At 41.0% G+C, this 142,400-nt stretch overlaps 8 protein-coding genes across 25 annotated transcripts; 2 read left to right on the forward strand and 6 right to left on the reverse strand.

Annotated features, from left to right (window-relative positions):
* Positions 1–1,612: 1,612 nt before the first annotated feature.
* On the reverse strand, positions 1,613–34,618 carry sertad2b (SERTA domain containing 2b). Of its 5 annotated transcripts, XM_026355489.1 has the most exons (3): positions 34,171–34,618; positions 33,873–33,984; positions 1,613–4,304 (listed from the first exon to the last, which is right to left on the reverse strand). In XM_026355489.1, exons 1-3 carry the CDS (start codon positions 34,268–34,270, stop codon positions 3,008–3,010), a joined length of 1,509 nt encoding a protein of 502 aa, XP_026211274.1. In that variant the 5' UTR covers positions 34,271–34,618; the 3' UTR covers positions 1,613–3,007. The 5 variants fall into 5 exon arrangements, with proteins under 5 accessions (XP_026211274.1, XP_026211278.1, XP_026211276.1 ...); XM_026355493.1 differs by lacking the exons at positions 33,873–33,984; positions 34,171–34,618 and adding an exon at positions 33,025–33,100; XM_026355491.1 differs by lacking the exons at positions 33,873–33,984; positions 34,171–34,618 and adding an exon at positions 32,072–32,346.
* Positions 34,619–36,700: 2,082 nt separating this feature from the next.
* On the forward strand, positions 36,701–40,441 carry LOC113159102 (alpha-internexin-like). The gene is made up of 5 exons (XM_026355617.1): positions 36,701–36,994; positions 37,946–38,176; positions 38,259–38,786; positions 39,882–40,006; positions 40,105–40,441. Exons 1-5 carry the CDS (start codon positions 36,701–36,703, stop codon positions 40,295–40,297), a joined length of 1,371 nt encoding a protein of 456 aa, XP_026211402.1. The 3' UTR covers positions 40,298–40,441.
* Positions 40,442–40,989: 548 nt separating this feature from the next.
* pcgf6 (polycomb group ring finger 6) lies at positions 40,990–71,549 on the reverse strand. Of its 3 annotated transcripts, XM_026356895.1 has the most exons (11): positions 71,497–71,549; positions 71,055–71,103; positions 70,735–70,834; positions 45,683–45,779; positions 45,347–45,402; positions 45,203–45,262; positions 44,714–44,831; positions 44,263–44,290; positions 43,539–43,637; positions 42,154–42,240; positions 40,990–42,072 (listed from the first exon to the last, which is right to left on the reverse strand). In XM_026356895.1, coding segments are annotated over exons 1-11 (747 nt in total). In that variant the 5' UTR covers positions 71,499–71,549; the 3' UTR covers positions 40,990–42,021. The 3 variants fall into 3 exon arrangements, with proteins under 3 accessions (XP_026212680.1, XP_026212679.1, XP_026212681.1); XM_026356894.1 differs by having other exon boundaries at positions 40,993–42,072; positions 71,055–71,524; XM_026356896.1 differs by lacking the exon at positions 40,990–42,072 and having other exon boundaries at positions 42,240–42,325; positions 71,055–71,524.
* Positions 71,550–76,172: 4,623 nt separating this feature from the next.
* On the reverse strand, positions 76,173–84,974 carry LOC113159184 (RING finger protein 122-like). 2 transcript variants are annotated; one of them, XM_026355736.1, is made up of 6 exons: positions 84,056–84,974; positions 81,511–81,683; positions 79,909–79,951; positions 79,747–79,788; positions 79,176–79,258; positions 76,173–78,438 (listed from the first exon to the last, which is right to left on the reverse strand). In XM_026355736.1, exons 2-6 carry the CDS (start codon positions 81,618–81,620, stop codon positions 78,318–78,320), a joined length of 399 nt encoding a protein of 132 aa, XP_026211521.1. In that variant the 5' UTR covers positions 81,621–81,683; positions 84,056–84,974; the 3' UTR covers positions 76,173–78,317. The 2 variants fall into 2 exon arrangements, with proteins under 2 accessions (XP_026211521.1, XP_026211520.1); XM_026355735.1 differs by having other exon boundaries at positions 81,511–81,667; positions 84,056–84,972.
* Positions 84,975–87,599: 2,625 nt separating this feature from the next.
* Positions 87,600–88,936, reverse strand: LOC113159588. 2 transcript variants are annotated; one of them, XM_026356359.1, is made up of 5 exons: positions 88,757–88,936; positions 88,553–88,645; positions 88,223–88,429; positions 88,040–88,132; positions 87,600–87,934 (listed from the first exon to the last, which is right to left on the reverse strand). In XM_026356359.1, exons 1-5 carry the CDS (start codon positions 88,868–88,870, stop codon positions 87,737–87,739), a joined length of 705 nt encoding a protein of 234 aa, XP_026212144.1. In that variant the 5' UTR covers positions 88,871–88,936; the 3' UTR covers positions 87,600–87,736. The 2 variants fall into 2 exon arrangements, with proteins under 2 accessions (XP_026212144.1, XP_026212143.1); XM_026356358.1 differs by having other exon boundaries at positions 88,751–88,936.
* A 12,732-nt stretch (positions 88,937–101,668) lies between these two features.
* Positions 101,669–121,965, forward strand: xpo1b (exportin 1 (CRM1 homolog, yeast) b). 6 transcript variants are annotated; one of them, XM_026354814.1, is made up of 25 exons: positions 101,669–102,028; positions 103,507–103,638; positions 104,199–104,300; positions 107,327–107,399; positions 108,722–108,783; positions 110,076–110,120; positions 111,944–112,125; positions 112,656–112,704; positions 112,806–112,925; positions 113,067–113,195; positions 113,279–113,437; positions 113,566–113,763; positions 114,907–115,045; positions 115,322–115,503; positions 115,741–115,897; positions 116,021–116,184; positions 116,274–116,408; positions 116,529–116,712; positions 117,718–117,824; positions 118,090–118,284; positions 118,989–119,157; positions 119,280–119,414; positions 119,564–119,723; positions 119,801–119,897; positions 120,476–120,622. In XM_026354814.1, exons 2-25 carry the CDS (start codon positions 103,513–103,515, stop codon positions 120,620–120,622), a joined length of 3,216 nt encoding a protein of 1,071 aa, XP_026210599.1. In that variant the 5' UTR covers positions 101,669–102,028; positions 103,507–103,512. The 6 variants fall into 6 exon arrangements, with proteins under 6 accessions (XP_026210599.1, XP_026210600.1, XP_026210601.1 ...); XM_026354816.1 differs by lacking the exon at positions 101,669–102,028 and adding an exon at positions 108,227–108,275 and having other exon boundaries at positions 103,620–103,638; positions 120,476–121,965; XM_026354818.1 differs by lacking the exons at positions 101,669–102,028; positions 103,507–103,638; positions 104,199–104,300 and adding exons at positions 105,010–105,028; positions 105,221–105,287; positions 108,227–108,275 and having other exon boundaries at positions 120,476–121,965.
* A 1,026-nt stretch (positions 121,966–122,991) lies between these two features.
* kiaa1841 (KIAA1841 ortholog) lies at positions 122,992–131,970 on the reverse strand. Of its 5 annotated transcripts, none has more exons than XM_026353799.1 (21): positions 131,336–131,970; positions 130,283–130,434; positions 129,955–130,126; positions 129,621–129,717; positions 129,287–129,525; positions 129,103–129,161; positions 128,505–128,665; positions 128,180–128,266; positions 127,962–128,072; positions 127,660–127,783; positions 127,300–127,452; positions 126,328–126,470; positions 126,150–126,246; positions 126,031–126,063; positions 125,743–125,842; positions 124,649–124,734; positions 124,286–124,314; positions 124,043–124,116; positions 123,828–123,916; positions 123,602–123,684; positions 122,992–123,488 (listed from the first exon to the last, which is right to left on the reverse strand). In XM_026353799.1, the coding sequence occupies exons 2-21, from the start codon at positions 130,430–130,432 to the stop codon at positions 123,452–123,454; spliced, it is 2,124 nt and encodes a 707-aa protein (XP_026209584.1). In that variant the 5' UTR covers positions 130,433–130,434; positions 131,336–131,970; the 3' UTR covers positions 122,992–123,451. The 5 variants fall into 5 exon arrangements, with proteins under 5 accessions (XP_026209584.1, XP_026209582.1, XP_026209585.1 ...); XM_026353797.1 differs by having other exon boundaries at positions 123,816–123,916; XM_026353800.1 differs by having other exon boundaries at positions 123,812–123,916.
* Positions 131,971–132,177: 207 nt separating this feature from the next.
* On the reverse strand, positions 132,178–135,553 carry pex13 (peroxisomal biogenesis factor 13). The gene is made up of 4 exons (XM_026356933.1): positions 135,401–135,553; positions 134,063–134,781; positions 133,803–133,925; positions 132,178–133,213 (listed from the first exon to the last, which is right to left on the reverse strand). Exons 1-4 carry the CDS (start codon positions 135,472–135,474, stop codon positions 132,846–132,848), a joined length of 1,284 nt encoding a protein of 427 aa, XP_026212718.1. The 5' UTR covers positions 135,475–135,553; the 3' UTR covers positions 132,178–132,845.
* Positions 135,554–142,400: the final 6,847 nt, after the last annotated feature.

The raw sequence follows: 142,400 nt of genomic DNA on the forward strand, positions 1-142,400 counted from the left end.
AGTTGTGGCAGACGACCCACAAAGAAACAACAAGCAACAAACAAACAAACAAAGAAACAAGGTAATATAACTACCTATGTATATAAAAAATGGCTTCCACCCATAATTCCATGCTCAGATACATTCCTATCTGAAGTACATTCCTACCACACATTCTGTACACACATTTACAATCCAAATGTTCACTTCACATCAAAAATAAATATATTTACACAGAAAAGAAAAAACAACTATGAATAAATAACTTAATTGACAAAAAAAAAAACAAAACAAAAAAAAAAAAACAAGCACTCCAATAGTCAAACATAGTGAAAGAAATAAGACACAGTCGTCTACAAACAGTATTAGTTGGTGCTGCTGTCTGCTTGGCTCACACTCTGCTTTGAATTCAGTTAAAATGCAGGTCACTTGCATATGAGCTGAGGTCAAGTGCATTCTGGGTAACTAATTATTTTCCATTGAACAAATTTTAGTTTCTATAGCCTCGCCCCTATGAAAATGCTAATATAGCCAATTATGTTTACCAGCATGAACCTCTGCCAGAAATATCAATATCAAGCCATTTCACCTACCATAGAAAAGCTGTGTTGGCAGATACAGAGGTGTTATTTAAAACTTTACTAACTTTGAAGGAAAGGTCTATCCTAAATTATCGTCAACACCTGTAGTCCTGTACCTATCCTGTTGTGTCTGTCTGTGGTATCTTTTTTTATATTGGTGTGAATAGCTGGACGAAAGTAGATGATATGTGAAATGAGAAGAGCGCAGCAGTTACAACAGTGTTTCAAATGATTCTACATAATGTGTAAGGTGTTTGCAGTAATGAGCCCTCATATAATGATCACCTTACTTAGCTGTTTTCTTCCTTTGCATGGTGCATTTTAGCTTCTTTTAGCTCATTGTTGGTTTTCTCATCCACAGCTCTGCCATTATCTGCAACAGGTACTTGTGGTTTCCACCAAGAGCAGGTGGATACCACAACACAGCTTAAAAAACACAGCAGAGTGAAAGGGAACTTGAATATATCAGGTTGCCAACATGTCAACAAATGAACACTAACGCACACAATCGTTTCAGCCTCTTGCCTGTACCTGCTAAGCTCATCCGTGCATTTGTATCTCTTTTCACATGGAGCACCACAGTTAATAGCCAAATCTGTGAATGGGGGAGAGCTGTGATTTCAGCTAATACATTATCAAATGTAACACCCAACTACATTATTTAAAACAAAAACCTTGTGGGAAACATATGTAAACAAGACAGCAGGACAGCAACATTTGACTGATAAATTAAGAATCTGTGGACTGGTGAGATAAAAACACGCAGACAAATGTGAGGCATCACATTTTGACTTGTGTTTTGTGTGGTTGCAGTATGAGGTTAACACCGTGCTTTGGGTTTCCTACTTCAGTGGAAATCCAAGTTCAACTTATTTACAACACATTCTTAACCATCATGCCATTGTATATGTTAAAACATCCATGAGTTTTGGGTTAAGCTTCAAAACTGTACAGGACAATGTACAGAAATGAGCAGAACCCTGAGGTTTGGTATACTGGGCTTCTGTTCTTCTAAAAATACGGTGTAATACTGCATGTTGTGCTGTCATTTATCTGTCATTACTGTTGCTATTTCTGTAGGAACCAAATCAAAATAAGGCACTTCTACTAAAATATTCAATTTTCTTTGAGTGAATATAAGGAATTTTATGGAGTGACATCGGTGCCACAAAATATTTCCTGCAATGTGTGACAGCTGTATTGTTTAAGTTCAAATTTAGCATGAGTTTGGAGCAGAAAGGTTTAGGTTAGACTGACAGATCATCTACATCCGTCTGGGTGGCAAGGGTAGTGCTGCTGCTGCTGCTGCTGCTTCCAATGTAAACACATCCAGCTTTCCTGTGGGTGTACCTCATTTGAATTCTGCTGTAACTGAAGCACGATAACCAGCCCATATGACCGAGCTCATGTAAAATAGCATCCAGCACAGTTATATGTGCCTGCCAAGAAGGAAAGGAAAGAAATAGTCCTGAACTGAATTCATAGACATGATGTGTGCAAGAACAGACATCTACTTCTACCAAAAGAGTTTATCTAACAGCCAGGCGATGTGTTTTAGAGCTATTCCCAAAGCGTAATTATATAGCCAAGCTAATATGTAATGTAGCACACTGGTAAAACAATGGATTCCTTGTAAAAATGTTTTTAAGCTTGCTTTACAAACAAAACATAACATCTGTAATAAGATAAAGATTAAATAATTATTATTTGATCATTAGAAATTACCTTACTTAATAATAGTTTTAATACAATACAATAAATTAAAAAAAAATATTGAGGAGTGACCTCACTAGGCTGTTAAAGTGAAAAGAACAAGAAAAAACAAATACTGTAAAAACAGGAATTGAATAAGTGGTCATTTTTGAAAGGCACTCATCTGCTAAAAGCCGTGATTTCAGTGTGTGTATGTGTGTGCGTGTCATGTTCATGTGTGTTTGTATTTCTTTACCTGTGAGAAGAAGAAGAACTCACAAGGACAGAATGATTGCAAAAGTCATCCAGAATGAGGACAATTTGCAGGTCCTCTCTTTTTCTATGTACAGTTACTCCTTTAGGGTTAAGGCTCAGGCTTAGGTTCAGGGTAAAGATCAGAACTAGGATTAGGTTTAAAATAGGGTTAGGTAATGGAGTCAAAAGAGGTCCCTCACAAGTATAGAAATACAAATGCATGTGTAGGTTTGTTTCCCGGTTATTTCATTTCCATAATTGGAAAAGTGAGCACAGTGCATGCACAGTGTTGTGTAGTAGTAGTAGTTGTCATAGTAGTACTAATTGACATCACCATTGATGTTTACAATTACCGACCGCTGAAGAGAGTTTTTGAAAAACAAACAAACAAAAAACACATATAAACAATAACCAAGAAAACCCCCAATGCAATCCCAAATTTTCATTCCAGTCTGTTCACCAGAATAAACAGTTTGTCTTTCTGAGGTTGTATCAACCAGTTATGAACCCACCAACACCTCCATGATGTGGTCCAGTTCTGTCAGATCAATTTTGAAAGGCTGATTAGCTGAAACCTGGGGGGTTGGGCCACTATATGGCGACGACAGGGATTTGAGGAGGTCATCTGCAGTCACCACCGGCGACAGTTTGGCGAGACCACCGCCTGCTGTCATGCCCACAGCCCCGCCTGTCGTACAGGGGTCAAAGTCGTACATGGACGTGTCGATGTCGGCGAAAAGAACATCGTCTAGCGCCAAGTCTGAGAGAAACCCCGAGGGGGAGGAGGAAGAAGGAGAGGAAGGAGAGGAGGAAATGTCTACTAGGCCACCAGGAGGCAGTGTGGGCAGAGTGTCCATCGACCGGAGATCAGCACAGCGAGATTCTGCTAGCAATATGCCAGCTGCCTCTGGTTTAGCACCCATGGCCCTGCAGTCTTTGGGGTGGCCTCCTGTGGGTGCTGGGGAGAGGGGCGCTATGTGGGATGGCTGGGTGAGTGGTGTGGGAGCTGGGGAGGTAGTCACGGTCATAGTATTAGCTGCTGCTGTCCTTGTTATGGCTGTGGGAGGACCCAACTCCATGTCACTCAGAGTGGATGGGAAATCGTCATTGGACGTGGGTGGCACAGGGACCCTGGGGGATGCCTGGCTCAGAAGTGCTGAAGGTAATGAGGGGTTCAGCACTGGGGGAGGTGACAAAGGAGGAGTCGGTGGGGATGGAGTACAAAAAGCTGAATCTCCACCATCCTCCTCCAATAAAGAGGCTGGAGTGAGGCAGGATTCTAGAGGGGCAGGGCAGGCCTCTACATGGTTGGAACAAGCCTGAGATGCCTGACAATTGGGAGGCACCATTGGGTGGGGTGAAGGCGGTGGAGCAATCGCTGGCATCAACAGCGCAGGAGACTGGGATACCTGTGCTGTTGCTGCCGCTGACAAAACACCAAAGGACGGTGGCGCCTCACGGAAGCCCTCGTCCATGGGGTCATCAGGCGGTGGTGACGGTGGCAGGAGCAGCGGCCGCAGGGAGCCTTCTTGCTTGAGTTCCTCCTGGATGCGTCGCAGCATGTTGTTGATGAGGACGCGGCGTTCCAGGCTGGGCTCTCCAAGTGGCCGCTGGCTGTACAACTTCATCAGAGAAATGTTGAAGATGGTCTGGCGCTGCAAGGTGTAGGACACCTTTGACAGGCCTTCTGGGCCGAGGCCCGGTCCCCCTCCCGCCATAGACGCCTCCAGCGTTTTGCCTTCCAGGCCCTCTTCATCCTCATCCAGCTTCCGCTTCGCACCTTTACCAAACATATATCTGGAAAATAGAACCAAAGAAAGGTAGGAGTTAGAAGACAGCAACACATCATCTAGTGTTCAAGAAATCTGAACATATTTATATTGCTTGTTTTATGCTCCCAACAGGCTCAAATGCCAGCATTTCATCTACTATCATAGTGAAGAAATCAACGTATTTGACCAACATATTTCCTGTATTTTTTTTTTAAATACTCTTCCTTAATAACTAACTAAATACAGGGTTTCCCCACAGTGTAGCCAATTCAGAGCACTTCCGTGACCACAAACTCTTCCTCCTTCCTGGTTTGTGAACAGGTGGATTTAGACATGCTATTTTGTTTCCTGCCTGTAGAACACCTCATACAATTAGTGTGTTCGAAAGAAATTCACACTGTGACTACTGTGTTCTTTCCAAATCTAGTAGCATTTCTGGATCTTGGCATTAGATGTTAACATCTCACCTCACTTAAATGCAGACACTGCATATTCACCAGTGAAGTTTTCAGACTGCAAACCAGAAGCTTAGCCGTGGTGATTCAAGAAGCTGCTTAAATGCAACAAGCTTACAGCAACAGAGGATTAAAAAAAACATACACTGAAACTAAGAGCAGCTGCGATGGGAGCCTCACCACTGCATACTGTAGCCTAATATGTGTGCGCTCACACACACACACACACACACACACACACACACACACACACACACACACAGTTATGTAATAGTAGTCTTCCCTGCTGTACCACTGGATCATAGGGCAGATTTAAAGTCCAACCTCCCCTGTACCCTCCCTCTTCTTGCCATATTAGAATAGCACATTGAGTTACTTAGGGAGGGGGTGGGGCAGGGTGGGGGACAAGAGGCATACAGTAGGAGAGAAAAGAGAGAGAGCCGCAGCAGAGTCCTAAACATGCGTATTCCAGTAGTTTAACAGATCTCTATTGAATCAAACCATCTGATGGTGTCCTTACTGGTACTACAAAGGAAAAAAGTAAGAAAACAGGCATCACTGCAGTGTGTTTGACTCTAATACAGGCTGACAGGCTCATGCAGCCAGTTGCTGTCTACACATACACACTGCACATGCGTCCCCTCAGAGACACACACACACACACACACACACACACAGGAAGTGTGAGCTGCAGGCCCAGTCACCACGACTGGTTGGTTGCCATGACAAACAGAGTCAGCTGGGAATTCACCCAAAAAGATGACAAAGAATAGGACTGGGGAGAGGGTGTGTGGAAAGGGGGTGGGGGGAGCAGGAAGGAAGGAGGAGGAAGAGGAGGAAGAGGAGGAGGAACTGGTGGACTAGGTGAGAGACTAGTGTGGATGAGGTGGAAGGGAAAAGAGCTACGTTCTCTCCTCTCTCTACTAAAATTAATGTTGAAATTTCTTTCAGCAGTTTCTCTGCTTCAAAATAGCAAACTGCTATTTGCTACACTATGCTAAGCTAACCTAATGCACAGGTATTTAAGTCCATCCAAAGCTGACACACAGGCATAACAGTGGAACTGACTAATTATCTAACTTTCTGGAAGGTTAGTGTGACTCTAAAGAGTTTCACAGTGTTAGCTTTTTTTAGACATCAAATCACAGTAGTTAGCATTACAGTGGCAACCAACACGTTTTTCCGTTGTCACTTCCTACTTATTCAGGTCAGAATGGCTATAGTGGTGAGTCTGGGGAAGTAATAAGCTCCTCACAGCAGCAGCAATTTAAACCAAGGACCAAACTGTAAACGGGGCTTATAGAAAACATTTCTATACTTATACCTGCTTTGCTCAATGTGTAATTTAACAAAAAAAAAATCAGGACATTTGATGGCAGTTTCATGTTTGGAGCCTTGATTTCTAGTGTGCTGAGCAAAGGTGCCTGTCTGAGTGAGCATGTCCTATGTATATAAATCATATACAAGTTTCCAGAATCCTTTTTTCTATGGACCTTTTAGGAAAATGGCAAATCAGAATGTGTAAGGGACAAGACGAGAACAGAAGGAGTGAAAGAGAGAGCAAAAGAGTTTGTTTCAAAGCAGTTTGTGCCTGTGTGATTGAGGGTTGAAGCAGCTGTGCGTGTTTGACTCACTGACTCACGCACACACTCATACACAGAGAGCGCAGGGCTGACATAGCAGAGGTGCCCCACCCCTTACATTCCTCTACATTATCCTCCTCTTCCTTTTCCTTCTCCTCCACCTCTTCTCTTCTCTGCTCTACTTTACAGTTTCCATCTTTTTCGTCCTTCAGTCTTTACCTCTCTCATACACACACACTTACACCCCTCCTCCTCCCCTCCCTACACTGACTATCAAAGTTCACAGGCCCAGAACCATCCTACACCCTATGAGCCATGTCTAGAAATGAACACACCAGAAGAAGAAGAAAAAAAAAAAAAAAAAAAAGACATAAATGACTAAAGTAGATAAAGCAGTGGAGGAGGACTGTAGTACAAAACGGAGCCAGTTTTTACTCAAGGTCACAGTGACTTAAGTATCCTAAAACTATCTATTCCACGTGGTTGTCTATGTAGTAAATGCAAAAGAAGTCTGCGGAGAACTTTCTAGCGAAGAAGCACCCAGCTACAACTAGAAATCAATCAATGTGCAGTTTTGAAGGCCAATAATACCTGTGATATTTTGGACTAAAGCTCACAATAGTTCTTTTCTTTGAAAGTTTTGGAATTTGACAAAAAGCTGGTCAAAATTATTCGGTGTATCTATGTGTTTTCATATTAATATTTCTTATATGCCATTATGTACATGTACAGTGTGATCAATAGGGATGTAACAGTTCTGAACCACAACACACATTCATGTTCTCGTGTTCCACCTCCAGAACCGTGACAAGACCCCGTCCTCTCTCTTCCTACTGACTGCCTGATAAAGCCACCCCCACTGTCTCTGTTGCAGTGGAGTCTCCAACATATTATTGCTCATAATTACTCTCCCTACTCGATACAGTATCCAATAAATCTGACATATCTTGACGACCTATTAGCTGACATTGTGCTCAGGCTTTATGCTAATAAAGTGACTGACTGTTTCCAGAGTAACGTTGTATTCAGGGATAGTACTCAGTGTAGGTCATCTGTTTATTGAGAGGCCCCAACCCCCAAGATCTGAACCAAGTTGCAGATTTTTTGAATCATTACAACCCTAGTGATCACTTTTAAATCAAGTGTGGAATTAATCACACTAAAATCATATTAGAAGCAGACAAAGCTAACTAGAAAAGGTCTGTCTTTTAATAAAATGAATACAACTTGTGACGTGTTCCATTTCCTCCTTTTTTTCTTCACCTGAAAACCATCTTCAAAATTGCCCAACAGATACCAAACAAATCAAAATCAATATATAAGCAGTTGGTTCCAGCAGAGCGATATGATGTGAGAAAACAACTTCAGATAAGAATATCTCTTAAAATAAACACATCGCTGGTTTTGCCTAAAGCCTAAAATATCCCCAAATATCCTGATACAAACCAAAAGAACCAACCACGAACTGGGCCACCTCTGAAATTTAACTGTATCAATACACCTCGGCCCCCACAGCTTGTTCCATTAGAGATGAAAATTAACTACAATTGCTAAAGGCACAATACAATCAAACAGTATCAAAATTTGAAATTCTAGCTGAGAAAGAAAGGCCTACTGGTGGCTATGGGGAATGTTAGTTAAGATTACACGAAAAGTTGATGGTGACTTCAGGCAAGTGGGCCTTAATGGTAACATAATAATAACCAAAAGTCAATAGAAAATAAAGAACAAGCATAAATAATTAATTTAATGTATAAATGAGTGTTTTCTACATTTCAGTGTGAGGTATTTGTAGAGTGTGCCAACTGGGCTTGCACACACACATCGACATGTGGGCCGAGCGTGTTATTCCAGTAGCAGGTTGTAGTGAGTGCTTGTGTTGTATGGTAGTGCGGCACTAGTGGACAGACTCTGCAGTGATATTATGATCCTGTAACCGGATATGCTGGTTTCCATGCCTGAGCTGAACATCCACCCCTCCCCCTCACCTCTACATCAGGCTATTTCAGGTTCTCTGGATGCACACAGTAAGTACGGACATGCACTGCACACTAACACTGCAGCAGGTAGATGAATGTAACACCGTGTTGTATGCTTACTAGGCTGAAAAGTATTAATAACATTCACATGTGCACGGAGGCATACAGTAGCACACTTCACAGTCATGACTGTGCTTCCAATGTTCCTCCTTGCTGTAATGCATCTAGCTCTGCACATGAGGACGACACCATCCAACTCACGCGTGTGTGTCTATATTTTACTCACACAGACACACACAATGTAGAACTAGTTAACATGTTCCAGACAAAACCCAAAGAAAGAGATGCATTGTAGTGCTCGCTTGACCAGACTGACTACGTTCAAAAACAGCTATGCTTCCACAAACAACTTTAGATACAGTTACACCATGACGATAGCTACTGCTACTCCAGTTTTACAACTGCTACTACTGTTATGACTACTGCTGTTGCTACTACTATGCTGTCTACTAATACATGAATTCCGGTTTTATGACATTTTTGAGCACTTGCACACACGCACTGAAAGTGCTAAAACTAGGCTTAGTAATAAAGGATCTTCATCAACACCCTCGCCAGTAATTTCTCCACTAAAACATTCTACTTGCTTTTTTGCATAGCCTGTAATAAAACATGCAAATGGCTTGAACCAGGACAACACTCTATGCATGTCTTTTCCCAACAGCAGTGGCTGCGACTTTCATCCAAACGGTGTCTGTGGTACTTAAAAACCTGAAACATGGAAGTGACACCATCAAAACCGTGCAAGACCATCATTAAACAAATCAAGGTTCGCACGCATGGATTGAAAAGCAAAGGTCATGGCCTCAAGTGCATTTTTGCTGACACCTTCTAATATTACAGTATAATTATGAATATAAGCTACAGTATATTGTGGTTTAGATTGGTATTTGTGTTACCTTCAGTATGTTGTCCTTACTGGACAACAATAGGAAATCTGCATACCTGAGCCCAAAGACATATTTTTTTCTCTTGAACAACAACCAGGTAGGACAGAAAGAAGAGGACAGTCCAAACCAGAAGAAGAAGAAATACACCAATCATGCAGCTGGAAACAATGTCCATGTGTTTTTGTACGCAACAAATGTGTGTGTGTGTGTGTGTGTGTGTGTGTGTGTGTGTGTGTGTGTGTGTGTGTGTGTGTGTGTGCTCATAGTGATCATAAATGCTCACATGACAGGGGTCAGCTGGCAATCAGCTACACTCTCTTACATAATGACAGACCTGGTTACAAAACACTACACTCCTGCGCAATACATCCCATATTACAGCACCCCAATAATAAATAGACACTGAGATGAGCAGTGGCACGGCTAGGTGTATTTAAGCACTAAAAACTAAAATATAAATATTTAGCTAAAAGTGACACTAAAGCCTGCAAGATTTTGTTCCCTAGTTTTGGTGAAAAACAAATGCACTCCAGTTAGTTTTCCTAAAGCAATCCTAATGTTATTAATTTTAATAAAGTGTTAAGGGAATGTACAGCATTAAAAGTGCAAGTTATAGTGTCTCAGGGTACATGCTATAGTTTAGATCACCAGTGCTACGAGCAGAATTAAGGAGTAAGGAGTGCAAAGTGCAATTTCATTCCTGTTGTAATTACACTCACTTGCCAGGTTGTGCATGGTCGTAGTTACTAATTTTTAGTCTATTGTAACTGACAACTGGGGTGGATGAAATACTAAGATAGCTGCTGAGGAAAACAGCACCTCAAACGCCAGCAACCAAAGTGACCATAAATAATATAACCCTAGGCTTCGCTTGTAGCATGGCAACTGTGTATATATATTTATGCTCATCCACAGACTAAACCTCTGCACAGCCAGTGCACTGAACACTCAGTGATAACAGGGAAACCTAACATGCACATTTACTTAAACGCCTCCGGGATAAGATAAGATAGTTATGTTAGTTGAAGGGACAATTGACAAAAAAAAGTTTCATTCTCATGCCTCAGTTTCACAGAATTCAGGCATTAACTCACAACGACACACAACACACATGTGTGCATGTCATGTTTGTGGTCATTAGTGGATGCACACACAAACTCACTCACCCACTCTCACGCACACATGCATGCACACACACACACACACAAGTCTATAAATAAAAGGCGGAAGAAGAGCGCAGATTTAGGTCAGCAGACGTGTCTACATGCCGTTGAGCACTCCACTCTTTCCACTGAGCCTCTACAGGGGAGAAAACATAGCTTGACACTTCCAGTGACAAAGCCTCAGAAACTACAGAAATCTACGGCGGCAATACGTGTGATTACTGACTGTACAGTAGTACCCCACTTATTACTGCAGAATCTGCCTTATTACTGCAGCATGCACCGTATCGCAGCATTATCAGCTTTATTACCCTAGTGCCCACCTTGTTACAGCAGCAGCAGAAGCTTCAATGCTGCAAGTGTCATCATTTTTACTGCAGGCACCACTCGTATAACTTAAGTATAATCCTTATCATTGCAGTGCAAGCCTTATTACTGCATTAGCAGCCATATTGCTCCACTGGAAGATTTATTACTATTACTACATATAGGTATTCAGGCACTAAAGGTATGTATTATATATTAGCCTGCTACATCGATCCGGTCCATCCGGTGCAACAGAACTCTTCTATTACCATATGTTCAAGGCTTAGAGATTGACAATATGCCTGGAGCTGTCACATCTCCCATACATTTTCAGTCTATAAACAAAGCCAGTGAAAGTATTTCTTAAAAACAATTTAGCTAAATTCACAAAATTTGTCTGAAAACCAAAAAAGAACACAGGCTGAGAGAATATTTAATAGGCTTGGAGGGTCTACCGGGTTCTACAAAAAAACCAGAATGAATATTTTTCCAGTCTGTTTTTCCAGTTCAGCAGTAAACAGAGTCTCAGCATCTGCCACGTTTGTTGCTGGAATTGTTGCAGTAAATAAAAACGGAGAAATATAAAATCAACACTTTTAAATGTACCCTGGTCCCTTCCCGGAGTCTGGGGATCTCCTAAGGAGTTCCCCACTCAGCAGAAACTAGGCTTTCCCCCTTCTCACTGCATCACATGAGTCTATACTCTGCCCTCTGCCAAAATCAAGAACATCTGATGTGACCTACGTGCAGCTTGCGGGCCACACAGCACGGGAGTGACAAAGTGGCGAAGAGGTTAGTGTGAGAGCAGACTGCTGTGTTGTGGTGCCTGTTATGAAACGAGAGGCCCCTCCACTCACAGCAGCAACACAGACTGAGACAGTCCCAAACACCGGGGACCAAATCACTGCAAAAACACATTTCCCCACCTCGCAGCACTTTCCAGTCAACAATTTAAAGAAATGTACAGTGTGCTTGCAAATGACATTAATGTGGAGATGAAGACCATTTCATCTATGTGCTGTTGTTGACATGACACGTACCTTTACAAATGCAGTTTTCACCCATTGACATGTAAGAGTATTTGTACAGATTTAGGTCATTACTTTAGCACTGGGGAACTCATTATGTGCAGTTATTCATTTATTTCTTATTATTCCACATAGCAGGCCCAGACGAGTAGGCTGTGTACAGATGGCTAAGCGTATTTGGGAAAGCAGTCGATGTATTTTAGGCTCCAAAGTTTAACAGACACACTGCTCGGGCTGGAAAGTGGCGGCTCCAGACACTGGAACGAGTTTCGGCAGAAACACGTATAAGTATAGCGGGAACAGGTATTGACAGGTATCATGTATTTGATACATAAAACCAAAGTTAACAGTGCCTAACTTTGCTAAAAGGTCCCGCTGCCCACAGCACCACTGAAACACCAGTCCTCACCGTGTCCATGATTCATTACAAATAGGTTACGCCAGCCTGCCTTAATGGTACTTCCTCGGCGCGTTATAGTGGCTCTTTGAAATATTGAAACCGTGTCTTACCACATCCAGGTCCGCCGGAGTTTGAAAGAGAAACATGGGTGGGTATTTAAACAGTCCTGTCGGCCACAGAAACACGAGCCGTCCTCGCTCCCGGAGACTCTGTCACACAATGGCGCTGATGAGAGCGGAGCTCTGCCTCCGCTCGCAGGACCGCTGGTGCCTTCACGAGCCGCAGGACACACTCGCGAGCAGAGCTGCACGTGCGCCCGCCGTCCCGCTGTTTTTGCGCGATTCGACGCGCGAAGTGCGCGAGCTCGAGGGCGCGCGGAGAACGCAGGGCCAACGTGCTGCATTTAAGTAAACAACGTGGACCTCGGGGAACTTCGGCGGCGCCACCAAAATGCGTCCCACTTCAGCCAGCACTCGGCGTTTGAGGCTTCAGCCGTCCGTGCAGACGCTTCCTTAAAGGTTAGACGCATTAACGTGGCTGTTCGAAGACGTGGTCTGCACAAAACTCTTAGCCCACAGCCAAATAATTACACATGACACACTAACGTGTTATAACAACGGCATAATTACTACCCATGCAGAATCCATTTTGGTAGGGCTGCGAGGTTAACGAGGAACACGTGAAGGCAGCTGGAGAAGCTGAAACCGAGCAGCTGCCCCGAGAAGTGGCGTCAACTCCGCTCCGCCCACACACACACACACACACACACACACACACACACACACACACACAATGTGATCTGTAACACTGTATCTGTCTTTCTTTCTTCCTCTTGATATAAGACTAGTTAATACAACATATTCAAAAGTGCCAAGTGGAAGCATATAAACAACTATATACATACATATATATATATATATATATATATATATATATATATATATGTATGTATATGTGTGTGTAAAAATGTTTCATCTTTTTTTTTTCGTTTCCTGAAAACTTCAAAAAAATCATTTCAGTGACTGAGATCAACACTGAGGAGCGAGTACTGGACTCACGGTGCGGGTTGGTTAGTGATGCCCGTCCTACCCAGCAGCAGATGGCCGGGAGACGTCCGGTACACTCGAACAAAACCCAGCAGAGTCTGCTCCTTACAGACAAAAACACCAGTGGAGCATCCTGGGGCACAAAACGGGCATTTTGGACCGTTTGTGCCCCCCGATGCCTCCTGCTACACGCGCTTAACCCAGTTGTGCACTGAACACACTTGTAGACACAATACACAAAAAGTGTCCGTCTGTTTTTTTTCTTCTTCTTCTTCTTCTTTTCAGCTTGTCTGCGTCTGTGGCCGGGACAGGCTTTGATCAACCTGCTGTTACAAGAATTTCCATCTATCGGAGTCCAGTGTTTGAACTCGACTGCTGGCACAGAGTCATTAGGTTTTTCATTTTATGGGACATAACAGGGTGCACTAAAACTCTCGCTAACAGGACAATAGGTTCACAAGTCACATCATGTTTGTACTGGTGCCTTCAGACAATCTTCCCTCGACGGAGCAGTCCATTAAAAGTGGACGGTGCAAAGCAGCTAATAGGCTGAAATCGGTTCCTCCATACTGGACCCAGGCTCTGTGTTCTCTCAAAGGTCAGCACAGTCAACACGGATGCTATTGGTCAACAGTGCAAATGTGCTGGTCAAAGGTCTCCGAAGTTTAACACAACACCAAATATTTGTGCTGATTTATTTTGTCCATGGAACTGGATCCATCATTTACAGCTGCAAGTTGCATGTGAAATGTTGCCATTGAATATACTGGTGTTAACAGGCTTCAAGCGGACCGGCTCGGTGGACAGTAGGTCCGTTTTATTAAAACTGACTCAGTGTAAGAACCAATGACAACAGTCGGTCAATAAAAAGGAAAAGTCTTATTGTCATCATGCATACAGCTTAGCCTGAATGAAACCTCAGCTGGAGTGTGGCTGACAGGCGCGTTAGCCCGGGCAGCTCCGTGTGCGCACGCATACGGCGCTTCTGTGGTGAATGGAGTTCTGATTTTAGTCCTGTGTTCATCTCTCTGGACTGTGAGTTGACTCATGAATGCTGAGCAGCGAGGAGGGATGGCTCTAAATAAAGATTTCAGGTCAAAAACAGGAAATGGCTCAGTGAACAGGGAGGGCAGGGCCATAGCAACACCAACTGGAGAGCTGCACCCACAACATCGCTCCCTCCCTCCCTCCATCTATCTTCATGTATTTCTCCCTTGCTCTTCTTTTATGCCCATGTCTGTGTAAAATGTGCTCCTTTTCTTGTCTTCCCTCCCTTTTTGCCATCTCTGTTTCTGCATTTCTAATTACACGTAGCATGTAAGGAACACTCGAGTCATTCAAAATGCAGTAAATGCTGCTGTTATAGGCCTCTTTGTCTATGTTTCTCTGTGCATGTCTCTAGTTGTCACAGTCAGCATGAACCTGACTCACTGTGAGTTCACTGGCCCCACTCATTGCTCCAGTCCGGGCTACGTGTTGCTCATCCATTGCTGTGTTGCACCTTTGGGTGGCAACTCTCAGGATTACGACTGTGGCCAGAATTAGCTCGCCAACGGTCAGGTTCTTTTTATGCTCGCTGTGGCAGCACACTGGGCATTTCCATATCATCAGGGTCTTTGAATCAACTAGATACCGGAGCATAAAAATGTGACACAAACATAACTGGAATAACTGATTCATATGCATGTGCACGTTCGTTATTCATCAGTGATGTTCATGTGTGCACGTTATTGATAATGTCTTCCGTTGTGTATTTGTGTTAGTAATAAAGGAATCACTAATGAGACTATGTTTGACTTAATAAATTCAATAACAAACAGCTATGATTGTACAATAAACAGTGTACTAATCCACTACTATCACTTTTACTACTAACCTCGGTTATTACACTAGTGACCACCACTCAATTACTTACAAGGAGCAGGATTTTATGAACTATTATAACAAGAATAAATGCACCAATTAGCATTATGACTACTAGTTGCCAATCAAATGTCCAGAGTTGATTGTAGTATTTAGTGTGTGCTTAAATACAATAAAAGGATGAGTATTGCATATTCACATCCTAAACAAAACAAACAATCTTGCACAGTTATGACAGAGCAACCTATATGTAAAACAATATAATGGGTTATTGGAATCAGCCACCACCAGAACAGAAATTGCTGCTTACATTTCATAGATCTATGCAATCTGTGTTATGAGAAAACTCTTACATGGACTTTAAAAACACATGTGCACGAAGGCGCTTACAAAAACAAAAATGCAATTAAGATGCATTGGGAATTGTAGGATGCACTAGTAGACTGCAAAAAAAAAAAAAAAAAATCATATTCAACAGACATAACAAGATAACACAGTTGATTACTTTTCTAGGACTATCTCAAGCCTGTGTGTGATAAAAGCAAATAATTGCACATTAAAGTCAAGGAACAGACAAAATACCATAAACACTACTCGACAGTAACATGGTTAAATGTATTTTTGGAGAGATGGTGTCAGGCAGCTATTGATACAACTCAGTGGTGAGGCGGGAGAGCACGCTCTGTGGGGTTGTGTAGTATAAGCTGCATTACAGTGAACAAGCACTCCTAATATTTGACTCCTATCTTATTGCACTATTATGCTGTTGCACTCTCAAGTCAACAATGCTGCTTCCAGATCTGAAGCAGAACATTTCTTCTTTCAAATTGGAAGTGATTCAGGGATAGGTGCACAGATAGGGTGGGCCCAGTTTAAAATACTAAACCAGTCAAATAGTTAAAAAACAAAGCAAGAGAAATAAAGTTCACACGCTAGAAACATTCATGTGTGCTGGCAGATTTGGAGAGGGTGTGTGAAGACGACCAGAGAATATTATTAATACTACTAGACATGGGTGTGGCACACACGCCAGCCCAACATGGAGAGAAAGAGAGAGAGAGAGAGGGGAGACAGGGAGGGGGCTCCACACTGAAAACACCCATCTGCCTTCTTTCCCATTCTCTCTCCCTCTCTCTTTGTCATTGCCTCCTCCTCTTCTCTCTCTTTGTCTCTCTCCAAGTTTCTTTATGGGTGTCCATCACTCTCCCTCTCTGGCCCGCGCTCGGCTTCTGCCTCGATTACATACGTCCAGCCGCTTGATGCAGCGTGATGCATGGGATCCATGTGCGGTGCCACAATTCTGTGCTAGACTATTTTGATCGATTTAAAAACAGTAAAACATAGAAACGTACCCCCCCCCACCCCTAACACCACCCACACACACACACCTACACAGACACATATACACACACACATCTTTCTTCTCATTACACTGAGACTTGAAATGTTTGCTAAGTGGCTCAACTCACGCACTTCAAAAGGGGAAGTAGGAGTTAGTAAAGCAAGTCAGTCTCCTGCAGTGCTGCCATTTTAGTCAAATACTGTATGTAGTAAAAAAATATATAGTCTTGTCACCAAGACTCAAAACTTTCACACTAGTGGTTTCTTGTAAGTGTTGTGAGAGTCAGCAGCAGCTTTCCAGAATTTATGTTATGTGGAAATGAGAATAAGGCAAGCAACTACTAATACTACTGTACAATTGGACGAGCATGAACTTTCACTGCAATGTCGCTGTCCCAGCGATAGCAGCCAATCATTTTTAATGGAAACCCAGCAAGACAGGCAAGAGCCGATCGGGCTCTTCTTTACTGCGACGGAAACTGAAGCACGTTACTAAGAAGCTGATGGTAAAAAGAACCATTTTTAAAAAACTGTCTCAGAAATACAGCTCTGCCTGAGCCAAGATGTACGTAGTTGGTAGTGTGAGGTTCCTGACCTCAAACTGCTACATCCTCGTAACCACATTAATTCAAAAACCTACATATATATATATACACACATGTATGCAGTGATCTATCCAACACTATACATTAGTGAATCACTATGTTTGGGATAATGGTGTCTACTGTCCACTGTATGTACTCCAGGCTGATAAAATCATACTTGGATGGAAAAAACACTACCGCTCGCAAGTTGAAAATAAATGAATCACAGACAATTTTATCCGTTTTACAAACAATTTAAATTAGTCAGGCCTCTATGCAAAAATGTCGATCATACTTACAAACATTACATACAAACTTTCATTAGAGACCCATCGGTCTGTTGTTGTCCTTAAAAAGGAAGGTGACTTGTCTTGTTAGAAATTGCAAGAAAACTTTCTTGAAAATTTCTTAACATGCTGTTAACTACTCCCTTCAGAGAGCAGCATAAACTGGCTCTAACAGGGACAGAAAAGGGAGTGGGAGGTCCCGATGCACAGAAGACAAATATCTGAGTGTGCAGTTTAAGGCAAAGTCGCCTCACAACTGGCAGCTGCACTAAATAGTAAAGGTCAAACACGAATGTCAGCATCAACAGTGAAGAGGAGACTTCAGGATGCTGGACTTCATGGCAGGAAAGAAAAAGGCGTATTTTACACTGGCTATGGAGATGGGCATTGGACACTGGAAGACTAGAAGAAGGTGTTGTCTACAGATGAGTCCAAGTTTGAGGTTTTTGGATCAAACAGAAGAACATTTGTGAGATGAAGAGCAAATGAAAAGATGCTAACAGTGCTTAATACCTTTGGTCAAGTATGGTAGAGGCAGTGTGATGGTCAGGGGGTGCTTTAGAGGTGGTAAAATAGGAAATTTGTACAGAGTGCAAAGAACATTGAGGAAGGAAAGCTGTCAAAGTTTACAGCTAGAATGCCTAATGAGGGCAAAGTTTAAAAACGTAGTCATCATTTTGATTAAAAATCATTATTTCTAACTCTGACAATGCCAGCATGTCCCCTTCTTTCATTATATTTTCTATTCAGACAGATTTCCTTGAAAACAATAAAATATCTAAGTGATCCCAAACTTTAACAGTAGTTTATATCTGCTACCAATATATTGTTTCTTAATGTTGGTGAACACCATACAAAGCCAACATTTACTGGAAATAATGCTAATGTCACGTTTTGTACGCACATCCAGAGCCTGATATGTCATATTTTTGTGTAATATTCCTTCATTGTTGCTAAAAAAAAAACATTTTTGGCCCAGAGTAGAGCAGTCAAAGTAGGTGGCCTAACACCTGGATGGTTCTGCTCTTTTTATAGGTTTTCTTATCGATATGAAAAACAACATATGTCTGAGCCTTTAAATGCATTTGTTATTCATACTATGAACAATCTGAGGGTTTTCATAGAGTCATAGTTTTACTGAAATTCATCCTGCCTGTGAATAGGCAGAAGAGTTTAGGGATATAAATAGCAAATTGTTAGGGTGCTCCAAACAAATCTTTTCATCTTGCGAGAGGGCTTGTGCCGTGACTGAGAACAGAGAAAAAGACAGTAAGAGAGACGGAGGGAGAGAGAGAGAGAGAGAGAACGGGAGGTGTGTTTACTCATGTCTGTGTGACGCCTCCAGTGTCAGGTGACTTACAGGAAAGAAGTTGTTGTTCTCTTTCTCTCTCTTGCCCTTTCTCACTCTTTATCCAAGTAGAAAGTGTCAAACACCAATCTAGAGTTAACCCATCTAGATCATATTAGACGAGGAGTGGTTTGATTTTAACGCTTTCGCTGTTGAAATAAAATTTTAAATGAAGTACGCGTCATTGTGCCAATCAGTTTATGCCAGACATTATGAGACACTCAAAAAAATCATTTTAGACATGCAGTACTGTATGCTTTAATGGCTTTTGGCTCAGTTCACCCAACTCTTTCAGTGTGTGTGTGTGTGTGTGTGTGTGTGTGTGTGTACCCGTCCATAGCAAACTGGTGAGTGTGACACATTCCAGTTGGACAACTCACTGATAGTCCAACAGTATATGGAACACAAATACCTCTGGTCACTGGGGGAAAGTCAACAAAAACACACTGATAGTAGACACACAGTTGCCACAATATGATGTTTTTAAGAGACCAGTTTTCTGGGTGTAGTGAGTGGTAGTGTAAGCAGAGATGGTTGTAGGTTTAAGTAGAGGAAGTAGTAGAGGTGGAAGTAACCACTGGAAGTAGTGAGGATGGTAAAGGAGCCAGACAGAGCAGCAAAAAGTGTAGTAACGGTAAAACCTGCCTGTTATACAAGAGTGGATTTGCATTTGTGGACATTCCAGCCCAAATACTTCTACCGACTTCCTTCTAACACCACATTCTGCAGCGTCTTTTGAAGCGCACTTCAAGTTAAAGTGAACTGCAATGAAATGCAAATTCTGTGGAAAGAGATACCGTAGCTGAAAACAGGAAGGTCATTAATCTTCGAGAAAAAGCGAGCCGACTCACAAGTCATGGCACAAGGAAACAGCCGCAGCAGTACGGCTTTTCGAGACCAGCAGCCAGCAACTACAGTTTGGCCGGTTGTCCATCTTTCTTTTCTCTATTTTTCCGCCCTCTTAACAGTTTATTTTACTAACCCTTCTCTCCCTTTGAGCCACGACATCCACAGAGTGCTGTTTTCCCCTGCATTTGAGTCTTGAAGCCGTGTCAGAAAAAGTAAAGGTCTTATTCCCATAACTAGAACGTGGATATGTTTGTTTAACAATCTGTACACCTCTACAACAGGCAGGCTCTGCAGAGTTAGCATGGCTGACTGACAGTTTTGACAAGTGCCCGAGTACAACTTCTTCTCTCATCTGAAAGGCTTCTTCAGTTCTAACTGACCGGTTTATGAGTTCCAGGATTGTGAATCGATTTCCCACCTGACCGACGTGTGTGTCATTATAAGGGGTCACATGCAAACAGCTTTAAACTGGCTGGGATGGGATATCAGGTGATAAGTGCTGTTCAAAGACCACCCCTGTCTACGACACCACCTAAAGAAAAGCTGCACACCTTCCAATTTAAAAAGCTTGTTGACCAGTAGGTTGATAATGATAAATTCTAGACTATTTGACCTTAGCTGACATTAGTAGATATCTTGAGTTCAGGCTTTAGTTGGTACATTAAGGATTCATCATGTGCCATCTATGAAAAACACACTTCTGCTCCCACAGTTCTGCTTTGAGCATGTACTTGTCAGACCTCAACATGTATATGTCAAACTTCCTCTAATGTTACATTCAGATCATACCGTCTCCACGTGAAGGATGATGAGCAAGGCCTCCTGCTTGATTTTATTCTGAAGAAAATGGTTTCGTTCTAGTCACAGTCATGTTTTAACTTGTTTGGATCATGGTTTCGCACAATGAAAACACCCACTTTCCCCTTTCAGGAAAATCACACGCACACAAAATAACAGTTACCAACAATAACAAGTGATTATGTAACTCATGAAAGAAGAAATAATACATTGCCCCTCAGTATAACAAATAAAAACCTCAATTCATAATTAATGAAACACGTTCTTTCTCTACTACTATACTATACTGCACCAGCCTTGTGGTACTCTACACGGCACCCCATGTCATACCCCAACCTGATGGGCATTTCTCCAAAAATGTAACTATACATTGCGGCAATGCAGAGTGCAACAACTGTGATTGGTCCACTAGATAGCATTGCATTTCCTCCTACACATCGAATACATACCGTCTCCTCTGACGTCTTCTCTCTACTCTTTGTTGCATCAATTTCAGTAAAAGTGGCTGCTGTTAAACATCTATTTGCTCTTACTGCCACAGTTTCAGTTTCAGTCGCTATTGTTTGTAGTACCCTAAAATAAGGCAATGCAGTGGCAAAGACATTGAACACAGCGACAGTGTAAATGATCGTGGCGGCATAACCTACAGTGTAAAACGACCGAGTCAGTGGGGAAGCATGAATATAATTTATTTTATATTAACAGCATGGATGCACCATTCAGACTCTTTCAGTTCCAATACTGATCCAATCCAATTGTTAAACTAACAAACTGAGTATCTAGACGTATGGACGACAATGAAGGCACCAACCTTGATTTAAACATTGCAATCAACACATAAATGACGTACTTACTGAATTATTTATTATTAAAATAAATAATTTAGCCTCAGCAGCAACTTCAAACAGGATTATAAAATAAACAGGAGTCAAATGTCTTCATAAACGTTAAACGTACCAACAGGGATTCAACTCCAATATATTCATCAGACACGCACTGGAACCCTGAACACATCTAGACATTACCCATTGGGCCCAATAGCCAATTATTAATCATGGGTACTATTAGTAAATATTAGCAAACTTTATGTAAATATGCTAACTGATCATAATCAGATACTTTGCTGACCGCATTTATTGTCATCCTGTTATTTTCTACCAAACACTCATGTTTTGTTTTTTTGGGTGGGGAAGGGGGTTGTTACAGTCTTAGTTATGAGCAATAGTTCATGGAGGTTGATGTGAGCAAATTTGCTTATTTTTGAGAGATTTAATCATGTGATACCGACATTATTCAACTGGTCTGCTGACTTTTGGTTTCTCATGCAGTTGTTACACTGTGTGTCGGGTATTCATCATCATTTTGTTATTGTCACTTTTGACCACAGTGGTCAACATACTGTACATTACAGGGTTCTTTTCCCAGTCTTTGATATGAGCATTAATCAAGGTTATCAGATCACACATTTGTTGTGATCAGATTGCTGTACAATAATAATAATAATAATAATAATAATAATAATAATAATAATAATAACAATAATAGCCAAATTATCATTTTAGTCACCATCACTTATTGAAACCAGATTACACTAATCCTGTTTTATGTTCTAAAGAGCACAGTTGACAGTTTCTATCAATGTACATATGTTTTAAATGCTGCATTGCTACATATCAAATCAGTAATCTGAGTACAGCACGTACCAGTTACATGCACACTAATCTATTACTTCTTACTCCTGTTGCTACCCTCCCACGCCTGACCAGACTGGCTGAGTCAGCTCTGCTGCTCTATCACGATTCAGCCTGACACACTTTCCCTCCCTCAGTCCCCCCCCCCCACTCTCCTTCATGAATCTCTTCATTCACTCTGAGCTGTGTTCAAAAGTTTCTCACCTCTCCGCTCTCACTGTCAGTCTCTTTCGGTTTTGTCCGATTGCGATCGCTCCCCGTCCATCTCCTTGCAATGAGATATAAACATCCCCCCTCTTCTCTTCCTGGCTTTTCTCCTCCATTTCATTCTTTCGACCCCCCGCCCCTCCCTCCCTGCTGGCTGCCTTCAGGGTAGCAGAAGGGAAGTGAATGGCTTCAGCCCTCCCAGCTGGTCCCATCACCCAGCAACCCAGAGCAAAACAAAAGAACACACACACACACGCAAACAGGCAGGCAGCGCGCACACACAGCCGGGTTCACCAGCAGATGAGTGTAAGCATGTTCCTAGACACATGTGGACACATATGCAGATGAATGCATGCACACACACACACACACACACAGACACACACACACACACCCCCACCTCTGCCACCCCAAATTCACATCCACAGCCAGCCAGCCGTCCCCTGCAGACTCCCACCCATCATCTTTCCCTCCTGTCCCCCACCCATCAACCCCTTCTCCCCTCCTTTGCACCCTCTCTAGACACCCAGTCCTTTGTCCACACTCTGCTCTGCACACACATATGAAAAAAAAAAAACATATTTAGTGGAAAAACACATGAACATGTGTTGGTCAAACACAAAGCAGGGAGTGAGTGCACTGTGTCCATTTGTTTTTGTCGTGCTCACACACATTCATTTACATACATACAGAAAAAAACTGCAACCCAGCACCCAAACACAGCCTGATTGTTATTTTTAATTCTGTAAGTTGCCTGCAGCAAATCAGAGCTCAGGAAACCCGCACAGTCATGTGTGCACTTGTAAACCCAAACTCCTATCTGAGATCTACTGTTAAATATCATCAGTGTGTGTGATGGTCAGTGCACTACATGAGTTGTTTTGTGTGAGAGGTGTCTCTCAACCAAAATATTTTTTCGCCATGCAGCTCAATGACCAGGACAGTCAGTAAAACATAACTGTCAAATAACCAAAGTCTGTGTGGCAAAAAAGATGCTGCATTGGCCAACTGGTCCCCCTCATCATCTTTCTTTGTACATCTTTAGTACAGATTTATCTTGGGTCATACATTATTCAGAAAATAGCAGAAAATAACTCATTCAAACAATAATTTTCTAAATGACTTATCCACAATATAAGCTAGAAAAGATTCACAAAATTAGTAATAATACAGGTGCTGCCTTCAGGCCATTCATTTAACTTTATGGTGTGCTATAGTGGCACGTCACATCTCCTTCAAAAACTGACCACATTTAGACATCACACAGCCACACATGTACATGCAGAAAGCACAACATGGGCTTCAGGTCACATGTAACTCCTAAGCAGAGCAAATTGTATTTGCGGATTGAAAAAATGTGAGTTTTCTGATGACCATAAAAGTTTGTTTTGTTTTAGTTAAAAAAAAAAAAAAAAAAAACTATGGGGCAAGGAGCACTGGATAGCTTTTTTCCACAGCTCTCATGCTTTCCTCCATGTCTTATACTGGAGTCTTCGTAATGGGGCAGAGTTTGCCTGGTTGCTATGGAGATAGATCAGTTGTCAACCTAAATAAAGAAACTGTCACATGATAACATAGTTATATGGAAACTGAGCAAACTGTAAAAACAGTATTAAATCAAATGTCCAGCTCGTGATCATCATCATCATCATCATCATCATCATCATCATCATATTTAAATGTATTTATAACATGTAACACAGTGTATGTAGGTCAGTGCATGTAACACACCTCATCTAGACAGTTTTATTACACATGTATTAATATGCATTACTATATTCTTATTGTTTCATTTGTTGCTGTAATGAACCAGCAAACAACGAGATCCGGGAACAGCTCTAGTAGACAGAGTCGAATGGTGCAACTATTGTGCAATGAAATCAAATTCATCTTTATAAAATAAGAGGGCAAGCAGTCAGAGCACAGTCTGCTAAATATTTAGTTTAACCTTCTCCTTCAACACGGTGACTGCAAGCCAAACCCAACTTTGAGCCAAAAAAATGCTTTGCTTCCAAGCTTTTTCAGCCCTAACCACTCAAACAAACAAACACGGACACAGTGTAATGGAGTAACATTTCTGGAAACAACACAGCATTAAAAAAAAAAAAAAAAAAAAAAAAAAGTGGAGAATATGAGCCCATTTTAGCAGGCTCCTGGAACATAACAGCAAATAGGATGGAAAACTGGGCGGGGGCGGGGGGGGTGATCTGGACAGAACAGAATCTAGTCTGGTCTCATCTGGTCCGAACCAGTCCAAACACACGCTTTAAGCACCACATTATTACCAATTGAAGACAGTCTAGTCCAGCTGTGTCCAGCCGATGTCCTGACTTGGTCCGGCCTGGTTCAGTTCAAAGCTAAACCACCAGTGACCAACACAGTGGATCCTACTACGGTCTTAACTAAATCCCTGCTAAGCAGCCAGTCTGGCCCTGCAAACTGGCCTAGCACCAGCCATAGTAAACACAAAGAAACACAATACAAGCCAGAACAAACAACACCTGAACACACACACACACACACACACACACACACACACACACACACACACACACACACACACACACACACACACACACACACACTCTCTCTCTCTTTATACAGCAGAGGGATGTGTTTGCTGTCTTCTTCATTAATTATTGAACTGAGAAATCTGCTATGGAACAAGCCAGTCAAGAGTCATGAGTAGTGGCCTCAGCTAACCATACACACATACACGTCCATACAAACCACATACACATGCTTTTTTCATATCCAGTATAAACAGTAGGCTTTACAAACATGATTTATTTCTTTATATGCAGCATACAACAGCCCAGAGGAAAGTTGATCAAATCCTGAATTAATGTTCCTTGACCACCATTAATTCAGAATATGGATATAAACTAGAATCGTAAAATTAGAGCACTTTAAGTTACTTAAAGGGCTCTTTAAGTTTGGGGAGCTCACTTATAATAATAAGTGTCTGCTACTCCTCCACATGACCTAATCTGGAGGAGTTTTTCTGTTCACATGACCGATCAGTTCTTATGATGTCATCCGGAGGAGTTCTGTAGGAGCTCGTCATCCAAGACTACAACCTCCATACAATGAGCAACAGGTGACAATATCAGGAACCAAAAAAAAAAAAAACTCCAAAAGATAGATGTGATTAAATCCACAAGAAAAAAAGTCTGGTTATTAGTTTTTACTGATTTTTCTTCATGGATCCCAACAGCAAGGTTGGTAACCAATGCAATGCACGGGGTGCCTTTGCCCTCATGAGGAAGTAATGCTATATATGCAGCAGAATCCAACTACCTTCCTACCAGCGCAGTGATCCACCTGTTTCAGCTGTGTGACACACAAGCCCAAATGATGACATCATCATTCAGTCAGAGACCCAACCAGTAATCTCCCCAAATGCTACTCTGCACCACTGACACACACACACACACACACATCAGCCACTTGAATGGCTGCCAAGCTGACACAGCCCTGTATAACAAAATATATAATCATTAAGCTACAATCATACAGAGGCTGCATGCCAAATATCCCCATCTTAGAGATGGCCTGTTAACACACACTCACTCACTCATGCCATGGTTGATATTTGTCAATGTGGGCACTACATGTCTATGGTATAACTAGAGATTAATAGTAATACAAACCATATTTACAATGTATAAGTGTATGCTTTGAGCAGGTACTCTCAGTAGCTGCTGTTTAAACAGCCATACACTTTGAATATCTCAGTAAAGACCTACTGAGGAGAAACAAAAAAGCATTTTATAGTGCACAATTACACCAATCTTGCAATTAGCACATTATGATGGTTGCTGAGCTGAGTTTCTGAAATTCTGTGTACATTTAATATCACACTGACATTTTCAGTTTTATCTTTGATTGATGTTAAATGACATTGTACATGTGCTGTCAATCAAAACCCAATTTCATTATCATTATTCTTTACCTGCACATGCAGAGAGGTACTTCTTGTTACTATAGCTCTTTCTCTTTCTTATAACATCACCACTATTTATGGGGCTTTAGCAGCCTGAAGGTGGACTGAGATGTCGAAGGAGTCCACACAGCACATGGGACTGCTGGTAAAAGCAGCACACGGTAGCAAATTTGACCTGAGTGAATGTCCAGGTCAAAGTTTTAAATTGTTCCATACTTTGTTCTGTCACATAACATACTACATCAGCAAAGTGACATTATCACAGTACAACAGTAAGCTTACAAAGACACTCAAAGAAGAGCTGATATATGTGACATTTAGGAATAAACTATTGAATTCTTTATGGAGATGAATTGATAAGACAGGACTTTTTTTACACTCAACTTCCTGTGAGTTAGTTGAGATAGTAAGCAATACCTTGAAGAGATGCACTCGACAGTGACTCATTTTGAATTCTTATGCCACTATGGACACTGAACATGTTAACATCAGAAGATGAGTATCATGTACAATTGAGAACATCATTTCTAGCTTTTTTCTTTTTTTTTTACATTTAATAAAATGCAACATGCCAAATTTTCATTGCATTCATTCTCTGTGGGATTTATGAAAATAGCAGAGTTAATGACCTCAAGAAACACACTGGTGTTTCTGCACATGTGCAAATTGTGTCTTTTAGGCTGCATCATACGAACAGTATATTCTTACTGTCACACACACTCTTCTAGAGTGGGAGGAAGAGTGTGTGGGAGGGGGTATTCCAACAGAGTACATGATGTAACATGGATTACTTTACAGGTAGTGAAGCAATGAGTCACTGTGCTGAGGGAGGTAACATGATAACATCCCAACGACTCATCATCTGTGTGTGTGCATCATGTGTTACTCACACTGAGGGGACTGAAACCTGTTCACACGTTCTGGAGACTTGTCTTTCTTGTGGGGACCAAATGCTGGTAAGATTACGGTTAGGTTAAGGTTAGAGTGAGGGTTAGACTGGCAAATGGTGGTTATGGTTAAGATGAGGGCCACCCTACAGGAAGTTAGTGTAAATCAGTGTAAAGTCCCCTCAAGTGATAAAAACAAGCCCTACTACCTAAACTACTATTAACAGCCAACTTCACTGTTATTTTAATTTAAATGTGGGTGAGTGTGGACGTTTAGTTTGGACATGTGCCATTTGACAACTTCAATCTTAAATAAACTTCCACTTGCTTTTTCCACAGATTTTCCAGTGCAATCATCTGCGGTAGATGACGTCGGCTCAGCTGTCATGAAGAAAGCTCGGTTATCATGTGATTTATCTATCTATCTGGAGCCTTATCCATTATAAATATCAGAAGAGGAGCAAATGCTGCTCTTGTGACATCTGATCCCCCTCGTCCTTGTCCGTGTGTGTGTGTGTGTGTGTGTGTTCTGGTGTACAGTATATGTGCCTCAGATCCGTGCGCGTTGGGACTTGTCTCCTTTGGATTTCTGAATGCAGCATTCTTCCTTCCTCAGTCATTAGGTAGACTACTAAGTGCATTGTAATGCACGGCATAAACATATTGTAAGTACAGCAGGGAACAGCGTGTAAAGTCTAATGAATCATGCATATTAGACCATTCCTAGAAGCTAAGACATTGTCTAATGTAACAGTATTTTAACAGCAGTTGGATTTTTAGAGCACCCCTTTAACTGCAGCTCGTTGCAGCTGCTGATGAAGATCATGTGTTTAAGAATATAGAAAATGGTGGTGTTTGAGTTGTGATTTTCTGTCATACTGTTATTGGCTACACTGTAACATCTATTCCATTCGGGCTTTCTAACTATTTTCCTGACTGCAGACAGTATCAAAAGACAGATGTTTGTACAGATTTTAAGTAAAGTGGGAAGAAAAATGAAACCTAACCACACACGTGCACACAGTCACTATGTGACAGAGGAGGAAAGAATCAAGGAAAGGTGCTGCTCGTGTGAATAATGAAAAGAAGGTCAGTGCCTGAAGGGGTGGAGCGATGGTGAACACTCTGCTGTAAGTAAAAGTACAGAATATAGAGCAGCCACATACTGTACACATATAGGAGAAGCAGACACTAGATCGACTGCTGCGATGGCAGCTTGAACAGTGATGGGAAACACTAAATCTGATTGGCTCATGTTTGCACCTTCACCTTCTCTTCAGCATTTCAGATACAGGTGGTGCAAATGCTACTGCATGCACTGTATACAAAATATGACGTACATTTCAGCATCATTTAGGCTTTAGACTCACTCTCAGTGATTCTCATGTGAGTAATGAATATGTGTGTGTTTCTACAGCTCATTCCACTTTGAGATGTCTATTTGACAATAAATGATGCTACATATGTGTTAGATCAAACATTGCTTTGTTTAATTACATTTACAGGAAGCTTACAATAAAGTTTAGTTTGCATTTTGCTCCAGAGGAACAGTTAAAGTATTCAATTAAATATAAATATTATCTTTTTACACTGAATTAAGACAAACATCACTTTCAATAAGTCTTTTTTGTCTTTAAACCAAAACCACAGAAGCTAAAATGCAGGGAATGTAAGAGATCTAAACGTGCTCAAACTAACTTGTTATTGCATCCGAGGATGAGCTGAAACTTTTAATTGGCTCCATCAGTTTTTCAGGTTATGCTAAATAAATCCAGCACATCTACTACGCATTATTTTTTCACTGCGTGGAAGCCAATCCTGGAGGAGTTCAGGACAACACTAGTGGTTCATTCTTTTAATGGACCTAGCGCTTAATTAGTTAGCTGGCAAGCTACAGGAGAATTTTTATTTCATCAGGAAAGCCAACATATAATTGACAACACGTAATTGAATTGGGTCGGCTGAAAAAACAACGTACGTATTTGCTTTCAGATGCCATGATTCAATTACATGGAACCTGTTCACAAGATAAAAGTAATTAAAGGCACTGTTTCGTTTTCTGGAGTGAACAATAAATCAATGGCCCACTCACTAATATATATATATATATATATATATATATATATATATATATATATATATATATATATATATATAAGTATTTTGAGTGGTAATGCTTGAAAATGGAAAGCTACAGTAGATGTGGCAACAGTAACTAAAGGATAAGGATCGTTGTGATAACAGGCTTTTGGTGAGCTTCTCTGGTTAGTTCAACAATTAAAGCTCAACCAACACTAATATTCCTTAACAGCAATATCTGGGGCTGAAGCTGATGATGTATTTTCTTGATGAGTGACAGCCACAGTGAGAGTCCAGCACGACATTCAACAAATGGCTGTTAAAGCCCACAGCATTGCAGGAACATGATCTACACCTCTTGCCTGTCGTCCGACTGACCCACAAGCCCACAGCGCACACTCCAACTCTAATGATTATTAGGAATTTAGACTGTTCTAGCCAGTGTGCTTCTTTACCCACATGTCCATCTGACAGCGTTATGCAGCATCTACACACAGAGACAGAGACGAGGGGTCAGGGGATCGAGTTCAGCAGATGATTCTATAAATTTAGGAAATTAGGAATTACACCATACCTGTTCACTGTTAGGGCTAGTGCAGTGCAGTGCAGTGGAGTAACACCAGTTCTACTGAGGGATTATTGTGTGGTGATGCTATCATCACAACCACTCTCCCACTGTCTATTTATAGTTCACAGAGCTCTCTTATTCTCTCTCTCTCCGTCTCTTGCAGTCTCTCTGTCAGATTCTCCACATCGAATGCCAAATGCATTAAAAGAAGAAGGCCACGAAAAAAAAAAAAAAAAAAAGAACCACCAACCAGCAGTTAGTGGTTTCATACTGAGAGAGGAACAAAGCACCTGCCCCTGAGCTTACGCAGAGTGATCTTACATTTGGAAGCTGGTAAACTTTCTATGATACGATGTATATAACTTAATGCAGGACATATAGCTGGAACAGAGCGTAACATTTTGGGGGATGTCTTCAAGCACAAGGGCTCATCTTCCCCACAGGTACACATCTTTAGACATTCTGAGACAGATGCTTACTGATGTGTTCATCAGATTCATTTTTCTGGAGTACTTAAGTTCAGTTGATGAAGACACACACCCAGGCTTTTCCAACCACAAATCTCAAATCTGTTAATCAGCAGCATCAAGGAAAAACATCTATAAAATTATAGGCAGGTGACAGTTTATCCCGACCCATTTTAGTCAAAGCATGGATTTAGAGATTCTACTAGCAAAAAAATTATAAAAAGATTTCAGATTTTAGGCACATGGCTCTACTTTAAGGACTTAAATGTATCACTCCAGTGACCACTGGATGGCGGATGCTTCTGTCAAACGAGCTGTAGTGTCTGAGCCCCGAGCTGGGAACACAGATGAACCACGGCACCTTAATCTGGATTAGCTGCTAAATTAGAAGCCTGGTTGCTTGTGTAATCCCGTTGACAAAGTTCCGGCAGCCCCCGTGGCCATTTGACGGCAGCCATGTCATTCAGGCAAGGCCAGCATGGGCCAGACGGAACAACTGGCTGATGCAGTAGCTACCAATACAGAAAGTACAGTTATCTTAACATAAATTTAAGATGGCCACTATGAGAGCACATAATTAAAGAAGCCAGAGGACTGAATAGCACAGTAGCAGCTTGTTGTCAGAACAGAAAAAGTAAGCATATAGTAGATTTACCAGTTTATCCAGCCGCCTTGCAACCTTCTGCTTTATGCCTCCTCCCCAGCAAACTGCAGCATCCTGCAGATGTCTAATGACCTAAGCCGCCTTAGGAGGAAAAGACACGTGTGTGAAGTGACCAGTCCAACTTCTTGTCCAGGTGTGCCCGTCTCTGCATCACTGCCAGTAATGTCCTACAAGCCTAACTTCACAGGTGGCATCAACAGCAGGTATGTGCAGAGAGTTTCTCATGGGCAGCGGCACAGATAATAAATAAATAAATAAATAAATAAATAAAGGCAGGGACTTGAGTCCCCATATTCACACCTTATGCACATGCATATACTTGTGCATAGCTCCTCTCCACAATAAGACTTCTACATTTCGTGGCATAGTTCTATGTCCTGTTTTTAAAAGGCAGCAGCACAAAGTAGGCAACACTACAGATGTAGATGTACATAGAATGAAATGGAAATACTCACTTCTTCAAAATGTCCTACAGTAAATACATTTAACCACTGTGTCACCATTAGTATCATTTCTCATACACTTGATTTGATGACAATTCAGGTAGGCACGCACGTACACACACACCTACACACACACCCAAGCAGTGCCATATCGCCAGTGACGGTGTGTGTGTGTGTGTGTGAGCTTAAAGACAACTTGTTTATATAATGCAGGCAGCAGCCGGAGCATCAGCAGCGGCAAATACGCGCTGAACTCCCGAGTGGCAACAAGAAAAGAGAACACCACGGCCACTTGATCCAAAAGGTGCAGGTCCCACTAGTATGAACACACCTGGGACTCAGGCTCTTTTAAAAAATGGAGCTATTATCCATGCAGGCTAGATGTGTTTGATAAATTCAGCTCTAGCAAACTTTTAAACTGATTCACACATTCGTTCCATCTATTTCAGGAGAAGGGGCACCAGTGCCAAATAGTAAGATCCCACTATAATGTGTCACACACAGCTTGTTGTAGGCTTTGACGATTTGACAGGGAGTGTAAAACATTTGAGGCAGTCCTGTTCCATGGCGCATTAGCTCGTAATAATAAGAACAAGTCTATATACGACGTTTTTCCATTGTGGTTTGGTGCTACAGAGTAACGCGTAACGGGAATTCCGCGCTGCGCTTTTCCTCTTGCGAAAGCGTCGGCTGCAGACAGACAACAGTATTTATCCATTCAGTGGGCACCTTCACCATGCAGACAGATACTTTCTGTTTAAAAAGGCTTAAACAGACGCTTTAAAGACGCATCATTCACAGTCTCAGCCAAGATCACCAATCTCCAGACGAGAGCAGAAGATGCGGTTAAAGACACTCACCCCCTATGGCAGATCCGTCCAGCACGGTGCTGAAGTAGAAAAATAGATTTGGAAGAAATGGCTCTCCAGATTTGAGTCGGCTGGAAAGCTGGATGTCTAATTTCTATTTTCCCATTTAAAAAAAGAAAACTGATGGTCCACGTACAGGCTCAGTCCCTCGTCTCCAAAGTGACTGATCGCGACCAATGCGAAGTCATGTAGGACCAGCGAGTCTGGTGATGCATTTAAGTGTCAGGAAACAGATCGGAAGTACGAACTTACTGCCTAATACCTACCTCTTCTACTGAAACCTACTATTCTGACAGTACAAAGTCAATATGTCATATAAAATTGGATCCATTTAGATTTTAGATGATAGATTTGATTATAAATAATAATACTTTAAACCGTTATTTTGACAATTCCATACAAAACCTATACATTGAGGATAATACGTGACATGCAGTATAACACATAGCTAGTCATATTAATATGGTTGCTTCCGCTGAAACTATTAAATACTAGCATGCTGGGAAGACTTCAATCATTTGTTGACTTATTGAAGTCCCTGTAAGAATGTGCAGTTCATAGTTCTTAATATTTTAAACACGAGTTGAAAATATCGCCACGGTCCGTGAACGCAGCAGCGGGCAGTCTGTGTGACAGACATGTCGTGCGGTGACTCAGAGCTGAGTCAGAGTTTCGTGTCCCGCCCACACAGCGGTGGCGGCCAATAGCGTCTGTGCGGAAGCGAGCGCGGTGGCGAACAGTCACGCAGCCCTCCACAGTCTGTGTGTGCGGGTTTAAAGGGACCAGTCCTCAGCTGGGGGCATGCACGGAGCATTTAAAGCCACAGATGTTATTAAATATCAAATATGAACCAAGATCCTTGTGAACATCTGGATAGTTGGCTGTTCAGTACCTCAACACAATCAGGGGGAATCTGGTTGGGGCAAGTTAAAAGCAGCACTAACCTCTCCCTCAGTTACACCACTATGATGTCCAAGAGCAAGGCCCCCAGACCAAATCTGTAGGTGGCGACGCCAACATCTGACCTATGAGACGAGGATTTACATTTTGATGAAGAGCAAACTTGGTCACTGTGACTACAACTTTGGTGAACTGAAGCATCAGAGTACAACCTGCTCCATAAAAGAGGAAGGATTTTCTGACAGTAACAGCACAAGAGTCAGTAATACAAAACCAAAGTTGAATTTTTGCTCTTGACGTTGTTCGTGAATTCTAATTTTGTGCAGTAAGGGGAAGTAAACACAGCAATAGATTAGTAGAGTGTGGAGAGATGATCCATTAGCTGACAGGTAACCTGATGGCTGCCGCAGATCAGCCAGTGACCTTGTAAGCACTCAGTAACCTTCCAGCCCCACCTATCTAAGGTGGTGGTGGTGTGGCCCCATCTATATCTGCCCCACCTGAGATAGGTGGGGCTGGAAGGTTACTGAGTGCTTACAAGGTCACAAATGTGCAGAATTTCAGTACAGTCACCTATCTCCGGTGTAGCCTCCACTTTACCGGTGGTGCAGCTTCACTGGTGTAGAACTGGTCTGACAACTAGTAAGCAAGTTACAGCCCAGTTCCCTGGAATGCTTGGTATCTATTATACCATCATCTACTTTGCATTCACTCAAACGTCAGTGCCTTATGTACAACTTTCATTATAGGACTATAGTAGTACCACAGGCAGATAGAAGTACATGTAATATCATTATTTTGGTTACAGTAATGTCACACACACACAAGCCCTGTTTACGGTTATGCACAGTTATGCACACAGGGTGCTTACTGAAAGTCTGCTGCCCTCTACCTTCTGAACTTGAACTGAGCAGGCTCCCTCCTGTTTTCCATCAGCCCTGGAGAAGCATTTGCATCAACCTCTGGAACCTTGAATCTCGGTTCCTCGGCAGGTGCAGTTAGCTCTGAAGAGTAAAAATAAGTAACACACCAGTTGACATCAGCACTCAATGAGAGCATTGATCCAGCAGAAATCATCATTGTCAGTGTGTGTGTGAGGATGTTTTATGTACAAAACAGACTACAAACTGGAGAGGCACATTTGAAAAGCTAATTCTTTAATCCCCTCACTTTGAATCATTCTGGACTACCTGTGAATGTGACCCTGTCTGTCAGAGTCATCACCAGATTAACATCCTCATAGGCCGGAGGTAAAAGAAAAAAAGAAGAGCTGCTGGGCCCCTGGTTCATGCATTATTAGTTGTCCTCCTGCAGTACAGCGCAGTGTAGCACAATATAGTACAAGGTATAGTAGAGACTCTCCATCCCCAGACACTTCAGTGCAGCTTCCAGCATTCAGCCGCAACCCCAGCCTCCTCTTTCAAGCAGCTTCAGATCCAGACACCTTCCATTCAGACGCACCCGTCTTCACCTATAATCTTTGGCAGTCACCCTTTACCATCTCCATGCAGCTGACTTCAAGAATCAATCTGAATCACGTAAGAAAACAACTACAAGCTCACACAACGGCCACCGCAAAGGAACAGGAAGAAGGAAGAGACACAAAATGAAAACAGACAACAAAAACAACAGCAAAAGGATTCATGTAGAGGGAGCAAGGGAGCTTGTTGTCTCGGGAGCAAGAACACCTTGTACCCAGGCCTGTTTCTCTTCACAACACCCTGTCACATGGTGCGGCCACCAGCAGCACAATTCAGCTCTTGAGCTAAGGCGGAGCTGACTGGTTCATTTGAATAGGAATGTGTAAAGTATGATTTATCATGGGATTTGTTTTTTTATACTGACTGATTAAAGCTTTACATAAACATATTTTATCAGTCATTGACTGAGCAAGATAAAACAAAAATCTAGTTTATTTAGTTTCAACGTGTTACCTTAATCAAAATAATGAAAATGTAATGTGCTGTCATGGAGGTCCATTATCATTTTCTGTTACGTCTTTGCTTTTCTTTAAGCTACCCTTACCCCTTAACCCACAACGATCTCCATGACATGTCCTGTCCTGCTCCACCCCCATGTGGTGGAGGCCTGCTACAGCGTCCTGAAGGAGGAGAGATTCTCTGAGTGAGAGCCTATGCAAGACTAGACTAAATGTACCGTTGATTTATCAACTCCACTAAGAAAACCTTAACAACACAACATCAGATAGATTGGGCAGTGCTGTGTGTGTATGGTTGTTTTAATGTGACACAATAAGACTATAGTAATCCACAGTATTTATAATACTGCTTCACTGTGTGCATCCATTTTGGATTTTGATGTCAGGGCAGCACAGTGTGGTTAGCACTGTCTGGTTCACATCCACAGGGTGGGCTGGTTTCTTTCTGTGTCTGCGTGGGTTCTCTCCAGGATTTCTGGCTTCCTCCCACCTCCAAAGACATGCATTTGAGGTGGTTAGGGGTAATAGGTGACTCTAAATTCTGTGTCTCTGTGTGTCAGCCCTGTGATAGACTGGTGACCTGTCCAATTTGTACGCTGCATCTTAACCAATGAAGGCCAGGATAGGCTCCAGCACTCAGATTGCACTATGCATGTACACAGACAGGTGTGAACAGTGTATCTGCTGCCCGCTTGTGATCTCAGCAGCCACGATGCATTTTAAAACAAGTGTAAACAGGGTCAAGCAGATTAAAAAGGTCAAATATTAGATAATAGCACAGGGTGCTGTCTGTCATTAGCATTGTATTAGGGGAAGTGCCGAGATGTGAGAATGTCTGTACGTCAGCTGAAACTAGAGGTTGAGTGATGCAACAGGGCAACGACCCAAAACACAACAGAATGGCTTCAGAAAAACAAAATCTGCCTTTTAGAGTGGCCAATAGAGCCCAGATCTCAACCCAATAGAGATTCTATGGACGGACTTGAAGACAGCCACACACGTCACATTCAAAGAATATGAGAGCTAAATGTATTGTCTGTGTATTTTTATATCTCCGTTATGCTTGTTATATTTGGCAAATTCACACCTGCTGATGTTCCAAACTAACAGGTGTCAGTGACTTCCTGCTGCTGAGTGGCGGAGCTGTTGGACCACACAGGCTGCTGCTGGTGTTGGTTGCCCTCTGGGCCAGATTCACTGATTAATCCACTAGTGAAGATGGTCTCAGCTTTTACTTAAACTCCTGTTTAAAAACTAAACATCTGTGTTGTGTGAAATAAATATCCTCTTAAAGGGAGGCTGTGGTTGGAAATTGTGAATTGGACAACACATAGGTTTCAGTTAAATTAAAAAGTACATTTGTTGACACCATCCACTATCTCATTGCCCCCTCATAAATCAGGGCCCAGGTCTAAGCTGAACACCTCAAGATCAGATAACGTGTGTTATGTGCTTTATTATTTGTGTTTATAATGTGTTTAATTGTGCACAACAAAGCACCACAATGTGATCCTGCGTTTGTTCTGCTGGTTTGAATAATAAATGCATTTTACACACAAGAAAGGAGATCTAAGCAAATTGGTTTTACAGTTTTACATCCGCGTTTGCTTTGTCCATCTTGAAAAGCAGCAGCTCGTTTCACAGCTTAATTCCACTACATCAGTGTTGCGCGTTCTTGTGCGTAACGCTGTGCGTAAATTAGTTCGCTCCGCCTGCAACCTGCTTTATAAGCTCCCGCAAAGCTCTTTAAGTCCCAGTTTTATTTCTGACTCACGGCAAAGATGAGCTACGGAGACCGATACACCTCGTCATCCTACAGGAAAGTTTTCGGGGATTCTCCCAGATTCCCCGTCTCCTCCTCCCGCATGAGCGGCGCTTCTCCTCGGTTCTCTCCGGGGCTCAGGTCCATGGCTGCCGTCCGCAACAGCGCGTCGTCTGTGACTTTGTACAGACGGGCCGGACGGCCCTCCACCTCTTTCTCTCCGGTTCCGACAGACTCCCTCGACTTGACCCAGACCTCTGTGGTCAACAATGAATTTAAAATCATTAGAACTAACGAGAAGGAGCAGCTTCAGGTAGGTGTAAGGGCTGGAACAAATTAGGTTTTTGCATGCTGGAATTCAACAATAATATAAAGGATTGTTTCTAAATCAGTAGACTACTGTAAATGCTGCACTCACAGTAATGATGGTGATGGTGATCAGTTCTGATCAACTGATCAGTCATCAAAACTCTTTCCATTTTATTTTCAGCTCTAAGTCACAAAAAGTGATTTGAGGTTGAGGTTCAATTCGATTCAATTTTATTTGTATAGTGCCAAATCACAAGAGAAGTCATCTCAAGGCACTTTACAGTGTTTAAGGTTTAAGACCTTACAAAAAATGACTATATATAGAATTATATAGGAAACCCAACAATCCCACTTTAGCAAGCACTAGACAAAAGTGGAGAGGAAAAACTCCCTTTAGAGGAAGAAAGCAGCTCCAGCAGAACCAGGCCCATGGTGGGCGGCCATCTGCCTCAACCGGTTAGGGTGAGTGGAAAGAGGAGAGAGAAAAGAAGAGAAAGCAACAAAAATAACAACAAGCAGCAAAAACATTAGGCAGGTTACCTGCTGTTCTTTTCTCTCTCCTCTTTCCACTCACCCCAACCATAAAATGTTGTGATCTATAGTGTCGAATGCAGCATTAAGATCTAACAAAATGAGTATAGAGACAAGTCCATTGTCTGATGCTGGGAAAAGATCGCTAGTGACCTGTATCAGTGCCATTTCTAATCTATGATGTACTCTAAATCCTGACTGGAAACCTTCATACAGGTTATTCCTGCGCAGGTGCTCACATAATTGCTTTGGAACTACTTTTTCGAAGATTTTATAAATAAAGGGCAGATTGGACATTAGTCTATAATTTACTAAAACTCAGAGTCCAGAGTAGGTTTTTAGAGTAGAGGTTTGACTATTACATATGTGTATCTCACTGGAAGATGTTCTGTGGTTATAAACTCGTGTTTACCCTGTTGCCTAGGGCCTGAATGACCGCTTCGCCATGTTCATTGATAAAGTGCGGAACCTGGAGCAGCAGAATAAAGCGTTGGAGACAGAGCTGGTGACTCTGCGGCAGAAACAGAGTGAGCCGTCCAGGGTCACTCAACTCTACCAGCAGGAGATGAAGGACCTGCGGTCACAGCTGGAGGACCTGAGCAGGGACAAGAACCGAATCCTGATTGAGAGAAACAACATGGAGGATGAGATGCAGGTAAAAACTATCTTTTATCTTGATCTCATCATTTTTATTTTTCCTTCTCAGCTCTTAATTATTTTCTCATGTCTCATTCTAGAAGCTTAATGTAAAGTTTGATGAGGAGGTGAGGGCACGGGAGGAAGCTGAGCAGACCTTGAGGTCTTTCAGGAAGGATGTGGATGATGCCACAGCTGTTCGCCTCAACCTGGAGCGCCAGGTGGAGTTGCTGATGGATGAAATCTCCTTCCTGAAGAAAGTCCACGACGAGGAAATCCAGGAGCTGAGCACCATGATGGAGGCGCAGCAGGTTTCCGTGGAGGTCGAGCTCTCCAAGCCAGACCTCACATCAGCTCTGAAGGAGATCCGCAACCAGTACGAGTCCATCGCCTCCAAAAATCTGCAGTCGGCCGAGGAGTGGTACAAGAGCAAGTTTGCCAATCTCAGTGAGCAGGCCACCAGGAGCAATGAGGCCATGAGGGCTAGCAGGGAGGAGATCAATGAGTTCAGGAGACAGCTTCAGTCCAAGACCATTGAGAATGAGACCCTGAGGGGCGCCAACGAATCTCTGGAGAGGCAGATCACAGAGATGGAGGATTCACACAATGCTGAAGTCACAGCCATGCAGGCAAGTAAAGAAGGCCATTAAAAAGTCTACTTCTACAAAGTATAGCTGTCTCTTTAAAAGCTCTTTTCACTCAAATGATAAACTATTGGCCTGTATTATCCAATATTAAGCTAATCACTGTTCCTGTAATTGGTTGAGGTTGAAACGCCTGCTATTAAAATGTGCTAGGAAAAAAAACAACAACAAAAAAAAAAACACTCTGTGGCACCCAATGCCCCGTCACCTGCTGCAGGCACGGTCTGCCTGGAGGTCACGGCTGTCTACAACTGAGTAGAATAATTGGATTGGAAGTGAGCAGATCCCACTGTCAGGTTCCTCATGAATTATGTCACTGCTTGAGCAAAGCTCTTAGCTAACTGCACACAGCAGGGAGTCCCCATTACCAACACACAGCCAAGGACAGAGGAACAAAAATAATAAGAACGGCACTAGCACCTCTATTGTTCACTAATTGTGAGTGACTTCACAATTAGTCACTTCCTGCATTCTCTGCTGGACTTATTGGCAACCTCACAAGGACAAATGTCTGTGAAGAAATTCAGTCACCCAGGTCAGGTTATCCCAAAAAAATGCTGCTCTGTCAGTTCAGTGAACTTGAAGTCTTTAGGAGCTTAACAGCCGCCTACGAAGCAATAAATGTACTGCCAGACTATTTTAAATGCCTTCATTGTTACATCGAGCAGAACTACAACTACTAATTACAGTATCAATATCTCTATAATAAACATATTCTTTTAGTAACACGAATAAGCACAAAATGGGAGCAGTGAGTCTTCCAACTACAACGTCTGTAACAGAGATGGTCTAATTCAAGTTCAAGGTCTAGACATTACTGTAAGTGTGTGCTAATCACTTTAACAAGCCTCTGAGTGACCGAAACAGTTCTGAGTGAACTGACCCTGCGTGTCTATTAGATTAACCCCTGACCTGCTAAGAAGGATTCAGGAAAGCCATCTGCTTTCACTGGCTTTTTTAGAGAAAGTAAAGCTAAGCCCTAAAGGATACTGGGCTGCTAGGAAAACTGTAATTAGACACAAATGATAATCTTTCTGCTTTTATCTAATTTTAACATCTTTAACATTTCCAACATGACAGGAGACTATCAGCCACCTGGATACTGAGCTGAGGAACCTTAAGGGTGAAATGGCCCAGCACCTCAGAGAATATCAGGACCTGCTCAATGTCAAGATGGCCCTGGACATAGAGATAGCTGCCTACAGGTGCTAAATTATCTTAGTGGATGAACTGAACAAAAGAAATGTGAGTTGTAGTAAGTCTGCGCACCCAGTCTGAATTTTTCTTTCTTTGACCCGATAAGGAAACTGCTGGAGGGGGAGGAGACTCACTTTAACTCTGGGATGTCATTTGGTGATGCCAGCTACAACTTCCAGCCACGAGCCTCAGCCAGTTCCTCCAGGAGCAGCCAGAGGGAGAAAGAAGGAGCCACGAAGGAAAGCTTCAAGGATATCAGTGAGGATAAAGACGAGGCAGATATCAACTCTAACAACTGAACAAAGACACGCACGGATATCCGCAAAGTGAGAAGAGATATACTGCATACTGTAAATGTGTAGTGAGTTCATAGCCACCTACTGTACTTGTTAAAGACAACACTGATACACATGCTTAGAAGGAAGTCAATCTTTTGGTGTTGACATTTATCCTGTCAGTGTTAGATGATCTTTGAACTCCAGGGCGACCATTGGTTCTTGAAATGAAACAAAACAAAAAATACTGTGGCTTGAGAACTGAGTTCTGAACAGAATCGTAGATTTAGAGAATTGTTGCACTACTACTGACAGGCCTACAGTGTCAGAAAAGATAGTCAACATGCTTCAACAGTGAAAATATTCTGCCCATCCAAAAGTACATGTTGTCCAAGTGTCCAATGTACACACCTAGAAAAACATCTCACTGTTGTTTCAGTTGTTTTGAATAAAGAAAGTCACGAGTGATAAACTGTTTTCTGTGCATTCATATCCAAGTCAGCATATTCCCAGATACATCATCGGTATCAGATTCGTAGAATTTCTAACTACCTCAAAGGATGTTTTGATGGGGTGCACCAGGGGTGCCCACACAGAGGCAGTCTGTGTCACCTCTCTGGCCGCATCCTTAGAAAGCAGTGAATGGCAGTACATTCTCAGAAGAGCAGAATCTATTATTTCATATTAAAGTACTTATATGTTCTTTGTTTAGCAGTTGGTACACTGGATTAACAATGGCATTAACAGCAATGTACAGAATCAGGATTTTAAATTTAACACATTTTGATTCTTTCTCAACTGTGGCCCAGCCATTCAAAGGTTTTTAAATCCTGCCTTGTAAAACATGATATGAATTTGTAATGTTTATCATTTGCAGTCATTTATTAATTCAACTGACAAAAGCAGGTAGGAAAAGTATGTTTTACAAATGTGTATCAAAGATTACTTTATACAAAGCCCCTTTAAATAACTGCTCTAAGTTGTAGAGAAGTTGAATTAATTTACAAAACAAACAGCCTCTATAAAAATGAGCATCTCTTAAATTACTGGAAATGTGCAACTCACCAAAAGCATGTTTTAATTAAAGATCCCATTAAGCTCTCTCTCTATATATAAATGCACACTTTTGGTGGTACCAGTCCTTTTGTGTCAAGCCCTTTGAATCAGAATTTTCTAAAATCACAGTCCATCCTTCATAATAAATAAAGGTTAACGTAAAGCTCCCTGTTTTGCGAAAATATAGATAAACTAAACAGATACAGCTTGTACTGCCTTCACAGACACACTGATGTTTGAGGAGTTTCAGATCCACTAAAGGTTCTTGTTTAAATCCACTTTTAAATACAGTAGAAGTCACATTCTTGTGTTGAGAGGAAGCACACTGAACAATACCTAAATGATGGCAGAACAAACAGGATTCTGTCATTTAACTCTAATATGTGGCCAGTGTTCAGTAAATTCAGAGCTGACACATGGGTTGTCCTGAATACAAGATGACAACATTTGATGTTACAGAACAGTTAAGTACTGTTCAAAAAAGAAATCCAAGGTTAGAGTTGTTGAACTTTGTCTTTGTTTTCCACTGGCCCCTGCTTCACTTTGTGGCTATATGTCATTAAGGAGATAGTGACAGTCCAATTTTGAGTTAATCCAAATGGACTGGTTTTAATGCAAATTAGAATCTCGACTCCATGAGAGTCTGAATAAGAGAAACAAGTTTTTCCCTTCAGGAGTCAACTCCATCCACCTCAAGATTCAGAGGGCAGGACCAGACCAAAGTGCAGCACCAACAGACCATCCTGGAGTAAAACAGAAACAAGATGACAAGGATCACTCAGTAGTCTAAGTCTAAGTAAAATGTTACTGTTTCTGGTACTTACCTGTAGTGCTTCTTGGCCCACAGAGTTCTGGATGTCTTTGAGTGACTGGTAGTGATCTAGGAGGTGATCTCCACAAACCACATCCACCTGGTGAAGACACAGAAATACGGGGTCACAATCCACAACTCCTGTGAAGGGGAACGTTTTGGCTCACTTCATGCTGAACACCTGTCTGCAATCAAAATATAGATGTTTCTAAAAAGAGTAACAGTTAATTGTTCATTTTAAGACAAGTTATTTCTTTCCTGATTATTTAATAATCGATGCAAAAGTCAAAAGAACACTACTGCATTGAATGGTGACCCTGCATTCATCTTTATCTGTTCTCTCCACGTTTGTACAGACATACCAAGGCAGTGCAGCCAGGAAATCAATGTAAGCTGCTAATCCTTGTCCACGTGTTGCTAAAAAAAAGATACATCAACGCCTGAACACCGTCTCTGTCAAATTGGCCACACGTGGTCTGTGTGGTGATTGGTCTGCGCTTTGAGGAAAAGGACATTTCAGATTGTGACAATAACATTTATAATTATGAATCTGCCCACTGCTCTAATGAAGCTCTAATAATTTGACTGTAATCAGATTAAGGTTGTCATTAGGAGCATCTGTTGTCCTTTAGATGTAAGCAACCTGCTGAGTTTTGACCTGAGCAGGTGACCATTCTATATTGGGCTTGTACAGTATTCAGCAGTTGCCTCATCATAGCAGTTTACACCCACTGATCAACTGATGGTCTTAATGTTCAGGTGAACAGGGCTCACCCCGGAAATAATGTAATGCTTGCCATGATCGGGACATGTTAGACCACACAGTGCATCACAGCTTTGTGTCTACACTACACATGCACACTTGTGTCCATGCTTATTCCTGTCAACCACGATAATAAAACCAACAGGTGGATTTAAAGGAGGCTTTTTTTATTTAATCTAACAGCCAGGTAAAAAAAACTGTAAACATGGGTATAGAGAAGGATATCATGCGAAAGATGGCACAAATAAATGTGGCACAAATAAACTGACCTATTACACAGACACAAAGAGTCAGGGTACAGTAGCCAGGATTGCCAATCATAGAAACAATAGTAACATGTTAAAATGGCATTTATACATAGAAAAAACTGATACAGGGCTGTTTTCACATACACCAAATGCTACAGAGGTGTACTGCCCTCAGGTGTGGACATGCAAAAGCACTGTCTCCCTCTCCCACTAAGTGAGAGTCTCAGACTACTAGTTCCAACCTGGTCATTGTGTATGCCTGTACTGTACTGTAATACTGACTTCCTCTGCTGTCCTGGTTTCAAGTCTGACTAAAACCACAATCAGGATCACGACCGTGGTCATGTCAGTTAGTGGACTGATTAGCTATAAGTTTAACAGACTCACCTGGCAGGTGGGACTAAGCTCCATCTTCCTTCTGATGAAGAGCTCCACGTGGCGGATGGTGGCCTCACCTGACACACGAACATATCGTCTCTCTAATGGCTACACAGGAGCAGAGTGGTCAGAGTGGAATGTACTGTACCCAATGCTCTCAAAAGAAATTACTGAGAACTTATCATTAGATTACAACTATAACAATTTAGTCTGACTTTTTCAAATTTAGATCTTGGCCAAGGTCATTGGTGGTCCTAAAGGAGGATCAAAAACTTTCAGATTTTGCAAATGTATCCAAACTAAACTGGAAAGAACGTGTAATCGAGCATTTTACACATAAAACTGTGTCATTAGAAAAAATTATGCTTTTGTTGCCGTTATTGAACACATGTGGCTCACATTCCAGTGTTCATACTGGAGCTGGATACATATCTTCTACAAACATGAAAGTAAATTATCACTATTAAAGATCAGATCTAAAAAAAACAAAAGGAAACTGAAAGACCAATCGATCAGCTAAAATGACCTAGAAAGATGTAATTCTCTGAGACAAAACTTTTACTGCACATCCAGCACAACACTGTTAATAACTACAATCTAACCAGAGACACTCTGTGTGCAGCATACATTAGATTCTTTAGTCAAAGTCATCCCTAATCTAGTTCCTGGTTCTACTGCAGCTCACAAATCTAATTTAGTAAGTGGATAAATATTGAAGACTTTAGATCATTACCTTGTAGTTGGTGATGCCTTCTTCAGCCCTGAAAACAAAATAAGAATCCATATAAATACTTTCTGTGCAACAAGCAGTCTGTTTTTCTATTTCTTCAAAGCAGACAACATTGTTGCAAGGAGCTAAATTCAATCCCTCCTATTTACATCTACAGGATAATGTAAAGTACATGTAAATGTAACTACAATTTCACAAGACAACACACACACACACACACACACACACACACACACACACAAAAGAGACAGAAAGTATGTTTTACTACCCTTTCAGAAAATGTTAAGACAAAGGTGCACTCAGGCAACTCAATCTTCAGTGTCATTCATCCCCACCAGGGGCAGAAAATTTAAACTATTAAAATAATGTAAATAACTGTAGGACCTCAAAGTCAAATGCAAAGGTGCAGAGTGACTTCAGTGCTCAACAAATAACTGTCCAATGAGATCCTTACCCTACAAACTCCAGCAGCAGAGATACGTCCAGCTCAGGAGGAATGGTGAACACAGACTGAGGCATGCTGTCTTTCTTCTGCCTCCTTAACACAACAGGGCCAGGAGGAGAGATGACCACTGCAATCAAGGAACAGGGGAAACACAGAGCAATCACTTTAAGAGCCAATGTAAACTCTGCTAGTGTGCATACAATTTTAAAATATCCTCATTTATTGTAATTTCATAATAAAGACAGCCTGAAGTGCTGGGCAGAGCGACGGAGTGAGAGTGGACTGAGTTTGACTTTCATGCTAACACTAACTTAAATTGAATGTGGAAGCTTTAAATTCTCAAACACAATTCATATGATTATTAGGTTTTTTTTAATTCTCATCTACTGTAATTAAACAGACTCTCTTCAAGAGACTTAGCGGTGGGAAATTCAGTAACACAGTAATATAATCAAATATACCACATTACATAGTGCAAGTTACTTATTGCTATTTCACCTGGCTTTGGTACCTCCAACCCTCTCTCTTTGTAGAAGTTACACATTTGGTCTCGTTCAGCTGTAGAAAACAAATTAAGAATAAATGCCACATTACTTTCACCAATTATATTAAATACATGTGACTGCATATACATATACTTACACTCCTCCAGGAATGGAACCATTTTGTAAACAATATCCTGCAGTTGTCTGTCAGGCCTGAAGGAAAATAGAGGAAAAAATATCTTCTTTATTACTATTACGGATGTGAATGACAGATTTCCAAATCTGAAAATTAGAAATTTCCCTGTTATAGAATTCATCATGTCACACCATGTTTCAAACTGTTGACACAAAACTATATACGAGAACATTAATACATTACAGTTTCCTTAATATTTTTTCTCCTGACCAACTTAAACTCAAAAATTATACTATAGTTGTTTAGCAGACGTGATACAAATCTACAAATACAATGATGATGAATGAACAGACGCACCTGATGTTGTAGAGGGGCTGAGTCTGATGTACTACAATGCTACATGTGGGACATCTGTTACTGTAGAAGAAGTGCTTCACGATGCAGCTTTTACAGACTGGGAGAAAATGAAGAACATTACAGTGTAAAACACGTCCAGGCATGTGAATGGCATTACTGGACTAATACGGACATCTCTTGTGTGTTAAACCAAAACATATGTAGTTCACACACACACACACAATACACACAATACACAATACACACAATACACAATACACACAATACACACACAATACACACACAATACACACACACACACACACACACACACGTGTCTGTTTCACTAGTTTTGTTTCTGTTAAATAAAAATTATGATGTTACAATTCCCATATTATTTAGATTCTGGAAACTCACAGCTGATCTCACAGTTGACACATAATATTGGCTTTGATCTCAGATGCCAGAGATACTGCCCCAATCTGCATTTCAATGCACCAGCAAATTCACCAGCTGTGTGATTTGATGACAAACTCAGACAGAGAAGGTCTTAATTAGAATCTGACATCTAAATATTGAATGAGCTCACGTCCACTAGGCTGCCTTAGATGAGAAGCCCTGGACCTGCTCCAGCATACGCTCTACACACGAGAAGCATATTCCTGACCATCTGAAGGACTTGTGAAGAAGGTATTGTAAATACCTGACATATGATAGGGAAGTGCGTAGCATAGGGAAGACAAACTGTGAGGGAGAAGTGCTGGTTTGATTTGTTGATATAATTTTAACTCTACTGTTGTGGCACCTGAATTTACCCTTTTGGGGGACCAGTAAATTGTACAGGTTTAATCAGTATGTGAGTAAGTCATTACTTTAGAAGGACAGGTAGAGTATTGACATAATAGCTGGTGTTTCTTTATGTGTTATGTCTGATTAAAACATTAGAGAGGAACTGAATGTAAGAGTGACCTGTGAGGCCACAGGTCACAGGTGATGTTAATAAGGCCTTGCCTAACTGTCACTTGAACTTTGAGAATATTGCTTCAAATTAAGTAGTTATCAACTTTCCACAGTAGCGTCTTTTTTACTTGAGATGGATCCATATGTGGATATTCTATCAATTTAAATATATACTAAATTATAGACAAAATAACAAACAATACTCTTTCACCAGTGTTGTTTCTGTTCAAATGGAATTTTGAGGTTAGAATGGACTTATTTAGAATCTTGGAACACTCACAGATGATGTCACAGTTGACACAGAATGTTTGGCTTTGATCTCAGATGCCAGAGATGATGTTCCAATCTGCATTTCATTGCATTTACCAGCTAAAGGATTTCATGACAAAACTCACATACGAATGGATTTAAATATCACCAAACACCAAAATATCAAAGGACGTCCACTAGGCAGCTTTAGATTGGAGGCACCGGACCTGCGACACCATAGACTTTATACATAAGCCATATTTCTGACCATCTGAAGGACAGGACAAGCAGGTACATTTTTAAGATACCTGACATAAAATGGGGAAGTGAGTAGGATAGGGAAGACTGACTGTGAGGGGGAATTTCTGGTAACCTGTAACCTCAAGTTTAAGTTTACATATATTTACTTAGATATTTGATGTAGGTAGGTCATGTTTATTTACTTAGATATTTAATGTAGTTTAGGGAAGTAAGTGGTAAACATTCACTGTGAGGGTGAAGTGCTGGTAACCTCTCCCCTCAAGTTTAAGGTCATGTTTATTTACTTAGATATTTGATGTAGTTTAGGGAAGTAAGAGGTAAACATTCACTCTGAGGGTGAAGTGCTGGTAACCTCTCCCCTCAGTTTAAGTTTACATTCATTTCCTTAGACATTTGATGTAGTTTAGGGAAGTAAGAGGTAAACATTCACTCTGAGGGTGAAGTGCTGGTAACCTCTCCCCTCAGTTTAAGTTTGCCTTTATTTCCCTAGATATTTGATGTAAATTAGGGAAGTGAGTGGTAAAGACTCACTCTGAGGGTGAAGTGCTGGTAACCTCTCCCCTCAAGTTTAAGGTCATGTTTATTTACTTAAATATTTGATGTAAATTAGGGAAGTGAGTGGTAAAGACTCACTGTGAGGGTGAAGTGCTGGTAACCTCTCCCCTCAAGTTTAAGGTCATGTTTATTTACTTAGATATTTGATGTAGTTTAGGGAAGTAAGAGGTAAACATTCACTCTGAGGGTGAAGTGCTGGTAACCTCTCCCCTCAGTTTAAGTTTGCCTTTATTTCCCTAGATATTTGATGTAAATTAGGGAAGTGAGTGGTAAAGACTCACTGTGAGGGTGAAGTGCTGGTAACCTCTCCCCTCAGTTTAAGTTTGCCTTTATTTGCTTAGACATTTGATGTAGGTTAGGGAAGTAAGTGGTAAACATTCACTCTGAGGGTGAAGTGCTGGTAACCTCTCCCCTCAGTTTAAGTTTGCCTTTATTTCCCTAGATATTTGATGTAAATTAGGGAAGTGAGTGGTAAAGACTCACTGTGAGGGTGAAGTGCTGGTAACCTCTCCCCTCAAGTTTAAGGTCATGTTTATTTACTTAAATATTTGATGTAATTTAGGGAAGTAAGTGGTAAACACTCACTCTGAGGGTGAAGTGCTGGTAACCTCTCCCCTCAGTTTAAGTTTGCCTTTATTTTCTTAGATATTTGATGTAGGTTAGGGAAGTAAGTGGTAAACATTCACTCTGAGGGTGAAGTGCTGGTAACCTCTCCCCTCAAGTTTAAGGTCATGTTTATTTACTTAAATATTTGATGTAGTTTAGGGAAGTGAGTGGTAAAGACTCACTGAGGGTGAAGTGCTGGTAACCTCTCCCCTCAGTTTAAGTTTGCCTTTATTTCCCTAGATATTTGATGTAGTTTAGGGAATAAGTGGTAAACATTCACTCTGAGGGTGAAGTGCTGGTAACCTCTCCCCCCAGTTTAAGTTTACATTCATTTCCTTAGTCATTTGATGTAGTTTAGGGAAGTAAGTGGTAAACATTCACTCTGAGGGTGAAGTGCTGGTAACCTCTCCCCTCAGTTTAAGTTTGCCTTTATTTCCCTAGATATTTGATGTAAATTAGGGAAGTGAGTGGTAAAGACTCACTGTGAGGGTGAAGTGCTGGTAACCTCTCCCCTCAAGTTTAAGGTCATGTTTATTTACTTAAATATTTGATGTAGTTTAGGGAAGTAAGTGGTAAACATTCACTCTGAGGGTGAAGTGCTGGTAACCTCTCCCCTCAAGTTTAAGGTCATGTTTATTTACTTAAATATTTGATGTAGTTTAGGGAAGTAAGTGGTAAACATTCACTCTGAGGGTGAAGTGCTGGTAACCTCTCCCCCCAGTTTAAGTTTACATTCATTTCCTTAGTCATTTGATGTAGTTTAGGGAAGTAAGTGGTAAACACTCACTGTGAGGGTGAAGTGCTGGTAACCTCTCCCCTCAAGTTTAAGGTCATGTTTATTTACTTAGATATTTGATGTAATTTAGGGAAGTGAGTGGTAAAGACTCACTGTGAGGGTGAAGTGCTGGTAACCTCTCCCCTCAGTTTAAGTTTGCCTTTATTTTCTTAGATATTTGATGTAGATTAGGGAAGTAAGTGGTAAACATTCACTCTGAGGGTGAAGTGCTGGTAACCTCTCCCCTCAGTTTAAGTTTGCCTTTATTTTCCTAGATATTTGATGTAAATTAGGGAAGTGAGTGGTAAAGACTCACTGTGAGGGTGAAGTGCTGGTAACCTCTCCCCTCAAGTTTAAGGTCATGTTTATTTACTTAAATATTTGATGTAGTTTAGGGAAGTAAGTGGTAAACATTCACTCTGAGGGTGAAGTGCTGGTAACCTCTCCCCTCAGTTTAAGTTTACATTTTTTTTCCCTAGATATTTGATGTAAATTAGGGAAGTAAGTGGTAAACATTCACTCTGAGGGTGAAGTGCTGGTAACCTCTCCCCTCAGTTTAAGTTTGCCTTTATTTCCCTAGATATTTGATGTAAATTAGGGAAGTGAGTGGTAAAGACTCACTGAGGGTGAAGTGCTGGTAACCTCTCCCCTCAGTTTAAGTTTGCCTTTATTTTCTTAGATATTTGATGTAGATTATGGAAGTAAGTGGTAAACACTCACTCTGAGGGTGAAGTGCTGGTAACCTCTCCCCTCAGTTTAAGTTTGCCTTTATTTTCCTATATATTTGATGTAGGTTAGGGAAGTAAGTGGTAAACATTCACTCTGAGGGTGAAGTGCTGGTAACCTCTCCCCTCAGTTTAAGTTTGCCTTTATTTCCCTAGATATTTGATGTAAATTAGGGAAGTGAGTGGTAAAGACTCACTGTGAGGGTGAAGTGCTGGTAACCTCTCCCCTCAAGTTTAAGGTCATGTTTATTTACTTAGATATTTGATGTAGTTTAGGGAAGTAAGTGGTAAACATTCACTCTGAGGGTGAAGTGCTGGTAACCTCTCCCCTCAGTTTAAGTTTGCCTTTATTTTCTTAGATATTTGATGTAGATTATGGAAGTAAGTGGTAAACATTCACTCTGAGGGTGAAGTGCTGGTAACCTCTCCCCCCAGTTTAAGTTTACATTCATTTCCTTAGACATTTGATGTAGGTTAGGGAAGTAAGTGGTAAACATTCACTCTGAGGGTGAAGTGCTGGTAACCTCTCCCCTCAGTTTAAGTTTGCCTTTATTTTCCTAGATATTTGATGTAAATTAGGGAAGTGAGTGGTAAAGACTCACTGTGAGGGTGAAGTGCTGGTAACCTATCCCCTCAAGTTTAAGGTCATGTTTATTTACTTAGATATTTGATGTAGTTTAGGGAAGTAAGAGGTAAACATTCACTCTGAGGGTGAAGTGCTGATAACCTCTCCCCCCAGTTTAAGTTTACATTCATTTCCTTAGTCATTTGATGTAGTTTAGGGAAGTGAGTGGTAAAGACTCACTGTGAGGGTGAAGTGCTGGTAACCTCTCCCCTCAAGTTTAAGGTCATGTTTATTTACTTAGATATTTGATGTAATTTAGGGAAGTGAATGGTAAAGACTCACTGAGGGTGAAGTGCTGGTAACCTCTCCCCTCAGTTTAAGTTTGCCTTTATTTTCTTAGATATTTGATGTAGATTAGGGAAGTAAGTGGTAAAGACTCACTGTGAGGGTGAAGTGCTGGTAACCTCTCCCCTCAGATTAAGTTTGCCTTTAATTTCCTAGATATTTGATGTAAATTAGGGAAGTGAGTGGTAAAGACTCACTGTGAGGGTGAAGTGCTGGTAACCTCTCCCCTCAAGTTTAAGGTCATGTTTATTTACTTAGATATTTGATGTAATTTAGGGAAGTGAATGGTAAAGACTCACTGAGGGTGAAGTGCTGGTAACCTCTCCCCTCAGTTTAAGTTTGCCTTTATTTTCTTAGATATTTGATGTAGTTTAGGGAAGTAAGTGGTAAACACTCACTCTGAGGGTGAAGTGCTGGTAACCTCTCCCCTCAGTTTAAGTTTGCCTTTATTTTCCTAGATATTTGATGTAAATTAGGGAAGTGAGTGGTAAAGACTCACTGTGAGGGTGAAGTGCTGGTAACCTCTCCCCTCAAGTTTAAGGTCATGTTTATTTACTTAGATATTTGATGTAGTTTAGGGAAGTAAGAGGTAAACATTCACTCTGAGGGTGAAGTGCTGGTAACCTCTCCCCCCAGTTTAAGTTTACATTCATTTCCTTAGACATTTGATGTAGTTTAGGGAAGTAAGTGGTAAACATTCACTCTGAGGGTGAAGTGCTGGTAACCTCTCCCCTCAAGTTTAAGGTCATGTTTATTTACTTAAATATTTGATGTAGTTTAGGGAAGTAAGTGGTAAACATTCACTCTGAGGGTGAAGTGCTGGTAACCTCTCCCCTCAGTTTAAGTTTGCCTTTATTTTCCTAGATATTTGATGTAAATTAGGGAAGTGAGTGGTAAAGACTCACTGTGAGGGTGAAGTGCTGGTAACCTCTCCCCTCAAGTTTAAGGTCATGTTTATTTACTTAGATATTTGATGTAATTTAGGGAAGTGAATGGTAAAGACTCACTGAGGGTGAAGTGCTGGTAACCTCTCCCCTCAGTTTAAGTTTGCCTTTATTTTCTTAGATATTTGATGTAGATTATGGAAGTAAGTGGTAAACACTCACTCTGAGGGTGAAGTGCTGGTAACCTCTCCCCTCAGTTTAAGTTTGCCTTTATTTCCCTAGATATTTGATGTAAATTAGGGAAGTGAGTGGTAAAGACTCACTGTGAGGGTGAAGTGCTGGTAACCTCTCCCCTCAAGTTTAAGGTCATGTTTATTTACTTAGATATTTGATGTAGTTTAGGGAAGTAAGTGGTAAACATTCACTCTGAGGGTGAAGTGCTGGTAACCTCTCCCCTCAGTTTAAGTTTGCCTTTATTTCCCTAGATATTTGATGTAAATTAGGGAAGTGAGTGGTAAAGACTCACTGTGAGGGTGAAGTGCTGGTAACCTCTCCCCTCAGTTTAAGTTTGCCTTTATTTCCCTAGATATTTGATGTAGGTTAGGGAAGTAAGTGGTAAACATTCACTCTGAGGGTGAAGTGCTGGTAACCTCTCCCCTCAGTTTAAGTTTGCCTTTATTTTCCGAGATATTTGATGTAAATTAGGGAAGTGAGTGGTAAAGACTCATTGTGAGGGTGAAGTGCTGGTAACCTCTCCCCTCAAGTTTAAGGTCATGTTTATTTACTTAGATATTTGATGTAATTTAGGGAAGTGAATGGTAAAGACACACTGAGGGTGAAGTGCTGGTAACCTCTCCCCTCAAGTTTAAGGTCATGTTTATTTACTTAGATATTTGATGTAATTTAGGGAAGTGAATGGTAAAGACTCACTGAGGGTGAAGTGCTGGTAACCTCTCCCCTCAAGTTTAAGGTCATGTTTATTTACTTAGATATTTGATGTAGTTTAGGGAAGTAAGAGGTAAACATTCACTCTGAGGGTGAAGTGCTGGTAACCTCTCCCCCCAGTTTAAGTTTGCCTTTATTTCCCTAGATATTTGATGTAAATTAGGGAAGTGAGTGGTAAAGACTCACTGAGGGTGAAGTGCTGGTAACCTCTCCCCCCAAGTTTAAGTTTGCCTTTATTTTCTTAGATATTTGATGTAGATTATGGAAGTAAGTGGTAAACACTCACTCTGAGGGTGAAGTGCTGGTAACCTCTCCCCCCAGTTTAAGTTTGCCTTTATTTTCTTAGATATTTGATGTAGATTATGGAAGTAAGTGGTAAACATTCACTCTGAGGGTGAAGTGCTGGTAACCTCTCCCCTCAGTTTAAGTTTGCCTTTATTTCCCTAGATATTTGATGTAAATTAGGGAAGTGAGTGGTAAAGACTCACTGTGAGGGTGAAGTGCTGGTAACCTCTCCCCTCAAGTTTAAGGTCATGTTTATTTACTTAGATATTTGATGTAATTTAGGGAAGTGAATGGTAAAGACTCACTGAGGGTGAAGTGCTGGTAACCTCTCCCCTCAAGTTTAAGGTCATGTTTATTTACTTAGATATTTGATGTAGTTTAGGGAAGTAAGTGGTAAACATTCACTCTGAGGGTGAAGTGCTGGTAACCTCTCCCCCCAGTTTAAGTTTACATTCATTTCCTTAGTCATTTGATGTAGTTTAGGGAAGTAAGTGGTAAACATTCACTCTGAGGGTGAAGTGCTGGTAACCTCTCCCCTCAGTTTAAGTTTGCCTTTATTTCCCTAGATATTTGATGTAAATTAGGGAAGTGAGTGGTAAAGACTCACTGTGAGGGTGAAGTGCTGGTAACCTCTCCCCTCAGTTTAAGGTCATGTTTATTTACTTAGATATTTGATGTAATTTAGGGAAGTGAATGGTAAAGACTCACTGAGGGTGAAGTGCTGGTAACCTCTCCCCTCAAGTTTAAGGTCATGTTTATTTACTTAGATATTTGATGTAGTTTAGGGAAGTAAGTGGTAAACATTCACTCTGAGGGTGAAGTGCTGGTAACCTCTCCCCTCAAGTTTAAGGTCATGTTTATTTACTTAAATATTTGATGTAGTTTAGGGAAGTAAGTGGTAAACACTCACTCTGAGGGTGAAGTGCTGGTAACCTCTCCCCTCAGTTTAAGTTTGCCTTTATTTCCCTAGATATTTGATGTAAATTAGGGAAGTGAGTGGTAAAGACTCACTGTGAGGGTGAAGTGCTGGTAACCTCTCCCCTCAAGTTTAAGGTCATGTTTATTTACTTAGATATTTGATGTAAATTAGGGAAGTAAGTGGTAAACATTCACTCTGAGGGTGAAGTGCTGGTAACCTCTCCCCCCAGTTTAAGTTTACATTCATTTCCTTAGTCATTTGATGTAGTTTAGGGAAGTAAGTGGTAAACATTCACTCTGAGGGTGAAGTGCTGGTAACCTCTCCCCCCAGTTTAAGTTTGCCTTTATTTCCCTAGATATTTGATGTAAATTAGGGAAGTGAGTGGTAAAGACTCACTCTGAGGGTGAAGTGCTGGTAACCTCTCCCCCCAGTTTAAGTTTACATTCATTTCCTTAGACATTTGATGTAGTTTAGGGAAGTAAGTGGTAAACATTCACTCTGAGGGTGAAGTGCTGGTAACCTCTCCCCCCAGTTTAAGTTTGCCTTTATTTCCCTAGATATTTGATGTAAATTAGGGAAGTGAGTGGTAAAGACTCACTGTGAGGGTGAAGTGCTGGTAACCTCTCCCCTCAAGTTTAAGGTCATGTTTATTTACTTAGATATTTGATGTAATTTAGGGAAGTGAATGGTAAAGACTCACTGAGGGTGAAGTGCTGGTAACCTCTCCCCTCAGTTTAAGTTTGCCTTTATTTTCTTAGATATTTGATGTAGATTATGGAAGTAAGTGGTAAACACTCACTCTGAGGGTGAAGTGCTGGTAACCTCTCCCCCCAGTTTAAGTTTGCCTTATTTTCCTAGATATTTGATGTAAATTAGGGAAGTGAGTGGTAAAGACCACTGTGAGGGTAAAGTGCTGGTAAACCTCTCCCCTCAAGTTTAAGGTCATGTTTATTTACTTAGATATTTGATGTAATTTAGGGAAGTGAGTGGTAAACATTCACTCTGAGGGTGAAGTGCTGATAACCTCTCCCCCCAGTTTAAGTTTACATTCATTTCCTTAGTCATTTGATGTATTTAGGGAAGTAGTGGTAAACATTCACTCTGAGGGTGAAGTGCTGGTAACCTCTCCCCCCAGTTTTAAGTTTTCTTTATTTCCCTAGATATTGATGTAAATTAGGGAAGTGAGTGGTAAAGACTCACTGTGAGGGTGAAGTGCTGGTAACCTCTCCCCTCAAGTTTAAGGTCATGTTTATTTACTTAGATATTTGATGTAATTTAGGGAAGTGAATGGTAAAGACTCACTGAGGGTGAAGTGCTGGTAACCTCTCCCCTCAAGTTTAAGGTCATGTTTATTTACTTAGATATTTGATGTAGTTTAGGGAAGTAAGTGGTAAACACTCACTCTGAGGGTGAAGTGCTGGTAACCTCTCCCCTCAGTTTAAGTTTGCCTTTATTTCCCTAGATATTTGATGTAAATTAGGGAAGTGAGTGGTAAAGACTCACTGTGAGGGTGAAGTGCTGGTAACCTCTCCCCTCAAGTTTAAGGTCATGTTTATTTACTTAGATATTTGATGTAGTTTAGGAAATAAGTGGTAAACATTCACTCTGAGGGTGAAGTGCTGGTAACCTCTCCCCTCAGTTTAAGTTTGCCTTTATTTCCTTAGATATTTGATGTAAATTAGGGAAGTAAGTGGTAAACATTCACTCTGAGGGTGAAGTGCTGGTAACCTCTCCCCTCAGTTTAAGTTTGCCTTTATTTTCCTAGATATTTGATGTAGGTTAGGGAAGTAAGAGGTAAACATTCACTCTGAGGGTGAAGTGCTGATAACCTCTCCCCCCAGTTTAAGTTTACATTCATTTCCTTAGTCATTTGATGTAGTTTAGGGAAGTAAGTGGTAAACATTCACTCTGAGGGTGAAGTGCTGGTAACCTCTCCCCCAGTTTAAGTTTGCCTTTATTTCCCTAGATATTTGATGTAAATTAGGGAAGTGAGTGGTAAAGACTCACTGTGAGGGTGAAGTGCTGGTAACCTCTCCCCTCAAGTTTAAGGTCATGTTTATTTACTTAGATATTTGATGTAATTTAGGGAAGTGAATGGTAAAGACTCACTGAGGGTGAAGTGCTGGTAACCTCTCCCCTCAGTTTAAGTTTGCCTTTATTTCCCTAGATATTTGATGTAAATTAGGGAAGTGAGTGGTAAAGACTCACTGTGAGGGTGAAGTGCTGGTAACCTCTCCCCTCAAGTTTAAGGTCATGTTTATTTACTTAGATATTTGATGTAGTTTAGGGAAATAAGAGGTAAACATTCACTCTGAGGGTGAAGTGCTGGTAACCTCTCCCCTCAGTTTAAGTTTGCCTTTATTTCCCTAGATATTTGATGTAGGTTAGGGAAGTGAGTGGTAAACATTCACTCTGAGGGTGAAGTGCTGGTAACCTCTCCCCTCAGTTTAAGTTTGCCTTTATTTCCCTAGATATTTGATGTAAATTAGGGAAGTGAGTGGTAAAGACTCACTCTGAGGGTGAAGTGCTGGTAACCTCTCCCCTCAGTTTAAGTTTACATTCATTTCCTTAGATATTTGATGTAGTTTAGGGAAGTAAGTGGTAAACATTCACTCTGAGGGTGAAGTGCTGGTAACCTCTCCCCCCAGTTTAAGTTTGCGTTTATTTCCCTAGATATTTGATGTAAATTAGGGAAGTGAGTGGTAAAGACTCACTGTGAGGGTGAAGTGCTGGTAACCTCTCCCCTCAAGTTTAAGGTCATGTTTATTTACTTAGATATTTGATGTAATTTAGGGAAGTGAATGGTAAAGACTCACTGAGGGTGAAGTGCTGGTAACCTCTCCCCCCAGTTTAAGTTTGCGTTTATTTCCCTAGATATTTGATGTAAATTAGGGAAGTGAGTGGTAAAGACTCACTGTGAGGGTGAAGTGCTGGTAACCTCTCCCCTCAAGTTTAAGGTCATGTTTATTTACTTAGATATTTGATGTAATTTAGGGAAGTGAATGGTAAAGACTCACTGAGGGTGAAGTGCTGGTAACCTCTCCCCTCAGTTTAAGTTTGCCTTTATTTCCCTAGATATTTGATGTAGGTTAGGGAAGTGAGTGGTAAAGACTCACTGTGAGGGTGAAGTGCTGGTAACCTCTCCCCAAGTTTAAGGTCATGTTTATTTACTTAGATAATTGATGTAGTTTAGGGATAAGAGGTAAACATTCACTCTGAGGGTGAAGTGCTGGTAACCTCTCCCCTCAGTTTAAGTTTGCCTTTATTTCCTTAGATATTTGATGTAAATTAGGGAAGTAAGTGGTAAACATTCACTCTGAGGGTGAAGTGCTGGTAACCTCTCCCCTCAGTTTAAGTTTGCCTTTATTTCCCTAGATATTTGATGTAAATTAGGGAAGTGGTGGTAAAACTCACTGTGAGGGTGAAGTGCTGGTAACCTCTCCCCTCAAGTTTAAGGTCATGTTTATTTACTTAGATATTTGATGTAGTTTAGGGAAGTAAGAGGTAAACATTCACTATGAGAGTGAAGTGCTGGTAACCTCTCCCCTCAGTTTAAGTTTGCCTTTATTTTCCTAGATATTTGATGTAGGTTAGGGAAGTAAGAGGTAAACATTCACTCTGAGGGTGAAGTGCTGATAACCTCTCCCCCCAGTTTAAGTTTACATTCATTTCCTTAGTCATTTGATGTAGTTTAGGGAAGTAAGTGGTAAACATTCACTCTGAGGGTGAAGTGCTGGTAACCTCTCCCCCAGTTTAAGTTGCCTTTATTTCCCTAGATATTGATGTAAATTAGGGAAGTGAGTGGTAAAGACTCATTGTGAGGGTGAAGTGCTGGTAACCTCTCCCCTCAAGTTTAAGGTCATGTTAATTTACTTAGATATTTGATGTAATTTAGGGAAGTGAATGGTAAAGACTCACTGAGGGTGAAGTGCTGGTAACCTCTCCCCTCAAGTTTAAGGTCATGTTTATTTACTTAGATATTTGATGTAGTTTAGGGAAGTAAGTCGTAAACACTCACTCTGAGGGTGAAGTGCTGGTAACCTCTCCCCTCAGTTTAAGTTTGCCTTTATTTCCCTAGATATTTGATGTAAATTAGGGAAGTGAGTGGTAAACATTCACTCTGAGGGTGAATGCTGATACCTCTCCCCCAGTTTAAGTTTACATTCATTTCCTTAGTCATTGATGTAGTTTAGGGAATAGTGGTAAACATTCACTCTGGGGTGAAGTGCTGGTAACCTCTCCCCCCAGTTTAAGTTTGCCTTTATTTCCTAGATTTTGATGTAAATTAGGGAAGTGAGTGGTAAAGACTCATTGTGAGGGTGAAGTGCTGGTAACCTCTCCCCAAGTTTAAGGTCATGTTTATTTACTTAGATATTTGATGTAATTTAGGGAAGTGAATGGTAAAGACTCACTGAGGGTGAATGCTGGTAACCTCTCCCCTCAAGTTTAAGGTCATGTTTATTTACTTCGATATTTGATGTAGTTTAGGGAAGTAAGTGGTAAACACTCACTCTGAGGTGAAGTGCTGGTAACCTCTCCCCTCAGTTTAAGTTTGCCTTTATTTCCCTAGATATTGATGTAAATTAGGGAAGTGAGTGGTAAAGACTCACTGTGAGGGTGAAGTGCTGGTAACCTCTCCCCTCAAGTTTAAGGTCATGTTTAATTAATTAGATATTTGATGTAGTTTAGGGAAATAAGAGGTAAACATTCACTCTGAGGGTGAAGTGCTGGTAACCTCTCCCCTCAGTTTAAGTTTGCCTTTATTTCCCTAGATATTTGATGTAAATTAGGGAAGTAAGTGGTAAACATTCACTGTGAGGGTGAAGTGCTGGTAACCTCTCCCCCCAGTTTAAGTTTACATTCATTTCCTTAGTCATTTGATGTAGTTTAGGGAAGTGAGTGGTAAACATTCACTCTGAGGTTGAAGTGTTGCTAACCTCTCCCCTCAGTTTAAGTTTGCCTTTATTTTCCTAGATATTTGATGTAAATTAGGGAAGTGAGTGGTAAAGACTCACTGTGAGGGTCAAGTGCTGGTAACCTCTCCCCTCAAGTTTAAGGTCATGTTTATTTACTTAGATATTTGATGTAGTTTAGGGAAGTAAGAGGTAAACATTCACTCTGAGGGTGAAGTGCTGGTAACCTCTCCCCTCAGTTTAAGTTTGCCTTTATTTTCCTAGACATTTGATGTAGTTTAGGGAAGTAAGTGGTAAACATTCACTCTGAGGGTGAAGTGCTGGTAACCTCTCCCCCCAGTTTAAGTTTGCCTTTATTTCCCTAGATATTTTGTGTTAATTAGGGAAGTGAATGGTAAAGAGTCACTGTGAGGGTGAAGTGCTGGTAACCCTCTCCCGAAAGTTTAAGGTCATGTTTATTTACTTAGATATTTGATGTAGTTTAGGGAAGTAAGTGGTAAACATTCACTCTGAGGGTGAAGTGCTGGTAACCTCTCCCCTCAAGTTTAAGGTCATGTTTATTTACTTAGATATTTGATGTAGGTTAAGGAAATAAGTGGTAAACATTCACTCTGAGGGTGAAGTGCTGGTAACCTCTCCCCTCAGTTTAAGTTTGCCTTTATTTTCCTAGATATTTGATGTAGGTTAGGGAAGTAAGTGGTAAACATTCACTTAAGGTCATGTTTATTTACTTAAATATTTGATGTAGGTTAGGGAAGTGAGTGGTAAAGACTCACTGTGAGGGTGAAGTGCTGGTAACCTCTCCCCTCAGTTTAAGTTTACATTCAATCCTTAGACATTTGATGTAGGTTAGGGAAGTAAGTGGTAAACATTCACTCTGAGGGTGAAGTGCTGGTAACCTCTCCCCTCTGTTAAGTTTGCCTTTATTTGCCTAGATATTTGATGTAAATTAGGGAAGTGAGTGGTAAAGACTCACTGTGAGGGTGAAGTGCTGGTAACCTCTCCCCTCAGTTTAAGTTTACATTCATTTCCTTAGACATTTGATGTAGGTTAGGGAAGTGAGTGGTAAAGACTCACTGTGAGGGTGAAGTGCTGGTAACCTCTCCCCTCAAGTTTAAGGTCATGTTTATTTACTTAAATATTTGATGTAGTTTAGGGAATAAGTGGTAACATTCACTCTGAGGGTGAAGTGCTGGTAACCTCTCCCCTCAGTTTAAGTTTGCCTTATTTTTATAGATATTTGATGTAGATTAGGGAAGTGAGTGGTAAAGACTCACTGTGAGGGTGAAGTGCTGGTAACCTCTCCCCTCAAGTTTAAGGTCATGTTTATTTACTTAAATATTTGATGTAGGTTAGGGAAGTGAGTGGTAAAGACTCACTGTGAGGGTGAAGTGCTGGTAACCTCTCCCCTCAAGTTTAAGGTCATGTTTATTTACTTAAATATTTGATGTAGTTTAGGGAATAAGTGGTAAACATTCACTCTGAGGGTGAAGTGCTGGTAACCTCTCCCCTCAGTTTAAGTTTGCCTTTATTTTCCTAGATATTTGATGTAGGTTAGGGAAGTAAGAGGTAAACATTCACTCTGAGGGTGAAGTGCTGGTAACCTCTCCCCTCATTTTAAGTTTGCCTTTATTTCCTTAGACATTTGATGTAGGTTAGGGAAGTAAGTCGTAAACATTCACTCTGAGGGTGAAGTGCTGGTAACCTCTCCCCTCAGTTTAAGTTTGCCTTTATTTTCCTAGATATTTGATGTAAATTAGGGAAGTGAGTGGTAAAGACTCACTGTGAGGGTGAAGTGCTGGTAACCTCTCCCCTCAAGTTTAAGGTCATGTTTATTTACTTAAATATTTGATGTAGGTTAGGGAAGTGAGTGGTAAAGACTCACTGTGAGGGTGAAGTGCTGGTAACCTCTCCCCTCAAGTTTAAGGTCATGTTTATTTACTTAGACATTTGATGTAGTTTAGGGAACTGAGTGGTAAACATTCACTCTAAGGGTGAAGTGCTGGTAACCTCTCCCCCCAGTTTAAGTTTGCCTTTATTTTCCTAGATATTTGATGTAAATTAGGGAAGTGAGTGGTAAACATTCACTGTGAGGGTGAAGTGCTGGTAACCTCTCCCCTCAATTTAAGTTTGCCTTTATTTTCCTACATATTTCATGTAGGTTAGGGAAGTAAGTGGTAACCATTCACTCTGAGGGTGAAGTGCTGATAACCTCTCCCCTCAAGTTTAAGGTCATGTTTATTTACTTAAATATTTGATGTAGGTTAGGGAAGTGAGTGGTGAAGACTCACTGTGAGGGTGAAGTGCTGGTAACCTCTCCCCCCAGTTTAAGTTTGCCTTTATTTCCCTAGATATTTGATGTAAATAAGGGAAGTGAGTGGTAAAGACTCACTGTGAGGGTAAAGTGCTGGTAACCTCTCCCCTCAAGTTTAAGGTCATGTTTATTTACTTAAATATTTGATGTAGTTTAGGGAAGTAAGTGGTAAACATTCACTCTGAGGGTGAAGTGCTGGTAACCTCTCCCCTCAGTTTAAGTTTACATTCATTTCCTTAGACATTTGATGTAGGTTAGGGAAGTAAGTGGTAAACATTCACTCTGAGGGTGAAGTGCTGGTAACCTCTCCCCCCAGTTTAAGTTTGCCTTTATTTCCCTAGATATTTGATGTAAATTAGGGAAGTGAGTGGTAAAGACTCACTGTGAGGGTGAAGTGCTGGTAACCTCTCCCCTCAAGTTTAAGGTCATGTTTATTTACTTAGATATTTGATGTAGTTTAGGGAAGTAAGTGGTAAACATTCACTGTGAGGGTGAAGTGCTGGTAACCTCTCCCCCCAGTTTAAGTTTGCCTTTATTTCCCTAGATATTTGATGTAAATTAGGGAAGTGAGTGGTAAAGACTCACTGTGAGGGTGAAGTGCTGGTAACCTCTCCCCTCAAGTTTAAGGTCATGTTTATTTTCCTAGATATTTGATGTAAATTAGGGAAGTAAGAGGTAAACATTCACTCTGAGGGTGAAGTGCTGGTAACCTCTCCCCTCAGTTTAAGTTTGCCTTTATTTCCCTAGATATTTGATGTAAATTAGGGAAGTGAGTGGTAAAGACTCACTGTGAGGGTGAAGTGCTGGTAACCTCTCCCCTCAAGTTTAAGGTCATGTTTATTTACTTAGATATTTGATGTAGTTTAGGGAAGTAAGAGGTAAACATTCACACTGAGGGTGAAGTGCTGGTAACCTCTCCCCCCAGTTTAAGTTTGCCTTTATTTCCCTAGATATTTCATGTAAATTAGGGAAGTGAGTGGTAAAGACTCACTGTGAGGGTGAAGTGCTGGTAACCTCTCCCCTCAGTTTAAGTTTACATTCAATCCTTAGACATTTGATGTAGGTTAGGGAAGTAAGTGGTAAACACTCACTCTGAGGGTGAAGTGCTGGTAACCTCTCCCCTCTGTTAAGTTTGCCTTTATTTTCCTAGATATTTGATGTAAATTAGGGAAGTGAGTGGTAAAGACTCACTGTGAGGGTGAAGTGCTGGTAACCTCTCCCCTCAGTTTAAGTTTACATTAATTTCCTTAGACATTTGATGTAGGTTAGGGAAGTAAGTGGTAAACATTCACTCTGAGGGTGAAGTGCTGGTAACCTCTCCCCTCAAGTTTAAGGTCATGTTTATTTACTTAAATATTTGATGTAGTTTAGGGAAGTAAGAGGTAAACATTCACTCTGAGGGTGAAGTGCTGGTAACCTCTCCCCCCAGTTTAAGTTTGCCTTTATTTCCCTAGATATTTGATGTAAATTAGGGAAGTGAGTGGTAAAGACTCACTGTGAGGGTGAAGTGCTGGTAACCTCTCCCCTCAGTTTAAGTTTACATTCAATCCTTAGACATTTGATGTAGGTTAGGGAAGTAAGTGGTAAACACTCACTCTGAGGGTGAAGTGCTGGTAACCTCTCCCCTCTGTTAAGTTTGCCTTTATTTGCCTAGATATTTGATGTAAATTAGGGAAGTGAGTGGTAAAGACTCACTGTGAGGGTGAAGTGCTGGTAACCTCTCCCCTCAGTTTAAGTTTACATTCATTTCCTTAGACATTTGATGTAGGTTAGGGAAGTAAGTGGTAAAGACTCACTGTGAGGGTGAAGTGCTGGTAACCTCTCCCCTCAAGTTTAAGGTCATGTTTATTTACTTAAATATTTGATGTAGTTTAGGGAATAAGTGGTAAACATTCACTCTGAGGGTGAAGTGCTGGTAACCTCTCCCCTCAGTTTAAGTTTGCCTTTATTTTTATAGATATTTGATGTAAATTAGGGAAGTGAGTGGTAAAGACTCACTGTGAGGGTGAAGTGCTGGTAACCTCTCCCCTCAAGTTTAAGGTCATGTTTATTTACTTAAATATTTGATGTAGGTTAGGGAAGTGAGTGGTAAAGACTCACTGTGAGGGTGAAGTGCTGGTAACCTCTCCCCTCAAGTTTAAGGTCATGTTTATTTACTTAAATATTTGATGTAGTTTAGGGAATAAGTGGTAAACATTCACTCTGAGGGTGAAGTGCTGGTAACTTCTCCCCTCAGTTTAAGTTTGCCTTTATTTTCCTAGATATTTGATGTAGGTTAGGGAAGTAAGAGGTAAACATTCACTCTGAGGGTGAAGTGCTGGTAACCTCTCCCCCCAGTTTAAGTTTGCCTTTATTTCCTTAGACATTTGATGTAGGTTAGGGAAGTAAGTGGTAAACATTCACTCTGAGGGTGAAGTGCTGGTAACCTCTCCCCTCAGTTTAAGTTTGCCTTTATTTTCCTAGATATTTGATGTAAATTAGGGAAGTGAGTGGTAAAGACTCACTGTGAGGGTGAAGTGCTGGTAACCTCTCCCCTCAAGTTTAAGGTCATGTTTATTTACTTAAATATTTGATGTAGGTTAGGGAAGTGAGTGGTAAAGACTCACTGTGAGGGTGAAGTGCTGGTAACCTCTCCCCTCAAGTTTAAGGTCATGTTTATTTACTTAGACATTTGATGTAGTTTAGGGAACTGAGTGGTAAACATTCACTCTAAGGGTGAAGTGCTGGTAACCTCTCCCCCCAGTTTAAGTTTGCCTTTATTTTCCTAGATATTTGATGTAAATTAGGGAAGTGAGTGGTAAACATTCACTGTGAGGGTGAAGTGCTGGTAACCTCTCCCCTCAATTTAAGTTTGCCTTTATTTTCCTACATATTTCATGTAGGTTAGGGAAGTAAGTGGTAACCATTCACTCTGAGGGTGAAGTGCTGATAACCTCTCCCCTCAAGTTTAAGGTCATGTTTATTTACTTAAATATTTGATGTAGGTTAGGGAAGTGAGTGGTAAAGACTCACTGTGAGGGTGAAGTGCTGGTAACCTCTCCCCCCAGTTTAAGTTTGCCTTTATTTCCCTAGATATTTGATGTAAATTAGGGAAGTGAGTGGTAAAGACTCACTGTGAGGGTGAAGTGCTGGTAACCTCTCCCCTCAAGTTTAAGGTCATGTTTATTTACTTAAATATTTGATGTAGTTTAGGGAAGTAAGTGGTAAACATTCACTCTGAGGGTGAAGTGCTGGTAACCTCTCCCCCCAGTTTAAGTTTACATTCATTTCCTTAGACATTTGATGTAGGTTAGGGAAGTAAGTGGTAAACATTCACTCTGAGGGTGAAGTGCTGGTAACCTCTCCCCCCAGTTTAAGTTTGCCTTTATTTCCCTAGATATTTGATGTAAATTAGGGAAGTGAGTGGTAAAGACTCACTGTGAGGGTGAAGTGCTGGTAACCTCTCCCCTCAAGTTTAAGGTCATGTTTACTTACTTAGATATTTGATGTAGTTTAGGGAAGTAAGTGGTAAACATTCACTGTGAGGGTGAAGTGCTGGTAACCTCTCCCCCCAGTTTAAGTTTGCCTTTATTTCCCTAGATATTTGATGTAAATTAGGGAAGTGAGTGGTAAAGACTCACTGTGAGGGTGAAGTGCTGGTAACCTCTCCCCTCAAGTTTAAGGTCATGTTTATTTTCCTAGATATTTGATGTAGGTTAGGGAAGTAAGAGGTAAACATTCACTCTGAGGGTGAAGTGCTGGTAACCTCTCCCCTCAGTTTAAGTTTGCCTTTATTTCCCTAGATATTTGATGTAAATTAGGGAAGTGAGTGGTAAAGACTCACTCTGAGGGTGAAGTGCTGGTAACCTCTCCCCTCAAGTTTAAGGTCATGTTTATTTACTTAGATATTTGATGTAGTTTAGGGAAGTAAGAGGTAAACATTCACTCTGAGGGTGAAGTGCTGGTAACCTCTCCCCCCAGTTTAAGTTTGCCTTTATTTCCCTAGATATTTGATGTAAATTAGGGAAGTGAGTGGTAAAGACTCACTGTGAGGGTGAAGTGCTGGTAACCTCTCCCCTCAGTTTAAGTTTACATTCAATCCTTAGACATTTGATGTAGGTTAGGGAAGTAAGTGGTAAACACTCACTCTGAGGGTGAAGTGCTGGTAACCTCTCCCCTCTGTTAAGTTTGCCTTTATTTTCCTAGATATTTGATGTAAATTAGGGAAGTGAGTGGTAAAGACTCACTGTGAGGGTGAAGTGCTGGTAACCTCTCCCCTCAGTTTAAGTTTACATTCATTTCCTTAGACATTTGATGTAGGTTAGGGAAGTAAGTGGTAAACATTCACTCTGAGGGTGAAGTGCTGGTAACCTCTCCCCTCAGTTTAAGTTTACATTCATTTCCTTAGACATTTGATGTAGGTTAGGGAAGTAAGTGGTAAACATTCACTCTGAGGGTGAAGTGCTGGTAACCTCTCCCCTCAGTTTAAGTTTGCCTTTATTTTCCTAGATATTTGATGTAAATTAGGGAAGTGAGTGGTAAAGACTCACTGTGAGGGTGAAGTGCTGGTAACCTCTCCCCTCAAGTTTAAGGTCATGTTTATTTACTTAAATATTTGATGTAGGTTAGGGAAGTGAGTGGTAAAGACTCACTGTGAGGGTGAAGTGCTGGTAACCTCTCCCCTCAAGTTTAAGGTCATGTTTATTTACTTAGACATTTGATGTAGTTTAGGGAAGTGAGTGGTAAACATTCACTCTGAGGGTGAAGTGCTGGTAACCTCTCCCCCCAGTTTAAGTTTGCCTCTATTTTCCTAGATATTTGATGTAAATTAGGGAAGTGAGTGGTAAACATTCACTGTGAGGGTGAAGTGCTGGTAACCTCTCCCCTCAGTTTAAGTTTGCCTTTATTTTCCTAGATATTTGATGTAGGTTAGGGAAGTAAGTGGTAAACATTCACTCTGAGGGTGAAGTGCTGGTAACCTCTCCCCTCAAGTTTAAGGTCATGTTTATTTACTTAAATATTTGATGTAGGTTAGGGAAGTGAGTGGTAAAGACTCACTGTGAGGGTGAAGTGCTGGTAACCTCTCCCCTCAAGTTTAAGGTCATGTTTATTTACTTAAATATTTGATGTAGTTTAGGGAATAAGTGGTAAACATTCACTCTGAGGGTGAAGTGCTGGTAACCTCTCCCCCCAGTTTAAGTTTGCCTTTATTTCCCTAGATATTTGATGTAAATTAGGGAAGTGAGTGGTAAAGACTCACTGTGAGGGTGAAGTGCTGGTAACCTCTCCCCTCAAGTTTAAGGTCATGTTTATTTACTTAGATATTTGATGTAGTTTAGGGAAGTAAGTGGTAAACATTCACTCTGAGGGTGAAGTGCTGGTAACCTCTCCCCCCAGTTTAAGTTTGCCTTTATTTCCCTAGATATTTGATGTAAATTAGGGAAGTGAGTGGTAAACATTCACTGTGAGGGTGAAGTGCTGGTAACATCTTCCCTCAATTTAAGTTTGCCTTTATTTCCCTAGATATTTGATGTCGGTTAGGGAAGTAAGAGGTAAACATTCACTCTGAGGGTGAAGTGCTGGTAACCTCTCCCCCCAGTTTAAGTTTCCCTTTATTTCCCTAGATATTTGATGTAAATTAGGGAAGTGAGTGGTAAACATTCACTGTGAGGGTGAAGTGCTGGTAACATCTTCCCTCAATTTAAGTTTGCCTTTATTTTCCTAGATATTTGATGTAGGTTAGGGAAGTAAGTGGTAAACATTCACTCTGAGGGTGAAGTGCTGGTAACCTCTCCCCTCAAGTTCAAGGTCATGTTTATTTATTTAAATATTTGATGTAGGTTAGGGAAGTGAGTGGTAAAGACTCACTGTGAGGGTGAAGTGCTGGTAACCTCTCCCCTCAAGTTTAAGGTCATGTTTACTTACTAAGATAATTGATGTAGTTTAGGGAAGTAAGTGGTAAACATTCACTCTGAGGGTGAAGTGCTGATAACCTCTCCCCTCAAGTTCAAGGTCATGTTTATTTACTTAAATATTTGATGTAGGTTAGGGAAGTGAGTGGTAAAGACTCACTCTGAGGGTGAAGTGCTGGTAACCTCTCCCCCCAGTTTAAGTTTGCCTTTATTTCCCTAGATATTTGATGTAAATTAGGGAAGTGAGTGGTAAAGACTCACTGTGAGGGTGAAGTGCTGGTAACCTCTCCCCTCAAGTTTAAGGTCATGTTTACTTACTAAGATAATTGATGTAGTTTAGGGAAGTAAGTGGTAAACATTCACTCTGAGGGTGAAGTGCTGGTAACCTCTCCCCTCAAGTTCAAGGTCATGTTTATTTACTTAAATATTTGATGTAGGTTAGGGAAGTGAGTGGTAAAGACTCACTGTGAGGGTGAAGTGCTGGTAACCTCTCCCCTCAGTTTAAGTTTGCCTTTATTTCCCTAGATATTTGATGTAAATTAGGGAAGTGAGTGGTAAACATTCACTCTGAGGGTGAAGTGCTGGTAACCTCTCCCCTCAGTTTAAGTTTACATTCATTTCCTTAGACATTTGATGTAGGTTAGGGAAGTAAGTGGTAAACATTCACTCTGAGGGTGAAGTGCTGGTAACCTCTCCCCTCAGTTTAAGTTTGCCTTTATTTCCCTAGATATTTGATGTAAATTAGGGGAAGTGAGTGGTAAAGACTCACTGTGAGAGTGAAGTGCTGGTAACCTCTCCCCTCAAGTTTAAGGTCATGTTTATTTACTTAGATATTTGATGTAGTTTGGGGAAGTAAGAGGTAAACATTCACTGTGAGGGTGAAGTGCTGGTAACCTCTCCCCTCAGTTTAAGTTTGCCTTTATTTCCCTAGATAATTGATGTAAATTAGGGAAGTGAGTGGTAAAGACTCACTCTGAGAGTGAAGTGCTGGTAACCTCTCCCCTCAGTTTAAGTTTACATTCATTTCCTTAGTCAATTGATGTAGGTTAGGGAAGTAAAAGGTAAACACTCACTCTGAGGGTGAAGTGCTGGTAACCTCTCCCCCCAGTTTAAGTTTGGCTTTATTTCCCTAGATATTTGATGTAAATTAGGGAAGTAAGTGGTAAACACTCACTCTGAGGGTGAAGTGCTGGTAACCTCTCCCCTCAGTTTAAGTTTACATTCATTTCCTTAGACATTTGATGTAGGTTAGGGAAGTAAGTGGTAAACATTCACTCTGAGGGTGAAGTGCTGGTAACCTCTCCCCTCTGTTCGAGTTTGCCTTTATTTTCCTAGACATTTGATGTAGGTTAGGGAAGTGAGTGGTAAAGACTCACTGTGAGGGTGAAGTGCTGGTAACCTCTCCCCTCAAGTTTAAGGTCATGTTTATTTACTTAGATATTTGATGTAGTTTAGGGAAGTAAGTGGTAAACATTCACTCTGAGGGTGAAGTGCTGGTAACCTCTCCCCTCAGTTTAAGTTTGCCTTTATTTTCCTAGATATTTGATGTAGGTTAGGGAAGTAAGTGGTAAACATTCACTCTGAGGGTGAAGTGCTGGTAACCTCTCCCCCCAGTTTAAGTTTGCCTTTATTTCCCTAGATATTTGATGTAAATTAGGGAAGTGAGTGGTAAAGACTCACTGTGAGGGTGAAGTGCTGGTAACCTCTCCCCTCAAGTTTAAGGTCATGTTTATTTACTTAGATATTTGATGTAGTTTAGGGAAGTAAGTGGTAAACATTCACTGTGAGGGTGAAGTGCTGGTAACCTCTCCCCTCAGTTTAAGTTTACATTCATTTCCTTAGTCAATTGATGTAGGTTAGGGAAGTAAAAGGTTAACACTCACTCTGAGGGTGAAGTGCTGGTAACCTCTCCCCCCAGTTTAAGTTTGGCTTTATTTCCCTAGATATTTGATGTAAATTAGGGAAGTGAGTGGTAAAGACTCACTGTGAGAGTGAAGTACTGGTAACCTCTCCCCTCAAGTTTAAGGTCATGTTTATTTACTTAAATATTTGATGTAGGTTAGGGAAGTGAGTGGTAAACATTCACTCTGAGGGTGAAGTGCTGGTAACCTCTCCCCTCAGTTTAAGTTTACATTAATTTCCTTAGACATTTGATGTAGGTTAGGGAAGTAAGTGGTAAACATTCACTCTGAGGGTGAAGTGCTGGTAACCTCTCCCCCCAGTTTAAGTTTGCCTTTATTTCCCTAGATATTTGATGTAAATTAGGGAAGTGAGTGGTAAAGACTCACTGTGAGGGTGAAGTGCTGGTAACCTCTCCCCTCAGTTTAAGTTTGCCTTTATTTTCTTAGATATTTGATGTAGATTATGGAAGTAAGTGGTAAACATTCACTCTGAGGGTGAAGTGCTGGTAACCTCTCCCCTCAGTTTAAGTTTACATTCATTTCCTTAGACATTTGATGTAGGTTAGGGAAGTAAGTGGTAAACATTCACTCTGAGGGTGAAGTGCTGGTAACCTCTCCCCCCAGTTTAAGTTTGCCTTTATTTTCCTAGATATTTGATGTAGGTTAGGGAAGTAAGTGGTAAACATTCACTCTGAGGGTGAAGTGCTGGTAACCTCTCCCCCCAGTTTAAGTTTGCCTTTATTTCCCTAGATATTTGATGTAAATTAGGGAAGTGAGTGGTAAAGACTCACTGTGAGGGTGAAGTGCTGGTAACCTCTCCCCTCAAGTTTAAGGTCATGTTTATTTACGTAGACATTTGATCTAGTTTAGGGAAGTAAGTGGTAAACATTCACTCTGAGGGTGAAGTGCTGGTAACCTCTCCCCTCAGTTTAAGTTTGCCTTTATTTCCCTAGATATTTGATGTAAATTAGGGAAGTGAGCGGTAAAGACTCACTGTGAGGGTGAAGTGCTGGTAACATCTCCCCTCAAGTTTAAGGTCATGTTTATTTACTTAAATATTTGATGTAGGTTAGGGAAGTAAGAGGTAAACATTCACTCTGAGGGTGAAGTGCTGGTAACCTCTCCCCTTCACATTTAGGTTTATTTCCTTAGATATCTGACGTAGTAACAATAATAATAATAGTAATAATAATAATAATAATAATAATTATAGAATTATTAATCTGTAATTTGTACTACATCAATGTATTATTTTCTGATGATTTTGATTTCATTTTGATTCTACTGTTGTGGCACCTTAATATACCCCTTTAGGGGACCAATAAAGTGTGCAGCTTTATTCAATGTGTGTGTAAGCCTTTATATTACGCAGCGGGGTAGAGGATTGACAAAATAGCTAGCGTTTAATTATTTGTTATGAACTGTTTGATTAAAACATTACAGAGGAACTTAGTATAAGAGTGACCTGTGATGCCACAGGGTCAGGTGATCTTGATAAGGCCTTGCCTAACTGTCACTTGTACTCTATGAATTTTGTTACCAGCTTTCCACAGTAGTGTCTTTTTTAATTGAGATGTATCCATTTTTCTTGTGGATATTTTATCAATTATAATAATTATACACAGAATAAAACAATACTGTTTCACCAGCTTTGTTTTTGTTAAAATTAAACTATGATGTTACAATTCACATATTATTTAGATTCTGTGTACTTGTCACAGACACAGAATGTTTGACTTTTGCTTCAAGTTACATATTTATCAACTTTTTATTGTGGAGTAGTTGGCTGCCATCTAGAGGTCTGTCTAGAAATGCATAGAGCTACAAATCCAGGTCTCATTTATAATTAATAGCACCTGTCGTTCTGAATCTTTATGTACAAAGTACCCATGACTGCACTTACAACTATTTGCAAAAAAACAACTTGATCAACACTTGTATTTTGTGGAAGTGGCCTGTTATATGTCCGTCATAACTCACATGTGTGCAGGCACTCAGTGACGGTGGTGGCGTCGATGAGGAATCCACAGCACAGGGCACATCGGATATATGGATAGAACTGGTTGAGGGGCAGCTTGCGCTGCGAACAAATAAACATCTTAGTAAAGAACTGCAACTTTAAAGTAGTAATACAGCTTAATTTACATTTCCCTAAAAAATCTAAAGTTACTTTGCAATTAGTGAATGTTTCAGTTCTGTAAGCACAATTACTTAAAGTGTGGGGTCCACTTTACATTTGTAGTAAGACAATAAATAATACGCAGAAGAAAAACACCTTCGTAAAAACGTGGCTAACTTACCTCATCCTCTGAATCGCTGTCCGATATGTTGGCTGATGCTTCATGACCCCTGCGATCATATGGAGGCGATGTCATTCCCAACAACTCAGCAAAGAACCCAACGTTACCTTTCCTCTTTTGGTTACGTGGCAAATAGTATTATTTCTTATACACTGTAGCTCAGCTCTAAACGGGGACGATGTCTTGATTTGGCAGTGACTCGTAGCGAATTAGGTTAGCTACCTGTGGCTAGCTAACTAACGTTAGCCTGCATGTGCCACATAAAAACACAAACACACCCGCGCTCACATACGTTTGCTTATTTGACTCTTGTGCTAATTTGACCTACTTTTGTTGAGTTAAAAGGTCACTAAGTAATAGACGTATTAATTTCTGTTAATACCACAAACTACACTTGGTAACTTCCTAACTTTATCTACTTCGCCGCTTGCTTCCCACTTACATTCAACACTCAACTTCCCTCGCGCGTGTTCCACTAACGGCGACAACAAGATGACTTCCGGCCTGGACTCTTCACAATAAAGGTGACTAGAAAATAAAACAAATCTTTGTCTAACTTAATCTTATTTAATGGCATCAATTAAATGAATATTCATTTAGTTAGATCAGCGGAATTATCAATATTATAAATATAACGAAAGATAATACATCTCAATTTACAAGACAAATTGACAAATCTGACAGATTACATTACATTTATTTATTTTGGAAATACAATGACGTGTTTCCAGTAACAGGACCGGGATTAAAGCCTGATTGTGCCGACAGGGGGCGCTCGATTACGGTCAAAGCAAACCAGACAGCATCTTTTTTATTTGTGTCTGTATTTTTCTTTTTCTCTCTCTCTCTCTTTTTCTTTTATTTTTTTATTTTTTTATTTGTGTAAGTTGGAATCATCATGAGGGAGGTGTCCTTCAGAGTCAATCACAACCTTAATAATTTGAACAACACTATCTTTAGATATAGCAAGTACATTTAGTAGTTTAACAATAGTAATTGACACTTTAATTATCCCCTTGGGGAAAGTCTCTTGGACAGGTAGGTCTCCTAAAGGTACCCAGGGTTTGGGATTCAGTGTCTTGTCCAGGGATGGTTCAGCATGTGGCCAGGAATCAGTTAGTTGGACCACCAACCCTGGGGATAATAGGTGACTGCCCTACCAGCTTAACTTCATTACAATACTAAGTCTTGATCACTAAATTAAAGTTTAGTAAATTTATTGCAAAGAATAATTAATTATCTCTGTTATAAATATATTCTTCACACTTGCACATGATTCTGTGAAATAATCTACAATGCAAAGTAACATGTCACACTATGTATTAAAGACTTATCTTTGTCAAGCGGGCTCTGTACATATGTTTAAGAGGTTTTGCATAACTTATGCTAACATCACAAGAAGAGCTGCGCTGAATTTGGTGTTGCATATTGTAGTGACATGCCCACCAGTCCAGGGACATCCTCTAACAGAGAACCCCAGGAGCATGTCCATGCAGCACAGACATTACTTCAGGGCACAGGTATGAACAGAATGATTGCAGCTCAGGTTATCTAACCTTTTTCCACTTCTTAATTCCAGTTCTATGAAGTAGTAATTTCTCAACCCCCCCTACTATATTTGTAGATAATGTGAGGAAGATTTTCAAATCAGTTTAACTTTAATTTCATTTTCCACTACTACCATGTTCATCAATAATCTGTAGCACCAGCAGCATTACGCCCTCACCTCTGTCTGCTTTGTATACAGTGTTACAGAATGACGCTGTGTGGGTGAGGATCATTCAGCCAGTCCTGTTTTGTATTAGCACCTTCTACCTTTGCACCTTATTCTCTGAGGACTGTCAGCAGGTTTGAGCAGCTGAACACGTCACTGACTAATTACAACATGGAAAGTTGCTGCTGTGGAAAAGGAAATGGGGAATATCATATAATACCAATCTCTAGTCGAACTTGATCCAGACATAGCAGTTTAAAGCCTGCACTAAAACCGAAGCTCTGGTGGTATATCCCTAGATCCTTATCTTTATATCATTAGATATATAATTCATATTACAGTTAGTTTTTCAGCAGTTGTGTCTCTTTATTAAGCAATTATTTTATATCTAAAAGCAAGAATTGCATGTTAGGTTATAGAGAAGTGTAGTCAAGATTTCAGAATTAAGTCATGTGTCCAAAACACCCCCAGCCCAATATAATTATTTGAATATGTGTTTCTTCTTTTTCTATTAGTTTACACGTTTTTATATTTTCTGCAAATATCTTTTTGTTTTTAACGGATTACATTACAAAACTACAAAACATTCTTGCTTTTAGTTTATTTTATGCAGAGCAGATAGTTAAACAGAATCATGTAGAGTCTAAATAATACAAGACGTTTTCTGTCTGGTGGTTTAAACCCCCAAATTCCTGGAGAAAATACTAAAGACTCTGTCGCTGTGAGTCTGTTTCAGATTCAAGTTCAGTATAAACTTTTAGCTCAAAAAACAGATTAAGATTATACATTATTCTATTTTCAACATAATGTCAGCTTTTTTGTCTGAGTAGTGGTTGCTGTTTTGTTGTCAAAGTAGCCATAATTAAATCTACTTAAATATAATACAGATACATAGGAAATGTGCTGTAGTACAGTAACAAAGTACTTATACTTTGTTACTTTCCAGGTACCGTTCCATTAATTTAGAGTTGAAAACCTGATACTAAAAAAAAACTATAAACAAAGTCTATGTTCACTGGGGTTTTACCTAATTTAATAATTTACTTAGCTTTAGTAACTTTACTGTATTTGAGTCTCAGGCCGCAGATGAATAGACAGAGAATAGACTCCAATGCTGATTTCGTGGTGAGGAAGTCTATTAAAGCTTGAAGCATGTTATATTTGTTCTGTGTTTCCAAGAGGAAGCACATTTGACTCAAACTCCCTGCTGCTCAGCTTCACCTTCTATTATTGTTGTCAGCTGACAGAGTCAGATCGGGCAGGGAGAGACAGGACATCTTGCATCTAGCAAGATGCCAAGATGCCCTTGCTAGATGGCAGTCTATTGCTAGTCTATTGTTAAGTCAGGAAAAACAGCAGATAACAGCTACATAGAGAGTGACATCGATGAAAGGTGACGCTTGGTGACTCAGAAACCCCAAAAATATGATCTGATCTCAGTGTACACAATATGATCATTGTTTATGTGCGCAATTGAAAATCAAGCAAAGAGTGTATGTTGAGACAGTGCTGTTTGCAGTACATGAGTCAGTCATTCTCATTCTCCTCCATACATAATCAGCCAGTTTATGTGCAGAGCACCAAATGCTCACTGTAATCTGGGACGTCCTGTGGTTAAATATTTACTTTTGAGAGGATTTCTATGTGTGGACTACTTTCTGTCTGCCAGAGGAATATAAAACGTGTTTGTCTTTACAAGTCATGCAGTTAGTCTGCATCAATAACGTAACACTGGCATCTTTGAAAACCTTCCTTTAACACCCTCATTGTGTTTTTGTGCAAATATCTTGCAAATATCTTGATGACTGAACAGGGAATTTCCAGATGGCACAGTGACTAAGAGATTTGTGTTGTCTGTGCTTGTGTGCGGTTCACCTTTTGCAGTGATGTGTGTCGTCACACCTACTGCACATGGTCACTTCTCAGTGGACTAGAGGCCACTTTTTAGAATAATTAACTGCTAACTGCTACAGACATTCTCAGCTCTTTATTTCATTTAACTTGAAGGTAATGGGGTAGCCCCTCTGCAGCTTTTAGTAGGTGGTGACTTTCATCACTTTCATCCGGCCCACATGCTGCATGGAATGATTGCACTTGGGCGGTCTGCTCCTGTTTGCCAGATTTAGGCTACAAGCAGGCCGCAGAACAAACCACATAAACCAACAGTGCCACAGCTTTGCCAAAGGTGGCCCACATTCGATTTGGGATATTTGGGCTGTATTTTCTTTTTACATGTTGGCCACAAAAATGCCAGCATCGCCACTTTTTGACCACATCCAGATGCTACTTTATAAAACAGCCTGTTTAAAACAGAATCTGCACTAGATGCTGCACGTCTTCAGGGAGATTTTAAGCAGTTGATTGTTAAGTACTGACTATACGGTCTGTCTTCTTACATTTTTGTGGGAAACAAGATACTCAGGAGATGATCTGCTGATAAAATGTCTTACTCATCTCTTTAAGGGAATCTCTTGATCTGAAGATGCTGTTTGGAAACACTGACTGCTTTACTATCCTGGAGAGAGAAAAAAGAGATAAGTTGCAGAAAGAGTGAAAAGAAAAGACAAAAAGGGGCATGCTGCAGTCCATCATTTACTATTTTCTTGTAATAATACAGCAGGACATGGCAGTCATAATGTAACTGATTTATTTTCTTTATCTCTTAAGAAAATAATTTAAAACAATTACAACTCCCTGTTTAACTATTCTTTGATCAACCAGACAATAGGCTGCTGTAATTGTGCAAGTTGCTGGATGCAGAACAGTGCTTTGAGCTAAATGCTAACATGCAATTGTTTAGGTTAGACAGTGTAATGTTTACCATGTTAATATCTTAGTTTAGCATGGTAGCTAAAATTTGCTAATTAGTACTTACAAAAGTACATAAGTGATTATTTTTGCAAGTGTTTCATATGCAACCAATTTAAAATTTTGACCAAATGATTATGATGCTACAAAATAGAGAATCACGTAATGTCTTTAGGATACATCCTCTGAGAACAATGAATGTCTGTACAAAATAAATGCCAATCCATCTACTGAATGTTGCAATATGTCACTGGATGAGTAAATATTTTGACCTGTCTGTAGTCCTACATGAAAAGTCATTTGGATTCATCCTCTGAGAACCATGAATGTGGTTACAATATTTGATGGCAAGCATCTTTTACATGAAAATGTGAAACATCTTTTTAAAATCAATATAAAAAACATGTTTAATTGTTGAGATATTTAAATCTGTTCTGTCTGAGACTAAAAACTATCAAATAAAAGCAGATTTCTTTTTATCTCGGGTGCATCAGTGGTTGCACCTGATTAGTGATAATACTGTGATTATAATGTACATATTGTGAACAAGATCGACTAATAACCCACTCATAACAAAGACTGGGCACCAACAGGACAATGGTATCACTTTTCCCATATATTGTAACAACAATATACAAATAAACAGCTCTATATTAACATGTAGCAAAACTAGAAAAAAGATTTGGGTTCTTAATCAAACACTGGTTGTTTTTGTGAAGTCAGAAACTTTAGAAGCATTTACAATTTACACAGCACTCATAGTATATCACAAGGTACAAACAGGGAATGTCATTTATGGGGCACCTCACTCAGACACAAAACCAGCTCAAACTGGCTCTTCATATCAGTGCAGTGTGTCTATTTATATCACTCCAGTACTGAGCACTTCTTAGACATTAGATATAGTCACTGAAGAAGGGTTGTCTGTGACACAGGCAAATATTACATTCTACCATTTGACAAATGACAGTGGGAGTGTTACAGCATCACCGACACACTTTACCTTTTATTGAAAGCCAGTTGTGATACCAAACAGTTTTTCTTAACAATAACTTAAAACCTATGTACATATATATGTATGTGTGATATTTTAGTGGTTGAGTCGCTTAGGGCTTCTTACTTGTAGGCATGTAACAACATGTAGTTCCTTTCTATCAGATCCCATATGACTCGACTGACTTGACATTTAAAGCTTCATTACCTTCTCTCAGCAGTGGCAACACACTGTTGGATGGAGGTGACTGACTTGTGAGACAATGGAAAATTACAGCCAAAACACACACACACACATTTCTTAATTTACACTTGTCTTACTTTTCTTTATGAAACAGACCTCTCTGTATACTTTACCACTGCACATATAGTATTTCATTACAGTCTTCATTTGCTATTAAATTTGGGGCAACAGTGAGCCAGAAGAGCTTCTGATATCTGCAAGGCTGGTGTCATCCGGTGGCTGAATCTTCTTCTTTCCAAGCTCCAGGCTCTTAAGTTGTGGTAAAAGACTAAGACACATAACATTCATGTGGATCTGCATATAAATTTAAAGGGGAAACCAAGAAGAAGCAGGCTGCAATTTGTCATACTAAGATTTCTCAGAGGCAGAGCTGCTCTGGTGGCACAAATAATCTCATTAGTTGAGTTACAGCAATTACACTGCACATCAACATCCCCAAAGTGCTAAGGGCCCTATTTAGTTGACACAGAAGACTCCTTGCTAAAACTATAATATCTGAACCAACTTACTGTTTCATTTAATAGTAAGTGACAACTAGCTGGTGTCTCCACAGCCTGATGCTGCTGTTGGTGATGACGTTATCATTTTGGTGGCGATGCCTTGGTGATGTTGTCTTGATGTCACAGACACTTTGAGTTGCACCAAAGGTTTCTGCATGATCAAAGCTCAGCGGTTGAACCCGAAGAACTACAGTTTCCCTGCAGGCTACTGGAACTAACGCTAAAGTGAAGTCCAGCGAAAAAAGACAAGCAATGATTCTCTCGCAATAAAAAAAGCCTGGAGTTCAGCTTCATGGCTCGTCACCACCTTGGCAGGCAATCCATCACTTTTCCATATCCCTTCATATAACCAGCTTATATATACTGTGATAAGGAGTAGACAGGGATTTCAGGCAATTATGAGTCATCACCATTTTGTACCATTACTGACAGGTGTAATCTTCTAAAATGACAATACATAGAAACGATTAGCTAAAAAAAAAAAAGACACTATATTTTTTATTTAACTGTGAGATCAGCTGATGGCAGTGTATAGTGCACTCATTGTACACGTTGTCCAATTCTATGTCCATGGATGTTCTTCTGCCTTCTACTAAAGTCAGATAAGACTGTCACCATTGCACACATGTAGTGGAAACAGCTTACTGACAACTTCGATATCTAGATAATCTAGCTTAAATTTGAGTGGTTTTGAGAAGATCTGCACTTTTAAGGCACTTGTGTATTATCATTTTATAGCATCTAGCTACTGTATGTACTGACAATTGCAGTATTTAGGCTTTTTCTAGTATTAGTGAAAAGTGGTTGCCACCTCTGTCTCAATGTGATGCACTATACCAGGGACTGGAGGTTCTGGAGCTCATGCTTGATCTCATACAAATACAGTATCAACTGTAACTGCTACTTTCAGAGTAGCTCTGCCTCAGTTTTTTTTTTTTTTTTAATTAAAACTACAATTGATTGGAGAGCATGAGGTGCTGCCGGATATATACTGTGTTCCCCTCTCAGACTTCCAGGAGACTCTGTGGCTGCTCGGATGCTTGTGGGGGCTCAGGCTGGAGGCGACAAATGGGCTTGTTGCACATCGGGCAGACACTGCGAATCTCTAACCATTTTAGCAGACACCTGAGAAAAGCACATTGTTGACAGACATATTACCACACTTTGAAGACAAAATGCAATGCAAAGGTACTTTGTCTATATATCTATCTATAAACTACAGGGATCTAAAAAAAGAAACAGCAGCTTAATTAACACATGTAAAACAGGAATGAACTGATATTTACACAGTTCACAGTTACTGGCGATACAGGTAGGGAAAAGTCAGTCAGGACGGCAAGCAAGCCGGTCTATTGTCACACCTGTGCTGCAGGGTAATAACAGATCTCAGATGCATAAAGAATACTCATGTTTAGACTTGCAGGAATATATGTTGTCAGTCATTCGCTCATCATTTTCTGCATACCTAAAGTTACTGCTTATCCTTTTATGAAAATCATTGCTTTCCTGAATAAAGCAGTCGAAGAGGCAGACAATTTGACTTTACGTTTGGTTGGCTGGAACCCCCATGAAGTCAAATGTATGTGTCTAACTGGTTAGTCAAGATTTCTTAACATGAAGTAGTCTTTTTTTTTAAATAGACAGTGGATTTGATGGCACAGTGGCTGCTCCAAAAGTCCCATTCCACACTGTTTCAATTGATGATTGTCTGCAGCTTCATTATTAAAAATAATTTAATATTTGAATCAATAAAATTAGCTGCATGATTACCAATTCGTGAAACAGCTAAACAAATAAATCAAATCTGTGACTTCTAAATACTGTTGTGTGTGTGTGTCAACTGTAAAGGCTGTAGAACATACTTCTTGTGAAAAGCGTGGGAACACGGACACACTCCGAGCTCGTCCCTGCTGCGAAACTCTTCTAAACACACAGCACATGTTTGCTGACGGGAAGAAATGACAGGTTATCAAATCAGGTCCGAAACAAAACACTTTCCTGAACCTAATCACAACTATTATGTAGTATTTAAATGGGTAATAGCTTTTAAGATGGCTATAGGCACTGTAACACCAGCTAGCTAATTAAAATGCCATCAAGATCTTTTTCACAAGCATTCTAAAAAATAAATACCTAGGGCCAAAGTGTCGTGTTTCAATAATTTTTAAAGAACATTTCTGAAAACAGAATATTTTTTAGGTTTGTGTAGTTATCATCCTGAATGCCAATGAAATATTGATGGGAACAACTGTGACTCCGTAACACATTTACACTATAATTACCAAATGTAAAATGCATTTTTCATATGTAGAAGTACATTTGCTGCATAAAATTGTAGCCATCTCTTTATTTTGCACAAACACTTTCTGTTTTTTGAACCACCCTCTTTTATAAGAATTTCCGTCAATCCCATTCACACTGTATTTAACTTACACCAAGAAGGCTCAGTTTCTTTCCTGCTCCTTTTAAGACAACCTGTTGACATGAATGGATTGGTTTTAAAATGCATGTAGCTCAAGAGGCAAATAATAATAATTATTATAATAATAACAATATAGTCTGAATAACATTTGACTTATTACAACATTACATTACCTCATTGTAGCCGTACTGTTCTCTTGCACCTTGTCGCCGCAATCTGTAAAGCATTAAATAAACACAAACTTGTAATTTTGAGTCACAATAATTCTACAGTGTGCCTTATGGCTTCGTTTCTGTCTTCATCAGGGCATGTCTTGTCAAGCTGTATGAATCAGCTGAGATTCTGCTTGAGTCAGTCTTGGAATTCACACAGTGACAAAGTCAAGTAACAGCCTGTGCATATGCGCTCATCACGAGCAGATCTACTACATGTTGAGGGAACACAGCTCTATGTAGGAATTCTAAGCTGTTGAAAGCTTAAATGGGTCAACATTACTTTGGGTCAAGTAAACATGTAAAAATGTTCTTAAATGAGTTAAATGAGATGTTCATTACTGGACAAGAAGAGGAGCATTCATCCTCTATCCATGAAACCAAACTCGGACCACCACTACAGCTCTGTGAAACCAACTGTAAATACTGCTCTCACACACTCCAACAACAGACAGCACATCATGCATTCCCTTGTTGTATAATGACAAACCAGGGCATTCAAAAATGACCTGCATCAACCTCAAATCACAATATTAAAACCAAGTTGAGAGTTTAACCAACTCTCCCCACATGAAAGCAAACGAGGCCAACTGGCAAGTCAGGCTATAGATGAAATATTAGCTCGCTGCTGCAGTCTAAGAACATTGATTTAAATTTTGTTTTGTCACATATTGAATTGAGGGTAGGAAATATACAACCAGTGAACAACATACCTTTGTGCTATTTTCTAATTGATATGTTAAGTAAGTTAGTTTTACACTGACACATTGACAGGCAACCATCAATCAGGAATCACCAATGTAATGCATGTGTTTGGATTGTGGGAGCAGATCAGAGTACTCCACGGAAACCTACACACCCAGGACCTTCTTGCTGTGAGGCGGGAGTCAGAAATTAAAGTCAGTTTACAGCCTAATTGATATTTCAAGTATGGAATAATTGCTTAGTACTGCTCTCCGTGCCAGCAGGTGGTGGTCTGTTTTGGTCAGTATAAACTGGAAAGTGGCCTCTTACCAATATATTCTTATTGCTAATCAAGAACATGTCTCATAAGAAGTTGTAAATAGCGCTAGAGTCCGTTTCTCTTGTTGTGCACTAAGCTCGACAGCAAATTAAAGTGATCTCTGTCACTAATGAGTTCTGCTGCGGATTCATCATGCTGATTTGGCTGAAAACCACTGACAGGGGTCTGACTGGTACCTGTGCCCAGAAACCAGGGCGACAGACGGTTGTCTGCCAACCGCCAGCTTGGTCTGTCCTGGGTTTGACAGAATAAGCGTTATAGATAATTGATAGATGGCTAGCTGGATGGAAGGTATAAGACAGAAACCAATCCTGGGTAACTGGATAAACTGTGTTCGGCCATTCAGAATTGGTATCTTCCAGCTTTTGATTGACTGAACATTCCTTTTTCTAAATAGTCATCAGAGAGTTAGTCAGGATAGCTGGAAAACAAGGCCTGTAGTAGATAATAGTTACAGTATGTTTGTCTCTCTCTCTCTTCACCTTTACAGCTAACATCAATAACTATATATTATATAGACACTGTCTGTTGTCTCGTACCTGAACAGGTAGCAGCAGAAGGTTAGGCTGAGCATGAGGATGAAAAGACCGATGCCCAGGGTGATGATGTAGACGTTGAGCGGCAGGTGGAAAAGCTCTTCAGATGTCATCTTGCAGTCGGGTTCGAAATTTTGCAATCCAAGCTCACACAGGCACCCTGAGAGGACAAGACCCTTCAAATAAGAACATGTCATTTGCATAGGTTTGTATTCTGCATTATCAACTATGAATCAGTACAAACATGAATGCATATTTGTGCAGAAACTATATGCAAGCTGCCTACAGAGGGCGAAGTATTAACATACACACACAATCCAACTAGTTATCAAACTGTGCCACATCCATCACATCAGCATGTGATTTAACAAAAAGCTGGTTGGCCAGTGAGTGATTCCATTTAAACAAGGCACACACGAACACAGCCTGCTGTTGATAATAATGCAAACACAAACGTTTCAAACATTTTTAAAACACGAGCAACGCCACAGTCAGACGATTCAGTTGCGAGGATCGTCGTCTACATAATGTGGCATTTAGAGACACGGCAGGAGTCATCAAGAAAGAATGTGTGTTCCTCCGTACGCTGTTTGCTGCACAGACAGAGGATGTTAGCATAAATAGTTTGCAAAATTCACAGTGATGTGGGCGACCTTCCACGTTTTACCGTTTTTCTGAACAATCTGGTTGTTGATCTGTTTCTTTTCTCCACCCAGAACTGACTTTCATGTTTAACGTGAATGTCATCACTCTTACTTACAAGCACCCAGATAATCATCAGTCCCCCTCAGCTCTATGAAGCAAATGAGCGTCTTTGACCTCATTGTTTAGTTTTTACGGCCCCCAGCTTTTCTGTTGTGGTTAGGTCTCACTGTTCTCTTCAACCTTGCTTCCTGCTGCAGTAGGCCGCTGTCTTTAGCTGAAATGCTCTGATCATCCTACTGTGCACGGTAATACCTGTCCAGCAACAACAACGGCCAACAGTGGAGCATCTACCAGTTGAATAGTCCCTCAGGGGGGTTCATTTTAATGTTGCACCTGTACCTATAAATGATGCCTGCTGTAGCTTTGGGGGACAGCAACCTAATTATGATCCTGCTTTGGAGGAACTAAAGAAACCTTCAGTCAACAAGCCAACATTTGCTGAAATCGAGTTGTTCCATTTGTCTTCTGGGGTCAGTTTAGACCTTTTTCAAGTCTGAGCAGTAAAATTGGACATGTACTGCTTCCGAGTGATCAAACAAATCACCGTCAAAGCAGGGTTAATGTTGATTTAAATACACTGTACCAAGACTCAATGTACACGTTTGTATTTTGCTATTACAGTAAAAATGAGTCCAGGTCTTTCAGCCCACTTAGCTTCATTAGAGGCTTCTCGGTGTGTTACCATCAGCACAGGTCTTCATGATTAATATTTCCCTCATAATACATCCCCCAGTCTGGCTGTGTGTGTGTGTGTGTGTGTGTATCTGTGTAACCGGTAAGGCCTGGCACTCCAGCACCGCGCTGCATCTGTGAAGCTTCTCGTTTCAGACTGCAACGTAATACCGCTTCTTGAGCTGAGTTTTTCAACTTGGGTGAAAGTTGACGTACAAGTACAAATTTGCATTTTGTGTTTTTCTAATAAATGTCCCTCTGCCCTTCCGCATGGTAAAAAAATATTTCTCTGCTTCCATCTGAAATACTCCACGTGACATCATCTGAAGGTGCTTTACAGTGCCGCTGATGTCATGTGGAGGAGAAGGTTGACTGAGGCCCGCTTCTGTAGTACGAGCAAACAGATGACATCATAAACTGAAAAAAGAGAAACACTGAATATAGGGAAGTCAGATGGAAAAAAACACACATATACACACTCCCCAGAAAAGAAGCACAGAAAGCAAACTTAATATCTGACTTGTGTCGAGCCCCTGGTTCTCTAGTGAGCAGGATTGAGCGCAGTAACATGTCACAGTGAGGGGCTTTTGTTTTTTGGTATAGGCTCGACAGCAGGTTTGGATAAAGGAGCAGGCAGCTGTAATCGTAGCACGATGTTAGTAAATCATTGATAGTGGAGAACCAAAAGGTTGCTAACTGTGCAAATGCATGCAGCATGCTCGGGACTCTGCCTGCACACTGTTAAACAGGAAGAGTAGCTTTGGTTTTACTTTTACTTGCACTGCACCTCAGGTCGTGTCATGTCAGCCGTGAAACCTATAAGAAACACATGAGGGGTGATGTGTGATGCTGGTTCCTAAACAGTAGGTCCTGTTTTAACTTTGCCTATAAACTATCCCATTAAGATTTGATTTTGGCCGCAGCCATCCATCAATTCACTGATAGGTTCGTGTGTAAGGTCGCTGACATTTTCTCTCACGACTGCTTTTAAACCTGTTGCAAGGAAACAGCTGCAGCACGGTCTGATCCAAAGCAATCAGCCACCTAATCAGGAAATGTGCCATTAAATAGGTGAAGAAACACGAGTTTCAGAATGAGTCGCAGTTAAGTTCATACAAATCCCTGGCGTTCGTTGGAACTCGTTTCTGTGAGCTCTTGAAGTGTGACTTACCGTTACACCATTGGACAGGATGCATCAAATGTTGATGTTGTAACTTCTCCAACGTCGCTGGTTTCCACGGCTTCCTCTGCAGCTTCTTACTGGCAGTGAGAAGATTTAGGTTCAGACTAGTTCACGTGTGTTGACAGCAGATGTGCAGTGGGTCTAACACTTCCTCAAGAAAACATCATTCCATTAAAGTGATTCTTCAGTCAGCAGGGAGGATTTACTCTCTAACAATGTGATGCTAAGCTCCACCTTAAATGAGATTTAGACTGTGAATGTGTCAGAGAAACGAATATCCCTTTGTGTGTTCCCTGTGCACGACAAAGAAAACTGTCTTAGAGCTGAACCACGAGCCTTGTCACTGCCACTGTGAGGAAATATACTCTAAATCCCATCCAGCACTCTGGATCTCTCAATCTGAATCTGGCAGTGCACAGTCTCTGCTTTTGTGCTTTGTCTCCCCTTCAAAACATTGTCACGAGTCTCTCCCTCCCCTCTTTTTCCTCTTCTTTTCTCTGCTCTCGTCCTCTTTCCTCTCTCCTCTGTCCTCTCCTCTCAGATCTCCACGTCGCTTTCCTCCTCACTGGCTGTGAAAATCTGCCGCTGGCCAATTATGGAGAGACAAAGGGAAGGACATGGATGGGTTCCCCGGCAGCTCGGCCAGGCAGGCAGCCTCAGTGCTCCTGTGCAGAGCAGCTCCTCATTTCTAGCCCTGCCTTTCCTGCTCTGGACACAGAATCCAGGAAAGGAATCAAACACAGGAAGCTAATGTTCCTTCACATCCAGGCAATGTCCCCTGTTGTCCTGCGTTTTCCCTCTCACGTTCTCTCTCCTCCTCGCCTCTTCCTTGTCTCTATCTTCTCCACTTCTCGTCTGCAGCTCTCAGTTTGTAAACAGATCCCTGCTCATGTGATTCGCTGTCTGCATCAGCTCTGCTTTCACCGCCCCCTCCTTCCTCCCTCCCTCCCTCCCTCCCCGCCTGCCTGCCCTCTCTTTACCCCTCGGCCGTCTGAGTTTTTCCTTTCATACACAACCCCCTCCTTCCTTTGCAGCTGCAAGCTATTATTGAAGTAGCTGCAGAGCAGATGGCAGACAGGCAGATGTGGAAACAGTTGTGAGGGTAGGATATGATATGATAATTCTAATTGACTGCATGCTGTTTGAACTAACTATCATTTACAGAGGCTCTCGTGGAAGATCACAGCCCAGACTGATGCTGACCTTTGATCTGCTAACCCTGAGACTTTGCTACCGACTGAGCAAAGCAGACAACTGCCCCCGTGGCCCTGGACTCTCATGTGGAACCGAAGGTTTAAGGTTGTGTTAGTTTTTTGGCAATTTAATTCATTAGAAATATGTTTGCTAATGCTGTAAAATCACCACTAAAGCACTGTAGAATCTCAACTGGAACCTAAAGGCACAACTAAAGGCCTTGTTTTGCAGAAGGGGCCTAAGTTAAAGTCTAGTTATAGACTTAAAGACCCGTCACACAAGCACCATATTCATCTGTGCGTTTTGAATCATGCAGGCGTATTGTGTTTTCTCACTACATGTTGAGGATATGGTGACAATTATCATGAATGTCAGTCAATACAATGATACTGATCATAGTAGTAAAATGTTATCAAGCATTGTTCTATTTCCCCAACAAATATGCAGCGTTGCAGCACAACATCCAGTTTAACTACTACTTCCTGAACGTCTTTAGTTGTGTTGAGACACTCTAGCACTTAAAATGGAAAGAAATCAACACTTGAGATGAAACCTGCTCCATAACCTTTAAGAAAAACCACAGTCTTTCACAAAATGTAACCAAAGTGCTTCTGTTTTCAAAACCTACCACATTGCATCAGAATGTAATCAATCCAGTGCATCAAGTTCCCTTTGAAAACATAACTGTGTTTGCAGTTTAGCTGCATGGGAACATCCTTTTCAGGAGGCACCGTGAAATGTGAAGGTCAAAGTTGAGAAAGTTGAATTTAACCCATTACTTTAATTTATATTGTGTTTACATGGTGCATTTCACAATTTCTTAATGCACACACACACAAACACACACACACACAGTGCACGTACTTGCTTAAAAAGTAATCCACTAGATAGAAACACCACTTCAAATTCTTTACTCCAGTACTCTAATACTGACTCAAAGTACAAAGGTAGCTACTAGTACTAATACTAATACTGTACAGTACTTAGGTAAACAGACTTAGGATAGGTTCACAGTTTTTCATGTATGAAAGTACAGTATGTGGGAGACTGAAGTCAACTGAGAGATCAGAATTGACCTTTTTCATCAAATGGAGTAAATAATTTTTATTTCTGTTGTTCTCACTTTAACCAAATGAACAGAGCTACAGGTGTAAACACTTCTGCAGTGAAACTATTCATAAACTATTTAGTTTTTGTGTTTTTTTGATGTCATCAGAGGGGATAAACATTGTGGGTGATGGATTCAAAACAGTGTGTTAGCTTTAAGATATGTGAACGAATAGAGCTCCATCTACTGGCCGGTGTGTAGAAGTGCAGCTTAGGATTTGACTACCACTGGAAAGTATTTACCAAGTTTACCAAAAGCTGTGCATGTCAAAAGATCCACTGACACAAAGTTCAGTGTGTGTCCGTAATGTATAAAAACCCCACTTTCAGACTTTGTACAACAGCCTTACACATGAAACATGACGTTTCTGATTGAACTGTAAACAGATCCCAACAAATAAGCTGCTCGTGATCAGCTGGCCGTGGTATTATGCCACACTGTTTGTTACCTTGAATGTTTCCTAATCAAGCAAGACAGAAATCTTAAGGACTTTGACTTGTGTTAAGAAGTGAAAACTGAATTTCATCATCCTATATATCCTAATAACTACTGACCTTAACATCCCCACAGTGGATCTACTGTAGGTATTGACAGTCAATAACTGTTGGCCTGCATAACATGTTTCCCTTTCCTTTTCCAAGGATGATAGTGTGGAAAATTACTGTTTAGTATTTGCCAAATTACAATATACAAAAATGTTTCTCAGTGTCAAAACAATTAGTTACAGGCCACTTAAAAATGTTTGAGTCAGTTCTTTTTTTATTGCAGTATGTATTAAGCATAATGTATAATTTATACACTATTAAAATGCAACCTTTATTTTCATAAGGAGGTGTGTTGTTTTTTTCTAAAAGCATGCAAATCATTAAACCCCTTTTCATTATGAAGAGATCATGTTTTAGGAGAAACTCGACTGAACTGGATCAAACTACTGCGCTGTAATAAATTAGCATTCATGTCTCGAGAAACATTTCTTTCCATGACATCTGCTGCCATCGCATCAATTATTTTACACAACAGACACCAGTATCACCAGTCTCTCCAATATCTCCACACCAAAAACATGAGGAACTAACCCAGAATGCAACTGGCAGTGTCTTGTTGAAATACCTACGTCTTACTCAATTCTGCCACCTTGTGACCAAAGCCTGTAATGACATTAAACACATCTTGGAGAAAGCATTGGGCAGCCACATAAAGTTTTACAATAAGGAGTCCAGGTCTGCAGAGGTTAAACTGTTTATTCACATCAATCTTGTTTCACATCAATCTTTTCATTGTTTTCAACATATGGAAACTACAGTTTAATCATGGTGTTTGATACAGTTTGATTGATGATGCTGTAGTATTTGCTTTGCATCCAGGATTTAGAGCGCACCTCGGTGCTGCTGATAGCGTCTTCTTCGTGGTGGCTTTGTTGAAAAAACTTTCCCAGCTTCTTCCTCAGCAAAAGAAATATAGATGTATTCGGAGCCAATTAAGGAGCCACTCAAATTATCCATGAGCCAATAGGCGGCGGAGTAGTCAGGAACCATCACCAGGGCACTTTTCTTCTTCTTCTCCACCTGATTTATGATTGTTCAGTGAGTGCAAACAGCATCTCACATGTTCAACACATCACATCGCTTACATTTATGATTGATGATGTCAAAACACTGAGCTGTACAAACCTTTACATCAATGGTGCTTGTAGGGAGGAGGCTGTACACGAGTTTCCTTAGATAGGAGCGTCTGGGAAAGTTATGGATGCGAAGACACAGATACTGACAAACAGAAACCAAAAGATGTACTCAAATTAGCCTGGGCACTGGAAAATGGACAACACAGCAGAAAAAGTTCAAATTCCTCATTACCTGGTTGTTAAATGAATTCCAAACGTCCAGATCGTCTTGTGGGAAATACGGGGGCCAGTCATAAGTATAATCTGATGTTTGATCTGTGTGGATCTCACTGACCTCAAAAAAGCTTGTGATGCTGTTCAGCGCCTTCATGGCGTTGGCAGCATCTTCAGCATCAGAATAAATCACCACAGCGTGTGCCTGTCCTTTTTTCACTGTTTTCTGAGAGGCGGAAGGAAAAAAATCATATTTGTGTGAAACTGCTGAAAACTGTGGAGCTAATTGAAAGTGAGCATGAGGGACATGTGTTGTTGTAAATAAATAAGAACATTTAAATAAAGTTACCTGAATGCTGGTGACGGATCCAAAAGGCAGGGTCAGCTTGAGCAGCTCCTCAGCAGAAAACCTTATGAGCTTGCTCATAGAGATTTTGATACTCTATCAGTGCAAAACATGTTTAAAAAAACAGACACATTGAATTTGTGAAGATGGAACATTTTTTTTACAGAGCAACTAAATGGGCACACGTTTCGTTCGGCTCACCCACACCTTTGAACGTGGCCTTTCCAGCTGAGTCTTCTTAGCAAATCCTTTTTTGAAGTGACCGCCGTAATCATAGCCGTAGTAGCCGTAGTAGTCGTACACGTCCTCAAAACCGTCCATGATTTTCTCCTGTTTGCAGAGCTGTGTGTTAAATGTCTGTAAAAGTAAACAGCAGTTGGTGATGTATTCCTGCACGGCAACAATTTGATTTGAACGTCAGTCTGACACTTAACTTCCACCTGGATACACTAAACATTCCAGTGTAGACTGGAGTTTCAGGAGGAAAAATACAGGCGCCTAACAAGAAGAAACATTTGAACATTTTTAAAAAATAAAAGCATGTGCACCTCCTTCACTTCTGTTGTGCTCTGTAATTTTTACATTTAAATACTATTACATGTAGCTCTGGCTGTGTTTCCACTACAAGCATCACCTGACTTCCATTAAACATTGTGTCAGATTGTTTTAGAGCTTGTGTGCTCTTTAATTTCAGCCTCTTTACCAGTTTTGTTCCTCTGTGATCCTCACATCTGTCTGTCCCTGTTTTTAACCTGGCTGCTCTTCATGTGATGGTCATTTGTAAAATGTTACACATGAGTTTCAGAGGAATCAACTGCGACCTTTTGTTAACTTAACATGTTCGGCAAAATGTTTTAATAATTTCAAGTTCTTTTAACTTAAAATGTCTAGTTTAAATCTTCAGACAACGTTTAAAACATTATTTATTCTGACTAATAATTTTTCCTTTTGTTCAATTGAAATAAACAAAGCTGACTTCCCAGCATGCCTTGTTTTACAATCAAAATTAGTCAGAGACTCTTCTTCTTTCATAAATTGAAGAAAACACTCATCTATTATCTTAACTACTTGTCCTCTGAGGGGTCACGGGAATGCTGGAGCCTATTCCAGCTGTCAGTGGACGAGATACACCCTGGACAAGGATTCTGTGATGGAAACGTTAAACGTTTTTAATATATACGAAACTGTTCATTTTCATAGTAATGAAAAAAATGCTAACAATGATAAAGGTTAGTGATTAATTCAGTGCCTATTTGTAGACACCAACAAAATGAAGCTGCAGATGGATGTTACAGAAGAAGCTGATTGGCTAATTTGAGAGTAGAAGATTGTGATTGGTTGTTGCTGTTGTTTGAACTCCATCAATTGAAATTACTCACATTTTCTTGACATTTAAGAAACTTTGACTTTCATAGGAACCTTCACTTTTGTAAACATTGTTTTCCTGTGGGTTTACAGTGTAAATGACCCTTTTTAATGCAAGTCAGTTTCAGATTATTCAGGTACTTTACATGGTATGGTATGGAGAATAACATATAGAGTTAGAAAATCCAACAAATCCCCCTTGAACAAGCATTAGATGACGAGTGGAGAGGAAAAAAGTCCAGTAATGGAAGAAACCTCCAGCAGAACCAGACTCAAGGGGGGCAGCCAGGTTGGTCCACAGCTGCACACAGGTACAATACAGCTCCGAAGTTGAGGATCCCTGCAGAAAGGTCCAGAGACACAGAGACAGAGAGGAAGAAACACAACTATGGTAAGTTTAATGTGATTCAAAATAGCTTCTTGATCAGCTTGAAATTGATGAAACCTCTATAAATAACATTGTTGAAATTGTGTCACTTGTTGTTGAGGATTAGGTAGAGATGATGAAGTCTCCTCTAGGTGTGGGGTCTTCTCTGGAGTTGGTGGTGATCACTGATGATGGAGAGGAGGAAGACATCCTCTACATTTGATCCACCTTCCACCCTCTCTGTCCCCATGTTGTCTTTCTAGTTCTGTACCTTATCCAAACACTGATCCTCCCTTATCGTGAAAATAAATGTCAGCACGTTACAGTAACAATACGATGACTTGCTCTACATAACTATAATACAGCATGTCCTGATCATCAATAAGCAGCTATTATAATGAAGTCCAATAGATTTGACATAACCACTGTTTTAACAGTATGTTGAACAACAACACACAGCTATGACAGTTTACATCAGGAGGTGAAACTGGATCATAATATTTATTAAATCTGTTACTAACTATTCCACAGAAGTGTGAGCAGTGTGAATAGGTGTAGGATATGGTTTGTGTTGACTTTGCACTCTTGATCAGGAGCCAAACATGGACAAACATGTGTTGTGTTGTAGTGAGAGGTGTCGTTGCTGCTGTGCTCCAGGTGGAGGCGCTGTAGGAGCAACAAGCAGCAAGAAAGAAGCAGGTGGAGCAGCAGAAATCCGAGTGTGGGATGATGTGGAAACGGTCCATTTGAGCGTGTGTGTGTGGTGCAGCTGTTTGTTTGTCAGTAGAGAGAGGGAAAAAGACTGGGTCCCGCTGTTTTACTCAGGCTGCACTACAGCGTCTATTCACAGGCGCGATCCCACTACTGAGCGGCACGGGGGATTTGACCTGCTCCGTGTCCGACCTGGGCCGGTGCACCCCTCCTTAGACGACCTGGTGGTCCCGGGCTCCCCCAGGAGCACCATATCGATACCGAGCTTAGTGCGGACACCCGATCGACACAGTCCGCTGCAGCTCAGAGCTCCTGAGCTCAAACGCTCCTCCAGCCTCAGCCTCCCGGTAGCTTGGATTACAGGCGCGCGCCACCGCACCCGGCGAGAAAGTCCTTCATTCACAGAGGGTTGGGGTTTACACACGTGACGTCATCAGGCAGCACGCCAGTGACGACAACAGCTGGAGCTGCGGGGTTGAAGGGTGGAGCAGCAGCTGTGGGAACAACTTCCACACATCAGTCAGAGTTCAGTCTTTTTCTTTTCAGCAGCTTCCAGAGAAATATTTCAAGACAGATGTTGAACAACTGGGTTGAGTTGCTGAACAGTTGCACAAACGTTTGTCAAGCTGCAATGTTGCTCAGTCGTTGAAGTCAGCAACATGGAAACTACACGTACAAAGTAAAGAGCAGCTTTGAATACAACACTTGACTGATGCTGCAGAAAACAACTCAAGATCATTCAAGGTCTGTGTGTTTAGAAACTTGTTCTGTGACACACGGAAAATGGACTGATCCACTCACAGAACATCAACATCTCCCACAGATTTACAAAGTAAACTATGATTCTTCACGGACTCTTTTAAAATGACTCCCAGTGAATCAACATTGAAATCAGTAGAACTTTATTAGGATTTCAGAAACACGCCGAACATATGTGAACAAATCTTTGATCAACATCTCACCAGAACTTTCTCTTTGTCTAAACTGTGTTTTCCTGCATCTTTGTATTGTTGACTATCAACAGCACATAGTGTGAAGTAAGTGGAGCGAGAGAAACGAGTGAAACCAAAGAGAAAATAGAAAAAGTCACGTTGTTTGTTGAAGCATCTTTAACACTGAGCTCATCAGAACCATGAGGTTACACTGTAACTGTAATATACATGTTTCAATTTCTACTCAATTAAAATGTTAATATTTTAGTTGATCAACCACATTAGTCCCATTAATACATACTTATATTTAAATATTAATTTTTATAAACATGATCAATTCATTTGAGGCAGCAGGTGATTAGTAAACTTCTTAAATGATGAGAGTTCATTTCTGATTTAATTTATTTTTCTCCATCTCATCATATTCTGGTGTTATTACTGAGTGATATTACACTCTACAGTCACTATATGTGTTGCTGTGCAAATAAAATGATACTGTATTCTTTAAGTTGAAACATTTATTTACATGACACAAAATACAAATGAACAGTTTACAGCGGTTATTACATTTTCAGTTCAGTTTTATTCAAACACATAACATCGTAAGATGTAAACACTGGACAGGTTGTTTGGTCCACAGCTGCACACAGGTACAATACAGCTCCGAAGCTGAGGATCACTGCAGAAAGATCCAGACACAGAGACAGAGAGGAAGAAACACAACTATGGTGAGTTTAATGTGATCTAATATAGCTTCTTGATCAGCTTGAAATTAAAATGAATAAGAAAAGATAGTTACAAAAATAAATCAATAAATCCACAAATAACCTATATAATATAAAAACAGACTCACGTTGCTGAGGTGATGAAGACTCTTCTTGGTTGTTGTAGACGAGGGGAGGTGTGAGTTTGTCTCAGTTTTAGTACATGAATGATGAAGAAGAGGAAAACGTCTTCTGTAGAAGAACTTGTCCTTATGTCCTGTGATCAGTTCCTGGAAGATGTGGATGTTGTTGAAGTCCAAAGAAAACCTGAAGAAAACCACAAACAACATGTGCTGTGTGAAAATAACAAATCAACAAGGTTCCTCCTCCAAAATTAATATCTGAACACTGACACAATAAGAAAAGCTCAGACTCTTCTACAGTGGACTTATTACTTGAGCTGATGTTAGAGGCTGTAGATAGTGGATGTAGGTGGAAGATGAAGGTGGTGCTGCATGATGTTGAAGGCAGCAGAGGGGGGCTGGAGGTGGAGGGTGAAGGTGGTGCTGCATGATGGTGAAGGCAGCAGAGGGGGTCTAAAGGTGGAGGATGAAGGTGGTGCTGCATGATGGTGAAGGCAGCGGAGGGAGGCTGGAAGTGGAGGGTGAAGGTGGTGCTGCATGATGGTGAAGGCAGCGGAGGGAGGATGAATGTGGAAAAAGAAGGTGGTGCTGCAAGATGTTGAAGGCAGCGGAGGGAGGCTGGAGGTGGAGGGTGAAGGTGGTGCTGCATGATGGTGAAGGCAGCAGAGGGGGTCTAAAGGTGGAGGATGAAGGTGGTGCTGCATGATTGTGAAGGCAGCGGAGGGAGGCTGGAGGTGGAGGGTGAAGGTGGTGCTGCACGATGGTGAAGGCAGCAGAGGGGGTCTAAAGGTGGAGGATGAAGGTGGTGCTGCATGATGGTGAAGGCAGCGGAGGGAAGCTGGAAGTGGAGGGTGAAGGTGGTGCTGCATGATGGTGAAGGCAGCGGAGGGAGGCTGGAAGTTGAGGATAAAGGTGGTGCTGCATGATGGTAAGCAGCTGAGGGAGGCTGGAAGTGGAGGGTGAAGGTGGTGCTGCATGATGGTAAGCAGCTGAGGGAGGCTGGAAGTGGAGGATGGAGGTGGTGCTGCATGATGGTAAAGGCAGAAGAGGAAGGTTAGAGGTGGAGGATGAAGGTGGTGCTGCATGATGGTAAAAGCAGCGGAGGGAGGTTGAAGGTGGTGCTGCAAGATGTTGAAGGCAGCGGAGGGAGGCTGGAAGTTGAGGATAAAGGTGGTGCTGCATGATGGTAAGCAGCTGAGGGAGGCTGGAAGTGGAGGGTGAAGGTGGTGCTGCATGATGGTAAAGGCAGAAGAGGAAGGTTAGAGGTGGAGGATGGAGGTGTTGCTGCATGATGGTAAAGGCAGAAGAGGAAGGTTAGAGGTGGAGGATGAAGGTGGTGCTGCATGATGGTAAAAGCAGCGGAGGGAGGTTGAAGGTGGTGCTGCAAGATGTTGAAGGCAGCGGAGGGAGGCTGGAAGTTGAGGATAAAGGTGGTGCTGCATGATGGTAAGCAGCTGAGGGAGGCTGGAAGTGGAGGGTGAAGGTGGTGCTGCATGATGGTAAAGGCAGAAGAGGAAGGTTAGAGGTGGAGGATGGAGGTGTTGCTGCATGATGGTAAAGGCAGAAGAGGAAGGTTAGAGGTGGAGGATGAAGGTGGTGCTGCATGATGGTAAAAGCAGCGGAGGGAGGTTGAAGGTGGTGCTGCACGATGTTGATGGCAGCTGAGGGAGGCTGTAAGTGGAGGATGAAGGTGGTGCTGCATGATGGTAAAGGCAGAAGAGGAAGGGTAGAGGTGGAGGATGAAGGTGGTGCTGCGTGATGTTAATGGCAAAGGCGGACAGTGGAGGAGGTGGTGTAGGTGGATGTTTCAGGAAGCAGAGAGTCACTATACTTTTACTTCTTTGCTCTTTTTCTTTCTGGATTCTGAGGCTTCGGTTCTCCTGAAACATCCACGTCATAAAGTGGAGGATAGACACCAACCTCGTATGACGCCACCACGTCCAAACGTCCGTCCTCACCGGCTGACGTCTCCATCAGGGGACGATTCAGCGTCTCCCACAGCCTCTGCTTGATGCGACGTCCCAGCTCCAAACTGTACGGTCGAGGTCGACCGGTCTTGTACCTGTGAGCAGCAGAAGAAACACAAACCAAATCTTATTGATACAAAATCTCACATGTGGAAAAGTTGAGACACAGAAAAATGTGGAAATGATGTGATTCAAAGAGTCGGGAACATACTTCAGCAGGTCGTCGACCACTCGCTGGTAGATCTGCTGGTACTCTCCCACTGAGCAGTTGTGGATCATCAGGGGGACGTCGTCCTGCAGTGGAGCAGTGGATGGTCGGGGGCTGGGGGCCGCGCTGGAAACAACGGGCAGGTCGGCATCTGGGATGGTGGACAGAGGCCTCGTGACAGGAGTCAGCAGAGCTGAGGTGGAGGTCTGAGGAGAGGACACCACGTCCTCCTCTGGCTGTTCAGTTGGAGCCTCTGAGGTCCTCTTCCTCTTCCTGGGACGCTGGACAGCTGCAGCAGCAGCAGCAGCCTGGTGGAGCTTTATTAGAAAATGGAAACACACCAGAGGACGTCAGGTTTTCATCAACTAGTTACTTAATACCACACGTTAACATGTGACCAGAGACAAATGTCCATCAGATGGACACAGGAGACGACAAGTTTGTTCAACTAAAACATCCTTGACACAGTTTTTAAATTTCACTGAATTTAAGAGGAACAACATTTCTTTGATTTTACACCAGGCTGCAGAACTAATTTAAATGATGGACAATAAAAGTGAAGATGAAACAGAAACAAAAATGTTTCATGATTGATGTATTTTTATTTTCATGACACACAAATGGACTTAGTTCACTTCACTTTCCATCATTTCAATCAAATGTCTGCTCCACTATCTATTACTTATTACAGCGTCCTGTCTGTGTGTTTCCACTCATTTAATAATAATATCAATAAATAAATCTCATTTCCTGATCAGTGGATTTTGTGGATGCTGTGAGCACCGGGGTGGACACTGTTCATGTCTCAGTCAACTCACAAACACAGAGAAAACAGCAGAGACTTTCAAAGGGTTCAAATCTCACATTTTCCATCATGAAACTCGGATGTTGCTCTTTCTTCTCTGACTGGGAGTCTTTAGTCGTCGTTAGGACGGAACAAGTCCTCAGTACAAGAGACAATCTGGAAGAAATCGTCGAGTGAAACTTGGAAAAACTTTTCTTGACCGTCTGAGGTTGTGTTGATTTTTAAATGCTGATCTGATGGACATGATTCACCATGGCAACCACAGAATCTCTGTCCTCCATTTTGATCTGACTGGTCCTCACTTCTTTGACATCTGCAGTTTATTTGTTACACACAGTTTCGCTCTGGTCTCACTTGAGAAAAATCGGATTTAAATTTCATCCAAACCAAACACATATTAGAAAATTAAGAGCTCCAAGGTTTCTCTTTAAATGAAATGACTCAGGTGTTTCAGGTCACAGTTCTCCTACATTTCAGAGACCGCAACAGGTGTTTGACCTACAGATGCGCGCACACTAAGACCTCTCCACAACTAGCTTCATGTTGTTCGTCTTTGATTTTCCTTTATATAGTTTCAACCTCGTAGGAACAGGCTGCCTCGATTAAAACGTTTAATGCCGTTAAATATACTATTAAGTTAAGTTGCCTAGTGTCACTAAATGAATTGGTCATTTTACAGAAACCAGTTCACAGGACAACGTCTGAATGTGACGCTTCTCTTTCCACCTGTACATCGGGTCATCAACAGTGCTGAGAATATAAAAGTCTCTCCATTCACAGAGACCTCACCTACAAAACACCTTTATGCATATAATCATTCTTTTAAACGCTGAAATCCATCAGACCACAGTAGGAGCAACATGAGTGTCTCCAAATGTGGAGCGGACACTTTTACGCACGATGACCGCAGAGTTAGATTCATTCATTAAAAAGAAAAAAACCCTTTCAAAGCGCTTTAACGATGTTTCTCTGAGTCTGAGTCACAAAAAGACTCGTACAAAGTATCTGTACTTGAATTTCTTATACGCAATATTAGGATTTATATTGTAATTTCACATTTAAAAAGGTACGTTGTGGTTGCTTCTGTATTGTCTGGTTTATATTTGGCTCTTCTGTTGATTTCTTTTAATAAAACTGTATTTAAACAAATGATCATAACCAAAGTGAGTCAGACAAGAATTTGTATTGGTGGGAACAGGTAGTGAGCAGTCAGCTATTACCAGGTAACAATCAGTCATGAATATTCAGTTTCAAAACTTTATTTTGTTTTTCAGGGTAAAGTGGTGAAGAAGAAGATAAAGAATCCTTAAATTACAAATTGAATGAAGGAGTCATGACACTCTGAGCAGAACACCATGGCCTTTGCTTTATAGGAAACATATTTTAGCACTGATCCATCGTACATGATTTGTACATATTATAATTTCTACCCATTAATGAAGGAATTAGTTAAAGCTCATTCTTTAAGACAATTATGAAAAACTTTCAAATTTGTCTGCATCATAATTTTACAATATGAAGGATTCACATACTATAATATACTGTATATATATATATATATATATATATATATATATATATATATATGGTATTATATATTATAGTATACTAAAAAACACAATATAGACTATATTAATTTATTAACAATGCTAAAATTAGACAATAAACAAAAGATTACAAGACAAGAAAAAGGTCATGTTTATGATGTGTGTTGAACGTCTGATTACATTTCCTACATGTTCTAGTCTATAGTCAGCCTTTGACGTCAGCTGGTGGGGCTGAAGGTCATTGCTCCTCTGCTCCAGGTGGAGGCACTGCAGGACTAACAAACGGTTCAATTTATTCCCAGCAGCCAGCAGATTGTTGTGTTTTTGTGTTAAAATGCAAATGCCACCCCTCCATGAAAGAAGCTGATACACCCTATTTTTTTCTATGGGTCCCACTGACTGCCATGTTACGGCTCCACTTGACCCCTTTGTCAGAAACGTCAATGCAAATCAATACAAAGTTGTACTGAGTGATGATCTTTATCCTGTGATGAAACATTTCTGTCCTGATGTGCGTGCTCTCCTCCAGGATGAGGATGGCTCCGTCAGGGGGCACAGGAGCGTTGATGAATGTAAAACTGATGTGTGTAATTCTCAGTATATTCTTACATTTTGAGTATTTATTCATATTAAACATACATTTGCTTAACAATAAACTTTAAATTTTAGGTTTTTAAACATATAAAAAAGAAATTAACTGAACAAAATTTAGGAGATTTCTTTCAAAACTCTGGTGCATTAAGTTGCCTTAAACTTTTACATTTTCCCTCCTTTTTTGTTTTTTTGGAGTACAATATCGAAACATGTGTGTGTGTGTGTGTGTGTGTGTGTGTGTGTGTGTGTGTGTTGAAATGATTTTTGGGAGAAAGATACAACACTCCGTAGGGCATAAAAATAGACCCGCAAATGCGAGTGTGAAAACATCATCCCAGCAGGGAGGGAGGGATCATCACAATTTGGTGTCCCTTTGCTGGCTCAGGACCTGGACAGCATGCCATCAAGGAGGAGGAAATTCCCTCCCAGTTAGGATAATGTCAGGTTGGCCCCCCACCAGCAGACGCTTAGTAGAAGCTGGGTGATGCAGCAGGACAAAGACACTAAACACCAAACACCAACAGAATGCAGACACGAAATTCATCCTTTGGAGTGGCCCAGGCAGAGCCCACAGCTGAACCTAATAGAGATGCTGTGGAATCACGTAATAATGTAAAATAACTGTATATTTTCATTTCTATAAGTTAATGCTATATTAAGCATGAAGTAATGCATGAAGTACTACCTTATTTAACACGAGCTCTATTAGAACGTGATTGGTTGATGCGTTAGTTAACTATCAATTCATTTAGGTGGGCTCTAATCTCTTGTGCTGTAAATCAGCAGTTTGTGAGGCTGGTCATTCTAATCATCTAATCCTCTGCAGCAAAGGGAGCTGTTATTTCTTTCATGGGACAGATTTAGTGAGAGCCAGTTTCATCATAGCGTTTGATTGTTTTGGCGACTGCAGTGGGGAATACATTGAAAGTTCATGAGATTTATCCTATTGACTAACCTGAGTGTTTCTTGCCATAATCTGGATTTGTACAGTAGCTGCAGTAGCACTAAGAGGGCTATTGACTCTGTACCCCCCCTGCCTCTGCACAAGACAACGGATGGTCTAAAACACATTAAGAAGGCAGGAATTGTCATAAATGAACTCTTAAGAAGGCAGTCGATTTGAAAACCATTCCAGATGAGAGAGTACCATGAATCTAAAATACAAACATATAAGAGAAGCTGTGTCCAAACTTCTGACTGGTAGTGTGTGTATGATAAACTTAATGTCTTTTGGTGTTCCTGTCGTACCGTCTTTCTTTTCTCCAACAGAGGGAGCTCCAGGATCACAGAACTGACGCAGTCATTTTAAACCCAAGTTGCAGAAGATGTCGCTGTTATTTGCTTATGAAATGTCCTGACTGGAGCGTGGATTAGAGGAGCAGGCTAATCAAAATCCAATCCAAGTGGACTCCTCCTGTGGTAGCAACTATTACATCCTGCAGCTACTGTATCCATGTAAAGCACAAGCACATGAAACCGTCTATTTACTTCAGGGTGTCCAGACATATTAGTATGACTGTGTAGTATCTGTGGAACTTTGCACCAGTTTTCATTTCTCCGTTTCCTGTTATGGGCTCACATGCCAAGCTGAGCACTCGGGCACTGGCACAAGGGCAGCACATTAAATAAGTTTGTTTTTTTTTAATTGATTGCCACACAGAGGTCAGTCCCCTAGTGTGGTGCAATGATAATATATGTAAATGGACTACCATGCTCCAACCAGACAGAACAAGATTTAACCAGCCTAAGCCTGGCTGAGGTTGCTTACCCCCAAACTTCACACATGTGTAACAGTAAATTCCAGCACTGCACTAAGAGAGAGAGAGAGAGAGAAGCTCGGTTGTGTTGACAGTGAGGGCCTGAAGGCAGCAGACTTGTTCCTAATGAACTCTCACACTCTCTGGCAAAGTGAGTTTTGCTTTAAGTGCTGCATTTAAATGAGAATGACATCGGATTGGTGTAAACTTTCAAACGTTTGAAAGCTACTGATGGCTCTTTGTTCCGGCACGGACATAACTCGGCAGTCTATCCTGCTGGCATATTTGTTTGTATATCTGGTGTCACAGTCAAAAAGTGTGGACGGTGGGCAGACACTGCATGCAAAAAGACAAACCACAACAGTTAAAGCAGTCACTGAGCAGGGAGACCTATACAGAGCTAGTAAGGCATGCCTGGAGTTCAAATCCAGATACTTCTCAGGTGTTTTTCCAAGACTGTTGTTCTCTGTATAAAGTGGGCCCGTGTGTCTGTGTCTAGAAATGAGCGTTTTCATTTCTGCTGGGGCTTAGAGGATTCTAGGAATGTGACAGCACAGAAGGTGAAGCAAAATGGCATTCATAAATTGCCACGTAGATAATAGGCTTTGAAATCTTGTTTGTTAATAACAAAGGCTCGGATATAGGCCATCTGTCTGGGGTGCCGGGGGCTGATCCAAGGACACCGACACACCGAGAGCGCACAGATACTAAAAGGGGAGACGTTGGCACACAGACACACGTCCAGGTGAGACGGAAAAGTGGACGCACACGTGAAACATGGCAACAAAAAACTATTTGGATCTGAAGAATCGTGACACCATTGATGTATGAAGAACTGTGAAACAGAACTAGTAAGGTGACCACAGTCTGCTGCAAACTGCACATTTTCAGAAACAGATGCATCCAAATTACAAAAAAACTGACATTTGCTATTTTTGATGCAACTACAACATGGACTTCCAAAAACAAGGAATGACATGACCTGGACGCCAAGCCACTTAGAAATAGCCTAACACCAATGACCTGTGCGTGTTTCTGCGGGTCGCAGAGACATGAAGACCTGAGTGGTAGGCAGTGTTGCTGGGTAAAGACACCTTCGACAAATTAAAAAAACAGAACAGCCTCCCTGAATGACTTTACTGCTTGTGTACTGTCTCCACTACACACCAAATCCAGTATTTTTCCATCAAGTAGCGCGATGGACCACGTGACCACAGAGAGGAGCGAGGAAGAAAAAAAAAAAAACACGATGTCATGTTTGCATCCTCACTTGACAGCGGTGCGTCGGCCTCTCAATTAGCCGAAATATACACTGAGCCGATGCATTTGTGCCCCGCGCCGCTACTGACACGACATTTTTTCGAGAGTCCACCGTTCACTTTGTCACTGTTGCCCATTCGGGAAACAGATTCTCCTCCAGGTCGTTTTTCTAACCCCGTGCGTTCGTGATCATGAAACCACTCCCACTCGTGGCTGGTGGAAAATTACCAGCTTACAAGCAACAGGCAAATGAATGGTACTTGCGGGTTAGCGCATCGTTCAAGCTAACAGCGCGCCTGCATCAAAGTGCCTCTGTCTTTACAGGCTAGTATGGCTTGAAAAGTAGCAGTAGCAGGCTAAAGTGGATAAAAAAAAGAAAAACAGGACACGGCCCGAGTTTTACGCACCGCGTTTTACTCGCGCGCATTAATGCTGTGTAGCGTGTACGTGGTTGAAGGTAATGTATAACTCAACCTTAAATAAAACAGTGGTGTTCAAGTTATTCGCTATTGTGATAAGCGGAGTCATGAAGGAGTCCACTCTGCACGGGAGTCTGCCCTCCTTTTCTCTCCGGGCGGAGTAGTCGCGTGGGCGCTTGAGTGAATTGAAATAGATTGACAGCTCAGCCGCCCAATGGTACGCCAACGAGGAAGTCTCCGCCAACGCCGCGGCCAATCACAGCGCGGCGTGGGCGTAACGCCAGTCCAAACTTTACGCGGCGCCATCGGCTGCAAACTAAACCGAGATGGAATCTCCCAGTCTGAACCGGTTTCAACCGGTTGTGAGTTAGTTGCTTGAGAGAGGAGAGGAGGCGCAGGCACACAACCTCTATACCGCCCCGCTGGAAAATTATCAGAGTAACGAATTAATTTGTGAATTAAGGTTTAGTTTATTTTGGAAAATGTATCGGAGTGACATATTGCTGGGTTTGCCGTGATAATAGTTTCGGAATCCAATGCTTCTTACCAGCTAGACATCACTCACTGCTGGAGCTGGAGATAGTCAACGCCGCAGAAATAGGAATTATTTCCCCAGTTCACAGTGATACCGAAGTGCTCCCTAGATCTTGTAGCTTCTCTGGCAAACGCCACTCTTTTCAGTCAGAGCCTTGGACTTCAGGTAGGTAACGAGGGTGAAGTGCAAACCTGCCTTGCCGTGACGAACGTGTGTTGGTTTTGCTCGTGTGGGAAATAAAATGCATTATGGTGTTGATTTTAACTTGTTATGTTATAGATTACACAGCCCGCACAGTTCTCCTAAAAAATACTCTTCATTCCGAATGTGATAGCATAATTAAATATCCGCTAGCTTGCATTTATCACTTTCAGAGGATTAGCTAACGCTGTCTGTCAGAGAAAGTGCTGTAACTTAACCGAACTAAATGCGTTACTAACCGATGCTGCATCTAGTGACGTTACGTGTGTCACTGCAGATGAGTAAGTAACCAAACGCTGTATGATTAACGTTAAATACGCGCCTCTCCCACCACAGCAGCATCACTTGAGTGTGTGATGTGAGCGGATGTCAAGTTGATGTTGCCAGGTACTTAGCGGTAACCGTGTCAACTTAGTCCCTGTGAAGCTAAAACGTCTAAAATGTGCCGTTCAGCCAGCAAGTAACGTGGTTCAACTTCCACCTAGCCTCATGTGAAATGATGAAGTGAGTGAAAAGAGCGTATGGACGCCCTCCATCCCCGATACCCTTGGTGGGAGTGGTTGTAGTCAGCAGCGAAGCACCACATGTGAACTGTTTGTGCGACACACTGCTAACAGCTAACTAGCTAAATGTAGCGTAAAGCGTAGCTGACGTTAGCATTTTGTGGGAAGTAACTGTAGTGCCGCGTGCACGCTGTTTACATTAGCCACATTACAGCTAATGCTAGCTCCTGACAGCGTAGCTGCTGCCGGAGACGGGCTGCGTCCTTTATTGGTGATTTCAACCGCGGCTGCATATATTGTGCTCGGTGTATGGAGGAGCGAGCGCCGCCACTTACAGATGTAAACAACGTGACGTCGCCCTGTATATCCGGCACGTGGCTCGGCTAACCTTCTAAATATGGTGGTGAAGAGAAGCGCCTGATTAGAGACGGAGTAGGCAGGGCCGCGCATTATTCAGGCACGGAACTGTCATTGACTTTGGTTTTATGAATGGTCTACTCAACCAGTCTACAGATTAATGTTAACTCGTTTTTAGCCTGATGTCAGTCTCATAAAAGCCTTCCTATTACCAATAAAATTAAGGTTCCCCGATGATTAGAGTTTTTTTTTTTTTTTACAGTAGCAGTCTGGTGTTACCACCCATCGAATGGTATAATTATGTTAACGTGTCTTTGCTGACTTGCAGAATCCTGATTAGTAGTGTAGACCAGGGTACTGTGTCCACTAAACTGCAGTTTCTCTGAACTCAGTCCATTAGAAGAACTCACAAAGCCTCCTGAACTGTTACAGGCTTGTGACACAATGAGCTTGTGGGTCTAGGGGATGTTTGTTACATGGTCAGCTGGTTGGAATTGTTTCTAAACTCACAGTTCACATGACTTTGCCTGTTGAATGTGTTCTGTGCACTCATGACCCCTCCCTCTGCTGTCCTTGTTGCAGAGCTCTATGCCAGCAATTATGACAATGTTAGCAGACCATGCAGCACAGCAGCTGCTGGACTTCAACCAGAAATTGGATATCAACTTGCTGGATAATGTGGTGAACTGTCTGTATCATGGGGTGGGACCACAGGTATGTTGTGAAGCATATACAAGTGCTTTATAAGTAATCAGATACTATGTATGATTGTGTGTGTGTTTGTGTGTGCACTTGCGCATTTCTTTACATTGTATATACATTTTAGTTCACTAGCCACTGTTTTGAGGACATTTGTGCTGTTTTTAATGGTGAGACATGGTTTTAAGATTCAGGTAACGATTAGCTTTAGGGTCACAGTTAAGGAGTTAAGGTAAGGGTTGGGGTTAGGCATTAAGTTGAGAGTAGAGAATGTATTACGGCAACAGCTGTCCTCACAAATCTGAAAAGAATTGTCTGTATGTTTGTGTGTACACAAGAAAATGTATTTTTTTATTTTATTTTTGATGAGCTGTGTCATAACTCTTCTTTACCTGTAACTGTCCTAAACACATTATTTTACTTATTTTTCCTGTACCTAACTTTGTCAAGGAGAGACTTCTTTACATGATGCTTTTAGCATAGACAAATCTTGAAATTACACCTGAATGCACTCTAAAGCCCCTTCATGTCATGTATGTGTTAAATCTAACATGGCATTCATATTTGTATTACAGCAAAGAATGGCTCAAGAGGTGTTGACACACTTAAAAGAGCACCCGGATGCCTGGACAAGAGTGGACACAATCCTCGAGTTCTCTCAGAACATGAACACCAAAGTAAGCTAGCTCCACTCCAGAAAACATTGGTGGAAAGACACTTACTTGTGCTTTGAGGAAGCCGTCTTTAAAAAACTGTGTGGTGGGAGTACAAAACCGATAAAAACGTCTCACAATGGTCTAAGTCTCAGTGGTTTGTTTATAGCATGCTTTTTATATAAAAAGATGCTATATGAAGGATCCTTTTTTATTGAAAACAACTTTATTTACTCTGAGTGTGTATTGTGGTTGCACAGGGAACCAGCAGAAGTGGACTAGCAGTATTTGTCTATGCCTTAACTCCTCTTACTACTCAGGGTGTATGGGCATATTTGCATGCTCAGAGATGAACTGCAATAGTAGTGCGCTAATATTAAAAACAGCAAACACTGTAAACTGCTTAGTTAAAGGGCTACACTGAGTAGATCCTTAGCCTGAGCAAAGTCGCACTCCACTGCATCATCAAGGTCAACAGCAATTCATTGAAAACACTACTGCTCTGCATACAGTTATACTACATTTTTCAGTGTCCATCGGAAAGTATGAAATAATCTAAATGCTATAAACCTGCAGCTTCCTCAAAGTACTGGTGACATTTGCCTTTTTCTGTTTTGCTTGCCTGTAAGACTGCTTTTAACACTGACATTCATTACTAATGTCTAAGTTGATGTATCAACAGTATTGTTTTCCCAAGTTTTAAATTTGTAATTTGCCAAAATAGGGACATTAGAGGAAAAGAGGAAACAAAGGTAAACACCTCTTGAATTCTACATTTATCTCATTTCATTAGTTTAAAAAGTGCACATTGTCAAAGCACTCTGAATATTTGGCTTTTTGCTAGAAACAACAGTAATTCTAGTATTTAACTAAATGTAATGAATTCAAGCTGTGACTATTTGATATTAATCACAATGTTCCATTATGTTTATGGCTTGTAATAGGAAGAAAAGGGGTGTGTCATCCTGTGCATCATGACACAGCTAGGCTTTGACGGCAGGCCTCCACAAGGTCTACCCTTTTTAAATTCACTTTGACTGAATTCTGTTCATCCGTTTCTATTGCATTTGTTTTATTGGCCAGAGGGAGGGCGCAGGCTGCAGTCAGTAGGATCCAAATGTAGAAAGACAATCTGTTGATGACTTAATTTCACCTGTAGGGATCATGGCTTTGTTTCTGCCACATCTTTTTCTTCCCCTAGAGTGCATTCTCTTCCTTATCTCTTCACAGTTCCTCAGCTGAAATTATATGCTTTTGCTGCCAAAAAAGTAACATTTGGCAGTTTTCCTGCTGGTAACTTCTAGCTTCTTATGAGCGTGGCAGTTAAAGGTGAAAGGAAAATGTCAGAAATGTGTGCAGCACTTCAAGTAGCACCTGTCAGTGTTGTGCAGTCGGTGTATCTGTAAGGAGATTTCACCTTTAATCTTCCAGCGTCCATTGTCAGCAGCACATAATTCTGCTTTAACTCTCTGTACTATTACTACAGTCATTAAGTAATTTTTAGAATTATTGTACTCTTGAATCAGTGATCCCTACAGTTGAAACAGTCAGTTGAAGTAACACTAGATCAAAATCTAACTCTTAATTGTTTTTCCTCATGCTTCACTATTAAGAAACCAGAAATGAATACAAGACATAACCTGTGGTTGGTCTTGCTGTTCCTGAAGGCACACCAGCTAAAGAGATCTTATTTAGGCTAACCCTAAACTTGAACTATAAAGCATATTGTAGTGTTAGGACAATTAACTGACGGGTTGTAGGGTTGGGTGTCGAATTTCCTGGTTCTTATTAGGAGCCCATTAAGGCCTTGGCATTAAAATTTGAGTAATTAAAGAAATCAAATATGAAGAAAACCTCTTCATAACTCTATTTTCTGCAGGTTATATTCTATAAAAAAAACTTGTCATGAATGACTGGGTATTTTGGGACCCAGTTTGTTATAAGGAAAAAAGTAAGATGAACATTTATTTAGCAATATTACCCCTATTTTATCCTTGGCTTTATTTAATCTGGACACTGAAGCAGTAGTTGATTCTTGTAGTCTTATAACTACAGCTGAGTTTGTTGTGAAAATGTAAAGCTGTGTTGGTGGGAGTGTTTTGCCTCAGGTTTACGTGAAATACAGTCCAGGAGGTCTAGTTTGTTATGATCTGATATTATGATTCATACACATTCACTGTTCATGTAAACTTCCATAGTTCTTTTAGTTATGTAAAGCTGTTTTGCGACAATGTCAATTGTAGAAAGCGCTATACAAATAAAATTGAATTGAATAGTTTGTGCAATAGTTCCATGAGTTTTAAAGCTTTATAACAGAGTAAGACCATTTTACTGCTCTGGAAATGTGTCTTCTTTTCATCTACAATCTTTAGAAACTAGACAATTGTATTATCAACAAACCTACAAGGAGCGTGTAGTGTGTTTGAATGGCTGCTGGTTGCACTGCAGTAAAAAAGAAGTCTAATCAAATTAATGAGTTGGATGCCTTTTTTTTGTTTTTTTTTTTTGTTTTTGTTTTTTTAAATTCAGCAAGCTCTCTGCTGAAGTAAATCAGCATGGCTGTCTGTTTTCAACTCGGATACACGTTTAAGCAGTAGGTGTTGATAAGTGAAACTGGATTAACAGTTCTTATAGCCTGTAAACAATCTACATTTAAAACCAGTTGTCGATACCCAACCCTACATAGGTTCTGTAAAAGAAGATTTAACTTAGACCTTGTAGGAAAGCTGGTTAAGGGATTGTTTGATTTTATTTTTTTCTGCTGTGTTTCACTGTCTGGTGTGATGCTGGGAGAAACAGCAGGACTTCTGCAGTGTTCCAGATTAATGCTGCTTGTCTAGATGTAAAAACAAACTACAAAGTGAATGTTGTGCATTCTACAAAATCTGCATGAAAGATGTGGTTCAGTCCAATCCAATTTAGAAATGCAAGCTAATACAGACTGGTCCACTTCATACTGTGTTTGGTTTGTATTACAGTTACACATTGCTTGTTGTTGAGCATTATCATAAAGCTTCATACTAATGCTCCTCCCTCCTTGCATGTTACAGTACTATGCTCTTCAGATTCTGGAAACGGTTATTAAAACCAGATGGAAGATTCTCCCCAGGAATCAGTGTGAAGGTAAAATGTTATTTTGTGATTCAGTTCTTTAAAAGTACTCTCATTCTGTGAGTGTTGGTGCCTTTTTAAATGTTGTTACGTGCTGTTGCCAAGTTGAGGAGTATTCCCTGCTAAGCATGCCGGTTTGTTTTCTGCTCGACTAGACTCGCACTGGCTGCTGTGAAATGGTTGGTTCTGCTGTGTAGCAGTTGTTTCAGACAAAGAATAAACAAAACACCCCATCACTGAATTCTTTTTTTTTTTTTTTTTTAAGCTTTGCAGAGGACACAGTTCATGATGTAGGGGAAGTTGAAGTTATTAGTTTACTTATTCCCACAGCTGTGTAAGATTGAGTGTGTCAATATCATCTGACATGCATATTATTTATCTTTTCTTCAGTTGTTGCTCATTGTACCCACAGAGAGAAGTGGATTGGGGTACTGACATGCATTAATCTCTTCTTTTTTACATTACTAAATGGATTTGCCCAAGTCAAAATTGTTCATATAATTATAGTGTTGGATCAGAGTGTTGCAGTACATCATTACAGTCATTTAATATTTATAAAATAACTAAAAACTAGATATATGTTTAACAAAAATGCACAGTTTAAAATAAAATATAAAAAAACAAATCTCATATTTCTCTATCTCTATTCTTAGTTTTTATTGTCCTTTTGTTATGTGAGATGAAAACTATCTCACAAAATCTAGATTTGAGCCAAAAGCAATGACAATGAAATAAATTAAAATGTGCAAATAGGTGATTCTGCCTCCCTCCATTCTTTCATAACTCTGCTCTAAATTTATCTTGTCATTGACCTAAGACTTCCCTACTTCTGACCGTAGATGCCTGAATTTTGTTCAAGTGGCAAACCCAGTGCAGGGCGACCGGCAAGTATGTCTTTTCCCCTCTTGTGTCAGAGTATTGCCTTGTTTTCGGCTCCTCTCACTATACCCCAGCACTTAACTTTCAGAACTGGGTGTAGTTCAGTATAGAAACAAATGTGAGGGAGCTGAAAACAGTTTTTATGGTGCTCTGCTCAATTGATATTCTTGGCCTTGAACACACCTGGGGAAATGTAACTTCCACCGAACTGACCAAAACGTTTTGCCCTGCACAAGTTCAGTGGCAGTTGCAGCCCTTGTCCATGTGTTTACAAACTGGCTTTGCGAGAAAAATTAAATGGAGGATGACAGTACAGTACAACAGTACTGGGATAATATGGGCAGCTTCAGCCAGTTATGATCCAGCAGCTGTGATGTCATGACCGAAGATCTAAATTTTTATACATTTTATTGCTCCATTTTGATGGTGTTCTGACATATTTGTGTATTTTCCAGGTATAAAAAAGTATGTTGTTGGACTAATTATCAAGACTTCATCAGATGCATCTAATGTGGAGGTGAGTGAACTTCAAATTTAGTTTAAACCTGAGTTACATTTGTGGGCATGTTTGTCGATGTATTAGTGTTTTGCATATTTAAAATCCTTCTGATGAAAAGTGTAGTAAATATTAAAGTTTTTTTATGAGCTAAAAAGTCTGTTTTGATATTTATTAACTAAATAAACTGGACCATTTTTTTAGTATCACTGATAGTGATATATATTTTTACTTAGCTCAGCTCGAGCTGTGTCCAGCCTGTTGCCATTTGACACTAACAGTTGTATTTACCAGTGAGAGTGAATCTTAAAGCAGGTAAACAGTTGCTCCACAAACAGAGTAATGCTGGTAATTCAAACAAAAGATGATGACTTCAGCAGCAGTATGCCAGCCAACTAGACCACTTAAACAACCAGAAGCTACAACTGTTGAGATAATGAGAGTGAATCAATTGCAGTGGAAAAACGGTGACTGGGTTCAAACTGTAACCTGTCACTTATTTGTGACTCATAGTTTCAGCCCACCTAAAAACATCCGTTACACTAAAGAGACAACAAGTGGGCAAACACAGGGCTCTAATGGGATTCAGTTTTGATAAATATACTAGTGATGATAGTTACTTTCAAAAAGTAAAGTTGGTTGATTGTGACTCTGCTTCAAAAGCCAGCTCTGTGTGTATGTAGCAGTGCCATATGCTGTTAATGAAAACAAGCACAAAAGGTTAAAATGTGAGTTGAAAACTCAAAAAATAAAGCAAAACTGAAAAAAACAATGCTTGTGAAACTTAACTAAAGTGGAACTGTTCTCAGAAAGTGAGTGGCCACAATTCATGTACTACCACCTGGCTGTTAGTATTGAACTTCAATGCTGAGAAAGCAGCTTTCTAGACATGTTTCCTGTGTTTGCATCATTCCCAAGCATGCAACTGTGCAAAATATTATACATTAGACCAAACGGCAGACATTTCCAAGCACATTTAGATAATAGAACCAGTAAAGTTGACCAAACTTTTTTATGTTATTAGATTTGAAGTGGGATTTCACATCATCAATGATACATTTAAAGCTTCTCTTACACACAGATCTTTAGTCTTTCATGTCAGAGGGCCAGAAGGTTTGTTTATGGATCTATTTTGGGTCTTATATTTCAAAACTGAACATTACAGACTTCATTGAACTTTTAATGATGTTTTACTTTCTGTCACATAACTGTTTGATTTGGGACCTTTAACCCCACAGTTTGTTATTTTTGTTGTTGAATGTCCAACATAATGCTCCTTAACACTAATGTGTTTGTTTATTTTTCTCTTTTAGAAAGAAAAGGTGTACATTGGAAAGCTGAACATGATCCTTGTTCAGGTAAGCCTTCAGTGCAAATAGCAAGTCAAAGAATCTTTCAAATACTACTTTCAGAATCATGCATCACCTGTTTTTATAGCTTGTTGCCACTAAATGATGAAAACATTGTTTTTGTCCTCTGTCTGCATTCTCTACTTTAAACATATTTGTTTTAGTTGTTGTTACATGTGACTATGTGGCATGCACACGGTGCCGTAGCCAGGCAGTTGAATGTGTGACGTTTAATGTGTTTTGATCTGAGTGTGTGTTTTATTTTTATTTCTTTTTGTTCGTCTATGATGTCTGTGCAACCCATTGTTGTGGAAACTGGCTTACTGGGCTCTATAATGTTTTCCTAACCCCACAGTGTTGCATGTAAGAGAATTGTGGAGAGTGGCAGTAAACAGTGTCAGTAAAGTTATCCACGCTGACAGCGGGAGAGTACGGCATAGTTGGGAACTCACTGCTCGCCAGTTGCACTCACCCTGCTCATTGCCTGGAACAAATGAAAGTCACTAACACTAGTGGACAACACTTATTAATGCACAACACGCTGTCCAAGATCACTAGATGTATATGTGTGTATTAAGCACAGTACAACATTGTGGTTCCTGTTGGTGTCAGGACAGTTACTCAAGTTCTCACAGTTATTAAGATATATAAAGTAATAACACTAAACAGTTACTGTGTGTTTGTCAAACAGCGATTTAATCTTGATATTAGTAATTGGTGTGGATTATGGATTAATCGCTTCTCTAGCTACAGTGAGGGTGTGTGCAAAGCAAATCGGTGATTAGCAAGTAAAAATCACACTCACAATCTCAGTTTGACACTATTCAGTTAATAGAAAAGAGAGGCAGAGATGCTGACAGTCTTTGATACGTTTCCCCATGCTCCTCTCACCTTTTGTGGTAACCTGAAGATGTAACTCTTAATTAGGCTGTCTGAAACCGAAAACCGTCAGTGTCACTTAAATTCACAGTTCCTTCTTTATATCAATGTGAATTTGGCCTAAACGCCTCAGCCCATGTTTTGTTTTGTTTTGCTTGGGGTTTTTTTGACTGTGGCCTCATGATGAAAAGAGGATTATTTGGAAGAGAGGGAGCTGCAAGAGGGTGTATGATGGTGCGTTCGTTTGATTAGAGACACCAACTTTTAAAATCCCTGCTCATTACTTATTTGACCGATGACCGATGTCGTTTTAAATCGGCAAAGGTCCATCAACCGTGATCTAAAATGAAAGTACAGAACAACATATTGTAAAACAAATGGGGTCAGTGCTAATTGTGCCTTTATTCAAGAAAGCTGATTCCTGTAAACTCTTAACTGTAGAAATGAGCTGTTCACTGCACACTTTATTGGGAGTCACTAGATCTGTAAAAAAAGGCCCAGAGGCAGACAGATTAGACTTTGATAATGTATAGATGTCCACTTTCTGACTTCTGTAAAACAATGCGATGTATATTTGCGTTGATGTATATTTGCGGGAGAAAAATTGTCTCACTGGCTCCGTGAGTGACTTTGCATTAATGCCAGTCAGAATGAGTCACTGCTTGCGTCAGCTGAGCTAACACAGTTTTTGCCCTGAGGGACAGCAGAGCTCCAGATTCCACGCTTGTCCTCAGGAGGCTTGACACATGTATGTTGGTTATTTGTACTAGTATGGGGCTCTGTTCGTATCATGTGGCATCTTAAAAACATTGAACATTCGGCTGGTTTTCTTCTCTGGCCCTCCTGCTAATTCTTAATTTTTAGCAAGAGTCACAGAATAATTAAAAAAATGTCACAGTTGAGTCGTGTAACACCAACAGATATTTAATGTACTGTGTGTTGTCTGCCTCTAGATCCTCAAGCAGGAGTGGCCCAAACACTGGCCCACCTTCATCAGTGACATTGTGGGAGCAAGTCGTACCAGTGAGAGCCTTTGTCAGAACAACATGGTCATTCTCAAGCTGCTCAGTGAAGAGGTGTTTGACTTCTCCAGTGGTCAGATGACCCAGGTCAAGGCTAAGCACTTAAAAGACAGGTCAGCATAATGCTCCTTACTGTATATTATTAAAACTCATTCTGAACATTGTAAAGTATGATCTTAGTATGTTGGTGTTTCCTTAGGGAATTAGTGAGATGATGTAATATTGTGATCTGTATCTAACAAACTTTTTTGTCATACAATAAACATTTCTAAACTATGTTTACCAGGTCAAATCAGTTGCAGTTTATTTGCAGTTTCAATGTCCTGTATGTCAAAGGTGAATAGGATTAATTTCCTCAAAATTAGGACCGCTGTCTTGAGGTCTGGATGGACTGACGGGAAAGCTCAACACATTTAGTTTTTGTTGTTTTATATACTGGGAGAAGAGCCTCCACCTCACTGGTGCTAGATTCAGAGGCACGTGGATTTTCTCTGTGTGCAGTTGAAGTCACAGTGGAACCATGATCTGTTAGCCCCAACTCAGCAGATGAGTAATACATGAAGGCAGGATGTTTTACACTACATCAGGATGAAGTTAAATAAAATCTGTAATGTTCTTTAATATGTCCCTTTGTTTCTTTCAGTATGTGCAATGAATTCTCCCAGATATTCCAGCTTTGCCAGTTTGTTATGGTAAGCACATCTAATTTCTTTGTACAACTGTTGTAAAATATTTTAGATGGTGTCAGAATACTGTGTTTGCCCTTTCCTTCATCTCATTGTTTGCACCTTAGGAAAATTCCCAGAATGCTCCACTGGTCCATGCCACTCTGGAGACCCTCCTGCGTTTTCTCAACTGGATTCCTCTGGGCTACATTTTTGAAACCAAACTGATCAGCACGTTAGTGTATAAGGTGTGGACATGTCACACAGCGCTATGTAGCAATTCCACTTAATACATTAAAGTGTTTACAGAGTAAGAGTGAATTATTTTCCAAACACACACATTTTTAATCCAAAATGTTTTTGTTTATTTGTTTTTCTCGACTGTTCAGTTCTTGAACGTGCCCATGTTTCGCAATGTGACGCTGAAGTGCCTGACGGAGATTGCCGGCGTCAGCGTCAGTCAGTACGAGGAGCAGTTTGTCACCCTCTTCACATTGACCATGTGTCAACTCAAACAGGTGGGCTAAATAACAGGTTGCACTCACACTTACATCGGTCTTGGCTACTAAGCAGACTTTTAACCTGAACCGCATCTGTTTAGATGCTGCCTCTGAACACAAACATTCGACTGGCCTACGCCAACGGGAAGGATGATGAGCAGAACTTTATCCAAAACCTCAGTCTGTTCCTCTGCACTTTCCTTAAAGAGCATGGGCAGCTCATTGAGAAGCGGCTCAACCTCAGAGAAACATTAATGGAGGTGAGCGAGGGAACACTTGACAAAGTGGGGGCGATGGAGGCATATTACAAATTAAATAAGCCGATATAACACAAATTGTCTCTTGAACATCCACATTCAGTCTTATTGTTCCTTTGATCCTCTTTCAGGCCCTACATTACATGCTGTTGGTGTCGGAGGTGGAAGAGACAGAGATCTTTAAAATTTGTCTTGAGTATTGGAACCACTTGGCAGCCGAGCTCTACAGAGAGAGTCCCTTCTCTACGTCCACGTCCCCTCTGCTCTCAGGCAACCAGCACTTTGATGTTCCACCACGTAGACAGCTCTATCTGCCCGTACTCTCCAAGGTACTGCACACACGTAAAGCTCTGACTGGCACTGTCCCTTTGTTCCACTCAGTGACCCATTCATACACAGTGATGTAACATGATGCAGTATTGCAAGGAAATGCATGGCATCAAATTTTTTGTTGTTGAGTTTTATGTAAACATGTACTGATCTATTGGCCAGAGACCAGAATGGGCCTGGTTTTAAGCTTGATAGCTTGATCAGTTATGACTGATAACTGGCCAGTCAGTCTCAGAAGCAGCTCTCCATTCTGCACGACTAACATCCAAGCCACACACACACACAACATTTTACTTCACTCTGCAGCTACATGAACACAGCAAAAAAAACAAAACAGAAACTATTATGCATGTATAATCTGTTGCTCAATCACCCGAGAAAGACAGAAATGTCCTTTGTTTTGGCTGCACTAATAAATGATGCTGCATGCAAACTGCAGTCAACAATAAATAGTTTCATTATTTACTTTGATGTAGTTTTGATGCTATATTGCCCACCCCTATTTAATAGTCATTTTTTAAATACAATCAGTTAAAATATTAGTTAGATAGTTTTAGTATTTAGTATTAAAAAAAAAAAAATCTAAATTGGCCAGGAAAACTGCATCAGTGCATCTCTAGTTTTATGTTAACTCTGTCTTTAAAGAAACATTTGTAACTCGTAAGGTAAACGTGGTCCAGAAGGTTTTCATGGAGAAGTGTTTCAGTTCATAGACTGTGCAGAGCTGTAGCTCTCAGTCATACTAGAATTCGTTGGCACTGGTCAAGGAACAGGTGGCTGCTAAACTGTTGCCAAAAGAGTTACTGAAAATCAGTTGCAGTAAAGCAAAAAGAACAGACATAGTCTCTGGTGATAGTATTTTACCTTTCATAACATTGTGAGTGCTATGTGAACTGAGAGAGAAAAACCTGTATTGTTCTTTAGCATTTAGACTATGCAGTGGTGTGTGTGTGTGTGTGTGTGTGTGTGTGTGTGTGTGTGTGTGTGTGTGTGTGTGTGTGTGTGTGTGTGTGTGTGTGTGTGTGTGTGTGTGTGTCTGCGTGCGCGCGCCTGTGTGTGCACTACCACACAGCAAGTGTCACATAAGCAAAGCAGTTCTTCGAAGTGTGCATGTGCTGACATGTTTTTATCTCTTGTGACAGGTGCGTCTTCTGATGGTAAGTCGAATGGCCAAGCCAGAGGAGGTGCTGGTGGTGGAGAATGACCAGGGGGAGGTGGTCAGAGAGTTCATGAAGGACACAGATTCCATCAACCTCTACAAGAACATGAGGGAAACCCTCGGTATGACTCAGTAATAAAGACAACAGTTCTTGTTATTTTTAGTGCACTTTTAATGGCCAACTTGTTGTAGCTTTTAGCATTTTGGTTAGGATTTTTTTCCCCCAAACAGTAGCTGAAGAGCACAAGCTGATGGTTAAATTGGCTTTTGATGGATGCATTGATCAGCGTAACTCGCCACACTGACCATTAAATATTTTTTTAGGGTCTTTTGCATGTTTGCCATTTTGTCAAGTATTGCACACTGAGTAATTAAAACTGTGTTCTTTCTACCTACAGTGTACCTCACTCACTTGGACTACGCAGACACGGAACGTATCATGACAGAGAAGCTTCATAACCAGGTGAACGGTACTGAATGGTCCTGGAAGAACCTCAATACATTGTGCTGGGCCATTGGATCCATCAGCGGAGCTATGCATGAGGAGGATGAGAAGAGATTCCTAGTCACTGTCATCAAGGTGTGAAAGAGCCCTGAACCTTCCCTATATACAGTTTGAAAGTGGCAGTGGAAGCATTGATAGAAATAAGCTACTCCAGCAGATCTAGAACCTTGTTGCTCTAGTCACAAGCTGGGTGGGGCTTATGGAGATGCTTTTAAGTGTGTTTATATTTTGATCTCTTAGATGGTGTACATGATAACAAATACAAAATAATGAGTTTGTGTCTGAAGTTGAGGAATGTTCTGTGTGTTTCAGGATCTGCTGGGTCTGTGTGAGCAGAAGAGAGGAAAGGACAACAAGGCCATCATAGCCTCCAACATCATGTACATCGTTGGCCAGTATCCACGCTTCCTCAGAGCCCACTGGAAGTTCCTGAAAACTGTGGTCAACAAGCTCTTTGAGTTCATGCATGGTTAGATTTAAAAATATCTTTTATTCAAACACTTTTTAAACTTAGACATGGATCAGCTTGAAAACGCTAAATCTGTTAATCTAACATAACACCATATAATGCTCTGTGTCCGATCTTTATCAGAGACCCATGATGGAGTTCAGGACATGGCATGTGACACATTCATCAAGATCGCCCAGAAGTGCCGTCGCCACTTTATCCAAGTGCAGGTGGGGGAGGTGATGCCCTTTATCGATGAGATCCTTAACAACATCAACACCATCATCTGCGACCTCCAACCACAGCAGGTCAGCACAGTATTATTCACACGGGAAATGAATTGATCACAGTTTATTGGAGAACTAACAAGACTGAACGTTCTCTCACTTGTTTCCAGGTGCACACATTCTATGAGGCAGTAGGGTACATGATTGGGGCCCAGACAGACCAAGCAGTTCAGGAGCACCTGATAGAGAAATACATGCTGCTGCCTAATCAAGTGTGGGACAGCATCATTCAACAGGCCACCAAGGCAAGACACATGACTACCACATACTAAAAACCTTGACCTGATAGGTGTGTGACTGATAAACAAGAAGTGTGTGTTAATCTGCTTTGTTCCTGTTCCTGTTGCTCATCCCTCCCCCTTTAGAACGTGGACATCTTGAAGGACCCCGAGACTGTCAAACAGCTCGGCAGCATCCTGAAGACCAACGTCAGAGCCTGCAAGGCTGTTGGGCACCCCTTTGTCATCCAGCTGGGACGGATTTACCTTGACATGCTCAATGTCTACAAGTGCCTCAGTGAAAACATCTCTGCTGCCATTCAGACAAACGGTGAGGGACTGATAACCTGTCTCTGGATATATGTCACTTAACAGTTGTTAGAGACATATTAAAGTGTGAATTCATATGTAACCACTTGTGAAGTGTCCTATGAGGTTGTGCTTCACAGTGAGACAGGGAGATTGTTGCAGCTCTGTAAACAGCAGCTGAATGAGTTTAAGTGCCATGTGTTTGTGTTTAGTGTAGAAAATGACTGGCCAGGCTTCACTTACTAACAAACTGTCATTTAGTGCTTTTTTTTTTTTTCGGTTTATTATTTTATTATTTTAGTATTCAGTATTATGCCATTCATTTGGTTTATAGACCTGAATGACCGTGTCAGTTTTATGCGACGAGATCGCATGCCACACCACTTTTAAATCGTTTGTCTGCATTTTGGGTACCCAGTGAAAACAAAGAGCGACAGACTGACAAACAAGACAGCCAATGTAAAGACATAGCTCCTCTCAACTGTGTCAATGTGAAAACCATAGATGCCTCAAATACACGTTAACTCTCAGTAGTTGTAACCATGTGTTCAAAGCTCTGCATCATGCTTGAAGCAAAATTTGGTCAGTCCCTCTTTGCACTTTGAGTACTTAGAGAGTACTACTTAGATTATGAAAAAATTAAGCTAAGAAAAATGTAGTGTTATTTGTTTGTATTTATTTATTCTTATTTTTTATGTTGAATTTATGTGAATGAAATTTTAAAATACTAGGATTTACTTGTATTATAATCGTGCAGTGTGAGAAGAAGGAAATGCATGACAAAGTTGTTAGACGACGTGTCCTTGTGCAGAAGGAGGAAGGAAAAGAGCAAATCCAGACTTACACTCAAGCTCTCAAGCTTTACTTGCTCACCCAGTTAAAACCTAACTGTCAGTACTGCTAATAAGAATGTCAAGCGATCAGCCTTTGTTGGACTGTTTTGTTATGAAAATGGTGTATTATTAAAGTCTGGGTGTGTTTTATGTGTAGTAGTTTGTTTAATTTTTATGTTTCTGGTGTGTTGCAGGTGAGATGGTGACGAAGCAGCCGTTGATCCGGAGTATGAGGACAGTGAAACGAGAGACGCTGAAGCTGATCTCAGGCTGGGTCAGCCGATCAAACGACCCACAGATGGTGAGAAACATGGACACACGTCACTGAAGTTGTCTTGAAGAACAGTAGCTCTACTTTAAATTGATGAACAGTCTTCTCTAAATTTACAAATGTAATCAGACATAAACACATGAGCAGTGATATATTCAGTTTTTCAGTTTACACCAAAACTTTTAATGTTTCTGTCATTGGAGCTTTTCAGATATTGTACAATAAATATTTGTAGAGCGTTGGGTGCTCTTGATTAACTTCCTCTGTTCTCATGTCTCCTTGTGTTGTCTTTCAGGTTGGGGAGAACTTTGTTCCTCCGCTGCTGGACGCTGTCCTCATTGACTACCAGCGCAATGTCCCCGCCGCTCGTGAACCTGAAGTCCTCAGCACAATGGCAACCATAGTGAACAAGCTAGGGGGACACATCACTAGCGAGATACCCCAGATCTTTGATGCCGTCTTTGAATGCACCCTAAATATGATCAATAAGGTAGGATGTGATTGACTGGATGTGTTGGGATGAGACCGTTTAGCTTCTAAGTGGGTTGATCCCATTCTGTTTAATAACAGATGTTGGTGTGTGTGTGTGGAGAGTTTGACTTGACTATACTGCAACAAGGCTTCTTGTTGTACCAGGTTACACTTTATGGACGCTCACAGTAAATACTGAGTCTATATTTGTCCTGTATTTGACTGTAAAGGTCAGTTTCTCTATAAAGTTCATTTGACTGACTGGTTGGAAGGTCTGCAGACTTCTTCAGTCACAGTCACGGTCTCACAGCCAGTTTAAAACAGAAACCATTAAAGTAACTTAACTGTTTGTTTAGCTGAAACCAAGGGAAGTCAGCACCTGCAAACAGCCTCTCACACATTTGAAGAAAAAAAAAAAGAGAGTGTGCAACACTTGAAATATAAACATAACAAATTCAGAGCCTGATTAAACCATCAGGAGACGCTGGGACAAGTCTGCAGGCCATTTGTTGATCCAGCCTTCATGTTGTTTCTCTGAAGCACACAGGCTTGAAAACCCACATGTAACTGTTGGTGGTGACATTCTGCATGAAATAAATGTACCACACTCTAGATAGATAGATTTGATTCATATTATAGTCATTACTGTACAGGCCAGTTGTCCGTCTATGTGTCTCTGATAAAATCAGACCCCACTAACATGACTTGTTGTTTCTCTACTAGAACTTTGAGGAGTATCCAGAGCACAGGACCCACTTCTTCTACCTGCTCCAAGCTGTCAACTCTCACTGCTTCCCTGCATTCCTCGCCATCCCCCCGGCTCAGTTTAAACTAGTGCTGGACTCCATCATCTGGGCGTTCAAACACACCATGAGGAACGTGGCCGACACCGGTGAGTCTGTTGGGACGAACACACACACACACACACACACACACACACACTTTACTACATTTGTTAATGTTTACACTGAGCAACATCACTGAGCAGTTGAGTCCATGTTTGTTCTCATCCAGGTCTGCAGATCCTCTACACAATGCTGCAGAACGTCGCCCAGGAGGAAGCAGCCGCTCAGAGTTTCTACCAGACATATTTCTGCGATATCCTGCAGCACATCTTCTCTGTGGTCACCGACACATCGCACACTGCTGGTGAGTTTTCACAAATGTGGGGGCACCCATGGGTCACAGATCTACAGAACACACACAAGTGGGCACTTACATGAATATAGTTTGTGTAGTAAATGAGTGTGTGTGTGTGTGTGTGTGTGTGTGTGTGTGTGTGTGTGTGTTTCCTGCAGGCCTGACGATGCACGCGTCCATCCTGGCCTACATGTTCAACCTGGTGGAAGAGGGAAAGATCACCACAGCACTGAACCCTGCCAGCCCCACCAACAACCAGGTGTTCATCCAGGAGTATGTGGCCAACCTGCTCAAGACTGCCTTCCCCCACCTACAAGAGTGAGTATTAAAACACACGCACACAATCTGTGCTGTAGGAAACATGCATTTGTTCATCATAACTGTGTGTGTTTCAGCGCTCAAGTGAAAGTGTTTGTAACCGGGCTGTTCAGCCTAAACCAGGACATCCCTGCCTTCAAAGAGCACCTTAGGGACTTCCTCGTCCAGATAAAGGTGAGCTTGTCACAGTGTCCAACTCTCACGGATAACATGAGCCCACTCCTGCCTGGGGCAAAGCAACACATACAAGTCTTAATTTACTGTAGCGCGTTGAGTCTGTTTGCTGATACCTCTGGCTTTGCTGTTTGTTGTGTGAGCGGCGTGGCCTTTGTCTGCTCTCACTGAGGTTATCAGGGACCACATAGCCAGCTGCTTAGCTCTTGTTTCCACAAATAACATTTTCCAACATGGCTTCTTTGTCCTTCCATGTGTTGGAAGGTTTGTGGCTGCTGTGCCAGCTTTCTAGTTGGAATAAAACTGTGTCTCCTGATTGATACAATCGTTGATACAGACTTGTATTTGATCATATAATGAAAATGATCATCTGTTCGTCATTTAGATTTTGAAACTGATTTGTTTTTACATTTTTGATAAACCAGTTCATTTTAAGCTAAACTCATAAATGAACTGATAATGAAAGTCCCCAGTCAGGATTGTGCAGTAGGAGAAGTGAAAATAGACAACAGATGGACAGAGGAGTCGTTTGTTCCAGACATTTTAAACCGTGCAGCTGACCAGCATTTCCTTTGCAGGAGTTTGCGGGCGAGGACACTTCAGACCTGTTCCTGGAGGAGAGGGAGGCGTCGCTCCGTCAGGCCCAGGAGGAGAAACACAAGATCCAGATGTCTGTCCCAGGCATCCTCAACCCTCACGAGATCCCCGAGGAGATGTGTGACTGAGCAGCAGCTCAACCAAAACTGTACAGTGCTCCAAACGACAAACAAACGATTAAACCCTAACCACAGCAAATACAACAAAGCCCAAGAGAAGCACTTAAGCGTGGTGGGAGGCTGCTCCCCTTCACGGAGTGGGCCGTCCCATTGGATGTTTGTTGACCAAAATGATGCCAATAATCTGTAAATGATAACCGCGTCACCCTGTGGCCCTTTTTACATAATCTGCTTTTTCTATGGAGACTTTTTGTGTAATATCTTTCCAGAACTGTTGATCTAAGTTTGTTCTGTTGGTCTCTGGTCCATCCTAAGACCTGCATGATGAGCTTGTAGCGATTAAGACGAGTTAACCACCTTGTTTTTGCTCCGTTCCCTCCACCACCTTCGTTCTCTTTTTTTTTTTCCCCAGGTCTTCCCCCTTTGCCCACGAGCATTGCCCCTTTGTTTATATATAAATATATTATATATATTCAGTCTGAGCAGGGTTTTGTTTTTTTTTTATTTTTTTGGTTTGTGAAAAATGGCTTACGTGTCCAGTCTGCATAGAGGCTTCTAGACCTGTGGTGCGACCAACAGGAAGTGGTCGTTTAGAGGCGCGCCGCACCACGTGGGAGAATGTGAATCTAATGGATAATGAATGAAGGCTGAGAGATGCTACTTCATGTGTCGGCATCTGTTGCTCATGAGTTATGCTTTACCTAAAAAGAAAAAAATAAATAAAAATGTAATTTTTTATTTGTCTTTTTGGGGAAAGCAGAACAGAATATGTGCATATCATCCCATTTGTATAGCATCTTTATTACCATGGGAACATTTTTTCCTTTTATTCTATAGTTTCTTTTTGTTGTGGGTGTGTGTGTGTGTGTGTGCTGTCGCCTAGTCGACATCAGCGTTTTGTTTTCCTCTAAGAGGATTGTTGCTCATTTGTGAGCCTTCATTAATGGGATGTTTTAAGGAAGTGGCGGAGGTATTTATCGGTTCTCGGTTGGTTGCATCTTTATAACAACTCCTGTTTAACTCAGATGGCTTTCAAGATTTTGAATAGTACTAATTTAGATTGTTTACCATGCAGTAGTGCTCCAAGACACTACGTTTAGAGCAAAATGATAAATAAACTGGGTTTACATTCAGTTTTGTATTTTTGCATTTTTCATTTGTAAGTGTTTGAGTTCTGTCCAAATAAACAAAACGCTTTTTATCCAGAGAGCAAACGAATTGCCAACAAGTTGAATTAGGAAAAGAATGTATAAATCCAAATAAGCACCCGATCTCTAATGGCAAATTTCCCTTCTCAAGGTGTTATATTTGTTGTGAACTTTTTGAACTGATTAAAGTTGAGAATTTTATAACCCTGCCTCTGCTCACATTTGTTCACTTCACAGCAGGAGCACGTTTTACGGTCGTGTGTTGTTTTATTAAGTTGTTTTTTTTAAGTATTTCTACACAGACTCAGAGCGAATGAGTAGGAAAATCTTTGATCCAGACTCATCTTGACTGTTTTCTCCTCAGTCTCTCACACAAATCCTAAAAGGAAATGTAGATCCTGATGGATGTTGTCTGACCACTTCCACTCAAAGCATCTTAGTCCAAGGTTGGTGCTGTGTAGACCTGATCCTGCCTCTAATCCCGGTTACCATGCTGGGATTACATTAAAGGTTATGATGACGCTCTGCTATTGAAAGTTGAAACACTCATTTGATGCAATCCCAACGAGCCCGTGAACTTTAAAACTAGCAGAAATTCACCGTCGCACTTTAAATCCTGCACTCAACATTCTAACTTCATGTTTGAAGCTGGACACTGGCCAGTTTATGTTTGCTTTGATGCTTTATATTTGATTCGTCTTTCTGGGACCATAATTGCAGCATGGCTGTAACTGGACCCCTTCCCTCTCTACCCTCCTGACCCAGATCCAGAGATCCTCAGCCATTCTCGGCATCTGCTGTCGAGGAGGAGAAGGAACAGCTGGGGCGGCCCGCTCGTTCTACACCTCTTCGTGCCCTGCTCTGTCTGTGCTGTGGGCAGGCAGGGTTATTATTACCTCTGTGAGTAAGTTAGACAGGAAGAGCCAGGTTAGCACCCCCGCTGGCTGGTGCCTTTTCAAACCCTACTACCCAGGACTTTCACACTGTTCTTACTCTAACTCTTCTATTTTTTCTCTCAGAAACTGTTAGTGTTAATGGAAAAATCACACTGCTCGTTTGACCCTGGTAAATTCTTTGATATCACCTGGCTGTTAGTGGGAGCCAGTGTGACAGGCTGTGGTCAAACTGGGGTAAAGTTGACGTGTTAAGAGTCCAAGATCTCCTCGCAGGTGAAGTGCTGCCACCCAGTGGACGGCGAGTGGAATGAACACATCAACAAAAAGGCCTCATTCATGTTTTATTAGTCCTGGCGTGGTGCAGTAGAGTCACATTAAAGAGACAAGCGACCTGAACTCTATCTGTTTCTCTAGAACTGACAACAACTGTAGCATCTGTGTCGAGGTTACTGGATCAAAACCATTCATATGTTCAGCTAAGACGAAAGTCAGAAACCCCAACACGTCTGCTTTCACAAAGACCTGAAGAAGCGAAGTCAAAGTGCTCAGAGTTCAAACAAACAGCTAAGTGAGTGACGGAGGGCGTGGTTAATGGTGATCCATACATAGTCACCTGAGTTGAGCAGAGAAGAGGGGGTGAGTGAGTGGGTGGGTGGAGTAACACAGGGGGAGTGGGTGAGGAGAGTCCACAGCTGGGTTGTAAGTGGGAACTGTGTGAGAGAGGCTGCCAGACAGCAGGATCTCGGCTCCTCCCCGTTCTTCCTTTTGACTCTTCATCAGTTTTTTCTGTTCATTCATGTTGTACGGATCTGAGCGTAGCGTATTTTAGATCTGCAGAACCAGAGAGACAAGAAACCGAACGAATACAGGATTTAAAAAAATAAAAGAGCAAATATTTGTGTGTGTGTGTGTGTGTGTGTGTGAGGCAGCACTGTGGACAGTACCTGGGTGTCTTCTCTGAACTCTGTCTAGTTTGAGAAGTGCTCTTAAACTGGCCTTCCAGCCTGGCGTAGATTCCCCCTGCAGGCTTCACACAAACACCACACACACAGTCGAGAACAAAAACAATCTGACATCAGGCAGCTGCACAAACGTGGACAACATGCTGACAATTCAACACCAACCATGACGATATGACATCAGTTCAGACCTACGCACACATGTGCAGACCTCTTTATTGTCTTTAGCTCTGCTCTGTTCCTGGTCTCCAAATCTCATCTTGGTCAGGTAGCCGATGATCTCCACCATACGACGCTGGTCTGGTTCCCAACAAGTGATCAAATAAGAAGAGAGGAAAGTCAGAGTTGAGTGAGTGTGCTACATACTTGATAAAGCCTAAAAATATAAACATATTAACATTCTTCTCCCGTAGAGTCCTGTTTTACCTTCCTCCCTCTGAGCGTCCTGGTTGTAGCGCATGGAGCGAGAGCTGTCCCACTTACTCTTCTGGACACTCACTCTATAAAAATACAGAGCACAGTGTTTACAATTCAATACACATAACGGGGAATGTACACTTCTTATCTTTACAGGGGGAGATGGATACATATCTAATGTGGGAGAGAAATTTGTCACAAGGTAGTGCGTCGTACATGTACGAGGACGGTGTGATGAACAGGTGAACTCACGTGAAAGGTGTGTTGTCCCTCGTCTGTGACTGAAAGAGAGAAAAGTACCTGCTGTGAGCGTGAGCGAGCAACACAGTAAAAAGTCACGCAACGTCTAAATGGAACAAATCAGTCCACAGTGGTTCTGGCTGTGTGAGCAGTTAAGGGACATGATGTTCAAACCAAGCAGATGTTTTGAAGTAGTCATGTATAAATCGAGAGTTAAGTAAGTACAAATTAGTTTTGCTTGGATTAATAAACGATGGGTATCTAATGTGAAAAAGTCACCACAACTACCAGACGTTTCTGACAGATGCTGTTCCAGCATCACGTGTGAAAAACAATGTTTCTGTTTTTTACTCCTTATTAAAATCAGTGACTCACTTTCTCTGCTCTCTCTTTGCGCTGGAAGTTTGGGGAAGACATTTGTTTCTTCAGCGGCCTGTGGGCCTTCTTGGCCTTCTTAGCAGCTGGTAAAGAAGAAAAACAACAACAACAACAGCATCATCATCATCATCATCATCATCACTGTGCTGACGCCGTCTCCTGGCGCCACCTGCTGGACAAACACAGCCAATGTTTTAGTTTCGGTTTGCTAAAAACATTAAGGTCCGGAACAATGACATGTTCATAACAGAGGTGAAGAAAGGTGGGAATAATCATTTTTATTATTTCAACTACGGCAGTGACTCAGTGTTAAGTTCCCCCTCCCCCAGAAAACATTCAATGCAAATAAACATTAGTTATGATGTCAGAGGTGAATGAGTCACCAAACGACAGCCTGGAGACACCCTGTGTTGTGTGACAGACTGATGCAACACGTCCACTTTTATCACTGCACTGGGGTGAATGTTTCAGATAACGTGGAAAATAAACAGATAAAACAGATCAAACTAAAAAAAATAGGATTTTTAATCACATACACTTTACACAATAAAAATTAAACTGTCAGTTTGTCAGTGTCAAACAAGACAGCTATGCTTTTAAATGATGGCAAGTAAATCTCATATCAGCATCTGAATTGTACCAACATATCCATTATTATCATCATCAAGTTTACAGACCAGCATCCTAACCTGGTAACATGGCAACATACAGATGACAGTTTAATCATTTATTGATATGACCAACGTTTTGACCACAGCTGGTCTTTTTTAAGGTCATGATCAAGACTTAGCACCTTGACATGACGTTGGTTATATTAATACATTTTGGAAACGCACTTGTGTATCAGATTTTGGCAGCTGTGTACTGACATGATTCAAGCTTGGTGTTTGGAAGAAAGTCATTTCGTGTATTTTTTTCAAATCCCTTCCTGTAAATTCCTTAAAGATAAAACCAACAAGATTTAACTAATCATTTCTATTGTTAGACTAAACCGTCATTAAGGTAACTCAGCTGCAGTTGCTGCTGAAGCACCAAACAGGAAGTGTGCCATATGACCCAGCTGAGATCAAATAGCTACACGGCTACTCCACCTTGTTTCTTCGACAGCTCCTCTTCATCTCCCACCTCGTCCTCAGTGACCTCTGACCCTGTGGTGTACTCCTCATCCTCTGACAGGAGAGACTGCTGCCTCTGAAAGCCACATGACAGAGTTAAGCACGTAGCACATAAGTTATATATATATGTATATACTGTATATATATATATATATATATATATATATATATATATATATATATATATATATATATATATATATATATATATATATACACATATATATATATATATATGCCAAAGAGAAAAGGGAAAGGTCCTACCAGTTGCAGACTCCAGTTTTTCAAAAGGGAAAACTGGTCAAGGAGAAGAGAAAACAGCAGAGGTCAGAAGAAGAAGAGCATCAGACTTGGAACATCAGACAGCTGACAGAAAGGCTTACAGTGCTGCCGTCTCCTCTCAGAGGTCCGAGCAGTGTTGGCTCCAGGAGCACATCACAGTCCTGAAGCTTTTCTGCACTGGGTGGACTCTCCTCGGTGCTGACATGCACACAGACACATCGTCAGAAAACAAAACACACTGCAAGAAATGACACAGATGATCCTTTGACTCGTGCTCACCTGTCTGCGGGTGGCGTATTGGACAAACACACTGCGTCCCTGTGCAGCAGAAGGTCGTTGAGCACTCTGATTTGGGCCGCGGTCGCCTCGTCGCAGTTCTCCTCGTCTGGCACGTTCACTATGTGGTCTCGCATTTTACAACCCTGGACACAAACACAGACAGAGACAGACAGACAGAGTAACAACACATTTTGTATTCAGCCTGGTATTTACTGCGTGTGTGTGTGTGTGTGTGTGTGTGTGTGTGTGTGTTTCAGCCACAAATATCTGCATGTACGCTGAACATCTGGATCAACTGGGGAAAAAAAAGACTGTCCGAGAGGCAACAAGCTGAACAACCTAACATTCTGTTTGTTGGCTACAAATAAAAATGTCCCCCAGTTACATTCTGCAATACTGTAAATACAACAGAGCTACATCACTACTAACATGCACGTGATCACACTGTTTAATGTGTGTGTGTCAGGTTTTCAGAATATTAAGGGTCAGTAGCGATCCCAACATGCACTGGATGCAGGAAATTCACTGGTCAGATTATTTATTTTCTTATTTTATAAGAAGAGCATTGTGGAAAAAGTATAAATAAATTTAATTTAAATATTTGATATAAAATATAAAAAGTATTCTTTAGCAAGTGACTACTTGCAACTAGATGAGTTGTTTGGTTAAGAGCTGCCAACAGAACATTGGTGTTGATACTGCACAGTTATGATACTGTCACACAAAAAAGGAAGTGTGTGTGTGTTTGGGTGTGAGGACATGTTGGCTGATCCTCCCTTTCTGACTCACTTTCAAAGGGCGGGTTTGATGGTTAATGTTTGGTTTTAGGATTGTGACTGTTGTGAGGTCATCCTGGCTAATGTTCAAGGCAAATTGCTGTTTAATGAAGAGTTTTTTTTAGGTTAGAGTTTGATGGTTAAGGTCTGGGGGCTAGAGAATGCATAATGTCAGTGAGTGTCTTCACAGACATACCTTGGGCATAGCTGTGGGGTCAAAGCGGAGGACCCTCTGGTTGCAGCAGGGGTACATTCCTGCACCATGCCAGCCTTTCTCAGCACCCAGCCCAGGGTACAGAACACTGTCTGGGTGGTACTTGCAATGGGTCAGCTCTGCACACACAAACACCTACATCCACACACACACACCGTACATAAATGACTTGGTAAATATTTCATCTTCATAGAGTCAAGGTCTTGTTTCTCCTTCCACTTATACTGTACTTTGGGCAGTGTTTTTTCTCTCTCACTATACAGTTATGAAATACACACACACACACACACACACACACACACACACACACACACACACACACACACACACACACACACAAACCTGTTGGCATCGGGAGCAGGTGAGGTAGTTGATGGTACCCCAGATTCTCCAGTAGACCAGCACCCAGGACTTGAGCTCCTCATACAGACCGGTGATGTATTCATGTACGTCCCAGCTCTTCTGTCTAAACACACACACACACACAGAAATGAAAGTCATTAGCCATCAAAAGTCAGCTGCAGTGATTCTCTTTGTATTACTGTTATAAACGAAACAAACACAGGAGCTATGATTATATGACTCATGTCCTTGAACAGAAACCGACTGTGAAGTGGAATCATAACAAATCACCGCTGTAATACCTGGTGTGTGTGTAGACAATGTCTCCTCCAGTGTCAACATTGATTTTCCCTGGGACACAAGAAATCCTCCTCTCCGTGTCTTTGGTCAGCAGCTTAAAGCACAAACCGCACCTGGGACGGCACACGTATGACAAAGAAATGAAATATGTAAAATGAAGGTAGCAGAATGAGAAGCAGAACTAATTTATGCTCTTTCTTGGCAGGGAGAAGCACGTCACCTGTAGAGGGTAGAGGCGTTTCTTGGTGAATCTCTGCTCTGGTAGTTGGGATCGAAAAGACGCTCGATTTTCTTCTGAAACAATTTGCTTTGGGTGGAAGGTGAGAGGAAACAAGCAGTGAGAAAAAGAGCTAACACTGCCTGCTGTTGCAATTTTTTATGCATTAAAGAACATAAGTCAGAGAAAAGGCCCAGCTATCATCAAAGAGCAGTCGTATTGAAGAGGAGAGAAGAGACTCGATTTCAAGTCAGGATAAAGTGTCTAGTACGACCAAGGCTCACTTTCTTTCCCTCCATCTGATTCCACTTTTTTAAAATCTTCTTACCTTTTGAACTTGTCTTTTTTGTCCCTGATGTCGTCAGCTTCGTTGTGATTGAACAGCTCAGCGATGCGTGTTGCCAGGTTGCTGTTGATGCAGTTCATGTTGCAGGGTGTAGCCACGATGGCACTCATGTATTTGTGGCAGTACTGGATGCATTCCTCCACCTGAACGCAGACAAGCACATAAAGATCTCACAGAAGCCTTTGAAAGGGATCATGCACTTTATTTCTATGATCTCACCTTAACAAAAACCTAAAAAAAAAAAAAAACATCACTGCTACAGAGTTAGATCCTGAATAAAAGGCTGAATAAATACAGAAGTGATGAAAAAACTTACAAAAACATTTTCTAAAGAACTGCTAAATACTCTTAACATCCATGCAACATCAAATTAACAAAGCTCTACCTACAGGCCTCTTGCTTTGCCTGCATATAGAGAAATCTGTTCAACATAAATTAAGTTGTTGTCATACATGGAAAAAAAACATCGCCACAGTTTAATTTGTACATTCTGAATAGCAACTGAAGTTCTCCCTGTTACACTGGAAAAACAAGAGGCCCGAGCATCACCACACCCAGCGTCACACTTTACAACACTTACTAACGTATCCATCTTCAAGAACTCGGAGGAGATCAGGATTGAGATCACATTGCTGGGCTCTGTAACCGACAAACACCATGTAACCAAACAACAAACAACACAGAACAAGCAGCCAGTGACGCACCAAACACACGCCACATTCAGTGATTTCTGTGATTCATTACAGTTTTTCTGAGTATGTTACCGAGCCGAGGTTTGTCCTTGTTTCCCTCTCCTGCAGAGTTCCGTCTGACGTAGTTCATGAGCCAGTCAAAGATCTGCACATCACAGTGAACAGAGATGTCTACCTCTTCCCATCTCTGGGAGTCCACAGACAGGTACTCAGCGAAGTAACGCATCTCTTTAACTAGAAGATCTCTGGGACAAACAAAGTCCTGCTTCAGATTCTTGGTCTCGTCACACACGTGGATGACCATGTTGGGACTGTAACAAAGAGATGAAAGTACAATCTTTTTACTGCTTCTTTGCAGGGGAGAGTAGCTCTAAGCACTAAGTGAAGATGAGCTACTACAACTTACTCTCGTGGTTTCTGAGGTTTGTCATCCTCTTCTATTGAGACTCTCCTCTCTTTCTTCTCCACAGCACCAACCCTTCCTAAGGACATCGATTTGGAACCTGCTCACACATTTCAAATAACAGCCACCATCAGTAGCACATACAACAGCACATTATAACAGTTCCTCACACATATCTGTATCATACCGCTCTAATACACCTGATTGTTCTAATATGAAAGTGAGCAGACCCTGTCTTAATAATGTCTATTAAAACAAAAGTGTGTTTGAACTTAAATGAAGCTAAGCTGTAATAGCAGCAAACAGTTATTTATCAGTCAGGCTGGTGCTGACTGACCTGTAACTTTGCTGGTGCTTTGGCTGCTTCCGGTCTCCATCACCTCCCCTGTCTCCAGCAGTGTGGAAAGGCCATTTGAAGGGGAGTTGTTTCCCTCTGTTAGGGCATTGCACTGGTTATCAACATGAGGAAACCCCCCCATGCTCTTCAGCTCCTCAAATCGACGGGCACACTGCAAAAATAATTATTATAAAATCATAATTATTTGTTATTAAAAAGTCAGGCCACATGTTAACAACTCATGGATGAATTGACAGATGGGATATAACAGGACAGATGGCCGGATGGATGGATGGAAGCATTTATAGTTACCCAGCATCCCAGTTACCTCCTTGGATGTGAATCCTGGAACTAGCCTGGCTACATTGTCCCAGTTTATGGGCTGGGGGACTCCCCACAGAGAGCCCAGCACCATGTCCAAAACCAGGATGTTGTTGTCATAGGGAAAGTTATTGTTATCTGAGCAGAAGCGGCTCATCTCTACAGGACAGAGATAACACACAAGAGGTAAGAGTCAACAAAGAGGGCTTCCATCTGTCCAACAAACATATCCAAGCTAGTGCACATACCCATTGAAAAGTAATCAATTAGCTGATTGGCAGAAAATAAATGGCAGCTACATTAATCATGGCTCAAGCTGGAATATAAGAAATACTCTGGTTTACCGTTGTTAGGATTTGTTATTTGTCAAATGTGATAGTAAACTTTGGATATTGGACTACTGGTGTGGCAAGAAAAGACATTTGATTAGGTTTTAGGAATTTTTGATGGTCATTTCTGTCATTATCTGACATTTTATAGATCAAACAATGAATCCATAATAAGAAAATAACTATGACAGCACTGGTAATCACACACAAAAGGTCACTGTATGTAATTTTTGAGATGTTGCCATGTTTCCATATAAACATGGTTAAACCTGTCATTTTCATTTACATTATGATGTCCTATATGTTCACATACTCCATATTAATCTGATCTACACTGGATGTGAAATGTTTTTAAAGCATCCTGAGTGGGGTTGTGTGATGCGTCATCAACTAAAAGTCGAACTTACTGTGATTTTTTAGCACTAAATGCACCTAGGTCATAACATCCTGAAAGATTTGCAGGTATTTGATGTGAGCAGCCCAAGACGAGATCGAAGATTTTATCATTTTTAAATACACTTACTGATACAGGTCTATGATATGTATAATATCTACATTCAAGGAGCACAGTAGAGAAACTCAGTGGTGTCAGTGATGATGCGCAGGCCGAGTCCCTCTGTCCTCCTCCTGCTGCATCAATATCTTTTCCTTTTAGGTCACATTAAATCGGCTAACGTTAGATCTCTACACGTAACTAAAATGGCAATAGATAGCAAATATTGTTGACATACTTATCTGTTGTCAGAGCTATTCCTCCCCTTCGCCACGTACAGTGATGCTGGTGAATGTTTTATGTCATTGTGTGTGGATGATGCTGATGCTGCGCTCTTCACCTACCGGCTAACTGCACCCATTGCTAATGCTAGCTAACTTTGCGGGACAGGAACTGCTGCCTTCAGGCACGGCTCGTAAACTCCTATTTACAAGCGACGCGCGACGCTAATAGTATTGCTCGGTTAGCCACTGACTGATGCTGCGCTTTTTGTTTTTAAAGTATCCACACCCAGCGGCTTAGTTCAAAATAGCAAATATTTGCGGAAAAGGTGGACTCTGACTTCTATTTCTATTTAACCCTACACATCCAAAAATGATCCATCCAGCTCATCTGTAGCAGGACGTCCGATATCCCATAAGGCAGCATTCGCTTCAATTAGCTAGCACAGCAGCTAGCTAAGTAAGGAGCCCCCTAGCTTTGATGTTAGTACATTTTTAAGCCAATTAACACAGAGGAAACATTGCCGGCGGACTACACTGTCAAAATACGAACTTAACAGTCAAGTTCTAAAGCAAAAATAAAAAAGTTAGCTGCTAAACTCTGGATACATGTGTAACTCTTGCTCTGAGTCGTTGTCGCACTGCAGCAGGTTAAGCGTCCTGTTGCCTGGCGACGCAGGCCGTAAATCCTCCGTAGCTGCCATAAACCTCTCAGACTTTTCAAATTACACGTAAAATAAAACTATATCAAAAACATCATGACGTTCAGGCTCTTAATGTGAAAATCCAATTTACTATGATCCAAACTTCAACCCATAAAACTCACAAAAGAATATTACACAAAATACAGAAAGATTTTTCAACGTTTTTATTTTCAAAATAATTATATTAAATATTTACAAAATTACTTAGTGAATAATGAACTGTTGAAATGTGCAAAATTAGCTCCTTTCTGAGTCTAACACAACTTGCTTCATAAAGAAGACAACACACAAGAGCAAGTCGCCTTCAGACAGCCAACACTAAACACAAGGTGGCATGATTAGAGCATCAAACACAATCCATTGTTCTTACACTATCATTCAGATGATGTATCAGTGCACCTCAATAATTTAAACGTTATACTCATTTCTGTTGTTAAACAATCTAAAGACATTACATCTTTTGTCTGACATGATCTGAAGAACAGCAGTGTACCATATATAAAGAACAAATAACTTTCTTATGCCATCTCTGACTGTAAAGACATGTACAGATAACCTGCTAACCTGAAACAAACTGATTCTAAACAGAGTCGTTCAATAGGGAAACGGTAAATGAAAACCATTTTTGACAAATAACATCATGAGAAGGTCCAGAAGTTCACTGATTTTGAGCAGATGTGTTTATGATTCTATGATGAGCTCCATCTACTGTCAGCTAATTATCAAGTTTCAGAGTTAAACATTGCAAATAGGTACTAACTGAGCCAACCATTTTTAAGAGCACTCGCAGACTTGCATACAGATATGCACACATGCACAAACATCACAGGTCAGTCTTCTCAGGGATGTTTAGCACTGTGCTGGAAGGCATATTGGAACTGGATGCTCCCAGAGTGCAGGGAGCTGGTGTTTCTCTGTACACTGATTCTAGCAGCTCCTCTGAGGAAGCTGCTGTGGAGGCTGAACCAAGGCCAGGGGTAAAGGCGTGGGCAGGATGTGACTGTGGGTGTGCAGCCAGGGTTGTTTGGGACGCCTGTGTGTTTTCTTGTTCAACCTGAGCTAGCCTCTCCATCTCTGTATGCTTGCGGCCTCTTCTCTTCCCAAGGACCTTGACGTAGTTGGCTGGGACGAGCCCTGTGGTTTGACCGTCCAAGCTGGCCAAGAGCCAGCCACGCACCCTGGGCTGTTGTTCTAAACACAGCAGAGGAGAAAGTGTCATGATCAGAGCTTGTGAACATGGAGGGCCTCCACTTCAAATCAATTAAAGTAGTCCTTGGAAAGTGCTGTTATTAACAGTCTGATGATGAAAGCGTTACTCAAAAGATCAATTTTAACTGCTGTTTGATATATTTGCACTTACAACACCTCATGAACAGGAAAAAACATTTGTTCATGAGGATCCCATGAGGATTAGCTGGTAGAGTCCATAAAAAAAAAAAAAAGAAGTAATCAACTATTACCACTTAAAACACAGTTTCACTTCCTGTTTATACCAAACACAAATATTTAAGACATTGTCAAAAAATGCATTGGACTTGGAAAAAATATAAATAAATCACTTCTATAATCAAAATAATTCTGAAACTTGCTTTAAAATTGTTTGTTTATTTTTAATAGCAATGTAGTTATATGCCAGTTTAAGACATTGATGTACTGTAAAAGAAATCTCCCACACCTGTTGTGGGTGAACCAGTTTTATGACATTATTTTCCAAAAGTCAAATATTTATGGATAATTGCAACCAAGAGATCTTTAAAAAGAAATGATAAAGAACTCTCACCTTTAGGGGCAAGGTTGAGCATGTCTCCGGCCCGCAAAGAAATCTCCTCATCAGATGCAGCTGAAAAGTCGTACTCTGCTCTAGCCACTACATGGTCATCCTCTCCGCTGGCCCAGTTAGTGGCTGAAAACAAAAAAAACAAAACAAAACATGAAAACATCTTCACTCAAAGGAACAGATTTCAGAAATGCTCCAAAAGTTAAACACATAAATGTGTATGAAACTGTGGTGTAATTGTGTTTTCTGAGTTAAAGTCTCACAATTTTCTTCTGATCCAGAGCTGGTGCTTAGCAGTTTCCAGATGAGGTATGGTCCGCCCAAAACTACAGCAAAAAACAGAAATATTGGCCAGGACTTGACAGTCTGATCCTCCATCCCTGCTCCAAACCCTCTGGATGTACTAGTAGCTAGTGCATCACTAGCACTGTCCGCCCATAGGTCCTCTACTTCTGCGTCTGACCTGCGCCCAAGCAGCCTCTGTAACCGTCGGTAGAAGTAGCGCAAAGTGCGAACCAGAGCAAATGCTGACAAAACTCGAGTGAGGTGTGCCCGTAGCCGCGTTAGGTGGTTGGCTACGTCCAGCACAGCACGAAAACTGTTATACACAGCAGAGAAGGTGGCATCCAGCATCATGCTAACTGAGGCAAAGGCCTGAACGATGCTCTCAATGGACTGGAAGGCTCCGCGGCTGCTTTCCTCTGCCTGCTGCACAAACCTGCTGGGAGCGATGTCTTCTGTGTGGCTGAAGCGGTTGTACCCTCCCAAGCCGTAGCCACCGCCATAGCCACCGCCATAGCTGTATGGACTGTAGCCACCATAGAGAGAGCTCCCATATGGACTATAAGAGGAGGAGAAAGAGCTGTAGGATGGACGGTAAGACTGCTGGACAGGACGAGGGGGCACTGGGGGGACCATTCTGGTTAGGACAGGAGGGCCAGCAGAAGTGGAGGCGCCTGCAGCTGGTAAAAAATCTGTATATCTATTTAAGAAAAGATCAAAACAGAACATTAGGCACATATTTGGACATTTGTATTATTACTACACATAACTTAGCAAACCCTTTGGTTTTATACTCTGAAAATAATATTTGAACCCAGCTGGTATGAAACTGCTGCAATTACAAACAGACTGTCAATCTCAGCTGCATTTCCCTTCGGGGATTAATAAAATTGATCTTATCACATATTTCAGAGTAAACAGCAAAGCAGAGAAGTGAACTAAAAGGCAACAACCGCTGCTGCTGCTTTTAGTTTAATGCTCTGTGGTGTTTCCATGTTTCCATGTTTCCAGGTGGAGTTGGCGAGAAACAAACTCGGTGCACTAACAAGGGCACATGACAGGGCCTCGTTGGGCCTATCTAGCTAGTAACTTAACTATTTCTACATTTGTTTCGCTGGCGGTGGTTTATCCTTAGGGCATCTAGAGTTAACTGCTAAATGAATTGGTATATTTGCAATAATTGTTGTTATGTTGTCGTTAACTTCACATTTTGGTTGTCATGGCAGGAAACTGTTTTAGCATGAACGTTAGCCACAACAGCCGTACTCAGTAAACACACACCCGTTTTTGCGATAGTGAGCTAGCTAACACGCCTTTACCTGTAATTTACAGGCGCAGGCATCGCTCCTGGAAATCGTCGTTCCCATGGCTTCTGGGGAGGCTGTGAATCCATCGAGAAATATTTGTCCAGAAAGTATAAAAATGATCGCGAAACCAATCCTGCACACTGACTGTGCGTCCCGCCGCCTTCACATGCTCCTCGTAATGTCCCGTATCTGATATAGTAACTTCTGCGTACGTGTGTGGATTCGTGAAAATAAAGGGAATGTAAATTACGTTAAACATTTCTCCGGTAGTGGATTTTTTTAAATACATAAAGGCTAGATAGACTCTTAGATTCCACGATATTAATCTTCAAACTAATATAATGATAATTATAGTTTTCGCTGACTTTTGTGTTTTCCGACTGCTCCTAAAGGCAACAATTACACAAATATAGTGCTTAGACATGAATAAGCGGTAGTAGATAGATTTATTTATTTTACTCAATCTAAAGACCTGGAAATAGTACCTATATCTGTAATTCATTTATTTTCTTTCTTATTTAATGTTCTTTTTTTGCTAATGCTTAAATTACTTCCTAAATCCATTAACAACCTTGCATGTTTTTCACAGTCGATTACTATGGCCTGGAAGACAATAGAACAAAAAGTATTGTTTTACTTCTGTCCGCCAGGGGGTGCTGTAACTTTTAGTAAAGATGAGACTCTATCATATTGATGTTAGGAACATGGAGGAACAGGACCAGGAGGGAATTTCCCTTCTCTGTGACACACTGTACAACATGTCAATACTTTCATTAGCATCTTACAAACTAACGTCCGATCATATTAACCACTTTGAATATCACATTCAGTTGATATTCAAATTGTGATTTGGTTTGTACTTTTATTTTGCTCCACTAGGAAGTTAGAAAATGGAATTTACACAGAATGAACAGGCTACAGCAGACTCAGGCTGCTCCATCACAAGATATAACTGCACATTATTTACATGATCTCCCTATTAGCCCTTATTAAAACATCACCATCATCATCATTACACCAGTCTCTGTTTGTTGCTGATTTGTCAGCTCTGAGATTTGTCTTCTAATGACGTGTGACCTCAGCTTGAGGATGGCTTCCCCCTTGAATCATGCCGTGCATTTAACCCTGTAGTGAGGTTCATGAGGGGGCGGCTGTTGACTGAGCTGCTGTGAGCGTGAGGAGATCTTCTCATGAGCGCAAGCAAGCCAGTGCAGAGGCGGTGTGGTGGTTTTCAGGAGGGAGCCCTGTGATGTCAAGTGTTGTGTGAGTGTGTGTGGGGAGGGCGTCGCAGTAGATTCTCTATTGGGTAGGATGACAGAAGATGCCTCTGTGATGCCACAATGTAGGTGTGTGAGTGAGAGGCTGCTGTTTGTGACATGACGCTGTCAGGATCCCAGGTGATAGGTGGGAATCCAAAGTGTTGGTATGTGATGTCGCAGTGCGTGGGGGCTGGCTTGTGCTCGATGATGGTCCTGGTATTTGGGGTTTGCACATGTGACCTTTTGTACTGTGATGACATAGCAAGGTCTAAGACAGTACAGGATCATTACAGCAGTCAGTGTACACGGTCATCCTAAAGGCTTTGGGGGCGAGGTGTAGCTCAGTCAAGTTGTACCAGATCCAATTATAAAATACAGTACGTTACTTCATGGACCTGGTCTTGTGCACAGAGACACATTGAAACATGAGAGGAACAAGGGATCACAAAAACAGTCTAAGAGGTCATAATGTGATAGAAAAGCAGACCAACAGCAATTTATGCTGCTTTAATAAATTGTGTCTGTTTGCCAGACTTTTCTCACATCCTTTCTGTTCTTTGTGAGGATTTTCACATCATCATCACAGTTAAATGAAGCCTGCTTGACTGACTGGGGATGAGGGGAAACACTGGAGCTAGTCGGACTCACTCGGGACTCGGGTCTCACTTCTGATTTTATATCACAATAAAATCAACGAGTGCCAACTGTTTCTTTAAATTAGAAATGATCTGCAGACCAGCGTTTTATTAGTATTGTCTCTAAACCTTCCCCGTTGAGAGAAAATGGAGACTATAAATACAAGACAGAGATTAGAAAACTTTTCTGGGGAAGCCACAAACTTACCCTGTATGTTCCTGTGTTTATACAACCACAATAGATAGTAATCATAAAAGGCTGCTGACACAGTAAGATAGTTCCCATAATCCCGAAGCTTCCTCTGACACTTCTATTTGTCACTTCTCTTTCTGTTCCTGAGTTCAGATTTAGCTCACTGGTCCATCCAGACATATCACTTCACCGTGACACGGCATTCCTTCAATCGCACTGAAATTCCACTGTTCCTAACGGGTTATATGGTGTATTTTTGCCGGGCAGCACGCTGGATTGGCCTGAAAGTGGGTACTTTTCACAAACACCAGTTCCCCCTTTGTGAGTGTTGTGCGTGTGTGTGTGTGTGTGTGTGCGTGTGTGCTCTCTATAGGCTGCGCACGCAGGGTGTTGCATCAAGTATACATGACAGAGGAAGATGGAGGTTAATGTAAAAAAGTGGAACTGTCAGAAAATATTGGTGGAACATTCAGAGCTCATTTGCTGTTTGCATGTGTTTGTCACCTACTGTATGCACGGCACAGTGTGCTGATACAGCTGTGTGTCTGTCAAAAGAGGAAATACAGTGAGTGACTGCAGCGTCAAACAAGACAACACAACATCTGTTGTTATTAGAGAAAATATGATCTGTCAGGTTCTGTTTTATCTCAGTGTAAAAGGTCAGATGTAATTATAGAACTGTGAAGCTGAGAAAAAATATGTGATGGCTGAGTAAGTTGGAAAATCTTTATTTTTTATGCTGGTTAAATAGGATGACATCAAATACTGTCATTATTCATAATCTGTCTATATCTTTGATGTGAACATTTTAAGGGAGATCTAGGCTAATTATCTTTTAGGATGTAGGCCCTTAAAAGGTTCTTCTGATAATGGCCACATATGTATTTATTTCTTTAAAACAATATATCTTTAAAATTAACACGGAAACAAGTACACAGTCATAAAAAACACAAAAATATTATAAAATGAAAAAGGTGGGGCCAGAAAGGCCAAAAGCTAAAGTGACAAAAACCGACTTCTACGTATTTCTATGTAGAGGTATATGGAGAGGTCAGGGATGAAAAATAGGTGTGAAAGAGCTGTCAAAATCTGACGAGCAGTTTCTCCCTTTTGTGAGAGTCCAGCAAGAATCTGGCTCAGTTACATCTAGATGCCAAGTTGAACTTTCCCGACTAGTTACGCACCTGTGTGCTCACTGTAGAATAAGATAAGCAGAGCTACATATATCCCCAGTAACCTGTTGTACACAGCTACACCTTTCTGATTAAACATTCCCATAAAGATTTTGTGGGATTTTCCCTGTGAGACATGACTTAGATCTCGCTAGCGACACATTGTCTATAATTAAAATGTGCTGCAGGAAGCTTGCAAATTGTAGGATCAGTGAAATTGCACTCAGAGAATGGAATTAATAACTATTTTCCATATTGCATAAAGAGATTGTAGCTCAGTGATCTTATACTGTAGGTGGAAAAGAGGACGTTGTGTGGTTATGATATTGTTTGGGCATCATTCGATGAGTTGATAGCGTTCAGAAGGATTTAAAAATTGAACTTGGTTTGATGGTGATACATTTACTTTATGCAAGAACTTTGCTTGCAATAAGACAAGAAATCATGCTTACACTTATGTTTCTGATTATATGTAGTCATAAACTCCAGGTAGTGTGCATATAACTAGAATGTAATGTGACTGTATACATAGACATAGAATTAGGCATCATACTCACACAATTTCAAATAAATCCACTTCACTTTCTATTATCGGGTTTGTACACACGCCTTTGTTGTTTCAATACATCAATGACAAGTGAGCCCTGTAGTAACCCCCAGCCAATTTGGTGAAATAAAGGCGCGTTCATTCAGGTGCAGTGTGACCGGATGCTGGTGTTGTCAGCAACCACTCGCAGTGAGAGAAAGAGTGTGTGTGCGTGTGTGAGTGTGCGTGCATGCATGAGCTTTAGAGGAAGGGGAGGGGGGAGCGAGCAGAGGGAAGAGGGAGGAGACAAAGAAGCAGGGGAGGGGCATTACTGGAAATAGGTGGCTAAACAGGTCTAGCTCGCCTTTTCCAGGACGTGGTTAGGAAATACTGAAAGAGACGACACACTGCGCCGTGTGTCTGGGACAAACTCTCACCGTGTACATAGGCAAACATGACTGTGCACACAGACGCAGCGCATTGAACATGCAATGTGCACCCATGAACATGTTCATGCTATGTTTGTATAGTGTGGACTTTCTGCCTCTTGCAGAAGTGAAATATCCTGACGGCCGAATAATTACTTCATCGTTCTATGTGAGGACATTTGGTTCTCTTATTATTTACCAATAAACTGGACTTGATGTTGCAATAGCTTATTTCATTAATCACACAGGCCAGCAATAGTGTAACCTCACGCAGGGACACAGTTCTGTCCCTTGAGCCTTTTTCCACCTTATGTGACACAGTTAATAGCTGTATTTCTAATCCGTGCTGTCTGTGACGCATGTGACGAATTGAACAAAATGAATTTTTATTTAATGAAACAGTAGCAATTGTAGTGGATCAACAGTCTTAACTCAACTACAGAGGGTCAAATCCACAGATGAGCTGTAGCTTGCTGTTTTGGTTTTACAACCAGCCATCTGACGGTGTCAGAAACAATCTCACAAAGTAACTGCTGCTACGACCTGCTGTGCGTCCACTAACAAACCAACCAGAACGCTGCATGAAATGATGCACCGATCAATACAAGACTTCATTTCCCGACATGATACATAATTGTCAACTGTAGCAGCGCAGATGAATCATGCACGCTGAAGATGTTTTATACTTGTATACTGACTTGTGAATGTCACAGTCTGTAGACACCTCACTATTTCAGGATGGACACCACTTTGAATGAGTGCTACATGAAAGGCTGCTCCACGACGCCCACATGTAGTATTAGTTTGGTTACACGTGAATGAAATAAATGTAAGATTCTCATGTGTCAAATGTGTCCTTTTGTGCTTGTTATGGCCTAAAGTAGGTTAAAAACTGACTTGTGCAGCTGTAATTAATAATGCTGATTACAATCAAGTTGGAACTAAAACCAAAAGCCTGTGAGCACTGTTGACAGTAACCTGTGTGCAGAGGTTAAATCAGGGTTCAGTGTGGTTCCTGACAACGAGACAGGAAGGAAGCTACATACAGCATTTCACCTCAGTCTCCCAATACAAGAGAAAACAAACATCTCCAGTGTAGTACATCCTGGGTTCCTCGGTATTGACGCCTCAGGACAAGCTGCTTGTAAAGTACCTTGGCGATAGTGAATGCCGAATTTTTCAAGAAACCAGATTAGAATCAAAATGTTGACTTGTAACGTGATGTAAACACAGGAGTGCAAAAACATTTGTACCATTACAGCTAATATGTTACGATCCAGAAAGCATGTTCAGATCCAACAGACAGTGATCTCCAGCCACTGACTTTAAACCTTTTCTGATGGGTGACGTTCAGCCAAAACCATTAAAAACAATAAAAAACACAAAATCAGAACACAGAACGCACTGATGTACTGGACAGTATTTTTGCACTGGTGACTGCATCGCGACAGTTTTTAGACAAACATTTGCACTGCTGAAGTGCCACTGGGCAAGACACAGCAAACATATTCCCACACAGCTGGTTCTGAAGATTTGACAAAGATTACATAGATTTTCTCACAATCTTTCTACATTATTGAAACCTCGATGTAATAACCAGTTTCACATTACACAGAAAAGCAAGTCATTTCATGTTTAATTACGTGCAAACCATAAATTGATTTAGATGGCTAGTGTTGTACGCAAACAACAAGAGATGACAGTAACATTTCCATGCTAGATTTTATCTGATACTCATGTAAGAAATAACCATGCAATGACATATTTTGAATATTTGAATATTGTCTGTTTTTTGTTGCAAACATTGGGAAATCTATACAAATATGAGTTGTTGAGAGTTGACTTATAACACCACATTTAATCGGAGGATTTAAAAAGCCATCTCTGCACAACTGCTAGGCCGATATCTGCAAAAGATATGAATACTCATCCTTGAAACTACCCTTAGTAATAAACCTTGTAGATGAGCTGCTACAAGGCAAAGTTATCATTATCTCTTCTTGATGTCATTAATTACCTCTAAAAATCTATAATTTAAATGTAGAGAAAAAAAGATTTGGTAATTTAATTTGGCAGGCTATAGACCATAATAAATGATACAATATTTAATGAATTTGCTTGGTTTGCTAATGCTGCTCTGAATGATTACAAAATGAGCAGGCCAGTTGGTAACAGGTGAATCATGACTGAGTATCAAAGAAGCAGCTACTAAAGCCTCTCTACTTGCAAGCAAAGGAAGAAGAATATTTCTCAATAAAAGATTGCAAAAATTATAGGTCTTTCACCATCTACAGTACAAAATATTGTGAAAATTCAGGAACTTCAGGGAAATCTGGAAACTGTTGAATGTGCGCGACCAGGTGGCATTGCATGAGAAACACCATGCTAACTTAATGAGTATATCCACATGGTCTTGGTCATACTTTGGAAAATCCTTAACACAGTCTACTGCTGCATCTAGAAATGTAACCATGAAACTCTATTATGTAAAAAGGAAGTCATACATCAACTCTGTGCAGAAACACTGCTGAGTTATTTGGGGTCATGTCGGATGAACCAGCGGAAGAAGCCTATGTCGCATGAAAATCAAATGCTGGGTTCTCCATATCAAAGACAAAAAGGAACATCCAGATTGTTATAAGCAAAAGGTGCAATGTGATATGATGATAACCATGTGGATCAGTGCCCACAACATGGGTAGTTTGCAAATGTGTGAAGGTACCATTGTAACAGAGGTGTATATAGGGATTTTAGTAAGACTGCTATGCTGCCATCAATGTCTTTTTCCAGGAAGTCAGG

The sequence above is a fragment of the Anabas testudineus genome, chromosome 15 (assembly GCF_900324465.2).
Source record: "Anabas testudineus chromosome 15, fAnaTes1.2, whole genome shotgun sequence".
Classification (NCBI taxonomy): domain Eukaryota; kingdom Metazoa; phylum Chordata; class Actinopteri; order Anabantiformes; family Anabantidae; genus Anabas; species Anabas testudineus.

Bases quoted from the DNA above. Each gene is read 5' to 3' on its own strand.
- sertad2b (XM_026355489.1), bottom strand. From the start codon at position 34,270: ATGAACCAGGGGCCCAGCAGCTCTTCTTTTTTTCTTTTACCTCCGGCC. The intron at 33,985-34,170 runs GTAGTCCAGAAT...TTTACTCTTCAG, and splicing joins AGACAGGGTCACATTCACAG to AGCTAACTGCACCTGCCGAG. The intron at 4,305-33,872 runs GTAGAGGGCAGC...TCTATTTTCCAG, and splicing joins GCTCAGTTCAAGTTCAGAAG to ATATATGTTTGGTAAAGGTG.
- LOC113159102 (XM_026355617.1), top strand. From the start codon at position 36,701: ATGAGCTACGGAGACCGATACACCTCGTCATCCTACAGGAAAGTTTTC. The intron at 36,995-37,945 runs GTAGGTGTAAGG...CCTGTTGCCTAG, and splicing joins ACGAGAAGGAGCAGCTTCAG to GGCCTGAATGACCGCTTCGC. The intron at 38,177-38,258 runs GTAAAAACTATC...GTCTCATTCTAG, and splicing joins ACATGGAGGATGAGATGCAG to AAGCTTAATGTAAAGTTTGA.
- pcgf6 (XM_026356894.1), bottom strand. From the start codon at position 71,129: ATGACATCGCCTCCATATGATCGCAGGGGTCATGAAGCATCAGCCAAC. The intron at 44,291-44,713 runs GTAAGGATCTCA...TTTTGTTTTCAG, and splicing joins CTGCTGCTGGAGTTTGTAGG to GGCTGAAGAAGGCATCACCA. The intron at 42,073-42,153 runs GTAAGTACCAGA...GTTTTACTCCAG, and splicing joins TGGGCCAAGAAGCACTACAG to GATGGTCTGTTGGTGCTGCA.
- LOC113159184 (XM_026355735.1), bottom strand. From the start codon at position 84,080: ATGCATCCTGTCCAATGGTGTAACG. The intron at 81,668-84,055 runs GTAAGTCACACT...TTGTCCTCTCAG, and splicing joins TCCTGTCCAATGGTGTAACG to GGTGCCTGTGTGAGCTTGGA. The intron at 79,952-81,510 runs GTACGAGACAAC...AATGCTTTACAG, and splicing joins TTCTGCTGCTACCTGTTCAG to ATTGCGGCGACAAGGTGCAA.
- LOC113159588 (XM_026356358.1), bottom strand. From the start codon at position 88,870: ATGGACGGTTTTGAGGACGTGTACGACTACTACGGCTACTACGGCTAT. The intron at 88,646-88,750 runs GTGAGCCGAACG...TTGCACTGATAG, and splicing joins GGCCACGTTCAAAGGTGTGG to AGTATCAAAATCTCTATGAG. The intron at 87,935-88,039 runs GTTTGTACAGCT...ATCATAAATCAG, and splicing joins CAAGCACCATTGATGTAAAG to GTGGAGAAGAAGAAGAAAAG.
- xpo1b (XM_026354814.1), top strand. From the start codon at position 103,513: ATGCCAGCAATTATGACAATGTTAGCAGACCATGCAGCACAGCAGCTG. The intron at 117,825-118,089 runs GTGAGAAACATG...GTTGTCTTTCAG, and splicing joins GATCAAACGACCCACAGATG to GTTGGGGAGAACTTTGTTCC. The intron at 119,158-119,279 runs GTGAGTCTGTTG...GTTCTCATCCAG, and splicing joins GAGGAACGTGGCCGACACCG to GTCTGCAGATCCTCTACACA.
- kiaa1841 (XM_026353797.1), bottom strand. From the start codon at position 130,432: ATGAGCCGCTTCTGCTCAGATAACAATAACTTTCCCTATGACAACAAC. The intron at 128,267-128,504 runs GTAAGAAGATTT...TTCCACCCAAAG, and splicing joins AAAAAAGACAAGTTCAAAAG to CAAATTGTTTCAGAAGAAAA. The intron at 124,117-124,285 runs GTGAGTTCACCT...GTATTTTTATAG, and splicing joins AGGGACAACACACCTTTCAC to AGTGAGTGTCCAGAAGAGTA.
- pex13 (XM_026356933.1), bottom strand. From the start codon at position 135,474: ATGGATTCACAGCCTCCCCAGAAGCCATGGGAACGACGATTTCCAGGA. The intron at 134,782-135,400 runs GTAAAGGCGTGT...TTTCTTAAATAG, and splicing joins CCTGCGCCTGTAAATTACAG to ATATACAGATTTTTTACCAG. The intron at 133,926-134,062 runs GTGAGACTTTAA...TTTTGTTTTCAG, and splicing joins CTCTGGATCAGAAGAAAATT to CCACTAACTGGGCCAGCGGA.